At 38.9% G+C, this 126860-nt stretch overlaps 5 protein-coding genes across 7 annotated transcripts; 3 read left to right on the forward strand and 2 right to left on the reverse strand.

Annotated features, from left to right (window-relative positions):
- The first annotated feature begins 390 nt into the window (after nucleotides 1-390).
- On the forward strand, nucleotides 391-5455 carry cremb (cAMP responsive element modulator b). Of its 2 annotated transcripts, none has more exons than XM_072678792.1 (3): nucleotides 391-466; nucleotides 2439-2595; nucleotides 4958-5455. In XM_072678792.1, the coding sequence occupies exons 1-3, from the start codon at nucleotides 436-438 to the stop codon at nucleotides 5100-5102; spliced, it is 333 nt and encodes a 110-aa protein (XP_072534893.1). In that variant the 5' UTR covers nucleotides 391-435; the 3' UTR covers nucleotides 5103-5455. The 2 variants fall into 2 exon arrangements, with proteins under 2 accessions (XP_072534893.1, XP_072534892.1); XM_072678791.1 differs by having other exon boundaries at nucleotides 4555-5046.
- Nucleotides 5456-7431: 1976 nt separating this feature from the next.
- Nucleotides 7432-19068, forward strand: cpne3 (copine III). Of its 2 annotated transcripts, XM_072679682.1 has the most exons (17): nucleotides 7432-7560; nucleotides 9869-10009; nucleotides 10093-10272; nucleotides 10653-10727; nucleotides 11148-11219; nucleotides 12380-12460; nucleotides 12667-12756; nucleotides 13593-13691; nucleotides 13782-13868; nucleotides 14332-14391; nucleotides 14642-14775; nucleotides 15590-15644; nucleotides 15765-15816; nucleotides 15928-16061; nucleotides 16217-16453; nucleotides 16946-17060; nucleotides 17350-17440. In XM_072679682.1, the coding sequence occupies exons 2-16, from the start codon at nucleotides 9878-9880 to the stop codon at nucleotides 17054-17056; spliced, it is 1599 nt and encodes a 532-aa protein (XP_072535783.1). In that variant the 5' UTR covers nucleotides 7432-7560; nucleotides 9869-9877; the 3' UTR covers nucleotides 17057-17060; nucleotides 17350-17440. The 2 variants fall into 2 exon arrangements, with proteins under 2 accessions (XP_072535783.1, XP_072535782.1); XM_072679681.1 differs by lacking the exon at nucleotides 16946-17060 and having other exon boundaries at nucleotides 17350-19068.
- A 327-nt stretch (nucleotides 19069-19395) lies between these two features.
- On the reverse strand, nucleotides 19396-30832 carry LOC140556124 (cyclic nucleotide-gated channel beta-3-like). Its single transcript, XM_072679680.1, has 18 exons — nucleotides 30680-30832; nucleotides 29386-29458; nucleotides 27667-27796; nucleotides 26456-26616; nucleotides 25501-25800; nucleotides 25190-25398; nucleotides 25013-25063; nucleotides 24281-24367; nucleotides 24127-24191; nucleotides 23505-23627; nucleotides 22891-23032; nucleotides 22638-22797; nucleotides 22052-22149; nucleotides 21419-21502; nucleotides 20970-21088; nucleotides 19966-20118; nucleotides 19724-19874; nucleotides 19396-19413 (listed from the first exon to the last, which is right to left on the reverse strand). Exons 1-18 carry the CDS (start codon nucleotides 30830-30832, stop codon nucleotides 19396-19398), a joined length of 2277 nt encoding a protein of 758 aa, XP_072535781.1.
- A 533-nt stretch (nucleotides 30833-31365) lies between these two features.
- Nucleotides 31366-45380, reverse strand: LOC140555849 (cyclic nucleotide-gated channel beta-3-like). Its single transcript, XM_072679169.1, has 18 exons — nucleotides 45162-45380; nucleotides 42790-42850; nucleotides 41011-41101; nucleotides 39358-39518; nucleotides 36723-37049; nucleotides 36362-36570; nucleotides 36218-36268; nucleotides 36009-36095; nucleotides 35642-35706; nucleotides 35096-35218; nucleotides 34365-34506; nucleotides 33904-34063; nucleotides 33423-33520; nucleotides 33250-33333; nucleotides 32838-32956; nucleotides 32603-32755; nucleotides 32363-32513; nucleotides 31366-31371 (listed from the first exon to the last, which is right to left on the reverse strand). Exons 1-18 carry the CDS (start codon nucleotides 45378-45380, stop codon nucleotides 31366-31368), a joined length of 2307 nt encoding a protein of 768 aa, XP_072535270.1.
- Nucleotides 45381-47715: 2335 nt separating this feature from the next.
- Nucleotides 47716-87837, forward strand: cnbd1 (cyclic nucleotide binding domain containing 1). Its single transcript, XM_072678793.1, has 13 exons — nucleotides 47716-47813; nucleotides 47991-48063; nucleotides 48269-48385; nucleotides 49486-49617; nucleotides 67997-68142; nucleotides 72196-72287; nucleotides 72401-72538; nucleotides 73350-73482; nucleotides 78219-78325; nucleotides 78600-78750; nucleotides 79851-79918; nucleotides 80135-80194; nucleotides 86523-87837. Exons 1-13 carry the CDS (start codon nucleotides 47810-47812, stop codon nucleotides 86646-86648), a joined length of 1347 nt encoding a protein of 448 aa, XP_072534894.1. The 5' UTR covers nucleotides 47716-47809; the 3' UTR covers nucleotides 86649-87837.
- Nucleotides 87838-126860: the final 39023 nt, after the last annotated feature.

Consider the following 126860-nt stretch of genomic DNA (forward strand, 5'->3'; position numbering starts at 1 on the left):
ACAGATACATTTTTACCATGAACAAGAAAAATACACATTACAACCAGTAGACAGGCCAGGAGGTACAAAAGTACATTCTCACAGTTCTTTTATCCAAATCACAGAACATTATCTTTTTACTTTTACACCTCTGTAGCATGTCTTTAAGGTCTGCCATACAATGTGGAGTCTGAAAACCTTGCTTCTGAATTCTACAATGCTGCTTGGCTGATACCGCTAAGAGAATCCGGCACACATGCACAAGGCTTGTGAAAGCAGGAAGAGAAGTGAGGAGGCGGGGATGGCTCCGGTCTCCACCGTGTTATTGACATCAGGAGGCTAGTGATGTCATAGTGATGTCAATAGCTTTAATTGTAATTGCACACATAGCTAGTGGTTTGGGCAGCACTGCGTGCTGAAGGCAGAGGGAGAAACAGTCTCTCAGCTCCACTACACATGGCTGTGATTGGAGAGAAGACAGAGTCAGGTATGTTTTGTGGCTGATCTGATTTCTATTTTAAAATGCTGGTAGCTCTGCAACATACAATTATAGAACAGCAGAGCCTTGTTTTAATGCAGGCTTCTTGTGTTGGACTGAATAGCCTTTTGAATATTGAAATATTGAATGTGTTACGAAGATGAATAGGAACTCATCAAGTTCTGGTAGAACTTAAAGGGCGCTCACGTTAGATGTTTTTTAGCTTCCAGCTTTGGTAGGAAGATTTTAGTTGAGGATGTCCTACAACTTTTGCTTTGAAGCAGTAAGATGGCATGTATTGTTATGGTTAATACAAATACATACATTTAAAACCTCAGCAACAGGTTAAATGCATGAAATATTTTCACAGCAGTGAGTGCTTTCTGGCCAGTTCTCTTCCCCCTTCCAGCCCCCCTCTCTTTCATTGCTTCTCTCTCGCACTCTCTCTCTCATACTCACTCTGCAACAGCGTGAAAGCTCAGCCCACTCACAGCCTGGCTGACGTCACCACATTTCCTGGAATTGGACACCGGCAAGGAAATGTAAATGCTGAACAGCAAATAAGATGTACATTGACGTCAGTCCGGAGTCATGCTGTGATTACAGGCAGTTCCTTTTGCGAGAGCAAAACCGGATTAATCATCTGTTAGATAATACACTGTTGGAGTCCCGGCGAGGCAGAACTTCCCGTCCAGAGAGTCTTGTGAAAATGTTTTTATCCAGTGACAAACTGAAAAAAATCATTTTTAAATTGAGTCTGTTCGGTTTCGTCTGTGTGCAGTGTGCCCTTCTGTTGTCTGGTATTGCATAGGAAATAACAGTCTGAGGCTGGTGGAAATAGCTGTACTAATGACAGGAAGGTCGCCACACTGCTATAGTCCTGTGTAAACACGTCAGAGTTCTCACTGGGATGCAACCCTGCTCATGAGTGCAACCACATCCACATAATCTACTGTTAAAACCTTTTATTCAGCCATCTCTTCAGGTGCCTGCCTTGTGGGCACCCCCTTTTGAATTGGTTTTGATGACATTCATGTTTGATTGAAGCAGGGCTTTGTTGTATAACATTACATTTGTATATGTCACAGGTGTGACATGATGATATTTCTATCACAACTGATTTGTTCTGTTGAAACCAGTTGTCAGTTATAATGGTGAGCTTAAAAGGGCTTTGTCTGCAAAAACAGTGAAATGCATAAAATGCTTAATTGTACAAAAAGGGTTTCTTTATGAAATGCAGTGGTTCTATATAGAACCATTATAACTCACAGAGCCATCTGAATGCCTGAATGATTTATTGCATGGGTAAATGGCCCTTCATATATAAAGAAAGCCTCTTATAGATGGTTCTATAGATAAGATCAGATCAGAAGATTTTACTAATCCCCACATGGAAATTGGAATGCTCCAGCAGTGTACGTGTAAGACAAACACAAGTAGAAATATTAAAGTAAAATAAAAATAATAATAAATAGAAAAAAACATGGCTATATATAATGATTGTAGTCAGGTACCTTAAGTTGAACTCATTTAAATTGAAAATTGAATCTGGTTGCTACTCATCCTGCTTGGTTGGTGATAAACCAATATTTACAGTGACACTGAGACAATACTAACTTTAGTTCAGATGTCCTTGTCAAACAAGACCATACACAGGGTGTTTTTATTCATTGACCATGGCTTGAAAACTTACTTGAAAAAATACAACACTAGCTTGCAAATATTAAAAAAAACAAAAAAACATTTTGAGTATGAAGACACTAGCATCAACACTCTAACAACGCAATGTTAAACATTTACTAATGCCATTTCCTGTTTCTTGTTAGTTACCTCTAGATCTGGTCACCTCACCTCCAGTCAGTATGATATATGATTAATACACAGGTTGTTCACAAATCCAAGTGGATTGGAATAGTAATGGGAAATGCTGCGTAGTTTTAATTATTTGTGTGTGTTTGTTTGAATTTATGTGTTACTGTAGCACCTGCGAGAAACATGTCAGCGTATCAGATCCATTCACCCACCTCCAGCCTACCACAGGGTGTAGTGACGGCCGGCTCACCAGGCTCCATACACAGCCCACAGCCTCTAGCCGAGGAGGCCTCACGCAAGCGGGAGCTCCGACTGCTGAAAAACAGGTAGCATACTTGCTCCAGTCCTACTTTGCGTCTTCTTAACAGCATGTGACAGAACTGGTTCAAACAGTATTTATTTATTAACCTGCTACACAAACACTAAAGTATGCACGTTTTTACGTTTCAGCTGCTAACCACTATCTAATGTAATAAATGATATTTGCATGATATGTAAAGCAGTAAACCTGCTGTGTTTCACATGTCTGCCAACCAAAAGTCATGTTCTCTTAATACTTTCTTCTACAAATATGGCTTGGGCCTCAGTTAACCTTTTAACAGAGTCACTGCTCTCATTTAAAGTTTTTACTGTCAGACAATCTTTTAATGCTTTGCTGCGGCTATTTCCAAGATACTTGTGTTATTACATAGAGTAGGAAACATTCCAGCATCAATAAGGTGTAACTGCGTCTACTAAGATATGTATGCATTTACCTTGAGCTGACTGTAAGTGTCCTAATCTCAAAACAGTAGTCTGCTGTGTTTCTTAACTCTATTCCTGGGGGACTTCTTGCCTTGTACATTTTGAAGCATTTTTTGGCTCAGCCTACAAAATCCATCTCACTAAAGCCTTGATAATTAATCAGTTATTTAGATCATGGAATGTGTGAAACTCAGATCAGCAGTTCCACCAGTAAGTGAACCCCAGATGAGCCACATTTTTCAGATAGCTTACACATGATCCAACAATCAGGAGCACTTCTGGTAACAGTTGTGCTGTTATTCTTGAGTACAACTAGTGTTCAGCATACTTTAGTGTTTTTTAACACAACAGTTAGTTCCAGTCACAGAAGCTGATTGGTTGCATTGTGTTCTATTTCACCCACAACAAACGTTTTTTTTCTACAAACAGCTGAACGCTGTTGCTATAAATCATATAACTAACCAAGCAGGAATGTGCAAAAGAAAAGTGCCCAGTGCAAAAGAAAACAAGAATAACCTAAAATTATTTAATTTAATTTAATGAAATTTTAAAAGGATTTTTTAAAAATTTAAAGGATTTAAAGGTTTCACACTGTGAGTGGAAAGGTACTCCAGGCTGTTCAGTGAGTGGGTGGAGTTAGTTACTATAACTGCTTATTAGGGAACTATAATTTGGCGTATGGAAATGCTAATATTTAAACATTACGTTCACGACTCAATTTATTTATTTCTTACTTTATTTATTTTCTGAACTGTAGTGCAAAAGCAACAGAACACTCAACACCACACCTGGTCCAGTTAATCAGCTAAATAATAGATGTGTTGAAATGGGTTTGTAAGAGCAGTGGTTTTCAAGTCCAGTCTTGGCAACCCAGTGCCCTGCATGGTTTTCTTCCTTCCCTGCCCCAGCACACCTAATCCAGCTCATCAGGTAATTATCAAGCCCCTCACAAGCTGGATCTGGTGTGTTAGAGGTAAAGAAGACCTGAACAGTCTACAGTGGGTCTGCACATGTTAGAGCAGACAAAGCGAGCAGCACATAGAGCACTCCACAACCAGGCATACGTCATTATTTTTATACCAGTATTGTGACATAAGAGTCAAAGTATTGTGCAAATCATCTAAGTTTTATTGCAGAACTATGATGGTCAGAATTGTAGAGTCTAGATGACTATGACACTCTTCTGCACTGTTGTAGTAAACCCTGTAAACAGAGAGAATTGAGTACAAATATGGTCTTAGAGTAAGAAGGCTTCTCAAAGCAAACGTTGCTAAGATTATTATATTTGCAAGATTAATTAGGTTTGCATTAAGCAAATCTAGTGCCCAGGTTTTGTTGTTAGGGTGCACTTAGTTAAATCTAGCTAAGCATCTGTGTTCCAGAAACCTTGACCTTCACTCTCCTTTTCACTGACTTGCATGTGTGGCACATAGCTTGATTGGGTTGCTCAGTGGCTGTTATTTGGCTGACCTGATTGAAGAGCTCTTGAAATCATACTGGGTTTGATCATGCTCATAGAGCTTCTTTGTTGTCGCTTCCAGGGAAGCTGCTCGTGAATGCCGGCGGAAGAAGAAAGAGTATGTCAAATGTCTTGAGAATCGGGTTGCCGTGCTCGAAAATCAAAACAAGACGCTCATCGAAGAACTCAAGGCCCTAAAAGACTTGTATCGTCACAAAATTGAATAGTGGAAGGCCACTTGAGGCCAGACATTAAAGAGACTTTGCTCTTCACAGATTTCTGCAAGCATCTGGGCAAAAGCGCTTTTCATTCAATGTCTAGCCACTGCTGAAAACAGATCACAGTTGCATCGCCCATATCTTTTATGTGTTAAAGACTAATGTGTCTGCACACGTCTGTCTGGTGATGTTAGGGAGCTGATTTCCTGTGCTGCTCAGGAGCCAGTGAATGTGGTATGTTGCCTTTGTCACTTGTGATTTTTGCAGGGAGGCAGCTAAAGAGTGTCGCCGCAGGAAGAGAGAGTATGTACGCTGCCTAGAGGCCCGCCTCGCCATGCTGGAATTGCAGAACAAGAAGCTCATCGATGAGGTTCAGTATCTGAAGGAAGCATGTGCTGCAAAGTCCAGTTAGGGCTGGTGCAGTGCTACACCACATCTGAGCAACTTTCTGCCTCAAAGCTTTGCCTCCACTACGTTACTTTTGTTCTAATGTATTGCTGCAGGTTGTTAAATAGATATCTTTGTAAAAAAAAAAAAAAAAAAACAGCACAAGGATGCCTGTGCTAACTTAAGTTTTTTAAAGACATTTTGTATTGACAGTTTGTAAATTATTAATGTTGAAATTTTAAATGCATTTTTTCAATATTTAAGAAGGAAAAAGATTTTAGGTCAATTGAGACAACTTGCATCTAGATAAATTTGAAGTAAATGTTATTGAACATAGATATTGTAAAAAAAAATTAATGAGTGTATCTGTGCAGTGAATATGAGTAAAATAAATATATTTTTTGACATTCAGTTTGTCAAATGTCTTCTTCTGCTGCCTTTACTGCCAGAGTTTGCTATATGTAGAGCTAAAAGTTAGTTTTAGACAGTGGCCCAGTTATAGAAAGAAAGTTGTCAGCTGTGGTTTCAGTGTTTTTTTAAGAACCATGAAGTTGTGCCCAACCACATCTCGAGGTGTGATAACACCCCAATTTGAAATAGTCAGCAATGAGTTGACTGTTGGTTAAGTCTGGATTAGACCATCATGATGTATATGTGTGTGTGTGTGTGTGTGTGTGTGTGTGTGTGTGTGTGTGTGTGTGTGTGTGTGTATAAACTGACTGCCTAGGGTCCCTGCTTACATTACATTATGCATTTGCAGGTTTAATGTGGGAGGAAAAAAGTAAGAACTTGGCAGTTTCTGGAAAATATGACTAAATGTTTTTGAGTAGTGATTACTAAACCGCCGAAGGCCAAGCTGTAGCTGAAACAGCATAAACAGAGAACAAACTACATTCTTCATATTTGATCAAAGTACATTGTACTGTATAACATTAGCCAGAATCCAAGTGACAAGCACTAAAATGGCTTCATCTTTCTAATGTCAGTGGGTACTGTTATAGAAAGTAAAACATGCATAGACATATTTTTGAGACACCGGGTAAAAAAAAGAGTAAAAGACTACCCCACCTAAACCAACAAAGTGACATCGACAGTAGGATCTTTTCCTTGAGGAAACATTCTTTTTCAGGCAAACAATTGTGGATAAAAGTTAACTTTGATGATCCAGTGGAGTGCAACTGTCCAACTATTAAGAAATAATGAAGTCCTGTTTTATGCTGACTGTCAGGGGTTCATCAATTTATAAAAACTGAAGGAACCTCTTAAGGTGCTTTGAGGAACCTTTTTCTTTAAAAAAAAAAAAAGCACCTTAAGAGGTACCGCCACAGTTCTACTTCCTAAAGGATACTTTAAACAGTGCAGCACTTAAGAAACTTTTAACTCTTCAGTTGCTCCAAACACACATTACCATTGGCAGGCAAGGGGGCTAGTGTGAACACTTTGGTTATACAGTTGGAATCAGATATATTCACCCTCAATGCAAGTTAGGTTTATTAGCACAATAATAAAAAAACTTTGTAGAGCACAAATTTGCTATCCAGATGGAAACCAAAGGCTTTAACTGTTGTATCAAGGGTGCTTGAGATAAAACATATCAAATATCTGGACTGGCAAGTTATTTGCATGTTAGAAATATGGCAAGATAGTTGTCCAAAAAGAGAAGACATTAATAAAAACAATACAAAGTCATTGAAATTCACCCAAATGCTGATAGAAAATTAATGGTTTTGTTTTGTATTTGCCTATAATAATAATAATAATAATAAGTGTGCAGCAATCAGTTTATTTATATAAAACAAATTCTCCAAAGTAGCTCTCCAATTAGCCTCTCAGGATGTCCACTACAGGCACATTACAGACACAACCTCACAACACAACACTAGTTTTTACACTGAAATAATACGTTTCAGTATTTCAGTGTAATTCAGCAACTATTATTTAAGTCTCTTTTACAGGTCAATGTGTCTTTAGCAGTTTTAAAACGATTATTTGAGATTAATTGCTCATATATGCTATTAAAGCTATTTATTAGTCTGGGTAAACGTGTAAATGTGCATCATTGTTTATGAATAGTTTAAGAGGTATTTAATTCCCTCCCCTCCACACACACACACACACACACACACACATTGTCACGTCCTACTTGAAAGCCCCCAGGCCACAACATCCTGACCACTACTAATGTGTCCCAGCGTATAAGTATTATAGTTGTGGCTCTCTGTTTTCCCCTGCTTTAGGCCACACACTCGAGAGGGCAGTTATGTGAGCCTATGTTTGAACCGAGCTCTGTGACACTGACCAATGGTTAGGAAGGCTGGGTCTCCGCCTACAGGCGGACTCTCCAGCAGCTGGCCCTGTCAGAGGGAGTGGAGCTGATGTCAACAGCGAAGTATCTCCTCTGAAAGCAGGCTTGCTTACGGTGCTTTGCAGCGTGTTTTGTCTGGACGTCAGTTTTGATTTGGAAGAGCGCAGAAGGATCAAATGTAAGTTGTTAACACCGACTAACGTTTCAGAAAGTCTGCCAAGCTTAAAGCAGTGTTAGAGAGTTGAGTTTATTTAGCTAGGCTAACTAACGTTAATAACGACACGAGATCTCCACACTAGTTTTGTGTGCGGTTTAGGGTTACTGCCGTTAGTTCACGTTAATTTAGCTAACTAGCTAGCTAACTACCTGTACTATTAGATATCTAGCGCTGCCTAGCACAGCTAGCTAGATAACTCTCTCTAACCGCCCTGCTGCTAGCTAGCTAGGTTAGCTGGTAGTTAGCCACACAGTGCTAGCTAACAGGCAACGGAGACAAAACAGAGTTAGCTAGCTATATTTTTTTATTTACTGCGGCTATAAACATACTTCAAGGCTTATTTTTTATGTCGATATTAAAAGGTAGCTAGTTAGCTAGCTAGCTAATACCATGTAGCACTAGCTAGCTACATCTATGTAACTACCTAGTGCTAGCTAGCTAAATGTGTACGTGTAACGTAGCTAGCTAATAAGTTACCATTCATACTTTAAAACGCTGGGAATTGAAAATTGAAACGTTATGCTAACTAAAACAAGTGTTTGAAATAAACACTTGAAGACTTGCTGAGAAGTCAAATGAAAGATGGCAGAGAATAGGAACGACTAAGTAGTTATTCTTGCATGTTCAGTAGCACTACTTGGGCGTTGTAGTACAGCAACCCTTCGCCTAAGCCAGTGCTTCTCAGAGCAGTATTGAGCAGTCTAACCAAATCTGATCTAATCTAATCCAAAGGTCCACATTTTTGTTCCGTTCCTCCAAAGTATAGGAATGGAGTACCTAAGGGAAATAAGCTGAGGAGCAGTTTAGGAACCACTAGATTAAACCCACAGTCAAGTAAAAGCATTGCAGCTTCATTAAAGCAGTGACTTAAGTCAGGCCTGAAACTAGACTACCAGGTGAAGCTTTCACTCAGTGAAGAATCTACTGCATTGGACTTTCTTGGTTCACCCAGTATGTGTCAGACCAGGAGCTGAAGTGTGTTAGACCTCACTCTTCTTTTCTTTCTTCTTTTTTTAGTTAATGCACTCTGATCCTAAATAAAGAGCAGAACTTTCAGAGTGAGCAGTGTTACCAGTCGCAAAGAAAAAGCACCTATGTACCTAAATTATCACTGTACGCAATGCACTGGTGCTTGAGAACCTCTGCCCTGCACCTTTGAATGTTGCTCTGGAGCCAACTAATCAGCCATTTAATAAGCCCTTGCTGAGATGAATAGAGGGATTACACATAGCATGAAAGCATAAAGATGTGAAGAGCAGGAGATAATGCAGTACCAGAATTAGGAACCTGTGTGTTACAGTATTGTACAACGTTTAATCTACATCACAGTGATGACCGAGCTCTGGCATGCAGCCTTGTGCAATCACTATTGTGGGTGTAGGTGGGATAAGACAGACTTATGAGTTTACGCTAGTTAAGAGACATAATAGAAACGTTGTAAAGCCATATAACACCGTCCATTTGCTCTGTACAAATGTAAATCATGTCTGTTAGGAAAAACTGCATGAGAAGAAAATAAAAACAGAAAAAGAAAAACATGGAATATATGTTGCAGTATATACATACAGCAGTGTAAGGCAAGTGAAGAAAATGGAGCAGATATTTAAAACAAAAAGAATTTGGAAACATCTGGGGTTATTTTATTGGCACATTCAGATTTAAGATATCATAGTGAGGAATAATAGAGTTCAAATTCAGTCACATGGAGAATTTCAGTGGAATGTCAGGAGAGATGATGATGTGTCAGGGGGATAGGATGTAGATAACTGTTGCTAATATTTGTTAGCAAGCTAACACACGCTAAAGAAACTAGCTCGATAGAGGATAGCAAGTGCACAATAGCTAGCTCTACCTGATGGTATCAGCTTTATATGCCAGCATAGCGACATCAAGATTATGTCCTTAAACTTGTTAATTTGTGATTCACATTTAATAAAGTTAAATAGCAATGCTTTATCGAGATAAAAACTTCTCAGTAATGATTATTTATCCTTCGATACATTTTAGTCTGGCGTATAAATATGACAGCTGCATGAAGATGGGAAATTAGTCATGTGCGTGATTTTAACCAGTGAAACAGCCGGAGGGGATAGGATGCGTCATGACACCGCCATTAAATCAAATTTGCGACCAGTTTTTACATAGTAGAAGCCAGAGGCGGAGCCAAGCAAGGGTACTCATTTGGTTAGACATGCCTCCTTCTCTCAGGTGAAGCCTCTGAGACGTCTTTTTTAAATTTTAATTTATTTATTTATTTATTTTTATACAGCTTTCATCAATGGCGACGCAGTGTGTGACCAAGGTGGAGCTGACAGTCTCCTGTGAAAAGCTCTTGGACATGGATGTGGGCTCCAAATCAGACCCTCTTTGTGTACTACAGATGAATACATCTGGGAACCATTGGTTCGAGGTCAGTTCATGTGATCTAGATAAAAAGCCATTCATAGGTTTCTAAATGCTAATTTCAGAAGTATTATGTTTTTGGCTTCTCAGGTCGCTCGCACAGAGAGAGTTAAGAACTGCCTCGATCCAAAATTTGCCAAGAAGTTGGTCATCGATTATCACTTTGAACTAGTTCAGAAGCTTAAATTTGGCATTTATGATATAGACAATAAAACAATTGACCTGAGTGATGATGATTTCCTTGGAGAGCTGGAGTGCTCCTTGGGTCAGGTGAGACACATTATCCATTATTATTATTATAATTACTATGTTATTATTATTACTATTATTATTATTATTATTGTTAGTAGTAGTAGTAGTAGTAGTAAAATCATTGCTGTAATCCTTAACCTTTAGCCTCTTGTAAAATCTCCTCTATACGGACATAGACCTACAATACTATAAAAGAATAAACGGGTTGTGATGCACTGATTTCAGGTCTGATCACCTGAAGATCAAGGATCGTCAACCTTGCATCTGACTGGAATAGTAGTGTATCAGCAGTGCAGTGTTATCATTGTGTCTATAGCTCACATACATCTTTGCCTCGTTTTGTACATGTAATAATGTACATTATACAGTTTGTTTAAAGCTTCTCTTTCACAACACAGATTGTGTCCAGTGGAAAGCTGACCAGACCCCTGATCTTGAAGAACAAAAAACCAGCGGGAAAAGGCACCATTACAGTACGTTTCTGTGTCTTTTATGTCATATAAAACCCTTCTTTTACGCTAATCCAAAGCCTGCACATTTAAGTAGATGGTAAAAGTTGTGACATGTTTTGATGTTTTGTGGTTATTAATTGCCTGGATTTGGTCTGGGTGTGTCATTCCTGGTGGCTTGTCAGACCGCTCATGCAGCATTAGGATAAACGATTTCTCATTCACTTTGAAGCATGAAAAGATAATTATGGATAATTGATTGTGCAGTTTTTGCTCACTTTGACATTGTGACTCTGTTATGTCCAAATTGTAAACTTTTGGGTACACTATGATTACATTAAACATTTAAACCTTCTATTGTAGACTATTGCACACTAGAACGATTGTACATTGCGGGAATTAGAGATTATTTCAGGTCTGAACTATATTTTTGGTTTGTTTTAGATCAGTGCAGAAGAAATCAAGGACAATAGAGTGGTTAACTTTGAAGTTGAGGCCAGAAAACTGGATAATAAGGTAAGATAAAATGAAACTGAAAGAGAATTTAGACATACATTCACATTTAGTAGTTGGTACCATAGGAAAGCAGTGCTGTCAAAGTGAATTTTTTTATTCATGTGTGGCCCATTACCATTTCCTCCTTGAGCTAAATGGTGCTTTTGTATAAAGAAGCATCCACACATATTTGCTATGTACAGTGGCATGCAACAGTTTCTGTCACTGCAAATAGCTAAACAAGTAAAAGATTATGTGATGTCCAAAACACAGTGAGTTCAAGGTGACACGTTTTATTAGTATGTAAAGCAACTATTACTATTAAGCTACTATTTTATATCTAATATTTTTGTTTCAGAATAACAAAAAACAGAACATAGCTTGAAGCAAGAGTTTGGGCACCCTGCATGATCAGTTTTTACTAACGTTCCCTTTGGCAAATACCACAACTTGTAAACACTTTTTGTAGCAAAGCTATCATTCAGTTTATGTTTAGGGGATTTTTACCATTCTTCCATGCAAATGCATCTGCCTTTGTGAGATTTTTGCATGCACAGCTCTTTTGAGGTCTGTCCGCAGATTTTCAGTGATTTTCAGGTCGGGGGACTGTGAGGTCTATTTGAGGAATTTTAGAGTATTTAGGATATTTATTCTACTGTATAAGCCATCCTTTTTTCATCTTTAGCTGTTTTACAGATAGTGTGATGTTTGACTCCAGATTTAGCTGATATGTATTTGCATGTTGAGATGTGGCCGGCCCTCAGTGGTGCTTGATCCAGTCAGCCCTTTTCCACGCAGTGCTTCACCTGGTTGACCTTCACCTGCTTTTGGCCCTTTTAGCCTCATTTCCACAGGTAGTTGTTGTGTTTAGCTTTGAATGGCTTTGGCTAGTGGGCTTTTGGGCCATACAGATAATGAGTCAGGAGGAGCTAATGGCTCTGAATTGATTGTTGGGACAAGGATTGAGGAGTATTTATGTAGTTTTGAAATTTGCATTATTTGCATCTTTACTAATGACGATTGTGAACAAGCCATACAGACATTGGGTGCTGAAACCTTTGCATGGTGCAGTTTATATAAGGATGAAATGTGATTGCATTGTTTAAAATATTTATGTAATTCCTTGTTTTTATGTAATTCATTTAAAAGCAAATGATGTGTGCATAACGGGCTGGTTGCAGGATTTCTTTGGAAAGTCAGACCCCTACCTGGAGTTTTTCAGGCAAACAGAGACAGGATGGCAGCTTGCCCACAGAACAGAGGTATGCCTTAACTGATGCTGTTATGAACTGCTAGGACAGTGTACAATTTTTCTTTTATTACACACATTTCAGAAGACGGTGTATCCGCTCTGTAATGTGTACCTACCATTCTCTAGCAAATTGTCCAATTTCCAGATCAAAATTAAACACTGGCTCCAAGGATATGATGTAAAATGATCTTTGACCTGTCTTTTGTTCTGCTAAAGGTGGTGAAGAACAACCTTAATCCCTCTTGGAGGCCGTTCAAAATCCCTCTACAATCTCTCTGTGGAGGAGATATGGAGAAACCCATTAAGGTAAAGTCTCCTTCCTACTGAATAAATCTATTATTATAAATGTATTTATTTTTTGTGCATGGGTTTGATCTAACATGATAACTAACAAGATTATGGTATTATATAGCTTATATAACGCACTCACTGGTGGCTCTTTAGGGACTGCATTATATCCTTTGTGGACCCTGAGTTGATTTTAAATTGCCATCTGGAGTTGTTCTTGTGTGCTGGAGATGTGTTTGGAGATGTGTTTCTTGTTCTGCTGCCAAACATCTCTAAAAGAAAATAAGTGTGTCATACATTGGTGGTTTTGTTGAGATGCGTTCCATTTCATGGTGGTGTTAACTTTATGTGGTGTTTTGTCTGTACATACCAAGTACTAGAAGTTTAAAGTCATCTCATCCTCCATCTGGAGTGTTGTGTTTCACCGTTGTGGTACGCTTCATTGTGACCCTACTCAGTGTTTGCTAGTGAGACAGATATCAAAATATCTGTTGTACTTGGTATGGTGACTTTTATCTTATACAATATCACTGATAATTTCCTGACTAATGTACTATATCTGGTGATAGACACTGAAGATGGGGGAACTCATTTCGTCTTCCATCTGGACATTTTACAGTATTGCTTTGTCCTGGTATGCCTTTTTAAGCAGTGTGTTGATTTTTGTAGTCATAGTCATAAAATAATTTGCATTGTTAGAATCGTAGAAATTTGCTTGCTGTGTTTTGATTGGTTTTGGAGGGCATATCCACTTTTACACTCTCTGGCATGCTGTGTGAATATGAATTGATTTGTTAAATATGTTTGAAAAGTGAGATTTGGATTGTGATATTGTATCTTTAACATTTCTGCAGGTAGAATGTTATGACTATGACAATGATGGGTCACATGACCTTATTGGAATTTTTGAGACCAATATGAAACGTCTACAGGAGGCTACACGTACTTCACCGGTGAGGGCAACATATAAAACACTTGGATTTTTCTTTTGGTGTATATATTCTGTGGGTGTGTGATTCAGATGAATGAATTTTGTCCTACAGGCAGAGTTTGACTGTATAAACATTAAGAAGAAACAAAAGAAGAAGAACTATAAGAACTCTGGTGTTGTGAGCGTTAAACTCTGCCAGGTATTGTATCAGAGCCATCGCTTCTGTCTTTGAATGTCACTTTGGCCATACTGTCCATTACACCATTGTGATAGATCTCCTGTCTTTAGCCCTTAGAAGTCACAGTTGTCACTGACAAGGCATGTTGTAATTTGATATTGATCACTTATCATTAAAATCTTAGCAAAACAAGCAGATAAATTCTCTTGTGAACTTTAAATCAGTGCCAAATTTGTATTTGTAAGTAGAAGACATATTTTATGAAGACAGTCTTTTTATGTTCTATACGTAAGTACTTAAATATATTTTTGTCATGACATCGGTACAAAAAGAAAAAAGTTACTTAATGTATAATTATTATTATTAATAAAAGTAAGCTGTACCACTAGTAAAAAACAAAAAACAGTAATAGCTGTTAACGTGTTTTGTGCTTGATTTGTCATGACATTAAAGTGTTGTGTAATTTTCCATTTTCACTGTTTAGGTGGTAAAAGAGTATACCTTCTTGGATTACATCATGGGTGGCTGCCAGATAAATTTTATTGTAAGTACATTTCAGTCATAGATATAGTGTCATGCATAAATAATAAATTCTTAAAAGTCAGCCAAATAGTCTGTATTAGATGTCACACTTTACCTGCTCTATAAAAATACTCCCTAATTCAATTATAATTGGTCAGACTGTGAAAATAAAGAACAAAGAACATTGTAAGGTAATCTGGGTACAAGAGAGGAAATTCTATTGAATAGTCCTCAACATAAGGATAACACCTTGATCATTTTTTTTGCTGTAGGTTGGAGTGGACTTCACAGGGTCAAACGGTGACCCAAGGTCTCCTGACTCTTTGCACTACATCAGTCCTAATGGAGTAAACGAGTACCTTAGTGCCATCTGGTCTGTTGGACTTGTGATCCAGGATTATGACAGGTTAGGCAGTATTTGATCTTAATATTAATGTTAAGTCTAAGTAAATGACTCATACACTGCAACACTGTAAAACCTTTTAGTGCAACTATTTTTTAGATATTATAAGGAAGTGAGAAATTTGATCTGCTGAAGTATTTGTGCCTCACTAAGATACATTTTTGCCAGTGATAAAACTCCTTCTTCTTCCTGTACTTTACCAATATAGATAGAAAGGGTTTTTTTTTTTTTTTAATCAATAAGAAAGTCTTCCATAGGATTTGTTTTGTTGTTTGGAGCATATTTAATGCTCATACTTGTGATAGGAGACTAAATACAAGTTTCAAGTTGCAAGTGTAATTTTTTTTCCTGGTTTGAAGTGACATCTGCCTGGGAAAATTGATCAGATCACAGCCAAGTTTGGTGAGACAAGTCAGGCCAAATTCCCTTCCAGTGACCTGATTAAACCAGATTTTAAATAGAACTGCTCATTTGTTGTTACCTCTGAAATCAAGGGGATTAAAAACATATGATGTGTATGCTTCTGCCATATGGTGAATATAAAATACGAGTAACACCTGTAAAATTGGAAATTACCCCAGAAATCTTGTAAATCCCTGTAATCACTTTAGAGACACAGAAGGGCTAATAGTAAAATGTTGCCATCAGCTACTCATGAAGAAACAGATTTCTTTTAACACAGTTAATATAGTCTGTGTTAAACATCTTCTGTGTAACTTTGTGGTTTGACTTTCAGCATGAAATTATTTATTATATAATAACGCAAATGAAGATGTCTGTGTTGTATGTAACAATTATGTTATCTTGTTTTTTACAGTGACAAATTGTTCCCAGCTTTTGGTTTTGGGGCTCAGATTCCACCACAGTGGCAGGTAAATTTAAATATTATAGATGCAGTTGACTTGGAGCGATATGGCATGTTATGCAGTGAAGACATTATGATGTGAAGTGCCCTCAAAGAGTATGATTATAATAATTAGTTTTCTTTACAGGTGTCCCATGAGTTTCCTCTCAACTTCAATCCATCAAATCCATTCTGTGCTGGTAAGTGACCATATCAGAGTGGACAATAACCCTGCCATTGAATCTGTGGTGCAGTTGCTGAGATATGGAATATTAAACATGTGTTTTGTTTGTTTGTCTTGTTTTCTGCAGGCGTGGAGGGCATGGTGGAGGCTTATAGGCTGTGCTTGCCCCAGGTCAAACTCTACGGTCCTACAAATTTTTCTCCCATCATAAGACATGTGAGCCACTTTGCTCAGCAGGCGCTACAGCAGAACACAGCCTCAGTGAGTGTGCTCTCAGAACACTTTCTGAATTAAATTAGAAACACTTTATGTGCATTTTATGTCATATAAAAGCTTTTCAGTGCTTTAGGGTTAGTTGGTGATTTGGTGTACTGCATTGTACTAATTTCTCCTACATGTGTCTCTCTGTATGGCAGCAATACTATGTCCTGCTCATCATCACAGATGGTGTGATAACAGACATGGATCAGACCCGTGCTGCCATCGTAGCTGCTTCCCACTTGCCCCTGTCCATCATCATTGTGGGTGTGGGTGGGGCTGACTTCACTGACATGGAGATTTTGGATGGGGATGACGGACGTCTAAGGTCTCCGTCCGGTGAGCTCGCTGTGCGGGACATCGTGCAGTTTGTGCCTTTCCGAAAATTCCAGAATGTGAGTGGACTCTCTTCACCTCTCTAATCTGTTCCTATTTTTCCAGCTGAGATTTTGAGCATTATCTCTGTCCTCAAAGCTATACCATCCATACCATATATCTCCTTCAGTTGCTTTATAATCACGTTTTTGCTAATAATGTCACTGTACTAGTCCGCATAATAAACAGGTTAACAAGCTTGATATTCTGCAATTCTTCTAAATATCTAAATATTGAAATATTATTAGGTAATAGTTCATAACTGCCCAAAGTCAAGATAATATTGAATTCCATAGTACAGTATAGTACATTGTGTTGTACTATGTACTACTCATTAAATTCTGTTATGTCATTTAGTATTATTTATTGATAGTAGTTCATAGACATAATACGTTTTTGTACATAATATAATTTGCACATGCTGCCTTTGGTGGGTTTCTTTTTCCTTCTAGATTTTTCTAGGCTTTAATAGACAGCTTTTTATTTTTCCCTTTTTATCTATCTCATTTCAGGCATCCAGGGAAACACTTGCTCAGTGTGTACTAGCAGAGTTGCCTCAACAACTTGTGTCCTACTTCAGATATAAAAACCTGCAGCCTCCCCATGATCCAAACCCTTCATAGACATGTAGGGCTACAAAAAGCATCTTATCTAACACCACTTTCTGCTGGCTTCACCCTTTATTTTCTGAGCATTGGTGCTTGCATTGCATGCTCTGAGACATAAGAGAATGAGCATTGAATGGTTGTATGTATGAATCCTGGTAATATGGATCCTCAGCATTGCCGTTTTTTTTTTTTTTTTTATTTATTATTTTTTTTACTTCCAGCCAATTCGCAGTCTTTTCTTCTTGTTTAGTTGATACCTGATATTTATCATTGTCTCTGTCCATGTCTCTTTTTCTCTCTTTCTGTAGGCTCCCAAGGAGGCCCTGGCACAGTCTGTGCTGGCAGAAGTTCCTGGTCAGGTTGTCACTTTCTTCAACATGTTGAAGCTCAGCCCTCTCAACTCCAGCACCCCTGTAGCAACTGCTGAATAAACTGGACACTGACTGCATAGTACATCTTCAGCACCACTCAGTAAAGGGCCCCTCTCTCCCCCTGTGCATCATTCCTCTACTGAGCTTTGCCTCCTAGTTAAATATATATAAATATATAGTCTCTTTACAGAAAGCATCCAAATTATTATACAGAGACCAGAAAAGGACCATCTTAACGTGAGTTTAATAAACCAGTGCGAATAATACCATTTATGTCCTTGCCAAGTGCATGTTTACACATTTTTTAAATGCATGTATTATATATACTCTTTATACTTATATATACTTTTTTTTTTATAGGTTTTTATATTTTTGTTTACAGCAACAATTGCTTGATGTATGTATCTAAGCTAGAATTTAGTTTTGTATATAAAAATACATATATATATTTTAACATTTCAGGAATCATTTTAATGGAGTAAAAATTATTTTGTTTAATACATTTATGCAGTTATTTGGGCATTTTGTTTTAGACGATTAAACGCTGCCAAACTATAGCTGAATTAACTCTGCTTTGATATGGAAGTGAATCCTGCAGTAGCTGTCAGTTAATCGCCATGTATTAATATTAGTGCCATATTTACACATCAGGTGAAATCCAATAAAACAATTTTACAGTGTTAACTGCATTTTGCATATACATGGCTGTGCATTGCAGAATGTATACTGAATGGTGTAAGGTATTGTACACTGCTATTTGTGCATTTGTATGCTTTTGCAAGAAGCCAACAACCAGTCATGTGCCTGGCTCATCACAGCACCTGAGTAGGTAATATCCAGTGGGTTTAGGTTGCATTGTTAGTAGTGAGACAGAAGCTTATTATTTTACAAAAATTACATTGTTTTATATAAAAGCACAGTTTTATAGGTAGCTGACTGTTGCGAGGGGCTCTAATTCAGACTAGGGGCAGGTGGTATACTGGTAATAAAATTATGGGGTCTCTAAATGAGGACGATATTTCAAAATTATGTGTCTGATGTGTCAAATTTCTGCGCCATATTTGGAGATGATTTGTATGAAATGAGTGGATACCATCCAACCCTATTTCAGACATACGGAAACCTAACCTTTTGCTTTATCTTGTTTAAACCTAAAAAATGCGTATTCAAATGAAAAATGTGTTCACTTTATTTTGTTAATTCTCATAATTAGCAGTTTCATGATTGCTAACTATTATGTTTAACTGAAAAGGTGTAATGATCTCTTTTATATTATATCTATTTTCTGTTATGGAATTCATGTTAAAGTCTGTAATGCATTCTAATGCTTTGCCCTAATACAGATGTTTTGCGCAGCAAAAAAAACTAATGTCTATAGATAGTAACATAATTTGAGAATTTGAAAATCCTCTCCTGTGCCTGTTCTAGATTTATTTTGTAAAAACATGTAATGTTTAAAAATTGTTTGCTGATAAATATTTGTGCACTTTTTAAACTTATGTGTTTCAGTTTTGGAAAATGAAGTTGTTCTTTAAGAAAATGTGAGAGATAAAAGCGTAGATATCATCATTAAACATTTACTGGCCTAAGAGCTCATCATATCTGTATCCGTTATTGTATATAAAATAAAATAAAAAAAACACTCCCACTTCCAGACTCTTACCCTGTCCTGTGTTTTATATTAAATGCACCACAGTACCTTCCTAATATCAGCGTTCAGTGTGTAGTTACCTGGTCATGTACTTTAAAGAAACATAAGGAATACTAAAGACAAAGACAAAATTATTTTATTATTAACATTTTTTTCTTACATTTAAAAAAAATTATACATAGAGTGATTTTACAGTGCTTAACAGGCATAATATTTCCAAGATTTACAGAAATCACTATAACAAAAGTGTTTCCTTCCATTTATTCACCATCTTTGGTAGTTTGATAGAGGAATAATGTAGAATCATGCTACACACGCTGCCTCTCTTAAACTTACTTCTTCTCTGAAGCCTAAAGGGAAACAGAAAATCTGTTATCAGTATGCAGAAAAGCTTCTTAAGGACACAGTAAGCTCCTATAGTCAAGGAAGGATCTGAGATTCTGCTTTCCGCAGGAATAGATTGATGCACTGATGCTGTCTTTACCACTGAAGTATAATTGTTTTTCTCTCTTTGAAATAACTGGAAATGGAAATGTTATTCTTAAACATGTACACATATAACAAACAACAGTATTTAAATTAAGCAACATAAATTAGCTAAGAAAATAGCCAGTATGTATTTTTGTGCACAGCATCCATGTAGAAACTGATCTTGAGTACCTTGAGTCTTTCCAGTAAGCCTCCTTTTCCAAAGCCTCCAAAGGCACGGAGCATTTTAGGAGTTGGAGGCTTGGGTCCAAACAGTGCCAGCCCTTTCTTCTTCTCTTCTTCTGCTTTGGCTGCAGCTGGACCTTTGGCCTTCATCAGCTTCCTATAGGTCAAAAAAGAAAGGTACTGAGTCCTGGGTTAGCATTGATTATGATCAGTGTAAATTTTGACCTCAGAGTCAAAAATAAACTCACCTTCCCTTCCTGGCCAGGACCTTCTGTGACTCTGGGTAGTGAACCAGGATGTCATTGAGGTCTTTCTTATCCAGCACGAAGAGATTGGCAAATCCATGTGCTGCCACATTAGCTGTTCTTCTGTTGCCTCCATCTTTTGCTGACTGCAAGAGACTGGTCCAGAGATTATTTGGCAGTGAACAGCATGGATTTATATTTTAATGCACATTAAGCTGTCAGTTATTCTTACAGTATAGCAATTTTGATTTGGAGGCTTAGAATACTTTACTGTTACTATACTGTTACAGGTACTATACTGTGGAGTTACTAGCTTCGTATAGCCTGCTCCTGCTTTGTGAGCATCAGTTATAGTGTTAGACAGCTGCTTAGAGGACTCCACGGCTGCTGATTGTTGGGACAAAGTTTAAAAATTATTGGCCAATTACTGGCCTTTCCTAATGACCGTGAACAAGCCATTGCCCAAACAATCTGATTAAGATTGAGATCTGGCTAAAAGTTATCTGAGAGCTCAAACTGCTGATTATATTAGCTGTTGGCTCAGTGTTTGGATTCTCCATGTTACTTCCATGTCGCAGACTAGACAGGGCAGAGACACGCGACTACACACACATGGTAGTGTGTTTTTAAGGGGACAGTACATGAACACACACAGTGGGGAGAGGACTATTAGAATTGTTAAAAAATGTATTACAGAAAAAACTCTAAATATTGACAGGGCAAGATTATATTGATGAAAGGTTCTGAATGTCGGTTTTAATAGATTTTCGATTAATTGCCCAGTTTAAGGATGCACCCAGATGTATAGTTTTAATTGACAGTTGTTTCTAGAAACAATAACATTTGAGAGATCTTTTTTAGCATATTTTTAGTGTATAAATATTTACTTCTTATAGTTCTTAGCCTTACAAGTTACCATTCAGTCACTACTATGAAGTATTCCATAGCAACTATAAAGCTAATACTAATAAACTGATAATTATTTTATTAATATAATGTCTCTGTACCTGATCTCGCCAAACACACAGCCTGCCTTGAGCGTCACAAATACAATCTTGTTGTCAGGCCCACCAATCACCTGCACCTCCCCAGCCTTGATGATGTACATCTCTCTTCCGATGTCTCCCTGTATCAAGTGTGAGCACAGGTATAATGTTAAAAATTAGCCCCAGCATTGTGCTGATCAACATTAAGTGAAGTTGCCATATCACAATATCTCTAGTATGTACGTCAATTAAGCTTACTGCCAATAAATCCTTCTGTTACCTTAAACCAGCAAGACATTGCTGACCTGCATTGCTAAATATTCAGAATGCATAAAAGTACAACACCTTACAGACTCTTAATAATGCTCTCTCACTTCCATATTAACAGGTTTCTGATCCTTGTTGTTATGGTCAGCTCAGCGTGATTCCAGCATACATGCACACAAATGTCAACTGTGAAGTTTTCTTACCTTTTTACATACAAAGTCTCCTGGCAGATAAACAATGGACTTCAGCCTCAGCAACATGTCCACAAGCATCTGATTATCACATCCCTGTGAGGAGACATTTAACTTAACATTTAACATTTATAACAATTAACTTTTAATAGTCCCCTCTGCCTGACGTTGTATAACTTAAAACTGTATACAGTGTATGACTGCCTTTACCATACTGCTATTCTGTGAATAACACTGTAACACACACTGTATAGAAATGTCCTTGTATAGTCTATGTATAGTGTGTATACTATTGTTCTATTGTTCTCAGTATATTGGGGTTTGTCTGTTAATTGTATGTAGAGTAGCTGTATATTGTTAATTCTAGAGAGACACTAACAACCAGAACAAATTCCTTGTGTGTGTGAACATACTTTGCCAATAAATCTGGTTCTAATTCAGATTCGGATTAACTGTACTTCGGACCACCACTAAGGGGCAACATATAATTGGCTAATGGAGGTAATGTAGAACCATGGAGTCTCACTAACACACTACTCACAAATCAACATCATAAAATGCTCTGACTTTCAGAGGCTACATCAGTATTACTAGAATTGTGCGTTGTTTTTAGTTGCATGGTTTTGATGCTTTAGTCATTCTTGCCTTGAAAAGTTCTATCTTCTGGAAAGTGGTGAGGTTGACGTCCACCGCAATGGCAGTTCTCATCACCAGAGGCATCTTATCCAGTAGTTCTGATTCATCTAAACAGGGGTGAGCACATTCTCACATTGATGGAATCTATTACATGTAGATCTGCAGCACTGTGCAGGAGTCTCAGGTAGCAAAACAAAAAAAGGCCCTTTTCAGCAAAGCCAACACTACACTAGTACAAAGTTTGTGGACACCCCTCTTAATGAATGCATTGAGCTACTTTAAGTTGATCCCACTACTGACACAGATGTGCAAAAGCACACACACAGCTTGTCTACTCTCTGTAAAAAAAAGTATTACTAATAGAACAAGCCTCTCTGGAGAAGATAAACATGAACCTATTGGCACCATGCCTAATCCCAGACATGGGCTAGAGGATAAAATCTTATTTTAATACCCTTAATTACATAAGGAACAATGAATGAGCAGGTGTCCCAATACTTTTTCCTATGTAGCGTATGTCTCATTTTACAATAAGTGCACAGCTATGTGGATTAGCTTGCAACAGATGCTGTTTTTTTAAGATATGAGGTCTTACCCAGCATTCCCTGGGAGTCCCATGTGTAGTTGTACCAGGTGCGCACTCTGTTCTGCACCAGACGGGGGATAGTGTATGTGTTCATGTAGGCCACACACAAATCCATAGAAGCTCGGAAGTAGGTCTGTCCTGCAGTGGCTGCTCCAATGACATCTCTCATCTGTGTTTAAAATCAAGATAAGAGGTTTTGCACATTGGGGTGTATCCTGTAACTGTATTCCTTCATCATCTATCTGCCTAACTTGTTACGTACCTGTCCAATCAAACTGGAGAAGACGAAAACTCCCGTGAAAAAGTTTACCATCTGAAATATGATCTCAAAAAGTGTGTGTGGCTCAGGCAGGCCCCCGATGGTGATCAGAGTCCGTGTAGCGAAGTAGTAACATCGTAGGTATCTATGATGAAAACAGAAGAAGTTTGGTGGACACAAATGACCATGGATTAATGCTTAATATAAGATCACATGCCACCACTGTGTGTGTTAAGGTTTTATTGACCTTTGGTTATTTGAGGAAGACATACAACAGTAGAGCTTAGCTGTCCCACATTAGGCAGAAGGCAGTTTAGCATTTGCTACGGCTGGGCAATATGACAATATGTTGTTGTATTGAGTTAAATTTTGTTTTGTGATGCTCAATATGTTTTTCTCTGCATATTGAGGATATAGTCAGTGCATAAAGAACACTGATTAACTGCAGGTTTCATTACAAACAGTGTAATTAGACTGGTTTTGATGGATAAGGGGAGCAGATTTAAACACAACATCACTGTACTCAGTATGGAAGAGTATCTGAATAGTAGTTTTTAAGACTCAAAGTATTTTTACCATATCGCCCAGCCCTACATTACACAAAAATAACCACGTACGCTGTTCCTTCGCCATCATATGTCCATCTCGTACTGCCAAGTCCCTCGTAGGCAGATGCTACATAGTACAGGCAAGAGTTAAGGTGCAGGCAATAGAGTAGGTAGCCAGTGGTGCGGGCCACTCTAGGACATAGAAAATGTTTAAATTCAGTTTAATTCAGTGTATTAAACAGTAAAATCCATATCATTGTACCATCAAAAAAACTCTAACAAACAGACAAAGCATATTTTACGAGGCTAGCTCAGCGATGGCCCAGGAGTCATGAGTTTGAATCCTGAGCCAATACCACATTGCAATCAGTGGCAGTGGAGTCTGAAAGAGCACAACTGGCCGTATTCTCTCCCCTCATCACTTTTAAGCGATGTTGGAAACGTTGCAAAAAGGTAGTGGGGACCCGGCGCTCTCCTCCAAGCATAATGGCTGCCTGGTAATGGAGTTTAAAAGAGGCGGTGGCTGGCTAAGCATGTACCAGAGGAGACATTTGTTAAGTCCTTACCCTCCTAGAGTCAGGGGCATTGCTAGAGGGAGGAGGCCATGAAAGGCTGAGTTACTTAGCAGTATCAAATTGACAGAAAAAAATATATAAAATTAATTTTACGCTTAACTAAACTTTCCTTTTACCTCCAAATGTAAGCCTTGGCCATTACGCTTTCAAGCCGGTCACTGAACTCAAAGAATGACTCGATCTGAAAAGCATTCAGAAATGAACAGTGGTCAGTGGATAACATAAAACAGTACAAAGACAGTAAGTACTGTGTCTGGGCTTTGTACCCACCCTCAAGAACCTGTTAAATCGGTACAGTGATGAAAATCCAAACTGAAAGGACAGCAAATCAAAGGGAATGATACTGATCATGTCAGACTGTTGAGAGAACAGAGAGAAAAGTTAGAAGCAAGAATCAAGTCAATGCGTTAAACATGTCATCACTGGGTAAACGACACCTCTAAAATGCTAACATTACAGAGGGAAAACAGTAATATAAACGTTATTATAATGAGATTTTATTCAAGGTGATTTTACAGCATTTCTATGGTTCCAGTCTTTATGAAATTGGCAGGTGGTGCTGTATTTTTAGTTGCTTCTCAGACTATTATTAATGGGCCAAATGGAAGCAAAAAGAGTCTTGTGCAGCAGTGCTCTAAAATAACCTTTCGACAGAAGGTTCTTTAACTAACAGCTTTTTGTAAACAAGATGCGTGAGCGTGAAGAATCATTTTAACCCCTTAATACTCCAAGGCTTCTTATACACTAAGCTGTATTGCTCAGTAACTACAGGGACATCTGTAGGCCACAGGCTTTTGCTTTTTTGCAGGCCACAGGGTGAATGTTTAAAGACCTCTGCATTATGTAAATGTTCTGTACCCCTGAAAAAGTATGTTAATGCCAAGACCATTTAGGAACCATTTTCCCTAAGAGCGTATTTGTTTGGGTCAGTTTTCAGTTTGATAATGGACATATTAAAATGTGTTTACTTGATTCAAAAAGACTGGCCCTTCCTAGACGTACCTTAAATCTTGCAGATCCTCTATATTTCTCCTTTGCCATTCCTCTGTCTTTCTGGAACATTTAGATACATTACAAAAATAATGAAAAATAAACAAAATATGAAAACATTTAGCTATATGGTGCCTCTATCCCAGCAAACATATTTCAATAATTAGATTTTCTGTGCTCAAGACTTACGATAATGTCTCCTCCTTTGACAAACTGTAGTCGTGGCTGGAAGATGACTATGTCAATAACATTAACTACATCCGTAAGGATATCAAAAAATATCCAGAAAGGAACAGACACCGGAGTGTGAAATGGAAAACACAAACGTGCCGTTGCAAACCATACGTTGTAGTTGTAAGCCACTGTGACCACACTCAACCATTTGATATAGCGCCGATCTATTGAGAGGAACAGATAGAGAACAGGTCTCAAAATGAACTGCTTTTGTTCTTGATGTGTTAAAAAGAACATCTGCTAGTCTTTTTTCCTTCATGTCTTACCAGTGAAGGGGTCGATGGTAGCTCCTAAATAGCTGTCCATTTTGTCCTCTATAGGTTTCAGAAGACTGTCTATACAAGTGCATTTGATTTCTGGACATATTCTCGCTGCAGCTTCTGCTGCTGCCTTTGCCTGCTCCTCCTTCAGTTTTTCCTCTTTGTCCTTTTTTTCTTTCTCTTCTTTTTCTTTTTTGGCTGCTGCTCTCTTGGCATCATCTTCTTTTTTCTTCTTCTCTGCCTCTTCCTTCTTTATCCTGTCTTCTTCCAGCTTCTTTTCCCAGTCTTCCTTTCGATAAACTGGCGCTTAATGTGAACAGAAAGGTTTGGATCAGACTCAGCAATCAATAATGATCTGCACCACCGATGCACTGGATTTCTTCAGAAATACCCTATGCTTGATCAATAATGCAGATCCCAATGAAATTGCAGTTACATCTGTTTAAAAATGTTAATATTTCACTCCTTTTATGACTCTAGCAGCTGTGGTATATGAGAATATATCTATTATATATGTATACATATTTTTAAGCTTCTTTAGATCTCGGCCTAGCCCCAGCTCCTGCCCCAATAAATGTTTGTAAATGAGTTTTCGCTTGTACCATAATTCTTTAGAACAAATTAAAACAAACATTTCTTGCATAAAAGTAGGTTATATCTCAAAGATATTTAGAGGAACACAGGTTTGGTGGGTGTATGTGGATCGATTTAGTTCTGCAATCAGCTCACATGATTTACTTAAACTTTAATGAAAAAACTGTAGGAAGGAAACTACATATAATTAACACATTGACATCCATAAAATCAGTACCTACTGTATTAATGTTATTAGTATTTATATTTTAGGAAGTTATTGCTTTTTTTCTGAGCACATAAAAACATGAAAAAACAATATATAATATATTTGTATAGTTTATAGTGATATATATATGTACATGTCACTTGATGCACTTAGACTTACTGACTGGAGGGCTGTGCTCTGGTGAAGAGGCATAAGGGTCTGTGGCTTTTTCCTTGTATAATTTTGTTCTCTCTCTTAAGCGCTTGATAACATCTCGCAGCTGGTCATCAGAGTACCTGTTAATGACAATAGGTGGAGAAGGGGGTGGAGCCTCCTCTTCACTAGAAAAAAAAGAAGAAAAGAAATAAAGCTGTAATTATATTAGTGCAGAGTGTGATTGAATGTGTAATGGGTAGCTATAGGCTGTTTTATGCATATGCCCTTGGTTTAGTGTTACTGAGGTTGTGAATAAAAAAATTGTGAAATGAAGTGATGCTTGGAGTGGAGTGAGTCTGGAATCAGAAAGTTATGGGAGGTGTAGACACAAAATCTGTCACCCTCATTTAAAAGGAAATTGTTGTTTGGACTTGGCACAGCCAAAAATCCCAGAATGCATTACGCTGCACTATGCTGCCTCACGCTAAGCCGTTGTAATTCGTATAACTTACAAACATGATCTGATCGGCTAATAAGAAAAATATAGGCCGATTGCAGATCGCATATTTTGGCTATAATCAGCTGATACATAGCTGATACATAATTATACTGATACATAGCTGATTAGCTTTTCATCTCAGCACCTCCAACACCCAACAAAATGGCTGTGGAATGGCTAAAACAGGCCAACATGTTTTGTCTGTAATTGAAAGAATAATAATGTGTAAGGGTTTTTATTTTTGTGGCCTGAAGGTCTATAAGCCATGTTTTTTCCACTGCTCAGGTCTATCACTACATTGACCATTTTAGACCCCATAGACCACCATATTTGTTTGTTTGGCTAATGATCCAAAATGCAGAAGTCTTCCTTTGCACGTGAATGCTAACCCATGATAACCCATGACCTTCTTAAGTCACAAATACCACAAATCCTCTAATCTTCTTTCTGCTCCTTTCGGAGACATAAGCTGGACAGCATTGGTTTGGTCTCCTTACCAGGAGCCGCAATCTCACGATGTCAGATTTGAAAAGCACGTCTGATGTTGGCTGTTCATTTAAATGTTTCTGAAAATGCTTCGGGCTGGTGGAGGAACATCCAGCATCCAGCAGATCTGCTCTTCATTTACAGCAAAACCCAAAAGAATGACACAAATACAGAACGACACAAACCTACACGTAGAAGGGTTCCCGAGCTAAAGTCGTCTTACACTGAAGAGATTTCTATAGAGTCTTACCCCTCTGGAGCGCCCTGTGTATTATTAGCCCCGTCTGCTGGCTTAGCCTCTGGTTTAGGGGCCTCTGGTGCAGGGGCAGGAGCCGGGGCAGGTGCAGGGGCAGGGGCAGGAGCTGGGGCAGGGGTAGGATCTATAGAATCATAATTAAGAAGCCAGATTAAGATACATTCTCCTGCTCTTTTTTGTCTCATTGCTCATGTAAATACTAGTCATGTTTACAACAAAAACATAAAGCAGAAAATCTCTTTCTTCACATGTAGCCTTAAGACTGTGTGCATACAATCAAGAGGGCATTCATCGTAATACATACAACTAAACACCTTACTTACTGTACTTCTTGTAATTAAATGTAAATGTATTTTCAGTTCACACTTTTTAGTGTTGACTAACTTCCCCCATGTATTTTAAATGAAATTCAGTGGAACAGCATACCGTCAGTTTCATTCCAGTTCCAATCAAAAGTCTAAGAGGAGAAAATAGGCTAAGAGAAGGTAGCAGCTTGTCCTGTTCTTGGAACTAGATTAAGCACTAAGAGCCTGTTGCTTTCTGTACTTTGTAATGGACGAGGCTGCTGTAGGGTCTCAGCACTGTTAATCTTACAACCTTTGCGCAGAGCTATAAGAAGACAGCCAAGTGGTTTCAGCTTGTGGTTTCTACAATGTGGGATGTTATTAAGAAATGACAGTTCTGGGAACTGTAAAGATCAAGACATAGATCAAGACTCTTTTATGCTGGTATGGTCAGGCAAATCACAACTGCTATATGCAGAACATTCCTCAACATGTACCATTGTACCAGACTGAAAAGACACAGATTGAAGCTTTTGGAATAGCCCCTGACCTAAACAGTGGATAGATCTTCAGCAAGCTGTGCATGCAAGACAACCCCAGAATATTTCAGACCGGAGCCTAAAACATGATAAATACACTTCACATCCTGCAACATGTTCTTTTTACATACCTCATCTCTAGACTTCTCTAGATGTTCAGTAGCATACTTTGTGACAAGGTCGCAGGTAAAGTTTCCTTTTTATGACTCTTGTTTGTGCAAGCAATGCTGCACATTACAACAGCGTACCACACAGTTCACCCTATACTTTTATCATATAGAGGTTTTGATTAGCCTGTCATACCAGCATACATGTAGTGTACTCTGAGAGGTTTCTTGGTCTGTTCCCCTAAACTGACATTTAAAAAAAATAACAAATAGGCTTCCCATGCCTTGTGAACACTGATTACATTCGTTTTCAGATCTTTTCAGATGTCGTTTAATAATCCCATTGGTAGTTACGTGTTATGAAAAGTTTTGAAGAGTCAGAGAATTTTTAAAGCTTGCTTAATTACAATTGGTGAAATGCCTCAGGCCTGATTCACTAGAAGCAAGAAACATCTGACCCTTTGCACTGATGACATGGGTGTCCTAACTTTGGTTTGAGACTGTATATTGCCCCTAGTCTATGAGTTGCCCATCCATAGTGACAATGCGGTCAAGCGGTCAACACTGGATGGATGTGACCAATATCAACTCTTCCTGAAAACTATTACAATACAATCAACACATTTGTTCATTGCACACAGACACCACAGTGTCACCTGTGATGTGAACACTATTTACTCATTTACAGAAAACAGTAGAGGATAATATAAATACAGTACATGCTGATCAAAAACAACAACAAAAATGTGAATATGACTGCAGTAAAGATATTAGTCTGATCACCTGCAGCTTTTTCTTCCTCCTTTTTCTGCTCCTCTTTCTTCTCCTCATCTTTTTCCTTCTCTGGTTTGTCTTCCTATGGACAAAAATGTATAAAATTAATAAGACAATCTCATATTGTTATTATTAGGATATGCACAGTAGATTAAAAGCCTGTCTGAGAACATTCAGTATCTGAATAGAGAAGGATCTTGTTTCTTGTTCACATAGACGGTTTATATTTCAGAGCAATTAAAATACACTGAAATGTTAAAAAAAATAACATGGTCTCTTCATTCGCTTCTTAAAAGGTTGTGGATGTCTGCATACTGTGTATTTACTATTCTCCTCAGCATGTGGTTTGCAGTTAACCCATTTATGTCCAGCAACTTAATTTATTAGGAAAAATGCCACGTGTCAGATGTGGCAAACAAAGTGTTAAACAATTCACTTAACCAAAATATTTGATCAGTTTAAGCAATATCTACAGATTTGTACTCAGACTCAAGTTTAGAGAAAGCTTCATTTATGTCATACACATTGCCTGCCGTGCACACCTTAAGGATTAGGTATAAATAACACATTTGTTCATTACAATCTTTTCCAAGCTGTAATGAATTCAGTGTAAATGAACCATAAAGATGCTGAGATCTCAGATGCAAGAAAATACCACAGAAGACAGATCTGATATGACAAGCAAAAAAAAAAAAAAAAATCTTTTATCAATAATATGCAACTTTAAGTTTACAATTTCTTTTTCAGATTTTACAAAGTCAGAGTAAACATGGAGCAAGAGAATTTAAAGTAGTTGTATAATTAATGGGTTACATTTAAATCTTGTCTCTCCAAAATGACAACAAAACATTTGCAAAAAAGATATTCATAATATAATATATTAAATATATTTTATTAAAAGTAAATTTGGAGCACGTCAATTGGTCTATTCATCATTAAATGCAGACACAACCTAAACAAATGATGTACAAATGTAAAAAATTGTAAAAATGGACATTAAAAATGTTGCATGGCAGCAACAAGATAATATCTGGTGCCACTATAAATGTTGCATTGCAGAAACACTTCAGCAGGACCTTCAGTTAAATTGTGCATATTACATACCTCATACACATGACCAGGTATAAATTATTACTTCATTATATGATCTTATCCAACGAACTATAATAATTTCCAATAGAAATTCCATATTCAGCTCAGTTTTCCCTTAATTCAGTAGACTTTAAGGCTACAATATGCTTTTGACATTAAAAGTATATGTCATATGGTATGGTGATTGTGGTGTGTATGCAGGCTCTCATACCTTAGCTGAAGGTGCAGGAGCCGGTGCAGGAGCTGGTGCTGGAGCTGGTGCTGGAGCTGGTGCAGGAGCTGATGCAGGAGCTGTAGATGGTGGCTCCGGGTTTTGCGTTACTGCTCCACTGGGCCATAAAAGCGATTTCAGCTTGCTGAACATGGCTAATTACAGAAAGCCTGCCGTAGCATCTAGGTTTATTCCTCAGCTCTCCTCAACCAACCGTTTCAGCAGCCTGGACCCCAGCCTGATGCAATTAATTCTTTTAGCCCTATTAATTCCCTCTAAGGAACACTTCTGTTCCCATAGGTCATCACAGTTCACCTATCAGAGCGCACCTCACCCTGTGCCAATCTCAATAGACCAATAGTAATAGCATGTGCCTGTTGGTAGTATTTTTTTAGTGAGTGTCACATGCAAATTAACTGACTGCAAGCCAGTTGTCAGGCTGAGAAGCAGAAAGAATAAAGCTGCGTTGCTTTCTTTTCACTACTTTTAGTAGTAAACAAGAACAACTCTTTAGGAATTACTACAATCAGAAAGAATAAAAGCAGGACTACCTTCTTATGGTCGGCTTTTCCTGAACCATGGTCCATGTGTGCTCTGACCACACATACAGAGAGACCACTTACTTAACAGAACCTCTCAATGTCCCTTCCAGGATAAGGGGATTACTGGTGCTATTTGACTGATGCTTAGTCCTACACAAGAACATCAGCCCTGTTATCACATGAATAGAGGGCAGACTAACTAGATATTTGGATTTGTTGAACACTACAGTTCAAAAGTTTGGAATAATTTTAGTAATTCAAATAAAGTACTTTAATGTTAGTAAATTGTTACTTATGCACAATACAAGTTTAGATTACATTTATAGATGTTATTAAGTAGATGCCCACATATCTGTTCAGGTGTTTTATTCAGTATTTCAAGAATTTATTGAATTCTTTTTAAGTTAATTGATGGTTTATCAATAAAATACTTTACTATGTCTACAATATTTTTGACAAGTTATCTACCAGTTATTATCACTTTGGAAACATGAGGCATTCTGGATTATATTTGGATCATAACTCCCTTAAAGGATATTTGAAGTATCCTCACTTCCTAATAGCTTTAGGATACTTGCAAAGTTGCCCAATAATTTTTTTAATTTTTAAACAGTAGGATATGTAATTGATACTAATTTAAATGCCAGAAATGTTAAAGAAATAACCTCATTTATTATTTAAAAATATCTCGTTTATTATACTTTTGTACAAATTCACAAATGGTTACAGTTCATAAATGGTTACAAATGTCCAAGCTGAAAATGTCCAGTGGCTTACTGTCACCACAAAGAGAAATAATATGCCTGTTCTTTGGTTGTAGTTATTATGTATCTTTAGCATTCTGGAAAAGAAAAGAAAGAATAAATATGCATTTTATATACATTTTAAATTATTAACCATCTTGCAATAAGGCTTTAATCAAGCAAGTATAAAGGTCATTTGACTTTTAACATCATATATAATTCTAGAACATTTAATTGCTTTATTGGTACGTATGCTTTGCAGAAGTAATATATTTGAATATATATGTCCTACTTTTCAATCTCCCTATTTCTAGCCTTTAAAAATATTGGAACTAGCAGGCATATTTGCATGTCTGTTGTACATCCCAACAGCTTAAACAAAGTCACGACTTTCCTACCTTAAGTCTTTCCAAAAATCCTTTTTTGTTTAATCCTCCAAAGACACGGAGCATTTTAGGAGTTGGAGGCTTGGGTCCAAACAGTGCCAGCCCTTTCTTCTTCTCCTCTTCTGCTTTGGCTGCAGCCGGACCTTTGGCCTTCATCAGTTTCCTATAAGTCAAAAAGGAAAGGTATTGAGTCCTCACATTGATTATGATCAGTGTAAATGACAGACCTCAAAATAGGACTGTCAAACTCACTTTCCCTTCCTGGCCAGGACCTTCTGTGACTCTGGGTAGTGAACCAGGATGTCATTAAGGTCTTTCTTATCCAGCACAAAAAGGTTGGCAAATCCATGTGCTGCCACATTAGCTGTTCTTCTGTTGCCTCCATTTGCTGAGGACTGCAGAAGACTGGAAGAGATTGACATTCATGTGGTCTGCCTGAAACAAAGATATGCATATGCTTTCCCTAACTCACTTTTTATAGCCTAACCTGATCTCGCCAAACACACAGCCTGCCTTCAGTGTCACAAATACAATCTTGTTGTCAGGCCCACCGATCACCTGCACCTCCCCAGCCTTGATGATGTACATCTCCTTACCAATGTCACCCTGTGGGCCAAAAAGGGGGAAGGTAAATCTTAATATGCTGATTTATTAATATACATTGAATAAATTTATAATAAATAAATAAATGCATTTATGTAATTATTACAACGCATATACTACTGAATGTAAGCCGTTCCTCATTAAAATAAAACACACACACATATTACATTTAATTTGAGAAAACCACAAGACAAGACAAAAAAATAAAAACATTAAAAATACACTATAAAATATATATATATATAAATGGCTTGAATATATATATGAGTGACTAAAATGAGTGTCTCTGAGCTCACCTTTTTACACACAAAGTCTCCTGGCAGATACACAATGGACTTCAGCCTCAACAGCATGTCCACAAGCATCTGATTATCACATCCCTGTAGCAGCACAGCACCATCAGTGACCCTTACTGTATACTTTCTATTTGTTTTGTCTGAACTAGAATAACCATAAGTCTAAGTCTTACCTTAAACAGGTCAATCTTCTGGAAAGTGGCGAGGTTGATGTCAACAGCGATGGCTGTTCTCATTACAAGAGGCATTTGCACCAGCAACTCTGACTCATCTGGGGAAAGAGAACGACGTCACTGACATTCTCTGTCCTAATGTCTAACATAGTTCCATTTTATCCATGTGTTTTAACAGCTTTACACCTCTTATTGTTCCGAATGTCCTTAAAATGCTTTAAATTAACATGCTTATTTCAACTGAAGTGTACTTAAGAGTGTACTTTTACTGAACTACATTCCAAACATTAATATTGACTTACAAATCTCTTTTTATCTTTTTTTTTTTAGAATGATTGATAAATAAGGCCCATTGAGTCCAGGTAATCTGTATTTATTAATAATTTATTTGAATTGAAAGCGTAGATACTGTATAACTCAATGCCATAGTTTTTTGCAGTTACTCAAGTCTTTTCCACAGATAGTTGCAGACAGTTCTTACCCAACATGCCCTGTGAGTCCCAGGTGTAGTTGTACCATGTACGCACTCTGTGCTGCACCAATCTGGGAATACGATTAGTCACCATGTAGGCCACACATGAGTCCATAGAGGCTCGAAAATACGTTTGACCAGCAGTGGCTGCCCCAATGACATCTCTCATCTGCAATACAACATCATCCACTCAAACATCAGTCTCATTACTCCTGCTTGACTCATACGACTGATCAATGATTATTTTTGCAATTCTAAGCGAATGGTTCTAACATTACTGCTAATTGGAGCTGTTCCATGTCAACTACTAATGCAACAAGGAGTAAAGCCTGCATTGGCCTAAATGAAACAAGCTAAAAAGGTACTATAGCTGTCGGTCAGATCTGAGGAAACTACATGAGGATGCATGTAGAGGGGTCTTGGTCAGCCCTGCAGGAATTCTACACACATTCTACACTTTTATCTTTTACCTGCCCAATCAAACTTGAGAAGACAAAGACACCAACAAAAAAGTTTGTCAACTGAAACATAATCTCAAAAACTGTTTGAGGCTCTGGAAGTCCGCCAATGTTGATCAGGGTCCGCACAGCGAAATAGTAACAGCGCAAGTACCTGCAGAGAAGTGAAAACCGTTACTACACATGCTGTCAAACTCTTATATTATATTATGTACATTTCTAAAACCACAGCATAGCAAATCATAGACATAAATAAAAAAGTAGCAAAGCCAGAGGAAAAATCAGTGCAAAAAAGCTGAAGCGAAAAAGGTGTAGAGACAAAAAGTCTACCTGGCCAAGAACGATGGACAAAAAAAATGCACCAAACAAATAGTTGGTCATCTGAAAGATTTGACCAAATAAGGTGTCTGGAAAAGGTAGTTCTGCGATCATCAACAGGGATTTCTCTGAGTAGAAGAAACACCTCAGGTAGCTATGAGGATATAAAAAAATTCTATTGCTGTCACAATACCTCAGCACTTTTAGCTCCACATGTAAGCTTTAGGTAGAGACTGAATTTTTACACAAAAATAAATTCCTGCTAACATTAAAATACAGACTTTAAATTACACTCATTAAAACTATATATGTATATATATATATAAAGGAATAGGAATAAAAAAAGTTATAGGAGCAGTGAGAATGTATAGAGTCTAAACCCTTTTTTTCGATTACAGACACATTACAAAAAAGAAGATACATACGCGCTGCCTTCACCACTGTAGACCCACTTGGTTGTTCCAATGCCTTCGTAGGCAGATGCTACGTAGTAGACACAGGAGTTGAGATGAAGGATAAACAGGAGATATCCAATGGTACGAATGACTCTGAAAAAACAAACAATGAAGATGTATAAATCAACTGGCATTGTGGGAGGAATCAGGTAAAGGTCTGTAGATTCAAACTACCTTGCTGAAAAGAAAAAAAAACAGCCTGGCCTGCTCAAGCTGGCTAACTAGCTAGATCTAGCTAGTGATACTGGCCCATCAGTATCACTAGCTAGATCAGCCTGTCCATCAAAAACATACTTTATGCTGTCAATACCTCACCAGCATTGGGTATGTTTTTGCCTGAATGACCATTTTTGCCTGGATCACCTTTAGCATCAAAGACCAGCTTAGACCTAAACTTCTAAAACTAGCAAGCAGCAAAAGCTGGTCTTGAGCTGGAATTTTCTTTTTAGTAAATGGAATACTTCAGAAACTGAAACATGTTATTAAAACTGTTAAAATGGCTTTTAGATTACATACCTCCAGATGTATGCCTTTGTCATAATGCCCTCAAGTCGATCACTGAACTCAAAAAAGGCCTCAAACTTTAAAAGAAAATTTGACATCTGTGACTACACAAGTATATAAGTATATATAAAGCAGAGATACTAATTGAGGCATCTGTGAAATAACACAGACGGAATTACAGTGTCCAAATATTTTATATTTTACATCCCGGTGCCTTAATGTACACTCTTGGCATTCACACTTAATGTACACTCTTGGCATTCTAATGGACTAATGAGGGACCATGAGGGATATGTTTCTGACAGGCATGAAGATGATGTACAGAAGCTATAATAATAAATAAAGTGAAATAAAGCGTAATAATTACAGAGATGCATACCCTCATGATGCGATTGGCTCTGAAGATGGAATGGAATCCATATGGAATATACAGCAGATCCAAAGGCATGATTGATAGCAGGGCATACTTAACAGGAAAGAATATGAGAAAAAAAAAACATTGAATTAATGATTTACACTAATTTCATTAACATACTTTATAAACTTATTATAAAAACTCAATATTATTTTGGTCATGTTCTTCAGTACCTGAAATTTGGAGGACTCCCGGTAGTGCTTCTTAATTACATCTCTGTCGAACTGACAAAATATAGAGGCATTTTTATTTTTAAGGATTTAAGCAGTGTGTTAACAGACCAATAAAGAGCTATTCCACTCAAGCATTAAACTTACAATGATATCCCCACCCCTGCAGAACTGTAGCCGAGGCTGAAAAATCACCATGTCGATGATGTACATCAGGTCAGCTATGACATCTAAGGTAACCCAAAGAGGAATCATCCCAGGAGTGTGAAAGGGAAAAGCCATGCGGATAGGTATAAACCAAAGGTTGTAGTTGAAGGCGATGGTCACAATGCTAAGCCAACTGATATACCTGCGATCTAGACATGGACATATGGATGAGTGAGCAATAGAAATTATCTGAGAAAGGAAATGAGCAGATTAAATGTAGCAGCTTTTGAATGAGGCACATTATTAGTAGTAGTGTGTTCAGTAGTTGATTTTTATACCTTAAGTATGATGTGTGTCTAACCTGTGAAAGGATCGATGGATATGCCCAGGACTTTGTCCATCCTGTCTTCAATGGGTTTCAACATGACCTCTATGTAGGTGCATTTGATTTTTGGACAAAACGAACCACCCTCCTCCTTGGCCGGAGCAGCTTCCTCCTTCTTCTCATCTTTCTTTTTCTCGTCCTTCTTTTCTTCTTTCTTCTCCTCTTTCTTCTCTTCTTTCTTTTTCTCAGCTGCCTCTGCAGCTTTCTTGGCCTCCTCCTCCTTTTTCATTCTTTCCTCCTCTTCTTTTCTCTTTCTCTCCTCCTCTTGCTTTTTTAGGAAATCTGTTTTTCTCAGCACAGGTGCTGCGTTTGTGAAGACAAGACCAACCAAACAGTCACACAAATAATAAACAACACATTTGAATGTAAATCATGGTTGAGCTTCAGAAGTCTGAATGTCAACGAAACAATGTTTCAAGTCATCATTTTGACTAACTTTGAGGGTTTCTTTGCTCTAAAAGGGCACACAACATTGTGGCTAAGAACTGATAATGAGAATACAGGGAAGGATATTTATTACACACACACCCTCAACACAGCCTTTTCACGCTCCCACTTTTGGGAGCGTGAAACTCTGAACTCTGCTGAACTCTGACATGCGCTTATTAACATGAGCCCACTACTTTCTTTACTTTGTGTTTTTCCCATATATCTCTGTGTGTGTGTGTGTGTGTGTGTATTATACTTATTCTTTTTCTCTCTTTTTATATTGATATTTATAAGATTGTTGGTAAATGAAGGAACTGCAAAGTAAGAATTTAATTGTACAGTGTAACTGCTTGTTTCTGCTGTGCGTATGATAATAAATTCATCATTTTACTTGGTTGGTATTAAGTATTAGGCCTGAATTGCCTGATTGTAACTTTTAATTAGTTCACAATATTTGCATAATCTTTTTTACTGAATGCAAAGACCTACAGACATACAGCAAGGCCATCCAATATATTCTTTATTCTTACCATTATCTCATTAGCACAACATGTTTCTTATGATCTCAAGAGAAGTTTATATTTGATTGAATTTTTTTCTCAAAATCACAAGCAAAAGAAGTTGTGATGACAGGAAAGCAACTTCTGTTATCTTGAGATAAAAAGGTGTGGTCACAAGATAACAGTACAACACACAATAAACTCATTGCTTTTTTGGACTTCTGTAGAGACCACAACATTTTAACGTACTAGGAGTATTGAGTTAATTTGAGTTTTTAGAAATGACATTACTCACATTTTTAGGTAAACTTAATAGAATTAACACTTAGGTTGGGCGGTATCCACTATTTACATACTATCACTGATATGTCAGTACTGTCCATAAATTTCAACCAATCATTCAATACATTCAAATGCTAATCTGAGGTGTGACTCACAGAAGAGAGAACCTGGTTAACATTAGCTTAGCTATCAGGATAACGTTCTGCTCTTGACTCTGACTGACTAGATAAGAGTTTAACATGATAATGACTCATATCTGCAGGCTGAAGTCCAGCGACTGGTGTAGGAAGGACAGAACTGTGAAACCAATGGTTTTCCATGGTGTTGGATCTGTAGACCTCACGCTAAGCTAACCTTTGCTTAGCTAGGACTACACACAGCACACAACAGATGCTATTCTGACTAACTACTGCGCTGACACTGAAGTGTCTGAGAGCGAAGTTGAGTGGCTGGAGTTGCGATGACAGAAAGTCAAAATGGCTGGCAAGCTAGTAGGCCAAACACCAAAGCACAGACCATGTTCCAGCTAACCAAGGTTTAGATGACACATATTTAGAGGATAAAGACTGAGTGAGTGGTGTTAGGAGTAACACAACTGCAGTAACACAACTTCTGGTTGTTGCTGTGCTCCATTGCGTGTAACGTACGTTTAGCAGACTGAGTGCATCACTGGGAAACGAGGGGATTAGAAGGTGCTTGATGGTTTAGATAGAAATGATTGTTGGATGTTTTTGGATGTCGGACCAAATCTAACAAATCCACTTTGTGTTGTCATTGGTGGAAAAACCGTTGTGTTTTCTATTAGTGTGATATGCTTTACTGTAAAATAATATGAGCTGTGCATAATATGACGAATTCAACTGCAATTGAAGGAGACCACTGAAAATGTAAAGAAAGTACATCATCTATCTCTCTCTCTCTCTCTCACACACACACACACACACCCTTTCTCTCCCTCTTTGCTGATCTCCAAAACTAAATAACAAAGACTCTGGCAACACAATCTAACACAGAACTACTTTAAAATATATCTCTGGCTATGACTGTTTTAGAAACATCTTATAGACTGGTTCGTGCAGGTTTGCTTGCTCTCCCTTCATAAACTATAGTTTGCTAAACTGGCAGCTAGTCTTTGTTTTTCCACCTATTTTGAGTCTGTGAGCTCCCACAGCACCTTCTCCCTGTGGCCCTCCTAAATTCACCTGGAGCAAAAAGCTTATTTGACTGTGTAGTAAATAGACACGGAACAGACATGTGACACATCAGACTCATCAAAATTTTGAAATACCGTAGTACCATTTTTAAAAATAGTGATTATGACCGTTGCATCGCCCAGCCCTAGTTAAAGTGAGATATGTGAAACTCTTAGCTGCAGAAAGTTGAGATGGTTTTGCACTCACTGACTGGAGGGCTCCGTTCTGGGGAGGATGCATAGGGGTCAATGACTTTCTCCTTGTACATGTTTGTTCTTTCACGCATTCGTCTGATTATTTCTCGAAGTTGAGCATCTGAGTACTTGTTTATTATGATTGGAAGTAGAGGAGAGGGCGCTGCTTCTTGCCTAAGACAAACAAATTATAAGACAATTAGAAAAATGAGCAACAACATCCTAATGCACTATTGCTAGCAATAACAAACTGAAAGAACAACAGCAGAGATGAAGAAGAAAAAGAAAAAAATTGGTATCGTTAAATATGTAGTAAATCGTTTTCTTATTATGTCTTATCTTATTTTGACTGAAAACCAGACAGACTGACTTGATGTTTAGGTTAAGGGACGGTGGGAGCCATGGCAAAACCTTTATCTTGCACATCTTCAGGTAGTCTATTGTGGATTATGGGGTGTGTTTAGGACTGTTATTCTGCTACAGAAGCCTTCCTCTTTCATCTTTAGCTTTTTATAGATGTGATGTTTGTGTCTAGACTTTGCTGGCATTTAATTTAATCCATTCTTCGCTTTACCTGTGAATTGTTCTCCATGCCACTGGCTGCAACACACTGATCTACTCTCGTGATTAACAGTTGGAGATGTGTTCTGTTCATGAAAATGATTTTGGATAAAAAAAAAAAAAACAACAACAACAAGCCACCAGTTCCAAATCCTGCAGAAAACATAATTCCTCTGTTCTTTTCCTCTCTCTGTCTTTGTCTCCCTCTGCTGGTGAAGATTAATCAACACAACAACAACAACAAAATAAGAGAAGACAAGACATCCATATAGACCTTTTGTGACATTTTTGGGACACAGATGGAATTTGGTTTCCGCCCCTTTAACCCATCTGTGCAGTGAACACACATACAAACCAGTGAAACCCACATCCTCAGTGAGCACACGTGCCCGGAGTGGTGGCGCCTGGGGAGCAGAGAGGGCGAAGGGCCTTGCTCAAGGGCACAACAGTGGCATGAACTGGTTCTAATTTAAACTCAGCCCACCATAATCACGACAATTTTCCCACTGGAGGCAGAACTGCCCATTTATCCTTTTGAAGCCAGCTGAATCTCTCAGTGACACTGAAGATTAAATGGGGGTTGTGTTCTTCATTACAATAACGACCACTAGGGGGTCCCTGCTGATTTGATTAAAGCTTTGTTTCGTAGTTATTTTCCCCATTTTCTCAGTCCCATCACTTCAACCTAAGTAGCTCCTGAGAGCTTCTTAAATCACAAGAGCTGCAAATCTCGTAATCTTGTCTCAGCTCCTCACCTCAGTAATCCTCCGGCTCTCTGGCAGACACACACGGCCCACATGAGCAATGTTTGTGTTTGCTGAACGTGAGTCTCAAGCTCCACTCTTTCCCTTACTTGGGTCTCCAGCCTGTGATGCTTTAATTAATTAGGCTGGATACTTTATTTAATCAGCTTCTTAACCAAACACAGGGTCTGGCCAGCAGGCCTGTTCACCTTAATCTGTACTTGGTCTGATTCCCAGAGCTTTAGTCACACAGTCAACACAGACAAACACTACATAGAATAAATGCTCATTATTGTGTTCTGGTTTTCCAGGTGTGACAGCAGATGTGTAAAGAACTGAGTGTAGACAGTTTGCAGTCCTACCCGTCAGCTGGTGCTTGGCCATTTGCTGGAGGGTCAACAGGTTTCTCCTCTGGTTTTGGAGCAGGAACGGGAGCCGGGGCAGGTGTTTGGGCTGGATATGGTTACACACATATAAACAGACACATGCACGTTGTGTATAGTGTTCTCCCGGTAAGCACGCAACATGCATTTTTCACTTTCCAGAACAACACATTGAACATTATACCTACATTTGCTTACACTCTTAACCCTCACGTCTTTATTTCATGTTAACTAGTTTTTGTGTTCTCAGACAGAAATCACTGCCCCATTGTATATGACTAAAACCAGCTTACGTTGAAATAGATCTTTATTCAACTGGTTCTTATGAACATTACACATTTTTTAACTTTTATTTGCTATTTATGTCCTGTAGCCCTCGTTGTCCTGAGCTCATACACACTTTTTTTATTATTGTTTTGACTTATACCAGATATTCAGATGAAACATACTGTGCTTCTTATCACTACTACTATGTCTCAACCTTTTTTTTTTTTTTAGTAGTTATGCAAAAATATTTTTTAATTGATTGATATCATGGTTGATAACAAGCATAAGGTGGTGGCTTAGGTGTGGCTAAGTGGTTGCTGTGGTTCCCTCATATGGTTGTTTAAGTGTTACTCGTGTACGTGTAACATCTGCATACAAGAAGGGTGCACAAACTTTTGCACTCCATTTTGTTTTAGGGGGACACAATCTGTAATAGTCCAGATATAAGAATCTGGAGTTGGAACAGTGTCACTGTCACAAAAACTTTTAAAGAACTCCCCCTGCTTCCAGCCTGGATTGACCTCCATCCACACCACAAACTCTTTGATGTATCTGATGTATGATTATGTGCCGGAACCCAATTTTATACACCTACTGATGAGACACAGGAGCACATTCAGTGCAAGACTCATTCCACCGAAATGCACCACAGAGCGCCACAGGAAGTCATTCCTACCTTTGGCCATCAACTCCTCCCTCAATGTGTGTGACACAATGGTTCATCTGTGAAATTCTTTTTTCATTTTCATATGTGCAATCATTTCAGAGGTGCAATATTTGTACTGCTTTATATAGAGTTACTGCCCCTTTGCCACTTCATTATATTTACATAATTTATAAACATGTACATATTTAATTCTTTCTCTTTTTGTTTTACATTTTATTTATTTTATAGAGTGTTTATTCTTACACAATTGGTTGCAACTGTAACAACTGCAATTTCCCTCCTGGGATCAATAAAGTATTTCTTATTCTGATTCTGTTTCTGATTCTGTAGTGTCACCCACAATTGAAATACAACTTTATTTAAAAATAAAACTTTACTTTCAAAAATGTACTGAAAATGAAAAGAAAATTACATTTAATGAAAATTTATTTTGCATGTTTAGAAGCCCAGTGTGGACAAAGTCACAGAAGCTTATGATAATTAGATTAAATGAACTAGATTGTTCATAGTAGAAACCTGTAAATCAGTCAAGTTTGACTGATCACAATAGGAGGGTAATTTGGAGTAATTTGGAGAGACGCTATAGAACAACCATTTTTGGTTTGTTCCCAAAGGAATCTTTTAATAAATGGTTCTCTAGGATGAAGAACCTTTGTAGAATTAGAAAGACTCTGCATCATTTAATGGTTCTATATCTATATATTTGAACCTTTCTGTTTAAGAGTGTTCACTAGGCCTCAGTGTGGCCATGGAGGAGTATGCTTTACAAGTGCTTCTGGATTTTGTATAGAGTAATATCCAGGGTTTAACAGCCATTGACTCACCTGAGGTTTTCTCCTCTTTGTCCTCTTTGGGCTCATTTTTATTGTCTGCAGGTTTTTCATCCTGTAGATTGAAAGGTTGAAAGGTTGAAAGTTTGCAACTCTAAATATAAAAATGCACATTTCAGATAGAGACAAACTAATACAGTAGCATGCAAATGTTTGGAACCCCTGGTTAAAATATCTGTTTCTGTGAACAGCTAAGTAAGTAAAAGATATAGTATAAAGTATAAATATGACACATTTCTTTAATATTTAAACAAGATTACTTTTTATTTTCAGAATAACAAACAAGACAAATGACCCAAAGCTAAAGTTTGAGCATCCTTCACAGTCAGTAGGCTACTTAGTTACACCTCCTTGGGCAAGTATTACAGCTTGTAAATACCTTTTTGTAGCCAGCTAAGAGTTTTTTTCTCATTTTTGGAAGAGGTTCAAATTCTGTGAGATTTTTGGGACATCTCGCATGCACTGCTCTTTTGAGGTCTATCCACAGATTTGTGGTGATGTTTAGGTTGGGGGCTGTGAGGGCCATTGGAAAACCTTCAGCTTGCACATCTAGAGGTGTGTTTAGGATCATTACTTTAATAACCTCTTGTTATCTGAAGCTTTACAGACAGCGTGATGTTTGCTTCAAGATTTGTTTGGTATTTAATTCCTACTTTCTGCCAGTGAAATGTCCCCTGTGCCACAGGGTGCAACACAAGCCCATAGCACAATCAGTCTGCCCCTGTGCAACAGTTGGAGAGGTGCTCTGTTTATGAACCTTTTACCGGTTTCTTATTTGCCTTGCTAGCACTCCTATAATCAGATTTTTTCGGAAGGTTTTCTTGGTTTTCCGGATCTCAACTCAAGATCACCACTGTCCTTGTTATGTTCCATTTCTTAAACATATCACATAACTTAGATAAGTTAATGGCTTCCCAAATCTTATACAGACAGACTTCTAATGCTTTGTGGGCATTCAGAGTGCTAGGCAGCTGCTTAGAGTAGTGATGGCCACAGTTGAACCAATTGCATTGTAAAAATTGTTCAGGTTTTGAAGTATTTGACAGCTGGCTTCATGTTGCCATCTAGTGTCCAGTTTAATTTCCTACAATGACAGATTGTTTCCATTGAATCTTTTTCACACAAATAAACATAAAAAAGAGTAATAAACATTTGAACATTAAACAGATATTCCACACTGTCTTATATTGACAGTGGGCAATAAATAATAAAATTATGCATTATTATGCAAATACCAAACACACACACTTTTACTCGCTCTGGGTTAGTGGGCGTAAATAGGTTATGAACATGTATAAAATATGTGAAATATGACAAATTAAAACAACTAAACACATTTAGTTATTTTTATTTTTTTATTTATTTTTATTACTCCAGCTTTTTTCATTTATTAATTAATTGATTAATTGATTGATTGATTGGGGATTTAAATCTTCACAGCTGTTTTAGTGATGTAAAGAAGCTTCGTTGGTCTTTGGCTGCTGATTGTCAGAGTCAGAGTATTTGAATTTAACTTTGAAATGTGCATCACATGGCTTTTCCCATCAGTGATTTTAAGCAAACCAAGCGAATGAAGTGTCTGAGCCCTTTTAAAAGTTAGCTGAGAGCTCAAATCCATTGGGGTGCCCAAACTTTTGCACGGTCCCCCTTTTCACTTTAAAATAGCTTAAAATGCCCCCAATTTTGCAAGCTACTCCTACTTACCAATCCTCAATATGAAATGTGGGATAAACAAAACAAAATTATTTATTTTATTTTTTTAAATACAGTTGAGACTGATTTCTTTTTTTTACAGGATTATCGAGAATATGATCATTTTACATTGCTGGAGCAGGACAGACACAATTAAAGGCAGTACATATGAGAACGAGCTTCTGATCTCCCATGCTTATTCAAAACAGTAAGAATAGCAGGTTTTAGATATGGCTGATTTTGCTCCATTAATTGTCAAAGTGCTATTTCTTTCTTCTCTGCTAGCTAGATGAGCAAATGCATACAAAATACATAGAACCTGTTAATGTGGTAATGTATTCGACTGACTGCTCTTGACCTTTTGAAGGGGTTCTTTTTGCATTTTGTTAATGCAAAGACAACCAACTCCTGTGCTGTATAGTGGTGATACAGCGTGTTTGCAATTAAGTTTAGCCGGTTTGTTCCTGCTCTTATATATTACTGATGCTCAGTGTTTAACTGCCATTTCTGTTCCATCTTTAACTGCAGCCTATAGTCAACATTGACAATAGACCTCAAAGCACCCACAACCTCACACTGTAATCATTCTACCAATGTCTACAATGTCAAATAGTCTATAACCAGAACCATATTTATCCAGAAATGTCAGTGACTGTAAAACCATTACAACCTACCTTTTCCGCCTGAGATTGTGGAGCTGGGGCTGGAGCTGGAGCTGTAGCTGGGGCTGAAGCTGGGGCTGATGCTGGGGCTGGAGCTGGAGCTGAAGCTGGGGCTGATGCTGGGGCTGGAGCTGGAGCTGATGCTGAAGCAGGAGCGGGACTAGCAGGGTCTGTGGCTGGGGTCGGGCCCACAACAGGACCCCTAATAAGTTTCTTCAGTGTGCTGAACATACCAGTGGGAGACTTCTTCTGCTGCCGTCTGGAGGGACTTTAGGAGATCTCTTTTATGCTTATCCTCTAGCTACTCTCTAAAGCAACTGTCCTCATAACATGAGGGCCTGATGCAATTAGTGCTTTTAGACCACTAATACCCACTTGTAACACCAATCCTATAGTGTGAAGTGAGGCCATGTACAGTATCATAAAAGAATGTGGACACATACCAGAGTGCAATATTTGCAATATAGAAATGGTGACACTATTAATTTATGCTAAATTTGCAGATTCAAGTACGTATTGTAGAAGTATACTAAATATCCACTATTCTTCATCATTATGTGCATCTGATGACACAATTGTATCACATTGTTTTGAGGAACAGTTTTGTTTTTTAGTAGAGACTGAGTGTGTGAAATATACTTTAGATCATTTACGCTGCATGGGACCCTGTTCGCTTTGCTTGATTTGTGCTGCTCAGCCAAGAGCCACTTACTTAATTAAACCTTATAAGCCTCTTCAGTTAAAAGGGATTACTGGTGTGGTCTCATTGGGCAGTGAAAGAGCCTACACAATGAGAAAAGAGATCTTGGCCTGGAAATGCCAGCCAGCACTTTTTGGTTGGACTAGCAAAACACAGTCATAGAAAGAGGAGGAAGTGCAGAACAACCTAAAGTTGACATGACAAAAGTGCATCACATACAGAAGATTGTTTTCCATGTTTTCCAAATTTCCATAACTGATTAGAATCAGTACAAGTTCACAGATCAGATCATTTAACCTAAATAACCACGAAAAAGACATCAAAATACACAGTAGCTTGTCAGGCCCTCGTTGTCACGCTCTCCCCCGGGGCAATCTCAGGAATCTAAGGGTTTGCTTGCTCATCTTCTTGCCTTGTTTCTTTGTAACTTGCTTCTTGTTTTCCCCTATTGATTCCCTATTGGTTTTGTTTTGATTTGGCCTTAACCTGTCCGGAGCTTAGCTTCGTGCTTTGGTTTGATTTTACCCCCAGCATGTCCGAAGCTCGGATTTGTAGTTTTGTTTGGTTTTGCCCTTTTCGAAGCTGCTTTGTGTTTTGTCACCCCTTTCTGTCCTCTCCTGTTTTTACACCCAAGCTCGGCTTGTGTTTTTTTGTTCTCCATATCCCCACTGCTCAGTTGCCTTGGTTTTGCCTACCCTGCTTAGTTCTCGTCTCCCTGTCCTGTACCAAGTTCCCTGTTTTGTTAGTTTTGCCTAGTGCTGCCTAAATTGTCACATTAAGTTTGTTTTCCAGTTCTGTCTACTCGATTGCTGTTCCCCAGTGTTATCCTGTTTTGTTTATATTCCCTGTTTGTGTTTACCCTGTTATATTTGAATATGGTCTTGCATAGTTTCATCCCTGCAAATGTTTCCGGTTTACTGACACACCTAGCCAGCATGACATAACTCGAGCTCAACTTAACAGAGGTACGGAACATCTACCACTAAATACGAGAAATGTCTTTCTGACATATATATATGACATATATAAACTGTATATTTATGTTTCATATTTAATAGGCTTTTTTATTTGTATGTAGAGCATTTTGTGTTTCATAAATTAAATTTACATTTGCCAATTTAATGTTAATAATATTAGACTTAAAACTGTATTTCTTCACCACACATTCAGATAATCCCTGCATCCTGGGCTATAATCAAACTACCATCCAAACAATAACATTATTATATTTTATTATTGTGTATTGTTATTAGTTGTATTATTGTGTATTGTTGTTATCATAATTATTATTGTTGTTGACATCATCATATTTTTCATTATTGTTATTATTATTATTGCCATTAAGCTAGCATCATCATCATTATCTTATTAGCATTATTAGTATATAGTTGTTGCTATGATTATCATATTTTTATGATGATGATGATTATTATTATTAGTGTTAGTATTATTTTATTGTGATTATTGTTATTGTTGTTATCATTATCATTTATTATTATTGTTATTATTATTACTACTACTACTACTGCTGCTATTTTTTTTATTATTATTTATATTATTATTATTTAGTAAAATGACCAAAGTAGTTCACACTAATAGACAGAGAAAAAACGACGTCCAGCACTCTACACAGCGTCGGTTACCACGGGAACTGGGGCTGCTAATGAACCACTAACCAATCCTAGCGATGGATGCGGGACACTTCTAGCCAATCACTGAGCAGGAGGCGGTGGGGACAACCTTTACATTATTTACAGCGTTGTTTCACGTTGTCTTTACACTGCCATGGAAATGGCAGCCACTCGACTATGTGGTGCAGTAGTGAAGGCAAACTAGAGAAGCAAGTGGAACTGTAACCCAAACACGGAGTCCAGCCTGAGCCCTGCTGTTTATCCTCGTCTCTAACTACCTGTACTTGTTTGTGTGTTGCCTGTTCACTCAGGAACGCCTGGGAATCGACATGGGTACGTTAAATAGACGCGTGCGTGCGCTTAAAACGTCGCAGTAACTTCAGCCTTCTGATAATATTTTGTAATGTTGGCTTTCTTATTTAATATTTCTTTTTTAATAGTAATGCTCGCAAACCTGCTTAAAGAGCTGGATGCAATGACACCAAATGTAGCTATTCAATTCTATCACAGATGAGCAAAGGATAACTGGCATTAACTACACCCAACTGAGAGCCTTGTGCAGAATCAGCGGCCTAAGCGATGGGTAAGACATCTGGCACAGCACAGGCCTTAAATGGCCTATAGATTATTGAGAGTGGTTTTCAGTATTGCTCTCCCTGAAATCAATATAAAAATATATTACTGTAATCCTAAAACATGGTGATGTTTTATCTCGCTGCCATACGGTAATGCTTTGACTGTAGTTTGAATTGTTCTTATTGTAATTTTTCCTATTTTTCTTACTGTAGCAGGCTCTCTCAGTCCTCTAAAGAGGCTCATGAAGAATTCATGAATTCCTATCATAGGATATTCTTGCGGCCAAAAAAGATTCCACCTGTGATCCCACTGGGTCGAGAGGGCAACATGTGAGTACTATGACTGATAGTAACAAATATTGTAGGCTAGTGGAAATGTGTCTCAGTGGTTAGGGGTACTAACTAACTGACTGGCTGGATGGATGCTTGTGGCTTAGGTAGCTGGTACCATAGAGAATGGACTTTACACAGTTCCCTCGAGCAAAGCACTTAACCTCAATTTGATCCAGGTTAGACATTCTGTCAGGGGGTCAGGTTCTCTGTACTGCAACATCAAACACTCTATTCTGCAAGTACCAGGCCTTGTCTAGTGCACCTGCCGCCATTTCATCTTTAACAGTGGTGGGACGCCGATCAGTCCTGTTAGAATAGTCTTCCTGACTTCACAATTTCAAAACCAGATATCAACATGTTAAATGCGTCATTTCAAAGCTGTATTTGTGGCATGCTTTTGAAAATCTTAGTCAAGTTATCCCTCTGCATTAAAAATGGCTAATGACAGGGACGTGTTTCTCTTTGTTCTTGGAATTGTTCCGCATTGTTTGCGATTATTGTGTGCGTTATCCGGTAGCTAAAAAAGAAAGCCACAAACAGGATATTTCAGACAAAAGGAGCGTGGGCCGCCTCGCTCTGTTCCCCTGGAGAGGCGTGACGCAGAGAGCCGCTGCCTGTCAGTCAAAGCTGCCCCATAACAATCCCACTCGTATAGATTGAGTAATGTTTACAGTGCAGGAACAGGCTGGCAGGCCTGTAGAAATGAATGTTATTGTGGGTAGTGACATATGAGTCATGCCTTTAATTGGCTTGAATATAGATCCGCTCTCAGTTGGAGCTGGGGCATCTTGTAAAGAGCTTGCCAAGGAGTTATTCATGGGCTGGTTTAAATGGCAAATGCCACAATGATTACCACTAAAACAATGTCATGATCTCCGGTTAAGGCAATTTTGACTGCAGGGTGCTTGGTTTCATGGGGCTGCTAACAATATGGCAGTCCTTTTCGATGGTACTTTCCTCCTACTTTGCACGATTTGCAGATGCTTTGTAGTTATGTAAAGATGTATATGTATTTCTGATTTTTTTTTGTGGCTCTTGTACTTTTGTATGCTGTTAATAACTATAAGACTGAGCTGCTTGGTTGCTTTTCCTCTCAGCAGCCATACTCCACAGAGGTTTAAAGCCTTAGATAACCAGGTACCTCAGGGGAGGAACAGGAATCAGCCTCAGGAGAAACATGAGACTCAAGAGATGCTCATCAACCATGTAATCAAAGCCCTCAAAAAGCTGTAAGTATTTTTTCCAGTGTGTGCACAGACTACAAGCATTCACAGTACCACACATGACTTGGTGAATAGCAGATGCAAGTGATTAAATGTGTGATTTGGAGGTACTGATCTATTGTCACATGTAGATCTCTCTTAGTTCCAGTCTATATAATGCACTGTATCTTCACTGTGGCTTTCATATTCATTTATATATATATTATATATATATATATTGAACATACATTAACACAGATTGACTGTCCTTGATGTGCTTGAGAGAAAACAAAACACAGTGAAAAAGCTGCTGTGAGCAATTCATCCAGTTGAGGGCAGTCAAACACCTTTTTTCCAGGGTTCTGAATCCTCTTTCTGTAATTCTTCTACACTTCCAGTTTTCTCTGGTAAACAGATAAAGACTCATAAATTTCTTCATTTTTTAAATGAAAATGAATAATTATACAGGACCATTTACCAGAAGATTTCATTCTCAGCAGGACCCTGTTTATATCACATTAAGCACAAAAGCATAATACAGCACACACACACATACACAGAATAATGAAAAAATATCTCTGCTAAATTTGATAGCAGCAAATAATGTGGCAAAAGTGAGCTATTCCAGTTCACGGGTAAATTTTATTCCCAGCTAACAGCAAAGAGATCATGTCTTCTACTTTCTTTGTTTTGTTAGAGATGACTAACCCACTGCTAAGGCAGCCACATTATGCACTGGCAAATGGGAAAAGTGTATGACCTATGGAGGATTCATTATTCAATGCCATCTGTTGCGAGTACTTTGGTATTTTTGGATAGAAATCAAGAGGGCATGAATCTTTTGCAAAATCTTTTATAATGAATGTGTTCAATTGATTCATTTTGACAGGGCACTTTGGGCCTTTGGGCCACTATTTTACTTTACTGGAATTACTGTTTAACTGGATACACCTCTTAATCATTGAATCTAGGTGTTTCATTCAGTCCCATTGCCACAGCTGTCTAAAATCAAGCACATAGCCATGCAGTCTGTCTTTACACACATATTGTGTAACAATCAGTCATTCTAAAAAGCTGAATTTGAGCATGGTACTGAAATAGGATTCCACCGGTGTAACAGTTGGCGAAATTACTTCCAATTCTTCCATTTCCAACATCAACTGTAATTGGTATTATTGAAAAGTTGAAGAGTTTAGGAACCACCGCAACTCAACCATGAAGTGGCAGACCACCTTAAGTTACAGAGTGGGGTCGGCGAGTGCTGAGGTGCATACATAAGTCTCCAACGCTCTGCTGGCTCAGTAACTGCAGATTTCCAAACCTGCTGTTAGAGCTGCAAAGGGGGGGCATATTAATGCCTGTGGATTGTAGGTGTAATGTGTATACATTTGTTCATATAGTGTACTTGTATTTGACCCCTGCACTCTTTGAAAAAAAGTGTTCTTTGAGTGATGCCATAAGAGAACCACTTTTGGTTTCCTATAGAATATGTGTTTATAATGGAGGTGTATGAGGGTGAAGAACATTTTAAAGATCTAAAGAATCTTCACTTGCTGTCAAGGATTTTCCACAATAAAACCAAACGAATACTATTTTTTTAAATAATTATTTTTTAAATTATTTTTTAGTTTATAGTTTATTATTTAGTTTATATTTGTTAATAATTTTGTTAGTTATTCTATGGCATCACTCAAATAATCCTTTTTATTTTTAAGAGTGTGTGTGCGTACCCCCTGTGCTCATTGTCCATTGTGACTGCACTGTGCACACATTTTCTCTCAGCTACTCCCAATGCTGTGAATTTGATTCTTTAGCCACAAGCGTTTTTATTTATTTTATATTTAATCTCTCCTTTCCATTCACTGATACACCAAGGGTTCCTGTACGTGGGCTTTATTGGTTTTTCTCAGGCTGTGTCCGCTGAGGTTGTTCAGTAAGGAGCCAGTAGGGGGATAACACACCGTAGGTGAGCATTAATGTGAACAAAGCTCCTGCCACGGCTGTGTGCCACGCTCAGACTTAAATTGCTGCCCCACACAGCTCTTTTTTAAAAAACGGAGCTACACCATGCCATGTGTACTGTGTGAAGCAGCAAAGTGCTCTCTCTCCATGAGGCAGTCTGATCTACCTTCTATTGATCGCTGTGGGTAATAGGTTGATTGCACATTAGACTTAAGTAATGCACTTAGGAGCCTGGGAAGTCATTTGGGTTGTTTAACCACTGGGAGGTTTACAGATGTGTTTCCCACAATGCCAGAAGGACATAAAAAAGGCGAAGGCTGTGATTTTTAAATACACGTAGATAATGGTTGCCATCATTAATCACTGACAGCTTTCACAGAGGCGAGTGTTGTCTTTTTAAAAGAAACACTTTTCCTCGTCAAATCTTTTGACAAAGCTGTGCAAACTGAAGAAACATCTAGAGCAGAGGTGGGCAACAGAGCTCCTGGGCTGGAGTAAAGCACTACATGAACAGACCAACTAAACGTGGCAATTAACAGGTGAGTTGAATCAGGGGTGCTTGGGCAGGAAAAGCACAAAACTGTGCAGGAATCTGGAACTTCCAGGACCGAAATGGCCCACCCCTGATGTAGAGTATTGGGAATGACATCTGCAAGTCTCAAATTCCTAATGCTAAATGTACAGTATTTGTAAGTACAGTCACGTCCATAAGTATTTGAATAGCGACACAATATTTGTACTTGTGGATTTAAAAGGAAGATGTGATTGGAGAGTAACAAATATTTACTAACTGTTTAGGATTTACAGACCCTTTTGACATAGTCCCACCATGTTTACAGGCTCAAATTATTAGGCGAACTAACATAATTAAAAATATAAGAAGTATTATTAATATTTATATATTAATACTATATACTATGCTATATAATACTTGGATGCAAATAATTTGCAGTCAATGGCTGCCTGAGGTCTGGAACTGGTGGACATCAACAAATGCTGAGTTTCCTTACTTCTTTACTATCCACCTTCAGTTACTGCTTGTTTGTGGGTCTTTCTGCCTTTCAGTTTTATCTTTATTAAGTGCTCAGTTGGGTTGAGGTCAGGTGACTTGTCTCAGCCATGTAAGAAAATTATGTTTTTTTGGGTTGCTTTTGCGTTATGTTTTGGGTCATTATCCATCTGTACAGTGAAGCACCATCTGTGCACCATGTGACTGAATCTGAGCTATAAGTATAGCTCTATACACTTTAGAATTTATCCTGCTACTTCTATCAGCAGTTACCAGTGACCCAGTTCTTTTGGCAGCCATACATGCCCATGACATAATAATGCCTCCACCGAGTTTGGCAGATGATGTCGTATGGTTTGGATCACTCACACCAATCTTGATTTCATCTGTCCAAGAAATCTTGTTTCCAGAACTGAGCAGGCTTTTTTTCAGATGCTTTCTTGCAATTTGACCTTTCAGTTCTTTAGTGTTATCATTGGTTTGCACCTTAAAGTAAATCCTTGGTATTTACATTCATGAAGGCATCTCTTTAATTGTTGACTTCTACAATGGTACAGTTATCTCCTTGAGAGTGTTCTTGAATTGACTAGATGTTGTGATGAGATTTTTTTGCCCACTTTAGTTATCTTCCATCTTCTTTCAGGTTCTTTGGGGCTGATGTTTAACAAGTGGCTGTAATTCCTACATGGTTAATGTTATATTTATGTTAGATCCCTTAAAGTTGAAGGTTTCATAGGTTTTTACATCTCAAATGCTTCATTTCAAGTCTATTGATGTGATGTACAGAAGCAGAATTCCAGAAATTGTTACTGTCCAAATATTTTGGATGTATTTTTACATGCAGGACTTCACAAGGATCTTGCCTGGTCACTCCATCTACAGAAGCACAAAGCCTTGAGGTAGTTATGGATGATCAGTTATCGTTCTCAGGCCATGTCGCCAATCTGACTCGGCCATGCAGATTTCTCCCTTTCAACATCCGGATTATTCAACCCTTCCTCCCAGGTACTTGTTCAGTCTCTTGTCACTTCAAAACTTGATTACTTCAACTCCCTTCTGGCTGGTCTCCCTTTGTGCACCATCATACCCCTGCAACTTATCCAGAATGCAGCTGGCTTCCTGTAGCTGCTGCCCACATCAGATTCAAAACCCTGACGTTGCACAAGAATGGACCAGTCCCTCTGTATTTGATGGCAGTGGTCAAAAGCCGGTCAGTACCAAGAGCCCTTCGAGCTTCAAGTATGGCTCAGCTTGACCCGTCATCCCTCAAGTGCCATGGAAGACACGCAGCCAGTCTTTTTTCTGTCCTGGCACCGAAGTGGTGGACGAACTTCCCCTGGGTGTCCGAACAGCAGAGTCGCTCACTGACTTCAAACGTAGACTGAAAACCCACCTTTTCCGAGAATATTGTGTAAAGTTTTATGGTCACCAAGTTGACCTGAAGGCACTTGTATTTAGTAGTATGTAGGCTTAAGGGGTATCTTCAGATCCTAGTCTATAACTTCCCCTGGGTGTCCGAACAGCAGAGTCGCTCACTGACTTCAAACGTAGACTGAAAACCCACCTTTTCTGAGAGTATTGTGTAAAGTTTTATGGTCACCAAGTTGACCTGAAGGCACTTGTATTTAGTAGTATGTAGGCTTAAGGGGTCTCTTCAGATCCTAGTCTATACAAGCTACCTAAGGGTATTTTCGGAGTGAAGCATTTCGTCACACTGGATAAATGCCTTAACTGTAAATGTAATGTTTTCCACTTTTTAAGATAAAACTTTTGAAATAACCCATTTCAGAGAGGAGGCAACATCTTGACATTCGGACCAAATCACACAAACAGGACCAGAGCTTCCCTTGGGATCTGTACCAAATGACCCTAGTCAGCTGCTACAGGGATGCTGTATGTTCAGCTTTATTTTACATTGAAAATGAAAAGTGTTGAGTTGAATTTGTTTGAATCAAATATGCACCCCTGAAGTCCTAAACAGTTATCACTGGTTCTAGAATAAAGGCAGGGGTTACATATACAACCATGACAACTCAAACAAACATTTGATTGCTTAGCATGGTTCAACAGCTCTTTTCTATGAAGATGAACTATGGGTGTTTAAAGAAAATGGGTCTCTTTTTTTATAGTAGCTACTACACAAAACGTTTATAAGCCTTTTCCGAGACAAGAGAGGCAGAGTCTCTGAACAATACAAGGAAGGTGAAGGGCACTGGAAGGTGTTCCTCGCATGCATGGCTTCCACCCCATACGGATGGGCTTTGAGCTAATCTCCTCTCTGCATTTGCCTCTATGATCTGCTGGCTTGCCTGGGGCTGCCGTGGGCTGTTGCTTGCCTTTTTTTCCCTCTTTCTCTCTCTTTTTTCCAGCTCACTATATAGATATCTGGGTTACATATGCCAACTGTAATCCATCAGTGTATGAGTATGTTTGAAAGATGAGTCTTGAATAAAGGGGAAACAGGGTCACCTTTATGTTTAAAAAGAGGGGAGGAGACAGGACGCCCCAGCGGAGCTATGCTGTCTGCTTTGCCGTGAGCATTATTGCAAAGGTACAGTGTCTCTTTCCACCATGTGGAAATAGCATTAGCTAACAAGATTGTGATGGTGTAGTTGAGAGGTATTTGAGTTTAAAGGAATGGTCCAGCAAGAATCAAATTCTAAAATGTAGCTGACCAACAAAGACATATTTTGTAACTATTCACAAAATTCAAATATCAGAATCCATCTCTATCACATATAAAACCTTGTATCTTCACTTTTGCTGTTTTTCACTTTTTGACATAACATTATTTTGGCAGTTGTTCTTTACATTTCATGATGACTGGGCCAATAGAAATGCTCCAGAATTACTTTTTACATACACTTCCATTAAAAGTTAACAGTTTTTTTTTCTTCACCTGTAAAGTTGATATGCATTTGCACTAGGAAAATAACCATAAAGAAAATTCTAATATTCCATAGAAAATTCCATAGATTTAGAAGTGCAGTAATTATACAATTATACAAAACACAGAACGCTTTTATTGAAAAGTCCTCAAATAGAGCCTTTTCATTGTCACCTGTGCCAAAACCATGCCCAAAAATTACAACCATTTAGAATTAATTTATTAAGAGGCTGGTCATTCGAGCATTGGCGCCTGCATAACATTATATAAGCTGCTCCCCCTCCCTGCCCCTCACTGATAAGATGCATTTAGATAGTGGTTTACATAAAAGATGATATATGAGCGACCCTTGGAGGACACTAAGGGGTGTATCAGTAAGGGGTGTGTCAGAGTTTCACTGTTTCAAATCAGATTTTTTAATACGTATTGAAATCGTTACACTCTTAATCCTTTCTGTATGAAGTTTGCACTGGAGTTACAAGGCTAATGTAATAGACGTCTATGGACTTGTGTTGTAGTCAGGGCTTCTTGAGCCAAAACCAAGACCGGGACATATCGAGTCCAAGACAAGATTATGACACTTTCAACCGAGACAAGAATAAGACCGGATTGCGATTTTATTTATTATGTAAAACTAAAAATAAGCAAAGAAAAAATTTTATGTTTGTTATTCATGTACATTCATTACCATTAATTCTACATGATATACATAGTCATTTCAGAATATTATGACCATCTACATAATAGTAGGAATAACCATGCTTGGCTCGGATGACACTAGCGAGATGTCATGGCATTGACTGTATTAGGTGATGGAACGTGTTCATTATAGAGGGAAATTGGTCCACAGTGGCACGTTGATTGCTCTATACCATTGTTCCCTTCTGGTCTGTGGGGCAGCACTGTTATACCACTTCTTTTAAGTGAACTGGATCTTTGTCAAATGTCAGAGGTGGCTCCTGATGGGTGGCTTTGAGAAGGTAAACACACTACAGATATCATAAACTGTTTTGTTTTGGTAGTGTATGACATCATAACCTGTATAATAGAAGGAGGGCTCTGTGTGTGTGTGTTTATGTGTATTTTGAGTGTGTCACTTGCACCCTGCTGCCTTTTCCGCAGCCCTCCTTTTGAAGTCCTTTCGTCTGCTGAATAGGTCATCTGATGATGATGTGATCTTATTTTTGATCCAGTTCCATGGATCACTGTGTGTATACCATGGTTGTGTATGTGTGTGTGTTGGTGAGTTTATGTGTTGCTTGTGTGTGTCCTTGCATGTTTTTACATCTGTTCCTGCCATAAAGCCAGATTTCCCCATCCAGAACCATGGGGAGTGGGGTCTAACTGTGCTTGCCTGGCACAGAGACTTGACACACACACACACACAAACACACATACACACAGACACACACACACACACACACACACTTCCTGCTCTTGTGCCCTGTTCCCGTGAGAGCCTTTCTGTGTGCCAGCACTGGGGGCAGGAAGCGCTTGGCTTCCCCCCGTGCTGTGCCCCGCCCTGTGTCCCCTCGGCCAGGCAGCCGTGGTAACGGGCTGGGGAGAAGGCCCTTGATGCACAAGCCAACAAGAAGACATTTGCCTTGTTTTATGAAGGAAACCGGAGAGGACAACGTGCTTTGTCTGCACTTTTCCTTACTGTTTTTGTTGTAGCTCATATATTTATTTTCTCTATATGAATCTGTGCCACATCCCTCCTCAATACTTTCCATTCGGAATGGTTTTCCCCTTTTGCAACAGTCCTCATACTTATCTGGGGTGGGAAAAATCATTTAACCTAGTTTCAGTTGTTTGCTCTCATTAATACATATTGTATAATGTAGTTATATAGTAGTTACTGAGGTCTTAAGACTTCTAAGTGAATAAAAAGCTTGCAGCTTAAGTGGCTGAAAGCCACAACATTTCATGACAGTATGTTCATAAGGGTGTTTACATGGTTTCATCACTTCTGTGTTAACGATTTCCATTATTGGGTTTTCTGTTGTGAACATTGTATAAGTGAATGCTCATCAAAGGAGGCCAAACAAAGTCTGTCTGTACAAAAACTTCCAGTATATGTGATTACCACTTCTCTGGTTGGCATCATTATCCTTCATTTGATTTCCAATCTGTATGTCCTGCAGTATGTTAAGTACTTTTGGTGTTTAGTCTCTGGCGGACTTTCTTTAAGCAGGGTCATTTATAAAGCTCTGGAGATTTGTGTCTGAGACGCGGATGCTGGGGGAATGTTTGGCCAGCTCTCTATCAGACCAGAGTATCTAGACCAGTGATGTATCCGCTGTTTGAAAGTTTGTCATGATGACATATTACTTTTGGGGTTTAGCTGTTAAAATGGATGCTGACTTGAACTGAATTCAAAATGAGGTAGTGTTTTGTTTAATCATCAGTTGCTTTACTGTTGCTATTCGCACATTCATTTTTGATAAGCCTTAAGTCAGTAGTATTTTACAGAGGCACAGTTGCTTATGCTCGTAGCATTCCATATGTTATGATGATAAAAAAATGAAGGCAAATTGTTGCCTGTGAGCTGCAGGCTTAACTTGAAAATGTATTAAATTACTTTGTAGTTTCACATTTCCAGTGTTGTGACAATCCATATGACTAGCCAAGTCACCAACCGTAAGGTAGCAAAGGGTGGCTGACAAAGAAAAAGCAACTGCTTAAGGTTCTTCTAACTTATAGTTACAAGAAAAAGTAAGTTAACCTTTGGAAGCACCTGAATTTCAGCATTGATTGCTGATAAACAAAACTGGTAGATCCCTCTTTAGCAGCAATCACCTTTGATTGTACCTGCAAATGAGATTTGGATAACATTGAGGAGGAATTTATACCATTCCTCCTTGCAAATGTGTTTCAGTTCATCAGTATATCTGGGATGCTGTGTTTCAGGTAATTGGTAAAAACTGGCTAAACCATTTCAAACACACAATTTCTTCTTTTTCAACCATTATTTAAATGATGTGCTTGGACACTTTGGGTCATTGTCTTGTTGCATCACCCATCGTCTCTTCAGCTTCAACTCATCTCTCTGCAGAACATTTCCCCAGAAACACTGTGGAACTTCCTTCTATGAACAGCATTCATTTTTCTGTGTTTTTCCTAAGGTGGACACACAAACAAAGATTTTTGCAGATTGTTGAGTCTTCTGTAGGTCTTTTTGCTCTTACCCATGAGTTCTTTCTCACTCCTCTCAGGATAGTCCATTGTGCTTGTGGAGTGATCTTGATAGGACACTCACTCCTAGGGAGAACAGTAAGAGTAATTTGTAAACAGTGTGTATAATTAATGTACTCCCAGGTCTTTAGCAGTTCTTTTGAAATCTTTCCCACAATGTCTTTAGAAAATTAGTTCACACTAACAAATCTTTTTTGAGACAGCTTTGTGTTCCTTTATTTAATGGGCAAAGCACCTGTGAACCCCACACCACCAATCTCATCTACGGAGAGGTTGACTTACTTTTTCTAGCCTGCACTGTGGCTGTTACTCAATGTGCTCAATAAAAGACATGAAAAGCACAACTTTTTGTGTGTTATCAGTGTAGTCACATTGTGTTTGTCTATAAATGTGTCTTAGAAAATCTTAATCTGCTGTAATTAGAAATCCAGGAAATTCCAGTTGACTTACTTTCTTTGCAACTATATTACACTTGAGCAAGCCTGAATTTTATTCACTAAGTCCAACCCAGAACCAGCAGTGTAGTTTTAATAGTTGAGACGTATGACAAAAGATTTTTCCCACAATATGCCTTAGAATGGGAACACACATCTGCAACTTATCCATCATGTTTTGATGGCAGACAGGTGACTTAGACCAGACACTCACATATGGAAAGCTAGACACAGATTTTTGGACATGCAAAAGATGGAAATAACCAGATATTTTGTGGATTGCTCTTTTTTTTTCATTGGGTTCGTTCTCTCACAGTGGAAAAGAGGAGCAGACATGAACAAAAACAATAGGCAGTCTTGCAGCAGAAATATCAACAGGGTAGCTAGGGCTGTGAATGGTCTGTGTCCTGTGTGACTCACAGCAGTGGTAAATCTCCTTTCCTGATGCTTAAAGGGTGCTGAGGGCTAAGCTTCTTTAAAGGAGGAGCTATGGATGCTTCAGCATCTGCTTCGGAAAATCTACCGTCAGGCGAGGAGTGGTATCCGAGCTTATGAAAAGAAAGGCAGAAAGTCCAACTTAGTACAGGACCAGACTGTCTGCAGCATTCTGGACTCCCTGCCTGTCTCCTCAGTCAGCCTCAAGAACAGAAAATGCAAACATCTGGAGCAGTTAATTGTCCCCAAGCTAAATAGATGAACTCATTGACTTTGACAGAATCAGGCCCCTCGTAATGCCTGATTTAGATTAAGTAGAATTGAAGCTTGCATGAATGTCAATCTTTTTTCCCCCATGCTCATGGCACTTGTTTGGTCTCCTTCGAACAGAACCGCACTAGTGTCCTTGTAATCGTATCGGTTTGTAAATTAACAGTTCTCTCTTTTACTCTCTCACTCTGTTCTCTCCAGTGATTGCTTTCTTGCAGGGTGTACCCAGTATACCTTTAGCTTACATGGAACCAAATACTAGTGCAAACTCCTTATGAGAAGTAACAGCAGTCGAGCTGGGGAAAATGTGTTTTCCACAATGTTGTATAGCTTGCCAATACAGCAGAATCATATACAATCTGACGCTGGGTGTTCGTGCAGAAAAGCTGGATCTGCACTCACACACGCTTGAAGTCCAGAAAAATGTCCTTGGATTTGATGACACACATTCGCATTGGCTTTGGAGTCTCATTTAAACTGAGTTATGATAGTTATAATCTGTGTTTTGAGGGGCGTTTTGTCAAGACTCAAGTCTTTTTGGCAACAAGCACCAAAACCTCAGAACCAGCTGCTGAGATGGAGCTCCAACTCCCTGACAGCTGTTGAGGGAGAGTGAGGAAAAGAATTACTGCTGAATTTCTCTCTCTCTCTCTCTCTCTCTCTCTGTCTCATCTCTTTTCTCTTTTCTTCAGAAACAATAACAACAGCCACTGCATTAATCATGTTGTGCTGCCAGCTCTTCTGCTCATTGTAGCGCTGTCCGACCAGGTGATCGCAGGCAGTTAACCTCCTCCAGCATAATAATGGCCAGGCCCACTCTGTAATGTATACTGCAGAGGGAAAAGGGAAAAACAGGAGCAGCTTGAGCAGCAGCCCATACAATACCTAGAAGAGTGCCTTCATGTTTACATGTGGTTGTCTCATTTCCTCGAGAGCTGGGACCCGAAGAACTGAGGAACAAACTGAATTCTCCACCAAATGAGTTTTTGTACCTGCCAAAGATATGATAAACAGATGTGATGTGATGAGGTGGACCACAGCATCCTGCATTTTGTCAGCTCGACAGCTTGAGGTCAGGCACCTTAATAGGATCAGGTGCTAGCAAACTAGTGTAAGTTTTACTGTGTCCTGGCAGATTTATGGAATGTTAAACACAGACATATTATGTAGAATCTTTGCCAACGTTTCAGAGACCTGCAGTCGAGAACATTTTACATGGACCTTCCAAACTACGTTAGGCTCATGTCTGAACAGGATGTGAGAAGAAGAGTGTAAATGTGTAAGTAATATGTAGTAATTCTAAATGTATTAGTGGTCTTTCCACCCAGCCATGACATCAGCCTCCACACCTCCAAACAGATGTTGGTGGGTGTCCATGAGTGTTGTAAAAGATTATCTGTCAATACCTGGGTCTTCTGAGGATTTCTATATGAATACCTAAGACTTCTGAGGACAGAATTAGACAATCACCTCGTATTCAGTTCCCCTTTTCCATTGTTTTTCTCTTCTCATATTATTCATTATACCAGACGCCTCTCGTCTGCTGTCCATGATGGATGGTGTCTGTAGACCTCCTAGCTGCAACAGAAGTATTGGACATGTGTGATAAGGGGGAAAGGCAGCTATTGAAGGCTGAAGCAGGAATCTTATCGCTGGTGTGCAGCCCATGTATGGATATAGTCAACGAGGTGGTCAGCGATTTTGTTCCAATCTTCTTTTTGTCCTTTGTTTTTTTTTCTTGTTTTTCTTTAAAAAAAAAAAAAAAAAAACGCTTTAGTAAAGCAGTAACTAAGGCTATTGGCACCACGACTTGTACTTGCAGATTGATCTGATTACCACAAGAAGATTTCCCTGTTATCTTTAAAGCGTAATGGCCCTTTGAATTTAAAATAAGTTAGCTATCCTTCTCCTTCCCCAAAAAAGTGCTTTGTGGATTTAAGTTGGAGAGAGATAGGCCTTATCAATTCTCCTCTCTACTAGTGATTTATGTCAGTGGCTAGTGAGGGTTTAGTGGCAATTTTCCCTCATGCGTCCTCTGGAGATAGTCCACAGGAACGAATTTGGTGGGCGATAAGATAGTGTTGTAGGGCTTCACCAGCCTGTAGATAAGGGCGATTACAGTTATTTGTGAGGAGACAAAGCCTCTTGCGGTCCATTGGGCCTGAAATGACAGTACTGAAAGCGTCTGACCATTGAAACCTGCCTGATATGGGTGTAATAGCGTTTCTGGCACAGCTAGCAGTCATGGAGAGTCAGAGCACGCTCTGTAACCCTGGCTCAGAGGAAGCAGAGTGAAACAGGTTTTTTTTTTTTTTTGGTTAGGCCAGCTATGTGCTTTCTGCACGTTATTCTCTTTGTTTCCTCTGTCTGCTTGTTTTTTTTTCTATCAGTGTAGCTGATAGAATCTTATTGGGGTGCAGAACCCTTTGGAGAGATCACAGTACAGAACTGTAGAGGGAGAGACAAAGGTCCAGGGCAGTGATTGGGAACACAAACAAGCTGTAAAAGGGGAAGAAAAAATGGAGTCAGAGTCAGTACAGAAGGACAGGAAAGGCTAAGAGTAGAGGGTAAAGATGTAATATAGGTAGGAAGACAAGGTAGAGGAGAGGAAACAGAGAAGTATTGCACTGCTGGAGTGCGGTCTGAACTGCATAAAAAGGACATCTTAACAAATAAAAGCACATGTGTACCAGACCTTCCAAGTGATGTAAAAGAAAAAAAGACTCACCAGAAAGTTTTACCTTCTTCCATTGCGCCAGGTCCAGTCCAGATGCTTGTGTGCCCATTGCAGGCACTTTTAATGGTAGACAGGGCTTAGCATGGGCACTCTGACTGGTCTGCAGCTAAGTAGCATGGTATGATGTACTTACTGTGTGTCATGATGTATTCCTCCTATAACCATTATTAAACATTTCTGAGACTTGTGCCATAGTAACCCTTCTGTCCGTTCTGCCTAAGAGCCTTCGTGAGAGTCTTTGTTGCCCTCACATAGTAATAAGCTTTGGGCTTCAAACAGCATTTTGGCATTTTTTAATTTGTCCATCCACGGACTACTGCCTGTAGTTACTACAGCTGACCAGGAGCACTGCACAAGCCTTGCCGTTTTGGAGATGCTCCTTGTCAAATTGGCCCAGGTCTTCATTCCTGACCGTTTCTGACGCATCCATCATGTCAGCTATGGGAACTGACATTTCAGTTGCAGTCAAGCATGGGCATGTATGGCTGCCAGTGACACTGGGTAGAAGTAGCAGAATGAATTCTGAAGTGTATCGAATTTGTATACTTTCTGCTTACAAAAGCTTCCTGACCTTTGCATGCTCTTTACCTTTTCTTCACTCATACTGAAGACTGTAGACATATTACATATTGTTTGCGCTTAAGCTCTTAAGATGTCTGTACTTTACATTTTTTAGTATTTCATACTGTCCTTTCGGTGGCACAATTTGTGCTTAACACAACACACGTGGCCTTCCAGCACCCAACTTAGTCTACTCTGCTCTCACAATTCTGCTCCCCCTCACTGTTTGTAAGACCACATGCAAGCTCTAAAGTTGCTGCAAATATTATCTGTTTCCCCTCAAAAATGCAACTATTTAAGTCCTTTATGGCATTACATTGATACATTTCCTCCAGTTAGAAACCAATTAGAAACTTATGTAGGGATTAGTGATAGCAATTACTATTATCTACATAGAATTTATGATTAATGCTAGTGTATGGAAAAGCTAATATGAATTTTGGAATTAACTGTGCAAAAATAAACTGTGCCAGTTGTGTTTCTGTGGGTCATCTTTGTCAATATTAAGTAGTTTATTCATTTTGCAACCCACTGTTTTGTAATAGCTGAAATCATTTTCCTCTCAATTTGTATTGGTAACTTGTGACACTGTTGGAAAGACTGTGTCAGCTGAAAGGTAAGTTTCATAGGCTATAAGCTCCATTCAGCTGGAACAGTGATTTACTGTAACTGTTTTGAGTCATGAATATTAAACACATGGACCTGTCAGAGGATAGAGAGAGAGAGAGAGAGAGAGAGAGAATCCACAGAGAGACCAGTTTCATCAGAGGGCAGGCACACAGCCTAAAATGTAATGCAGTTTTTCCCTTAGAGCTCCAAAACATTTAGTGATATTACTCTTTGAGAACAAAGCCAACAATCAGAGTAAGTTGACTCCATCCAAACTCTCCCTGATCCCTGTTTTCAGTTAGCTTAGATGGCTATCATACACAGTACGTCTAGCATCGTTGATTAATTAGGCTAAAGACACTGCGGCAAAGTGCAACAGGTTTGGAGTGTTCTGTACATTCTTCAAGTCACTCATAGCAAGCAGCAAAAAACACAACTTTCATCTGTGCAATTCTCATTAACTGCACTTTGAACATTTGTGGTTTGTGTGTGCTGCATGTGGCTGATATAAGAGGCCACATTGATATCATTAAATGGTCCCTTGCCTGGTTAAAGGGTTATTTAGTACTATACAGGAGTTAAAAAAAATAATAAAATAACGCACCTGACCAGCCTGGTGGTGCACCATACTCTACCCAGCTAAATTTTCATGCAGGTTCTTGGCAGTCATATGGGGGTTTTGATTTGCTTGTCATTCCAGCTTATGAACAGTTTTCTCATTGTGTTCTTAGTTGTCCAGATACCATCTTGACTTCCACAGTTCCCCTAAGCTGCCATCTCTTAAAAACAGTCAACACTGTTGAAAACGCAATGCCAAGCACAGGCCACACTGGATCTGTTTACACCTGCCATTAACATTCGATTTGTATCTGGATAGTATCTGGATATCCTTTGACCGGATTCTGCTTAGACAAAGTGCGTTCCTTGCATGACCAGATGAGATCTGATTTTACTTCCACGAGTAAACAAAGACACCAAAGTGTACTTCCCTTCTGTTTTACTTCCTGTAAACAACGATTGAATTGCATTCCCTTAACAACTCAGAAAATGTGCTGAACTGTTTATACTGCAGGGGTCCAAACTTTGTAATACTGCTCTCATCTACCAGTAAATAAGCACAAACACAGACACACATTTTTTAACCAATGTATTTCTGCTTGCCTGGCGGAATCTGATCACAGTCCATTTACACTAGTATTGTATAGGTTTGAATAATCCAATCGGAATCCGATCATAAAGTGTCGTGGGGGTGTTTACACCTGGCTTTTTAAGGCAGACGAGTGAAATCTGAATCTGATGGTCAGGTTGAAACAGGCTCATTGATTTTTGTGTCGTCTAGGCAATAAAAGACAGAGTAACTCTGCATTAGGATTGACTGAGATATTGTTATGTTTGATTAAGTACAGTGGATTTGTAGATGTGCGTGAACCTTAAAATGAAGGGCAGTAAACTTTCTTTTACAGTATACTGACATTTCTCAGACTCTATTCACACATCAGTGCAAAATACCTAATAACAATAAGAATGTATGTACATGCATTTTTTTCAACATAAATAACAATGGATTAAAAGCAAGATGTTTTCTGCTTAGTTTCAGTGTTTGGACTGTATGTATTGCAGGTGTCAACTCAAGAAAAATGATACTTTCTTACAGTAGGGGCCCTTTAAAGCAGTAATCACTGTGACATTGAGTGGATCAAATGGACACTGCAAATGCAATATGACAAATTACGCCAATGTTCAATTTACTTTGTTAATTATAATGATAAACACAGTAAACAATACTTCCACCAAGCAATGCAGTTTATTATCAGAAGCCTACAGTTAATAGGCAACATAATGTGATTGTCAGGCTGTCTAAGAGAATGGCAGTGCATTAGGCTTTGTCTGGATATTTACTAACTTCCTGTTAAATAAAGTGCGCTGGATTGGTTTAAAGTATTCCTGATGGTGATTCATGCACAGGATGTTCATTGGCAGTTCTTTTGTGAGCTCTCCCCTGGGTCCACAGCTTTGGAATACAAGCACCTGCTCCGTACACACCGTCATGACTCTCAATGAGGTGAAATAGAACGTTGCAGTGTCTCAACATGTGACAGGATATTAACATGCAAGGCTCGTCTTTATGGTGATGACAGATAATGTTGATGTTAATGGTGTCCTTCTTAGAGCGGCAACGCTGCTACTCCTGAAATGACATGGAGTGGAGATTCAATATCCCATTATCTCCCTGCATAATGTGCTGTGTGTCTGGATGGCGCTCTGGAGGGCTGTGCTAGGCGCTGCGTAGATGTTTGTGAACCTTGAAATGAAGGGCAGCATACTGTATTTCTCAGACTCGATTCACTCATCAGCGCAAAATGCCTAATAACAGTAACATTGGTAATATGCACTGCGCTACTTTTTATATGTCTATTAGTCACCTGAGAGTGCAGTATATGCACTCTCATTAATGTGTATTAATGCAGTCGTTCAGAGTTTGGTGCTATATATGCTACTGGTCAAAAGTTTTAGAACACCACCATTTTCAGTTTCTTTTTAAGCACTTCAAGTCCAGTGAAAATTTTGAAATGGTACAAAAGGTATGCAGTAAACTACCAGGGCTTTTGAGGAAACTAATGAACTAAACACTAAAAAATAATGTAAATTGAATAAAGAAGGGCCTAAGTAAATTAAGCTTTGAACATTGATGCATAACGATTTTCAGTTTACATTCCCTCTGTCTGTATAAAAGCAGTGTTGGAACAGACTCTGACAACACAGCCTGTTTGGATTGCTATCATAATGATCAGAAAAAGACATTGAACAAAGCAAGACGGATAGAGCATTATAACTCATGAGTGTGTTTTCCTACACCATCAAAAGGCTCTTGAAAACTGACTGAACAGCATCAGAAGAAATGTTTACTGAGAGTCAGTAGTTTGCGTGATAGGTGGCTCACATGACAACACATGGCTTGTAGCACAAATTAACACTGGACCAAGTCAGTTTCAGCTGTGAAGACAAGACTTGGAACTGCAGGTTTGACAGGTAAAGTGGCAGTAAGGAAGCCATTGCTAAAATGGCAAAAGAAAAGCAGGCTTGCCTGGGCTGTGCAACACTGCCAGTGGACTTCTGAAAAACTGGGGGTGTTTAAAAACGATAACACAAAGAAAATGGAACTGCTTATCTGAATCCGAATGAGATCTTACCTTGAATTTTATTACTTTTTTGACCTCTGCTTTGGGATATTTTTATACATTTTCTGAGAGTTTATAGCATATGATGGAAATCAATCATAGTTTAGTACTTGCAATCATAAAGGGCAAAAGTTTTAGGTGCTGGAATAAGCAGTCACTTCTCATTTGCTGCCTAGTTTCAGATTGACATGACCTTGCACGCTCAAGTACATGCAAACACACATGGAGTATGATTGATAGCTTTGACCTTCTAGCACAGATACACACACTCACACACACACAGACATGCAGTGGCATCCTAATTACCATCTCATCATGAAGCAGAATGGTTCCTTGGCTACCTGCTGTAGGTAAACTCTCCTGAGCCTATCCTGACATTTGTCCACTGAAGGGTGACTAGTGGGAGTGTGGATGAAAGTCCCCAACACATGACCATAGGTTCTTCACCACACCTTACAAGCTGACATCAAGAACTCACCATGATTTATAATTATATCTTAATTTAGAGATTAAATCTTAAATACATACCTTGAGTCACCGGTGACTGACCTCCTCTCCATGCTCTCCAGAGACATAGCAAGCCAAATATCATAATGGATAATAGAAAAGCCCCTAATACGTCTGCATACCATATAAGCCCACTTAATTTAATTTAATTTTTTTAATTGGAGAAGTTGGAGAAATCCAATCCAGTAAACACATCACCTTTGACTGTTACTGTGAGCTTTGTGCCAAAATAATTATTTTATGTCAAAGCTAGCATAAAAAGGTGGTCATGTTGTGTAATTGTGCAATGAATGACCCAAGGTATGTATGAACTGTTGACTGTTGGAGAAAACGCCCATGCATTTGTAAGGGTTAAGCTATTTACTTTACTTACTACTTTGAAATCATGGACTCTGCAAGCTATTTCACAGAAGACAGCAGAGCTGTGAATGAACATTGAGGGGGTTATTATTTCTGTTCTAGTTGGAAAGATTACTCAGGAGCTCTGCGATACTTTAACAAGGGTGAAAATAGATTTTAAATCAATTTGTCCTGCAGACTTTTCAACTTTATTATTAATGTCAATGTAAGTTATCTCCTAAGTTTATATTGTATGGCTTTGTGTGTGTTTGTGTTTTGCAGCCCTATAGAGAGATCTCAGAAAGATCTTCAGGTTATCCACACAATGCTGAAGATGTTCCCTTGTTTTACAACCCAGCTGCCCAAGCAAGAGCTACACAAGATCAGCTCTATTGCCATTGTGGAGACCTGGGACCGCAGCCAGATCTGTGAGTATGCGTTAGGGTGTGGGAGGTATAATAGTGAGTACCGCAGTGATGATGTGTCATAAATTGGATTTTGCCATATTGGGGAAAGCATGATAAGCTCAGAAATGCTACAACACAAACAGCTCTGCTTCTAGACAAGTGAATCGGAAATAATTGAGTTCTTAAACTCAATAACAATAAGATTGACACATCATTACTTTGTGATACATTTCAACTCTTACGTTGCTCTTTGTCGGACAAAACATCTTGCTATGAATATCATATTATATCCTACCTTTATTTTACCTCTACCATTACTCTATAGACATTGGTAAGCAGTCCAGTGAAATTGAATCCAGCATTTAATACATCCATGGCAGTGAACACACCAATAGTGATTAGGGCAGTGATTAAGTTGCACCTGGAGTGGCGGGCAGCCATCTCAGCACCTTGCTCAAGGGCACCTCAGATGTGGAAGAGAAAGTACTGTTCCATCACTCTCACCACCCCTACTTCCTGCTGGTCTAGAGGATTGATGACCATCCAGTCCCAATCCTGCCATTCTCTAACCTTTAGGCCACATCTGCCCCATTATGGACTTTATTGTGATAGACGTTTAGGTACATATCATCCAGCTGTAGTATAACGTTCTAAAGTGGGTTATGGATTGTTAAGAGAAATGGTAAAAGTAGAGAGACGTCTGCACTGGTTCCATTTACTCATGGCCCTGTTTAGAGCTTAGCTATGCATTCTTCCTGAATCTTTCAGCTTTCCCAAAGCATGCCCTTTAAAATGCTTATTTGAATACATTATCCAGAGCTGTCTTGCCTATAACATTATCACATACACATGCAAATCAAGCATGTAGATAATAGTAGCTCCACAAATTGCATTGCATTGAATATGAGGAATTGGACTTTGTACTGCAGAAGTCTCAAGACTCCGTTCAGTCCTGGATGGCTGGTGTCCTGCACAGCTGGATAAAATTGAGTTGAATTAGGATTGTTTGAGCAGGGAAATCACTAAACTGTGCAGGACCCAAATTGATGATGGTTGTTCACGTAATAACATGTAAGTTATTAGGTTTGCAATGTTTCTGTTATATAAAGAACTGGAGAATTGCACACATTGCACACCCCCGCCTCACACACATTTACTTTTTCAGTAATACAATGTCTTCAAATAGATCTCTCTTGCTTCTCCTAGTATTGTCTGCTTTGGCCAGAGAGGATTTATCTATGTCTGTTTCTTTTAATTATTCACTGGTGGTTATACATAATTCACTGCCTGTCCAGTAACACAGAACTGAAGTGTAGTCTGTGTCTACATTGGATTTTGGGAAAATTGAAGAAGTGTTCTGAATGGGAAGATCATTCATAAGTGGAGAAATGTGCAATGCTTTAAACAGAGAGCACAGAGAACGATTGGGCTTTGAAATTATAGTGCTCAGATGAAGCCATGGCATCATCCAGATGCTTAAATCTCAACACCTCTCTAGTTTTTTTCAGTTCCTTTGGACTGCTTGCTTGTTTATTGCATTTCCATCATGTCTTAGTGGCCTGTCTCAGGCTTCTGCAGAGTGTGTGTGAGAGAGAAACAGAGAAATAAACAGACAGAAAACAGAGAGAGAAATGGACTGTGTTGGAGAACAGAATCTGACAGATAGACAAAGGCAGAGAATGGACAGAAGAGAAACAGAGACTTGATCAAACTTTTTGAAGAGGTTTCTTAGCCAGAAACAACAGTTGTAATAAGAAAAAAACAAGCATATTCTCTGGTGTATCACTCTCATGTAATGTCATGTTTGCCATGTCATCTCTAATTTTGCTCTAATGCGGGTGATTCCTTCTACATGTTCCTGCACACAATGCGTTCACCAATTTCTCCGCCTCCCCTAATGCGTCTTAGTTTCGCCAAGCCATTGGAGGGACACTATTTGACAGGCTGCGCTTATGAAGGGGCCAGACAGAAGAGTATGATTTCTTATTGATGCGTGCATGCGTTTGGCCTCAGAGCTGCCAATACCTTGTGGATAACAGGCCTCAATTTGTGGGAGTCGATGTGAAGCAGGGCTGGGCTTTGTTCTGTGTTTTTAACACACATTTTGACAGACACGGCCAACGAGGATTATTGAGCAAAAACATAAAGGAAAGAGAATTTAATGAAACTCTTAAGCCTGTGGTTTCATGGAGTTAGTGGCTCTTTTGTAAGTGGATGGTATTTCTGAGATGGCGAATGCTTTATCGATTGGTCTAGACCAGATTGTCAATAATGGATGCGTTCAGCAATCTGGAGGTATATTTATTCAGCTGCATGATGTCCAAGCAGACGTGCCGCCTGAAAGACATATTTGTTTATGGCTTGGAGGTTTTAGGTGCTTGATAATTATGGATCACAAAGAGGGCAATTTGTTGCTTGTACTTGGCCACTTTGTGGGAGAAGTTTGTGTGAACGTGTGCGGAGTGTGTGATTGAGTTTGTGGAGTCGGCTCTGGATGGAGTTTGTTTTTGCAGAACATTTTTTCACCTTCTCTTGGGATTTTGGGTCAGTGTTATTTATTAGCCTTTCAATATTGGAGACCTTCCCCTTAGATACTGTACATCCAAACAGAAGGGATGTTTCTGAAAGATTTATATGGCAATACATCACTTTATGTGTGTGAGAGAGAGTGAGGGGAGCAAGAGCGTGTGGGGCGGTTGTACGTGCGAGTATGTAGCTCTATATAAGATTCTCCTCTGGTTTGGAGGTCTTTCATAAAGCTATATTACGGTGTGGTATTTGTAGTTAGGGTTTTGGTGTGCAAATATGTATAGTGTACTAGAGTGGTGATTCTCAGCTCTGGGCCTGGAGGCCTTCTGCACTGCTCTGTGTTTTCTCTATTCCAACAATATTGATTCAAATTAAGACCTCATTAAAGCAACATTTATGTGCAAGTGAGCCTTAAAATAACACCTTCAAAATCTTGTTGATGGTATGCTGACTTGTAATAGGGAAAATAGTGTCTCTGCACTGCTACTGCACAAAGTAACTTATGTGGAGTGTGCACAAGACCTCTCTACTGTGCTATGCCAGTGTCCTAAAGCCCCTGTGTACGAGTTTAAATGTCTAACGATTTATTTTAATACTAAAGATATGCCATAGAATAGGCATTTACCAATGTTAGTAATGTTATATTTATGTATTATTTATTTATTTTGCCTCCTGTAAGTTCTGCACCATTTAAGGTAGGAAGTAGGAATCTGCTAAACAACTTCCAGAAGCATGGCTGACAACATTTTCACACTGTTTCAGCAACTAATGAGAGAAAGACATAACAGTAGTGTATGTTGAGCACAGAGCTTAAACTAGAACACAGCGTTTTGCATGGAGCTTAAATGAGCAAGCACATACCCGTTATGACCGGCAAATTTATGCTGATTAACACAGGTGTTGCTGTGTTATAGGGACGCACTGTGTGCTGGGAGAAGCAGGTGAGATGACCTAGTGGAATTGAAGAAGGTGACCTAAACACATTGCTAACTCTGATTGGTTCATTGGTTCAATTTGATGTCAGATGTGCCAAATTTAGTCCCTCCTAACTTAAACCGAACAGAGAAAAATGATAGAAAAATCTCCACAGAAAATATTTTTTTCATTTTTTTCTCGGCCAGTTCAGAGTAAATTCATCCCGACAAATATTGATAATAGTTAGATGAGAAAATGAGTAGACAGTGGCTGTACAGCTTTCACAGTGTCTTTAATGTGGAAATTGGCAATAGAGAAAGATCCTTTCAAAGCTCATTTAGTAGAATTTTAGATTAAGCAGAAGGCCATGAATTACCATGTACGTTCTATTACCATGTTCAGCTTTTTTTTTTTTAACATAGTCAGACAAAGGATTTAACCTTACTGTTTGTCTTTTTGAGTCACATATTAGTCCAAAAGGTGGTCTGATCCATTACTTGTTTAGTTGATGATTGTTTCTGAATCAGTTTCTTATGGTATGGTTGTTAGATGTTCTAGAAATCTCACTCATTTGGAAGCATTTCTATTTCTTTTTCACATTGCTTTTTAAAACCATTGCTCTTTTGGCAGTATTTGGACACAATGGATTTTACCTGATACTGAAGGGCTCAGTAAAACCATACACCAGAAAAGGCTCAAGAGAAGAGCAGAAGAAGCCTGCAGTAAGAGCTCACACAGTAATTGTGCAACAGTTGCATAAACATTACAATGTCTGAAATGCATGCTTTGCTTCAAATATTGAGTCAGAGTTTTCTTCTGTCCTTTGCTGATGTAGATTGGCGTAGGAGGTTCCTTTGGATCTTTTGAACCTCCACATTTTGAAGACAGTGGCAACATCATGCAATATGCACTGACACTGGAGGTCTGTGAGATCCTCAAAATCTCCCATTCCGGATATGCTAAGCTGAAGGAGGTAAGCAAACCTCATAGTTGTGACATTGTTCCATCTTTTACCGCAGAAAATTACTGTGAGTGTTTTCTTCTGAATAAAAACACCAAATTATTTTTTTTTCTAATGAAAAACTTTAAACCTGACTTATTAGCCAGATCAGTTTCCAGCATGGTACTGTAAGAAGGTGGAAGCGTTGCGTTCCACAGCAACTCAGCCATGAAGTGGCAGACCATGTAACGTTACAGAGTGGGGTCACTGAGTACTGATTAATGTCAGCACAGAAACTTGACCGGCCCACACAGAGCCCAGGCCCTCTCATCCAACATCAGTGTCTGACCTCACAAATGCTCTTCTGGATGAATGAGCAAAACTTTGCACTGATACACTCTAAAATCTTGTAGAAAGTCTTCCCAAATAGTGGAAGCAATGGGGGATCAACTAAAAGTGAATGCATATAGATTTAGAATGGGGTGTTATTAAAGCTGTGTTGGTGTCCTAGTATTGATGTCCATAAAGTTTTTGTCAGTGACCGTGCATATCAGCAATAGCCTTACCATGATTCAGTCAACTGTTAAAATAAAACAGAGGCAACAGCTTATTATCTTCAGCTTCAAATATCCATGTTTAATATAGATCCATCCAAAAATGTTCCAGTGCTGTTAACTTTGCGCTAACGTACTACAAGAATTCTATAGGGAGGCTAGCAGAATTTAGCATTATTGCTAAAGAGTTTGGATATTTATGACCCAATGAAAGGCTTAGATTCATAGTCATGGTTTGGCACTAAAATCAGAATTTTTTTTTAGCAGAATTAACAGTACTTTTTTTACAGGATATTTCGGCCCAGGATTATGCAATGAAGGAGTCTTTGATCCAAGGTTGCCAGTTCTATCTTGACTGGCCTAAACTTTCTATCAACCATCTGACCAAACTCATCCAGCTCAAGGCTTTCCCTGCCAATCAAGGTAAACTGTTCTCTTCTGATGTGTAGTTGTCAGACTGACATCTAGATTCCTTTAATTCGTCTGCGTGTTAGGTTGTGCTGCAAGCGCTGATGATCATCTTAATTAGGTAATCCCTTTCCGCCCTCAAAACCCAGATTGATTCTTAATGAAAGAGTTTATTCGTGGAGAGAGCCGCAATATGATCATGTGCCAGGAGAAGAGCTCCTCCAGTACCAAGCTCAAATGCAATTAATTACTGACAGGACTTTGTTTTCTGCTCCACTGAAGAAAAGATTAAAACTCAGACATGACTGTCTGAGTGTGTGAGCCCATAGTGTGTGTGTGTTTTAAGGGTGGGGGTGATTTTGCATATTGGAAAGTGATTCTAGTAAAACCCAGATGTTCCCAGTACTGACTTCAGTGCTGTAACAACATTGTAGCCTTGTACGCCGGGATGCTTTGATCCAGGCTGTCTTACAGGAAAAAAGCGAAAGGGAATACTGCAAATTAGTTCCATCCTGGTGCTCCCTTTCGTCTCTCATCCCCCTCGTTCTCTTTTCTGGAGGCGACAGGCAAGCATATGGCATGGGCCTATTGAGATGTTAGACGGAACTAAGGCGCCATGGCTAAACTCTTTATTTCAGAGAGCTCGTTCTGATCTCGTCATCTCCTCCCCACAGCAGATCCCTGCTCTCACTCTGTCTCTTTGGTGTTCTCCCCATGGCTCAGCCTCAACTCCTGCTGTCAGCCCAGCTCATCTGAATGCATCTCCCAGTCACTATCCCCTCTATCCATGCGTGTCTGCATTTAGTTCCAAAAAGGCTTGCACATGTGAATGACCGCAATCTAACATGCTTCTTTTTTGGGTAAATTCTAAACAAAATTAGAATTTGCTGTCATTGCATTGGGCTTTTTTTTCTTTACTGTTGCTGAATTAAGCAGGGGCTTATGTATCAGAGCTGGCTGTGTGTCCAGAGTGAAGATGAGCCTTGCTCATGAGAAAGATAGGCTATAATCTCACCGGTGTTTTTTTATTACTGATAGAGAGAGAGAGAGAGAAAGAGAGAGAGATTCAGAGGCAGAACTCTGAAGGGTGATATGATTAGAGAGAAAGCTTAGCAGGACAGGTGAGGGAGAATGGAAAAACAGGATTGATTGGGTCTTATCAGAGTCTGCACCTGACACTTGATTGACAGGCAAGAGCACTAAGACTCCAGATGATTTGCGATGGAGGAGGGTTTGCTGATCTGGAACTGCTTTCCTTCTGACAATGCCACAAGGTTTCTCTCTCTCTCTCGCTCTCTCCTGCTCTCTCTTTTCTCTCTCAATTTTCTCTCCCTCTCCACCCTACCCTGATAAGGGCTGCTACTTTGGACTGATGATGGAGGTAGAGCAGAGAGAGAGAAAGACAGGAAGAGAGAGAGGAAGGTGAGGCTGTGATAGATGAGGGTATGGTTGATTTAGCCTGTCATATGTGTCAAATATATGAAGGCCATACTACAGTCTGGAAAGAGCCAAAAATGTCTTGATTTCGCTGTCTGTGAGATTTGGGTATGAAAAGTGTGTGTATGTGTGTGTGTGCATGTGTGGTGCTCACATACTAGATATGTTATCAGTTGGCTGTCAATTAGGAAGAACATCATTTGCTCATTACACATAAATTGTGAGCCGTAAAGATGATTCATATCTTTTGCTCCCAAATGACGGCTATATTACCATGTTTATAATCAAAGTGTGCTACTACGGCCTCCCCTCCACTTCTTTTTTACTCTCTCTCTCCCACTTTTAGTTTCTCATTCTTAACGGTAATCACTCTGTCTGTGTCCATCTTTCCACATACATTATATGGAAAACATTTTGGGATACCTGCTCATTCATTGTTTCTTTTGAAATCACGGCTAAACAGAAAAAATAGCTGATCCTGCTTTTGTTGGAGTAACTGTCTCTACTCTCCAGGGAAGACTTTCTACTAGTCTTTGGAGCATTTAGCAGCTAAACTCTTAGAATGGTCAACACTCCACCTCATCCTTAACTCCTCAACCTATCCCAAAAGTACTGGATGGAGCACCATCATTCCAGAGAACACAGTTCCACTGCTCCACAGCTCAGTGCTGGGGGGCTTTAAATCCCTCTAGACAACACCTGGCATTAGGCACGGTGCCAGTAGGTTCATGGTTATCTGCTCCAGAGAGTCCTATTCTATTGGCAGTACTTCTCTACAGGGGCTAGACAGGCTGTGTTTGTACACTTGCACATCTGTGTCAGCAATGGCTGCATCTTAAAGTAGCTGAATGCACTCATTAGAAGGGGTGTCCACAAACATTTGGAAGTATGATGTATAATATTTTTTCTGGTTAACAGAATTTGTGGAAACACATGTACAGTATGATTTTCAAGAGCTTGTTCTTGACTGGCACATTTTCTGACCCATGCTAATAATCATGAACCGAAACATGATTTTTGTGGTAATATAACTAAAATGTTTCTTTTTTTCATTTTCATGTTTATATATGTTTTCAAATGTGACTTATTTTACATGCTAATGCTAACTGCTGCCCAGGGGGAAACCTTGACAAAATATGTTCTGCCAGTGCACACTGATATGCAAAGCATAACAACACACTCAGAAGTACTGGTTGATAAATGCAAGTAGATGCCTGTAATAGTCCGCCTTCTTTTGACATGAGATACAACTTACTATGTAATATGTGACTATGTGAACTTAATCATAACCCATGCAGTTCTCAAAAGTGGCAAAAACAAAAGCAGATGTTCTGAATTTCTTCTCAGTTTGAACATCTAGGCCCTCTGCCCTTCTGACCAGTGTTCCAATTCTCAGAGCATGATGAAGTGAAGGCTATGACCTCACCCAGCCCACTGATTCTCTTCAGCACAGCTCCTCCAAAAGGGCGTGAGTGTGAATGGAGCCCTCATCACTGAGTCTAATGTGCTCTTCTAGACGGGAGATATGTTACACAGTTCTTCATTGTCTGTGTGGATTGCATCAGTGGTTCTGTTGGCTCCTTACGGCAGCAGCTGCCCTGCGTTCATCCAGCTGGGCAGGAGCATCATCTCTCTGGGAGAACAATCAGGGCCACCAGGACCACAGCCACATTCCCCAGCCACTTCCCTCCAGCTGCTCCCTTCCTTAGCATCCTTTGCACTACCAGGATGCCAGTTCCAGACGATAGCCGATAGGGCATTTAATCTGTGGAGATTCTTTTAAAATGATATAAAATGGATATGTACAATTTTACCCACCAGTCTTCACTTCTCTTCTCTTCAGAACATTTGCACTTCTCTTTTTGCAAAATGATTTTTGTTTTGCTTTGTACCAAATAAGACAGATCTCATCTGTCGGAATGTCTCTGTACATATTTCTCCTCTATTCTATTCTCCATTCCTTAGGTCCACATCTTTCACAGAGTGATTATTATTTCAGAGCCCTCATTAGAGCAAATGAGCAGCTCAAATATGGTAATGGCTGCTTGTTAGGGGGCCATTAGACTGGCTAATTCCCCACTTATATGGACGAGGCCTCCTTCTGCTTTGGATGAGATCTACCACACAGTGTGGCCAGTCTACTGCCCACACACACTGCAGAGGTGCCTCACTCCACAAATCATAATATAACACCAGGCAAAACAATATGACAAATTAGTCTGGAGCTAGACCAGGGTTAGCCTGAAGCCTGAAATCTGAATAGCTCACTATAGGTCACTGGGAAACCTTGTCAGTGCCTTGTAAACTTTGTGAATTCAGATTTGCTATATAGACTACAAGTGCATTCCTGGACGCAGCTTATTGCGCTGGGACTTGGATCAGAGCTGCTCTTATGTGCTTCATCTAAGCAGCACATGTGTACTTGTCCCTGCGGAGAAGAATAATTTCTAAGCTAATGTTGTTAGTCTGGCCATGTGAGAAGATTAAGCACAGCTACAGGAGAGCACTGTAATTTCCCTAGTGATGCAGACATTAGTTTTTCAATGACTGTAGAAGAGATATGGCACAAGTGTTATCTTCAGTGGTGATGCATGAGAGAGAGGGAGAGAGAGAGAGAGAGAGAGAGAGAGAGAGAGAGGAAAGACGATGCTGAGTTGTGAGGCTACACTTAGTGCTTGGGTGTGAATCTGCCTCCTTCCCATCCTGCTATTCGGTTTGGCTGTAGAAGCCCAGGTTGCCGTCACCTAGCAGACAAATGGGCCCAGTTTGTCCAGCTCTCTGCTTCACAGAGATGGGATTTAAAAACACCTGTCAGGGCTGATATACAGTGTTTCCCCTGCCATTAAAGGCTTGCTGTAAATCAATTTAATGCTCACCTCCACAAACCAACCTCAGGTTTGTCACATAAAGAAATAATCCGCTGCTTTCGGGGCTTCTGCCAAAACACAGATTACTTCTGTCATTTACAGTGTACCACTCCCCTCCATCCACTCTAGACTCTGACCACTGTGTTTTTGTCCCCTGAGATTCATTCATTATATTGGGTTGAATAAGTTTGTGCTTGGCTTGTGTGGCACTTGCACAGAAATAGTCAATATTACAAACTGTGCCTATATCTTTTGCTACCAACAGACACACACACACACACACACACACACACAAAATAATAAAACTAATTAAAAGAATCAATACCCATACACTCCTCTGTGCTTAGTAATAGTCACTTATAACAGAAGAGAGAGAGAGAGAGAGAGAGACTATGCCAGTTTCTTATTTTTCAAATAAATCTGTTTTTTTTGTGTGTGTCTGTCCAGTGCTGGTGAAGGAAGGCAGAGTATGTCCATTTGTGGCCTACATTCGTGAAGGCGAGTGCACCATCCTCCAGGACATCACCTCCCTGATCAATCCTGCAAAAAAAAAGGTGTCAAAAAAAAAAAACAAAGAAAAAAAATCTGCCCTCATCCCACCTCAGGCTGTTTGATCCGACATCACTGAGGCAGCCATGCGGAATAAAAAAGATAGCTTTGAGCAGATATGATAAGGCATCTATTTTCTTATCCTATCGATTTTTTTCTCTCTTTTGAAAGCGTGTGGGATTCAGACCATCCCAGAGATGATGCTGTACCTTGTGCTTGATTCATTTGAAGGCTACCTGGAGTTTGTCTTGCTGAGATGCTGGTTTGTATGATTTGTAGGGCGGTGGGATCAAGTCTGTTGTAGTCGGGAGGCTTGGGCGCATGGAGTCTTTCGGAGAGGTCAGCGTCCTGCAGGCGCAGCCTTCCCCGTGCACCATCATCACGGTCACAGAGCTGCAGGCTGGAATTATCCAACCAGAGGCCCTGCGAGGTTAGTCACCATACACAGTGCACTTACCATCTGCCATTATACCCACACTCTTACACAGTTATAGCAGAATATTATGGCCACCTACCTAATAGAGGTTAATTTGTTCTCAGTAGCGAGTCAATTACTCTGTACCGTTTTCCAGAGTCGTTGTTCCCTCTGGCATCATTGGCCTGTTGGGCACTGCTGTTATGCCATTGGGAGACACTCAATGTGCAAGATTCTTGGTGGACCTTCACTACGACGGCTACTTCCTAGTGGTTTTCAAGATGCTACCACCCTATACCCACTGTCACAGTCATTAAAATAGCATGACCACCCCTGGTCTAAAATGAACAGTGCCGGATATATCATTGGTGCCATGTGACAGGGTGTGCTGTATGTATAAATAAGTGAACACACCAGTGCAAAACAATGGTCATGGTAAAAGGACATGATTTGACTGATGTCCCAAGGGGCATGATAATAGGGGACCGGGCAAATGATGGTAGCATCTCGGAAACGGAAACTTCATGGGATGTTCTAGATCCACTGTAGAGAAGATGTACCGAGAATGCACATTGAGTGCCTCCCAATTGCATGACAGTGGTGCCCCACTTAGTGGTGCCCCATAGTACGTGTATGTGTATAATGTTCATAAGGGTCATCAGGAGTTATGGAATGATCCCATAGAAGAACCGCTTTTGGTTCCATAAGAATCCTTGACATAGAAAGGTCTGTAATGAATCTCCAAATTAAATATCCAAATATGCACCAAGAACCTCTGGATAATTGTTGAGACTGAATTAATATCACCACTGGCATAACATCTAAATGAAACACAACACATCTGCAGATGGCGCTACCTTACATCAGCTTTGATAGATTCAGACGCTTCTGCTGACCACCCCATCTGCCTGCGTGGAGTGGGGTCAGCCTTCAGCCTGACATCGTTATCGCCCAGGATATGCTGCGAATTATGACGGTTCACCTTAAATCAGTGGTGCACTTTGGTATTACGATGTGATCATTTATGATAGGCCATAGGCAAGGTAACTGTCTGTTCGTGACCTCAGAATAAATCAGACTTATGACCTGCTTTGATTTGTTTCTCTTTTGCACAGGGCTGGATTCAGTAACCATCTCTCTAATGCTACAGACTGCTCAGCACACATGCAGAAAGCTCAGTCAGGTGAGGAGATGTGAGCGGTTTCAGGTGAAACAGCAAATGATGCAAGCCACCTTCACCACATAGCCAATGTGAAGAGCTAGAGAACCTTTATCATTACTACAACATGAAACTCTGTGTCCAATTAAAACTTGGGAAATGAGTGCAAGCTGTGCTGCTTTTGGCATTCTCTACTCCCTACAGTCTGCTTTCAATCTGCCTCTTTTCTCCTTTATGTAGGAGGAGATAAATAAGGAGTACATGAGACAAGAAAAAAACAAGGAGTGGGATCACATAAAGGTAGTTTTCTTTGCTTTTGACCCAAACCATGTTCTGTGTCCTTTCTCACAGAGGGCTCAGGGGGCTTTTGTTGCCACAGGACACCTTCTGGATGCTCAAATAAGGCCAGGTCCTGGATCTTATTCAAGTCTCCAATCCCCCATAAAAAAAAGAAAAGGAAAAAGATCTGGCAGCATTTTATGAGAGGCATCAGCTTTACTAATTCCCAGACTTCCTTTTACTTCCCCTATTGTTCTCACAGATCTCAAACTCCCCTTTCCAGTCTCTGTCTCTTTCCAAGTCTCCATGCCAGCTCGACAAAGGAAAGTCCATGTTGTACTTTGCTGCTTGGTAAAATCGGCTCTGATGGGAGATTCATTAGGTATGCTCGCTGGGCCCTGAGGCCCTTAACTACACTGCACCGCTTTTGGGTTCCTACTCTAATGAAAATGGACATGACCCACCCTTGTCTGGAAGGTTCGCAGGACTATAGTCTTTCTGTGTCTTTCCTATGCTATGGTGCTGGACTGCTGGAGTGGTCCTAGAGTGTGATTCATCAGGAATACTATACGCTCTGTCCATCAGGAGGCCGAGCTGATCCCAGCCCAGCTGTCCAGTTCTGTCATATTAGAGTGTGTGGTCTGCAGCGCTTTGCCAAACCCACAGACATGCTTGAGTTCATTGCCTTATGGACAAAGACTATGTGAGATGCAGTTCTTAAAGTATCTTTCTTACAATAATAATAATAATAATAATAATAATACTAGTTGTAATACATTTTTATCTATCAACACTTTTCATATATCTAGTACTAGGGTTGGGGCGGAACTCATTGATTTGATCTTTGGAGAAAGATCACTATAAAGAGCCTATAGCTTTCCTTAGGACGTGCCTGTAACATTCCAATATAGCAACCGTATCAGACAGTGTGACTACACTGTCATGACTGTGAGTGGTGAACCTTTTTTAAGGTTTCCTTTCAGGTAATCTGTCCTTTGTAGTCTGTACTATAATGTAAACATTTCCATTTTTATCTTGTCTTTTTTGAACAGAAATACAGTCTATCTGCACACTATGCCAAATGGATATGATTATCCTGTCCATGACCCCTTTTGAACTGTCCTATATCATGTGACACGCCCCATTAAAACCTACTCTTTACCATTCTTTCCACTCCATGTGAACAGTAGATGCAAGGTCGTTTGTCAGAACATCAGTTGCTTGCTTTCCACATGTAAATTGATTGCCCCTTCTACCCAACAACCATACCGTACAGCTACCTTCAGGAGTGCAGAGCCTGTGACGTGTTGCAAACAAACAGTTTATGGTAATGTTTAGTGATGGAAATGTTCTTTAGCAGCTGGTAATTATGGAGCCTTAATGACTAATCTGACAGATTAACGGATGGTAAAACACTCTTGTTTTCCGTCTCTTGCTTTATTTTTTTGGTGTCTAAAATTAGATGGATTTGCTTGTGTTTGAGTGATCTCATTTATCAGGCCCAGCATGTTTGTTATAAATGCAGCTGCGAGAGTTCTCCCTGGCATCTGGTACTTCCCTCTCTCCAAACCAGTTAATAGATATTTCTGCTTATGCTTTTTGCCTCTGCTCTGAGATTAAATGGCGCTTTTTGTAAATTCAGTCTAAATCATATGTTTGTTAGTAAGTATGTGGTGGGAGGGTGGATGTGTGCATGATTTTCAGATGGTGTGTTTAGAACGGTTGGGAAATAAACATAAGGTTTGAGGTAGGAAGACTTAATTTTGTTGAGGAGGAAGGAACCGCTACAGTAAACCAATCAGTATGGTAGAGTTGCAAATTACATGAAGCTAACTCATCTACATGAATGACACATGCAGCTCCAATGATCTGCGCAGAGCTGTGTTTATGGTCTTTTCAGTTTAGCTCCAGGATCCAGCACTTAGTGCCGGTCATTCATTTGTTGGTAGCACCTACTGAAAAAGTCAAATGTGGACAAAATTGCACATGAATGAATTTAATTGATTTTTAATTCAGCTTTCTTGGTCATAACTTTGGGCAGTCAGAAAACTAAAATAAAACATTGCAAAAACTTTCTACCCAGCAACCTCTATCTGTTAAAAACAAATATTGATAAGTAGTGAGCCATTAACAATAGCATTATGTGAGAAGCAGCTTTTGAAGCATTTTTTTATGATAATAATAATAATAATAACAATAACAATAAAAAGAAGAATAGATAGCAAGAAAAATAAGAAAAAAAGTATATATCTAGTATTAGGGTTGAACTGATCAACTTATCAACTTTTTTCATGCCATCATACTATCTCCAAATATTCACACAGTGTTACCGGGAGCAGAGAGTAGCTTTTAACGGATGACCCTTAGTTTACTTGGCTTCCATGTCAACTCATAAAATATAAAAAAAACATAAAATATGAAGGCAGCATACTGATATGTGGATAGAAATGTTGCATCTTTATTAGGTTGTGCTGTTCTAAGATTTCCAACACACTAGACAAGTCAAACAGTATATAACAGTATATACAGTATATATCTTAACAAAGTAGTATGTAACAGTATATATCTTAGCAAAAGAGGTCTGATATATTATTATATTATATTATTATAACATTTAAACAAGCAAAGAATCATTTAGGCAAACTCTAACTGGTTTTGATGGTTCTATATATACACCAGGAATGCTAACATAACATTAACACCACAAGACTCCACAAGACTGCTAAAGGTGTCCTGTGGGATCTGGCACCAAAATGTTTTCAGCAGATCCCTTAAATCCTGTGTGTTGTGAGGTGGGGCCTCCATGACCATCAATAAGTCTTAGGTGCCCATGACCCTGTCACTGGTTAACCGTTTATAATTTCTTGTACCACTTTTGGTATGTGCTGACCACTTCATACCAGGAAAATCCAACAAGACCTTCCTGATGTTTTGGAGATGTTCTGACCCAGTCAAAGTGTCTTCCTTATCCTTATACTTGCCCGATTTTTTGCCCAAATCAGATGTGAGCCATTGTGTTTTCCTACAGTTCACAGGAGTGACTTTTCACATGTTTATCGTCTCCTGTGAGCATGATTTGAATATGTCAGTACAGGCTTATTAAAATATCAACAATGGTCCCTTTAACAGATATATGTACTCTCAACATGGCATAGCTACTGTTTTTTCTAAAGAGTCTTGCTTACTTTCTTTTGTAGAGCATTGATAATGTGAAGTAAATGGTTTTGGTCATGAGCAATTACACCACCATGAAATTAAGATCATTTATATTTTAATTTGTAGTTTGTAGTTCAGTAGAAAAATACATTTACCATTCTTTTAGAGCTTTACAAATTCTAAACCACATTGGGATTAAATGGATTAAGCTAAACTAATACCTCAGCATGCTTATGAGAAAATGGGACTAATACTAAATGCAATATAGTAATGTAACGTGTAGAATACAGCTTTTTATGTGGGTTAACTACAATGTTTAAGTAGCTTCAGACATTTGATTATGGTATACAATGATGTGTAGAATAGTGTAAGCACAGATTCAGATATTCAAGCTTGGTCTGACTCCTGTAGTTGAATGAATGGTAACTTCATAATCATAAAGCTTGTGAAATACTGTCTGTGAAGACGCTTGCAGTGAAAGTTGACTGGAGCCTACACTTTTCTAAAGTACTGTAATTATTGTGAATAGCATTTGTGCCTTTGGCAAAGTATGTAGTCATAAACATTTTCTATTTTTGTCCCACAAACCAAACCATTGCACTCTCATCACACTGTTGCATATTACAGTTGTGCTGTTCACCCCTTGTATATATATATATATATATTTTTTTTTTTATACTGATTTTGACTTAATTTGGTTTACTATTCCCTTGGTAATGTTTTTCAGTCATGAGTGAAGGCAGTTGTACTTAGTTTTGACATTAGTTTTAATTGCATGTGGGCAATGCAAATGTAACTGGAATATAACAACAACATATCAAACAACATTAGCCTGAAACAGCAACAAGGGCACACGTATGTAAGCCTTTGTCCCCACAACCCAGACCAAGGACAAGTATTTGGGTTGAATATGGGGCAGAAGGGAGTAAATATGAGCTTCCTCTTGTTCATAACATGTGGAAGTTATTCTAGTTTTAACAGCAGTGTTCCAGTGGAAGTGTTTGCTGGAGTTTAATTACTTTCCTCTGGTTCTGAATATAAAACCTGATGGTTGGCTTCCTTTGTTTGCAGCTGCTCAACAAAAACAGCTCATTGGCCAAGTCACAGTCCAACATCTTAACTACTAGTTTACCTGAGTCATGGTTAAGTGAATGGAAAAGCTTATGAGAACTCAGACAATAAATTCCAACAGAATACACTTAAGACACCATGTAATCAATATATTCTTTAGTTTGTTTGGTTTTTTTTAAACATGGGTCATTTGTTTAAGTAAAGTAATGACCTTATTGCTTAATTCCTTAGTATAGAAAGGTGCAACACTTTCTATTCAGGTTCTCATTATGTTACGTAATAGAAAAATAGCTTTTACATACAAAGCAGTGTTATCCACATGAAAATTGAAGGTAAAAAAGAAGGGACTAATATCTAATACAAAAATAAGGATGTGAAATCTTTAGCCCATGAAATAAACTCAGTGAATGAGATTGCAGTAATTCAGAAAATAACAAAGAGCAGACACAGTTTATTTTGAGTTGTGGCCTGCTGCAGATTAATTCCTGTGACAAAGCTGTCTGAGTTGAACTAATCAATAGCTAGCTAAACAGGCTGAATAAAGAGCAGACGAGACTTGTTCTACTTCAGTCTGACATGCATTCCAAATTGGTGTTGTCATGGCAGCCAGTCCTTTTTTATACAAGTGGGATCTGCAGATGTTACAGACCATATGTAATTGCTGTTTAATTGAATTTCACGTTATTATACCTTTTAGGCCCTTTTTATGTGAATTTCATATTATGGAGGACAGATGGACAGTGTTGCAAAATAACTTGTTTACATGATCATATATTACACAGTTTTTACTTCTCTTGTAAGGTATTGCTATGTTAACCAGTCAATATACAGTCATACAAAGGGCATAACCTATTTAATAAAGTTAAGATAGAGGTAATATTGCTAAACAAATAAAGTTGTTTTAAAGAATGTAAAGAATGTTTTTTTTAAATCACTTGTAAAATGTAATTAATAGAAATGAAGTTTTCTTGTTAGGGAAAATTAGGACACCCCCACACCCCACACTACTAGTATTAGGTACCAAAATTAGAACATGGTTAGAGGGTTTTGGAGGAGCCTGTCTCATTTAAACCTCAGATATTTAGTTTGGTTTGCTCTTGGTTGTTGAAGTGAGTGGCTTTGGCACTTCAGCAACAATGGCCTTCAGCAAGGTTGTATATGCAGATGAGTCTGGGAAGGGACATAAAAAGATCTTAAAACATTTACAAAGCAGCTATTCCACTGTCCCCAAAATAATTTACAAGAGGAGAAAATTTCAAACAACAGCCATTATGGCCAGGTCAGGCCGTTCTAGCAAGTTCACAACAGTCCTGAAATGCCATCATGGAACCTACAGGAAGCTTTTGCTACAGTTTATGTCAGAGCACAGCATCTACATGTGTACATGTGCATGCAAGGAACCTCTCAAACATCGCACAGCTGAAAGAAGTCTGCATGGAGGAGCGGGAAAGACTTTCTGCAAGTTGTGGTTTAAATTGGTTAAAATTGTCTAATTGAGGTTGTTTCAGCCAAAGGGGGACTATCTTTGGCATTTCTAAAAAAATGCATTTCTATTATTTACATTTTATAAATGATTAATATATGATACATTTCTTCAGCTGTATTTGTTTAGTTTTATTACCTCCATCTCCCAATAATTTTAAAACTTCACATTTTACCTATAGTAAATTAGGTATATGTATTGTGATTTGTTGACTTATATGTGTATTAGTGTGTCTGTGTTAATGCAAATGTCTCTTTAACATAAAGTTGTTCACAGTGTCATTCTATTGTCCCTGGAAGTAAACAATATAATCGCTTCTAGATAAGAGGAAAAAAGGCTATTTAGAGATACTGCCTTGTAAACATTGTTTTACACACTGTCTGACACTGTGCACATATTTCTCTTTGCACAGACGCTATGTCTTTGCTGCTATCTGCCTTATGTATTTAAGTATGTCAAGGCAAGCAGTTTTTGAAATGATTTATGGACCTGACCCTTAACACTTGGCAATGCACAGTACAGAATGAGACACATTATGTACTATTATGTTTTTTCTGAGCATACATTTTCTCTTTTCTACTTTCTCTCTCTCTCTCTCTCTCTCTCTCTCTCTCTCTCTCTATCTTTCTCTAACTGCAGAAACAAGTGCTGTCCGATGCTCTGTTTTACAACGGTATTCATCAGGGGTGTGGCAAATGGACACTGAACAGAGGATCAAGAAAAACAGCTGTCAAACACAAGCCCTCCATGGTTCCCCCCTCATAGATCTTCCTCCCGAATGAAGAAGAAAAACAGATCACTCTTGAGTTCATTGAATCTCTCAGGCGTCCATATTGCCAAAAACTAATTTGCTGTTTTTGGTAGACATGATGTCCTGGGTCCCACCACGGACACCGACTGTAGCATTTGTCAGGAAGACACCCTTTGTTTTGAGCTTGCTTTTTTGCTCCTTCCAGCTGTAGAAAAAAACCTACAACTGCACTCTGTGGCATTGTGAAAAAGGCCCCCTTCTTGTCTCTTTTTCAAAAGCTTTTCAAACAAGATGCAATTATTCTCAATCAGCCAGCTTGCACCACAGTGCTTCCGTAAGGCTTGCCAGGGGGATTCGGAGGACGGAAACATAATGTTGTAATTAACCCACTTAAACTGACAGAACCGGACAGGCCCCGTGTGCTCCTACTCAACCCAGTCAGGGCCCTTGTGTTTGAAGCCTGAGTCAAAAACCATAGGAGACCAGTTCAGAGGTCCACAAAGACTTAGTCATGCTGACTGACACCAACTTCATCACATTGCCCCTGAGGTAGGATTTTCATCCCGTTGTTTTTCCTCCTGTCTTTGGTGCCTTTTCTTTTGAAGACTCTTTCAATTACCGCCACGAGTTCCACAAACCGTCTTTCTTCTGTCGACAAAAGGGCAAATAACCTCTTTTCATTCGCCTTTCTGGCGGCTGAATCTGTGTGCGACTGTGTTAGAGCCTTGCTGCATGTTCTGTAGATATGCAAAATGTCTTCCAAACCAAAATGTTAATGGATGAAAAGACCATTGACTAGAACACGTCAAGGGAAACCGAGAGAACTTAAATCATGCAGGCCAGGCCACTCGCTTGTACTATCATGCCTGGCCTGCATGCTATAAAACATAATGAATTAGGGGTAAAGCTGGGCTGACCTTTGACAGCGCATTGCCTCTACTTTAGTCTCTTCGGCTTTGCATGAATAAATCTGTATGGAAACTTTCAGCCCAGAAAACATTGGGTTTGTTTAAGTTAGGGAAGCCTTCAGTGACCCTCTTGTGGACTGCTTATTCTCAGACTCCCTCAGAAAACAACTCAAATTCTTTTCTTGATCCCAAACAAATTTTTTTTATTATTCTTTTTACCCTCAGATGATTCCATTGAACTGTAATGACCCATACTGTATGCTTTCAGATCTAATGACAAACTGCAGAGCTTAAATTTAATGCTGTTTTTGATCCTTTGTATTTCTTCAAGGAACACCACATTAAATAAAACTTAAATGTTTGGATTTCAACATTAGATAAAATGTGACTTTAGCTTTAGCTTTTTTTTTCTTCTTTTTTTTTGCATACCTCTGTGTGAGATATAGTGATACGTGATATGTTATTGAGAATTCGCTTCATCCATAAAGCATTCTACATGGATGGAATGATAAGATAAGATGTACAGTATTGGTTTGTGCGTGTGAGATGAGGAAGGAAAAGACAAGGTCATTTCCTGTGTTTGGAGGAGGCCATGGGACTGTGTGCTGAAGGGGAGAGAGGTGTCAGTAGGTGCAATGACATTATCACCTCGGGATATGAGGGGAGGAAATAGATGACGTGCCTTTAAATAAAGAATGAACTTCACATGCCCTCTCCACTGAACACAAGGGCCTGCTCTACTTTCCAGCATCATTAATAAAAAAAAATATAAAAAAAAAACGACAACAACTTTCTGCTTTACATAAATGTGCTATTTTGTACTGCTTGATATTTTGCTGTTTCAGTCACATGGGCCGGCTTCCCTTTAAGAATTTGGTCAGTTTTATTTGAGGCACAAAATAACTTGTGAAGTGACTGCCATTGAGAACACACTGTCCAAAGATGTGGTCAGCACTATACTAAACTGTACTAGATAAAAATTACATACTTCTTTAAATGGTATAGAACCATTAGGTTTTACAACAAAGGTTCTTTACTCTGTTTATGCCCAAAGCCTTTTTTCAGTTTTTCTGTCATGACAATATTGGACTTCTCTTTCTTTTTCTGGGTCGGAAAGAGTGTACTACTATACATCTAAAAAAAGTTAATTTATTTGTTATTAAATATCATTATTTTTTTTTTTTATCAACACAGTGCGAGAATTATTCATACAAGGTAAACATTATACATGCAGCACTGTTAATGTTTGGTGAAACGTTCCTTGGATATACCACTGTTCTTGACAGAATTGTCAGCATTTCAATTTAATCTGTTAGGTTAGTGCCAGGAAACCAACTTTTAAGTGCAGACTGCATATTTTCAATTTGAGGTTTGAGGTCGGGACTTTGAGAAGGTCATTAGTGTTACCCTGCCTAATCCATTCCGCAGACACCTATGATGTGCGTTTAGGGTCATTATCCTGTTGGAACACCAAGTTGTGTCCAAGTTGCAACCATCTAGATGTTGGTTTAAAGTTATGCTGAGGACTTCTGAGGTCATTTATTCATTATTCCTTCTACTTTGTGCAATGTACCAGTTTTACTGGCAGCATTTGTAACAGCTGCTACAGGGTTCTTAGGGATAAATGCTTTATTGTAGCCAAACAAATCACAACTTTATCAGCTGCAAACTTTAGTCAAGCTTGAGACATCTTTTCTGGAAGGTGTCCATGACATCCAGTGCATGGTGATGTAAAACTTGCTTGACTATAGACAGTGACACTTGTGTTCCAGCATCTTTTAGTATATGGTAGGCCCTTGCTTTGGCGGTTCTTGGGTTGTTCCTGACAATCCGAACCAATTTCCTCTCACCTGAATGTGACAGTTTGCGGGGTCTTGCAGAACTTGGCCAAGAGAGTTAACTACAACAAGCCCTTGTCCTGTGTGTATAATTTGAATGTGTTTTTGCTTGTACTGTAACTAATAGGCCATACATTCATTCTGCATCATGAAAAGAACAGTTTAAAGAAATTATTAAAAGCCCAGTATTTCTATAACATTCATGTCCATGATGAGTTTATGTAAACATGTGACCACAACTGTAAATACTTCATGTAACATAAGCAGTAAACATTACATAACATTATATAAACCATGAAATTACGTTTAGATTAACAAAAGCAATGTTTTACATCAAACCACAACACTTCAAAGCTCTACGAAGCTGTAGTACAGGACATTTCTAAGATTCCAGTAGGGGCACAAGTTGATTTTAAAAAAGGTCATTCTTAATTAAAAACATTTGCACATCTTATGTATAAGAATGGTTCGTTCGAGAACCAAAAGTGGCGTTTACTACAGAGAACCCTTTTGAATCACCACAATTGTCTGGTGCTTTTTAGTGAGACTGGGCCTTGTTTTGGTTTGTCTACTGTTTTCTTTGTTCACTTTTGAGTAATGGACCCATGTGCAATAATAAATACTGTATGCATTGAAGCAACAGATACGATGGGCATTTGGCGGTTTGAATTTATTTACTGTTGCCCCCTTGACCTCAAAATTAATGGTATCCAGCGGCAACGGCTCTGCACAGTCATAAAGCAAGCGGATGGGGAGCGCGGCTGCGTCACACACATGCACCCGCTGACATCCGCCATTGTTTTCTCTGTGGCTGATATATGAACGGAAATAGTAATGGATAAACAGTGCAATTACCCTGGCATGGTGTCTGCCTTCCCTCTTAATGAACGCCAACCTCCGTAGTCGGCGCACTATCCATCATATCTCTGTGGCACAACCGCCCAGCCCCCACTCTCCACTCTCACCACACACCCATACACGCACAGTATGTCAAATACCTCACATTAATACACAGGACAGACAACAAATCTATGTGTCCGTGACTGTCTTTTCAGCTCACTGTAAAGTGCCCTTATTGTTTTTTCCTGACAGTTCCATGCCAGTCGTCTACTTTTTACAGAACCAAAAGTTGATTTATTTGGGTACAGTAACATGCCTGTTTGACACAAACCAATACACAGCATTTGAGCACAAGAACCCATATCAATTGTAAAGCATGGAGGTGGAAATATCAGTGTGAGGCTGATTTTGCTGCAGCAGAGTCTGGCAAGCTCTTAATCATAGAATCCATTATGAATGATTTATTGTTTTAGAGGATGCTTAAGGAAAATGTAAGAACATATGTACAAAAACTGAAGCTGAAGCGAGGGTGGGCCATGCAGCATGACAGTGGCTTAAAAGAAATGGCACAAAATAAAGAAAGCCCGGATCTTGATCCTGTTGAGATGCTGTGATGTGATTTGAAACATGCGTTGCATGTAAGGACCAATTCAGCATGAAGGAGTTGGAAAACCTTTATCCCAGTTGATGTCTGGGACTGGTTGATGGTTATAAGAAACATCTAGTTGAGGTTATTTTAGCCAAATGGGGAAATAGCAGCTATTAGGACATAGATGTCTTAACCTTGCAATAACTAAAGACAGTTCTTCAGTTTTATTTGTTTGGTTATATTACATTCTTCTCCACCATTACCTCATTACCTTGTAGATGCACAGAAGTTTGGGAAGGGATTTGTAAGGGCTCAAAATGATGAGAAATCAGACAGTCTACTCTTCTGAAATAAGTGGAGAAAGTGTAAATGGCCTGGTCTGGCCGTTCTAGCAAGTTCAGCCCAATATCAGGTCGCAAGATGTGTAAAGAACAATCTCCAGCCATTCTAAAATGTCCTTACTGGTAGCTTATTCCACAGCTGATGTCAAAGTATAGCAGCTACAAGCTACATGAGCATGCAAGGAACCCCTCAAGCATCACACAGCTGAAAGAATCCTGCATGGTGGAGTGGGAAAAACTTTCTTCTAGTGAATGTCAGACTGGTGGACATTTATGAGAATGATATATCTATTAATTACATTTCTGTTTTTTTATTATATTTTCCTTTTCAGTATTGTTAAAATAAAGATAAATATGTTACAAAAAAATCTTTGGTTGTCCTGTTTTTTTTTTTTTACATGACTGCAGTTTTGTCAACTAATGGCTATCGTTTAGGCTTGGGCTGCGACTGTGTTTCCTTTCTGATGTCATTTCTCTTTCATAAGATAGCACGCTGTGTGTAACTCACTAAATTGTCCAAAATGGAGAAGTGCACAGGAATTTTATATACGGAATGAAATTGCTCAGGTAATCATGCCTACAGAGTTTGCTATTGTTTCCCCCAAGGCTGCTTTGACATATACCATATGCTGTGCATTTTCATTTCAAAGTCATTCTCAACGTCATGAAAGGTGGCTAGTGTAGAGTGGTTTGTGCTACGAGTGCTGTGCTCCACGTTACTCAGATTCTCAAAGTGACCGGCTCGCAAGTGATCTCAGCTCACTCCAGCTCGCTTTTAAACTCTCCTAAACTGCCCGAGGCATGTGTGACAGGAGGTGAAGAGAAGTGGGTCATGCTAAGGCCATGGGTCTGCTCTCAGTTTTAGATGCTTTCATTACCTGGACCTTTGACATGCTCCTATAGAATCTCCTCAGTGTCTCTATCTCGTCTGCCACTGCAGATTAGCATGAGTTCTGTCGCAGCTGGAAATGCGCGGGGGAAATAAAGCACTGTGGCTGGGGTTCAGCACAGCAGGGCTGAAAGAGTGGTGTACAGGAGACTCTCCTTCCTTTCCTTTATCGCTCCCATCTCTTTCCCTGCAAGCGCCTAGATTGGCAGGTGTGATATAGCACTCTGCTTATGTCCAACTGTCACAGCTGCTATGCGGTGTGTTCCTGTGGTATTTCCATGCAGGCATGATGATTTGATGGTCTGATACTTGCATGTGCTTGATGCACTGGCGGACCCTTTTAGGAGAGGCGATCCCTTTAGAAATGTGTTTGAGGGTCAAGGTAAAAGTCCTGACAGAGAAATTTACCACATGAGAGTATGTCTCTATCTACATCCAAGATACACAGACATTTCTGATTTACTTCTAATTTGTAATGTTTAATATGTCATTAATAATTTTAGTGGAAGTGTCTGGTCTGTGGAAATGAGTGGTTAAATTTAGCAGTGGCTAAAGTCTGTGCAGTGTTCATGGGAACTGAAAAGGTGCCAAGCTTTAGTTATGATAATTGTGGAGTTTATTTACTTAACTGAGTAATTACAGTAGGTTTCCTATATCGCAAATTAGATTCGTCCATGCCCTGGTGTTTTGGAAGCCTGCTTCGGAGTGGACTTGCAGAGAATCTTTCATGAATAATAACTAGAATAGGTTATTGAAGAAGTACTGCTGTCATGCAAAAACCTCACATCTTCAAAATACCAACTTTAAAGGAGGAGGAAACATTCAATAGAAGTCAATGTGAAGGGATTTTATTTCAAGTCATTTTGGAGCATTTCTATTGGCCAACTTATCATGATATTCTAGTAGGTAAAAAACAACTGCCAGATTAACATTATGTCAAAACATGAAAACATCAAGATACACCACATGTCCAAATGGACACCTCTTTCAATTAATGCATTCAGCTACTTAAAGTTGCATTAATTGCTGACAGTGCACAGCTCATCTACTCTCTGTAGAGAAGTACTGCTGATAGATTAGGACTCTCTGGAGCAGATAAACATGAACCTATTGGCACCCTGTCTAATGCCAGGCGTGGACTAGAGGGGTATAAAGCCCCCAGCATAGAGCTGTGGAGCAGTGGGACTGTGTTCTCTGGAATGATGGTGATCCATTCATCCAACAACTTGACCTCACCAGCACTCGTCACTGAAAGCAGTCTGGTCCTTACAGCAAAATGTTGTAGTATACTTGATTTAGGAACATTGAATGAGCAGGTGTCCCAATACTTGTGTCCATATAGTGTAGCAGGTTTTTGCTTGACAGTGATGATATGCATAATGCAAGACGGTTTTCTTTGTTGCTGTGGAGTATAATATTTGTGGTTCCAGAGCAGAGAATGGATTGAAGGTTGAAGCTTGTTTGATTTGGGAAACGTCACAGTATGTAAATATGTATCAGACATTTGCTATCCTCAGTGGATAAAACCCAGACCCCTGCCTTTTTATACCTGAGATATGCTCCAAAACAATGGCTTTTAAAGCAGACACTTTGCCTCACTATGTGGCAGATGTAAGGTCAAGCATGCCTGGACCTTATTAAACGTGATTCTAAATAGGGAGCAGAAAGAAAGAGAGAGAAAGAGAGGGGGAAATAGTGAGTGAGCGAGTGACTGGCCTCTAGACCACTGGCACTGAAGGAAAGTGGAACCATATGCACTTCAAGTCAGTCCCAAACAAATACGGCCACTTCCCACTCTGTCATCCAAGCAGACAGAGTCCAACCATTTGGTGTAGACACTCTTTCCAGACAGAGGTCAAACGCCTCAGTGCATTTGCTATTGAGAATACTTTAAAGAAAAGTGATGGATATGAGTTTTGGAGAGATCAGTGGATGTGGTCTCTTTGTTTACTCTGGAATACTGTACCCCCTACCCACCCCCCAACCCCCAAATTCTGGCTTTACTACACACAGATCCAGACAAATTTGAATTCGCTAAGTATGTATTTGGTCCAGGATGGCAGTAAGCCTGAGGTTGTGAAAAACAAACAGTTTACTTTCCCAGCCAAGATCCCCAGTTCAGCATGTGAGTGGGACCATTAAGTCTGTAAATCCAAAAGCAGGCAATTGTTTAGGAACTTAATCCACCAGCGCCTGACAGTCAGAAAGAAGGAAACGATTGAATTACCAGCAGCTCCTCAGCGCAGCTCCCTTGGTGGAGGAAGTGAAAACAATTAAACATAAGGGAAATAAAGGAAGGGTAATAAAGCCCCCTTTTTAATATCCTCCATGCACAGTTATTTGTTTGTTGTGAAACCAAGAAAAAAGCAGTGATGAGAAGTATTGTTGGAATTATGTAAATGAGCAAGCCTCTCTTATGGTCAGTCTGCTGATAAAAAGGTCTAGAGTTATGTGGTGCTAGAGCAGAGAACTATGGGAACAACAGTTTTTTGTTTAAATGGTACAGTGTTCATATTTATAAAGCTCTTCAAAATGAGAGCGCTGATCTCAGTGACAGGCTTAACAGTAGGCAAAAGCAGGCAGCCGTCTAGAGCCTATATGAACCAGGGGCCAAATGAAAATTCTAATTTTGTCTATCTTTTTCAGTTGAGAAGTAGATGATGAAGCATGCAACAGTATTTTCAACCAATTCTGATGCAGTTACTCTTTAATAAAAAAAAAAAAGGCTTGCGCAAAATGTGGGCATCCTGAGCCTTGCGAATCAGGCCTGTGGCTTGTCACTAATTAGTAATTAGCGACTGTCAGCTGCATCAAATTTCCAAACTTTATACATTCTCTGACTTTTCAAGCCTTGTAACACTCATCAAACCTCTATGAAACAGTCTAAAGATTGATGTAATTAATGTTCAAAAGGCAAGGGAAGGCTATATGTAAATAACCAAGCCGAAATTTGTCATCCTGTAGTCTCTACAGTGTTGGAATGTTCTTACAAACTCTGGGGAACTGTGGAAGTCAGGATGAGATGAAGATGAAGTCTCAGATCTGAGAGCTGCCTGCATGTTGGTAAGTCAAATTAAAACCCCCATATGACAGCCAAGAACAAGAACCGTTGCAACATGCAGTGTTGCTTACACAAATGTAACTTTTGTGGTATTTGGGTCATAAGAAGGAAACAAAACACAATAACTGAAATATGCAGCTATATCTAGCTACAGAGTAGCTAGAACAGCCAGATGAGTTTCTATGGACTGAAAATAGAACTTTTTGGCCACTCAACAAAGTTACGTAAAAAAAAAAAAATGAAAAAAAAGAACATTTCATGATAATACCACATTGGCAGCTATGAAGCATGGGGGTGGGTCCATCATGTTTTAGGGTTGGTCTGGAGCCAGTGGCGTTGGCAGCTGCACAGGAGGGACTGAAGAAAAAGAGTAAATGTGCCCCTGGCTGACTTAAGATAACTTCCAATTATAAAGGTTATTGTAAATAATCTATTTATATCTATAATCTATTTATATCTATTTACACAGGCCTAGAACTGTTTTTTCCCCAGATACTTTCATATCAGTTGCAAGGTATTCTTGTCTTCAGTGGTCAGTGCAGTGTTTTGGTGGACAAATGCTGAATTTTGCATCACAATTTCCATCCAGCAGTAATGAGAGAGGAGCTTCGGTCAGACTGGAGCTAACATTTTGGGTAGATCAAGAAGAACTGCATCACCATAGGCAAGCCTGTGCACTTTATCTGATTGATTGCATGCTATCACTTATGATATTTAGCCTGCCTCCTGTTCCAGCTGCCATCAACTCATTATGTTCTCTGCCTGAAATCGGAGGTGAGTTGACATCAGCCAATAGTCGGCCTCCGGAAGCAGCGTTTAATAGAACGTGACGGATTTGGAGAAGCTTGTCAGAGGATTTACGTGGTGCCCTCTCTCTCTCTCTCCCTCTCTGCTTTTTCCCCTCTGATGAAATAAATATTTTACATTGCCTGCTGAGGTGAGCCATGCTCGTGTTTGCTCAGCACTGTGCCCTGTCACTGTGGCTGGCTGTGATGAGGAATTTACCCAAATGTGTCCTCTTAATTTATACCATACTCTTTCCGCTCCGTGCCTCATTATCATTTTCCAAAAGTCTTTGTTGCAGATTAAATGTCAGAGTACAAAGAAAACCCATCTGTGAGTGACTTGATTAGGTGACAAAATGAGAGCACAATAAAACAAATTACATTCTGTCAGCAGTGTTGAAACTGTGTACTCACTTCTTCCCCCCTAACCTACCAAATGTATTGGTGTCTAATTAGAAACGCAGGAAGTGACACAAGGACTGGATAACATTGTTAGTGTGAGGAGATGCTGTTTGGATTGTTGTCTTAATGCACATTGAAGTAAGGAGGAGATGGATGATAGTATTGGGCCTTTCTGGGAAGGCAGTAGAGAAGGATGTGGAGAGGGGAGCTCAGAAGTTCTCTCATGGTCACTTAGAAGTGACCCTTGGTGGAGGAGATGATTCAGAAAGCTTGCAGGAATGAAAGAATGGCCTACAGTGATGAGTCAGACTGGCAGTACCCTCCCCTTCCCCTTGTTCATGCACAGTAGTAGCAGTCTCTGTTCACCTCTTGTATCTGTAAGCACCTGCTGTTTCTTGTATCAGGCTCAAACCATCCTGCCTGATTAATTGCAGTGGGTAAAATATGTAGGACTGATCAGGTTCTTTCTAGTCTAGACTAACAAAAATTTCGCACCAACTCAGCATTTCCCAACAAATGTCATCATATTTTGGCTGCCAGCTTTATATTGCTCCAGAATAAGCCAAATAAGCCAGAGTGAATGCTGGAGAACATACTGGGGTAGGGGTGCTATCAGAACCATGCCCCATCTGCACCTCCAACTCACTCGCCAACCCAGTTCTAAGGACTGGCCACACCCACCCGACACAGCTGATTACATTTTGGGGCAATTACCCCAGGCCATCCTCAATAAAAGCAAAGAACGTGCACATATATCCCACATATATCCCATAGATCATATTTTTCTGACTGTTGTTCTTTACATTGGGTCAGAATTTCATGATGAACGGGCATATAGGAATACTTAATCTTTGAAAATCAAATCTTTGTATGAAGAATCTTTGTGAAAGTAAAGAAAATGTTTCTTTTTCCTGTAATGTTGACATTTTGGAGATACAGGGTTTTTGTGTGACAGCGACAAAATAGTAGTTTAGTTTTCCCTGAAGTCTAGTAGATGTGCATGACCAACCTCCCTATATCCCATAACATTGATCCTTCCATTCATCCATCTTCTTATCCAGTTATTCCTAGTTTACATAGGTCACAGTAGGTCCAGAACCTACCCAGAATCAATGGACACAAGGTAGGAATACCCCTCCTGGAAAGGGCACCAGGCCAATGGGTAACACACCCAAGGGTGTGTTATATCATAGCCAAATATTCACTCACCTGCCTTCGCACGCATATGAACTTGAGTCACATCCCAATCTTAAACCATGGGTTCCACCCTTTCAGCTATAATAGCTTAACTCTTCTGGGAAAGCTTTCCACAAGGTTTAGGAGTGTGTTTATGGGAATTTATGACCATTCTTTCAGAAGCACATTTGTGAGGTCAGACACTGATGTTGGATGAGAAGGCCTGGCTTGCAGTCTCTGTTCTAATTCATCCCAAAGGTGTTCTATTGGATTGAGGTCAGAACTCATGAAATTGATCAAAATATCTTGGTATGTTGAAGCATTGATGAACTGGAACTAAGGGCCGAACCCAACTCCTGAAAAACAACCCCACACCACAATCCCCCCTCCACCAAACTTTACAATTGGCACAATGCAGTCAGACAAGTACCGTTCTCCTGGTAACCACTAAACTCAGACTCGTCCATATGATTGCCAGACGAAGAAGCGTGATTCGTCACTCCAGAGAACACCACTGCATCTGATGCTTTGCATTGTGCTTGGTGACTTGAGGCTTGCATGCAGCTGCTTGTCCATGGAAACCCATTCCATGAAGCTCTCTACGCTCTGTTCTGGAGCTAATCTGAAGGTCACGTGAAGTTTGGAGATCTGTAGCGATTGACGCTGCAGAAAGTTGGCGACCTCTGCGCACAATGGCCCTCAGCATCCACTGACCCCGCTCTGTCATTTTACGTGGCCTACCACTTCATGGCTGAGTTGCTGTCGTTCCCAATCACTTCCATTTTGTTATGATACTACTGACAGTTGACTGTGGAATATTTAGTACCATGCTGGAATTTACTGAGCTTCTGAGAGTGACCCATTCTTTCACAAATGTTTGTAGAAGCAGTCTGCATGCCTAGGTGCTTGGTTTTATGCACCTGTGGCCATTCAATTCAATGATTTTGATGGGTGTCCTTTACCACTGTGTGTGTACTATAACTGCCCTGTATACTGCCTGATTAAAATTAGAGTCCAGGCTGAAACACTCCTTATAATTTCAACTGCTGTATTTGCATTGGTTTGCATGACATGTTGGAAATGGATTCATGTATGTGCTTCCTTACCCTGAGCTTCCCTTATGCTTCCTTTGTGGCTCTCTTGTCTCTTGTCATCCTAATGGATCTTTTCTCTTTTTCCCCTTGTTTTTCCTCCCCCAGACCCCTGAATCTGAAATTATATTTGAGACACTAATTATTTATAATGTATTGGGCCTAAGAGTAGCAATGCTAAAAAGCTGTGAGTTGAACCCAGGCTAACTTTAAACACTCCATGCAAGAAAAAGAAAACGCTGCGCTATCTCTGACCTATTTCCTATTCCTGTCTGAAATGAGCTAAGCTGAATGGGAGCTGAGGAGATATGCAGTCCCTATGGCAACCAGGTATAAATGCCTTCATTATGCAAATTTGTTTCAAATAGACCCCAAATAAAGAGAGAGGGAGAGAGGGCTGCTGAGATACACACGTATCCCTCAGTAGGTCAGGTCAGGTCACATACATTTTAGACTCTGGAGCCCCTTTGGCATCGCAAACTCATTTCATTTTATTTGACAGTTTATAACTAAATACTCTCTCTAAATGTCTATAAATGTCTGTCAGACTCCATTTACCCCCCCCCCCCCCCTTCTCTCTTTTCTCTTGTATTTCTCCCCTCCCCTCCCTCCCTCTGCACTTCCTCTAGCTGTAGTGTTTTAAGACTGAGGTGGAGGACAGCAAGCTCTTCTTAATGCTGAAATGGGTCCAGACACCAGTTTTATCTCATCACCGTTGCTTTGACAGCTTGCAGACCGAACTACAATTCCCAGGGCTCTCTGCTAAGCATCAGTGTGAGATAAACACCAGTGGCTGAGCGCGCACACAAACACATAGAGAGACAGTCAGACTCCCTTTCTTTCTCCCTCAGACATAAACATACACACATACCTACTCATTTTCCTTCCCTCTCACTCAGTTTGCAGCTAAGCTTGAATCTCAAATACAAGGTCTCCAAATATTGTAATACATAAGAACTTAATAATTAAAATGTTATAAATACAAATTGTGTTTTTGAAGTTATCATTTTGTCAAATCTGTTTTTACATAATAGAGTTTCATACATTGGACCCCCTTGTTTTGCATATTTGTGTATATTTCTTGTAGTTCTGAATATTTCGTATATTTTTAGTATATTTAGTTCTGTATATTCAGTATATTTCTGTATACTTTGTCGATTTAGTTCTGTTTATTTATTGAAATATCTTTTTGTAGTATATTGAGTGATATCTAGCTCTAAAGTAATTGCCTTAGCTTCACTACAGGCATATTTGTAAATTAGATACTGTAAATTAGATTTGATGTGTAAAACCTGAGGAATTCTTGCTTATTTAAACAGATGATGTGGCCATTCAGGTTTTTTTTAATTACTCCACTGCTGGCTGGGACCCGGCTTAATCAAAACAGCCCAGTAATGTTTGAACATCAAAACAAAGGATTTAATGGAGTGAACTTGTTGGAAGAGTTGGGGCACTTTTCTGTTAATTCTGTCAGGAATCAAGCAGCCTTAGCCACCTGTTAGTGATCCACTCTCATTCCCCTATGAGCCAAAGCATCCTTCTCTCTCTCTTTGTCTCTCTCAAGCACTCTTTCTCTCCAGCTCTAGAAATGAGCTCATGTTTGGCCTTTAGCGCAGAACTGGGCGCTGCTCTTTGCTCTAACAGCCATGCACATCTGGCAAGAAATAAAACCTCTATCTCTCTCACAGGAAAACCCAATGGACTTTTATTAGGTACTGTATCAGTTTAAATGAGATACTGTAAAAAAAGGCTTTTCACTCTTCACTCTTTTCACTTTTTATGACCCGCTGTGGTGCCTTATGACTCACGAGCCATCTCCATAGCTGCTCACTTAATGTTTGGCTGCTCCATCTTCATGTCCATCTGTCATTGTTCTTTCCCAGCCCTCCTCTCAGTCCTCGCTCTCCTTCTTAGCCTGCCTGTCCTCATGCTTGAGGCACCTTCCATCTTAACTCTCAGCCAGGCCTGGGTATAAGGGGGTGTAAGAGCATGCATTGCACTTGTAGTTTTTAATTTTGCACCCTCCACTTTTTGGGGGAAATGCTGTTAAGTGTCTTACTGTACCTAACTGGTGCAAACCAGTGCTGCTATGCAGAATACTGTAGTATGTACAAATAGCCTTTCACTGTCCAAAAACACACTTCCAAAATGGTAACTTTAGAGAGGACAAATGTATTTGTGTTTCAACTGTTTTGGGCTTGATTTCATACAAATATGTTAAATTCGCCACACAAGAGATATTATGCTGGAAAAACTCATCATTTCACAATGTATATACTGTACACATTAATTTTTAAATCCAAAATCAAGGGTATTTAAAAAGAGTTTTCCTGCTTTCTACTAGATTTTGGACAATTATGAGGATTTGATTGCATTCAGCAAATAGAGTGTTAGTGAAGTCAGGATGTTGGATGATCACCACCTCACCTCATCTCAGAAGTATTGGATGGAGCACCATCATTCCAGAGAACACAGCTCCACTGTTACATTTATAGCATTTAGCTGACGCTCTTATCCAGAGTGACTTACAAGGTTACTTGTATTACAGAGGTGGGCCACTGTAGTGTTAGGAGTCTTGCCCAAGGACTCTTATTGGTGTAGCGCAGCATAGTCACCTAGACCAGGAATCGAACCCCAGTCTCCAACATGGTGTGGTAGCTCACTTGCAGGTAGTGGTGTTAGCTGTTGCGCCACACCAACCACCACTCTATACTCCTCTAGCCCACACCTGGCATTAAACACTGTGCAAATAGGTTCATGTTTATCTGCTCCAAAGCGTCCTATTTTATTGGCAGTACTTCTCCACAGGGACTAGACAGGCTGTGTGTGTCAGCAAAGGATGCAACTTAAAGTAGCTGAAGCATTCATTAGAAGAAATTATTAGAGGAGGTTATTTGACCACATAGGCTAAAATCTTCCTTTCTATGATGATGATTCCAAAATATCTGGAATTAAACAGTCCTAGCAAAAATGTTTATTAGTTTTTAAAGTAAGTTCATGTATGTTTTTTTTGTCCGGAAATGCAGCATACATGTGCCCGATTATTCCCAAACCCAGTGGCGATTCGAAAGTCTGTTGGGTCCTTCACAGGGGGCCCCTCTGACCAATGTTCATCACCATTATCTATATACATTCATTTAATAGATTCTGTACTGGAGCCTGCACTAGCTACTTTTTACATAATAATAAATATAGTTTTCAGTGTCACAAAACCACTACGTCTACAGCCGAGATGTGGAAAATACAATAACATACACACACCACACTGCACATACAGCACAATGATTTACATCAGTACACCTCAGTAATTTAGAGTACACTTATTATTCATCCTGTCACAGCCAGCAGGTCTGGACACAGAAGCTGTTCTGCTAGCTAGGTTAACTAATGTTAACCTAAATGTCAAAGTAAAAAAAGAAATAATATGATGCTAATGCAAGTTACATTGTTTGTACAAGTGCGAGTGTCTATCTCCCCACAGTTAGGGCTAGACTAGCAGTATTTAGTCATTTAGCATTGTATTTAATTGTACTTGTCTGATCCACCATGATTTTATGAGTTGAAATAAGCTTAAATATGCTTAAGCCAGAATTTCAGCAAAAAAAAGTGAGAGATAAAGAATAAAGAGTGTAATGCAGAGTATGGGTCTCCCTCTTATCACGCAGCAAGGCAAAGAGACGCCACTCCTTCCCTTAGTTAGCATACCATATGCAGTTTCAATACCAATGCTCCTAAACCACTATAATTCCCAGAATACCATGCCAATCCAATGACAAGGTTTCTGAGTGATACACACGCTATACTGCATTTACCATAATATATTCTCTAATTGTACACTAATGTAAATAGATGTGCACCTCCCAATTACTTCCAATGCATCCTCATCCTCAGCCGCACTATCCTCCCTCTCTGCAGCTCCGCAGGTTTTTCCATGGAGGCCAGAAGAGATTTTCGCTGTTTATGCCTTTGCGAAGTTAAGGTTGAGCTGCTAAATTGAGGAGAACGTGTCAACAGAGAGCACCAGCTCTATCTGCTTGCCTTGCTGTCTTTGAGCCGTCGACCGCCTTTATTTTGCCCATCATTCCATCTGCCATTGGGCACTGGTAGATTGAACAGACAATGTGGGGGGAACTGCGGGTCTGCACTTAGGGGTTTGTTCCACTACATTACGCCGCTCCTTAAGAGATGCATGCGTGAGAGCAGGGCATTTATCAAAAGAGGATGAAGTGAAATGAAATGCACAATGGTGTGTACTGTGCCCCATGCTGCGCCGCATCCATTGCTGCCTCCCTCTCTCAGCACTCTTACACACTCTGTTCAACTGTGCAGCACAACAGTGAGTTAATGGAGACAGACAAGTGTGTACTCTGAGGATGTCTGCACTGTGCTACCTTCAGCTACACGGTGGCACAGTGCTGATAAGAACATGTCACTGATATGTGATGCTAATATCAAAATGCTGTACCTTTTCAGAGCTTTAATGACTCAGTGTGTAATTACTGACTCTCTCTGACACACACCAGATTGCCATCTAATTAAACAGATGACTCCGCAAGCGCTCTGTCATTTGCGCATCTTAGCAACACGTATGTTTGTCACACACTGTGACTGAAGACGAGACACCCACATGACCCTCAGCAGCATCTCATTATAATGCGCTGCCAGGCGGATCAAAGTGTTTCTCCCTCTCTCTAAAGTTTAGGTGTTATCCGGGATCTGCAGCTTCAGTTTCCAGACCCTGAAGGTCAGCAGACATAAGATGAATAGCTTCCAGCTGTTGAGCAGGCCTGATTCTTCCATTCCCCTACACTCGCTAATGTAAATCGACGCACGGACAGAGACCAGAGTGGCCCTCCTGCTTTCTAGGGGCCTGCTCTAAACTGTGGGCTGGCAGCGGGTGGGTAAATGCACACCTCAGGGCCCAACGGCCTGTGAAATGTGGGGCAGCTGGCATTTGTGCTGCAGGGCCGCAGCACAACCAAAACCAGTTGTCCTGGAACCACGTCGATTTAATCGGATACATCTGGTCCTGTTTTCTCAGTGTCTTCGGCAAGAGCTCTCCTGACAGGATGGAGCTCATCCAAGCCAGATGGGCCAGTCAGGAAAGGTAAAAAGAAGGAAAGGAAGACTGGTCCGCTGACTGGCACCACTGGCAAAGATGAAATATGGAGGAACATGATGGAGTGAAGAGAGTAAAACATGTTCAGATAGCTGTTGAAGTTGGAGAGGACATATGAGGATCACCAGGCACAGCTGTGTTCTAGCTTATAACAAGTGATGACCCTGAATCTTAAGGTCACTCTCTCGTCGCTCTACGCATGCTACGGCTCTTGTCATTTTAATATTTCCCCTAACTGAGTTATTCAAGTGACGAACAGCTTTGTTCCCAGGAGGCACACATTCTTAGGGGCGCCCATTGCTCTCTTAAGGGTCGTGATCTGTTCATCTCTGCATCTCTTCAGCACCTACTCATATAAAGCCATTCCAGTCATAATGGAGTCCATTCATGGGGAAATCAGGACATATTTCAGGCTTGTTCAAACTCTGCCTGCTGAGCTTCGTCTCTCCCCTACACTATCACTCACCCCTACAGTGATGAAATGCCCCCCTCACACCCACCCACCCTTTGCCTTGCAGCTTCCTTAAAGGAAGGCAACAGGGAAGATGAACCAACTCCAGAGACAGAGTCTTTGTTACATTCCTGAATGATTTATTTGTTTCTAAAAACATCTAAAAGCATCCACTGTGAAAGTTAGCGTACTGCGGATGGCGCAGAGAACATTTAAACTTTTACCCCCTGTTGTTGTGCTTTGATTGCCAGTGCATTGCCTTATATTTTGCTTGTGTTGTTGCTATGGCAATCAGCTGAATACAGCTTTGATTATGCAGTTTCATGCAAAACCTGCAAGGCATGATTGCAGTACGCCGTTCTATACAGGTTGTTGTTCTTTTCACATTATTCCTTGCATATTCCAGCCTGATATAAATAAACATTTATACGCGACAGCGAAAATTAAAGAGCAGAGAGTTTGTGAGCTTGTTAATTTGACAGTCTGATCTCTTAGTGAAAACAGCTATGTTGGTCGTTTGTTATCGTCTTGTCAAATGAAACCTTTGTTACCGCTAGAGGCAAAGAAAAGAATACAGGTGACTCCTCTTAGAGTCGACTCACAACAAAGAATCGACTCTCAAGTGAGAGTTTGTCTAATCCAACGTTACTGTAACCATGGAAACACAATAAACATTTACAATAGAATTTGATTACTTTAATCTACACCTAAACCTTACCTTAACCAACCGTTTAACTACATCTAAATCTACACCTAAACCTTACCTTAACTGACCATTTAACTACATCTAAACCTACACCTAAACCTTACCTTAACTAGCAATTTAACTACATCTAAACCTACACCTAAACCTTACCTTAACTAACCATTTAACTACATCTAAATCTACACCTAAACCTTACCTTAACTAACCATTTAACTACATCTAAATCTACACCTAAACCTTACCTTAACTAACCATTTAACTACATCTAAATCTACACCTAAACCTTACCTTAACTGACCATTTAACTACATCTAAACCTACACCTAAACCTTACCTTAACTAGCAATTTAACTACATCTAAATCTACACCTAAACCTTATCTTAGCTAACCATTTAACTACATCTAAATCTACACCTAAACCTTACCTTAACTAATCATTTAACTACATCTAAATCTACACCTAAACCTTATCTTAACTAACCATTTAACTACATCTAAATCTACACCTAAACCTTATCTTAACTAACCGTTTAACTACATCTAAATCTACACCTAAACCTTACCTTAACTGACCATTTAACTACATCTAAATCTACACCTAAACCTTACCTTAACTGACCATTTAACTGCATCTAAACCTACACCTAAACCTTACCTTAACTAGCAATTTAACTACATCTAAATCTACACCTAAACCTTGTCTTAACTAAACATTTACCTACATCTAAATCTACACCTAAACCTTACCTTAACTAACCATTTAACTACATCTAAATCTACACCTAAACCTTATCTTAACTAACCATTTAACTACATCTAAATCAACACCTAAACCTTATCTTAACTAACCGTTTAACTACATCTAAATCTACATCTAAACCTTACTGTAACTAACCATTTAACTAAATCTACACCTAAACCTTACCGTAACTAACCATTTAACTACATCTTAATCTACACCTAAACTTTATCTTAACTAACCATTTAACTACATCTAAATCTACACCTAAACCTTATCTTAACTAACCATTTAACTACATCTAAATCTACACCTAAACCTTACCTTAACTAACCATTTAACTACATCTAAATCTATACCTAAACCTTATCTTAACTAACCATTTAACTACATCTAAATCTACACCTAAACCTTACCTTAACTAACCATTTAACTACATCTAAATCTACACCTAAACCTTATCTTAACTAACCATTTAACTACATCTAAATCAACACCTAAACCTTACCTTAACTAGCAATTTAACTACATCTAAATCTACACCTAAACCTTACCTTAACTAGCAATTTAACTACATCTAAATCTACACCTAAACCTTACCTTAACTAATCATTTAACTACATCTAAATCTACACCTAAACCTTATCTTAACTAATCATTTAACTACATCTAAATCTACACCTAAACCTTATCTTAACTAACCATTTAACTACATCTAAATCTACACCTAAACCTTACCTTAACTAACCATTTAACTACATCTAAATCTACACCTAAACCTTACCTTAACTGACCATTTAACTACATCTAAATCTACATCTAAACCTTACCTTAACTAGAAATTTAACTACATCTAAACCTACACCTAAACCTTACCTTAACTGACCATTTAACTACATCTAAATCTACACCTAAACCTTACCTTAACTAACCATTTAACTACATCTAAATCTACACCTAAACCTTATCTTAACTAACCATTTAACTGCATTTAAATCTACACCTAAACCTTACCGTAACTAACCATTTAACTACATCTAAACCTACACCTAAACCTTACCTTAACTAACCATTTAACTACATCTAAATCTACACCTAAACCTTACCTTAACTAACCATTTAACTACATCTAAATCTACACCTAAACCTTACCTTAACTAACCATTTAACTACATCTAAATCTACACCTAAACCTTACCTTAACTGACCATTTAACTACATCTAAACCTACACCTAAACCTTACCTTAACTAGCAATTTAACTACATCTAAATCTACACCTAAACCTTATCTTAGCTAACCATTTAACTACATCTAAATCTACACCTAAACCTTACCTTAACTAATCATTTAACTACATCTAAATCTACAACTAAACCTTATCTTAACTAACCATTTAACTACATCTAAATCTACACCTAAACCTTATCTTAACTAACCGTTTAACTACATCTAAATCTACACCTAAACCTTACCTTAACTGACCATTTAACTACATCTAAATCTACACCTAAACCTTACCTTAACTGACCATTTAACTACATCTAAACCTACACCTAAACCTTACCTTAACTAGCAATTTAACTACATCTAAATCTACACCTAAACCTTATCTTAACTAACCATTTAACTACATCTAAATCTACACCTAAACCTTACCTTAACTAACCATTTAACTACATTTAAATCAACACCTAAACCTTACCGTAACTAACCATTTAACTACATCTAAATCTACACCTAAACCTTACCTTAACTAACCATTTAACTACATCTAAATCTACACCTAAACCTTACCTTAACTAACCATTTAACTGCATTTAAATCTACACCTAAACCTTACCGTAACTAACCATTTAACTACATCTAAACCTACACCTAAACCTTACCTTAACTAACCATTTAACTACATCTAAATCTACACCTAAACCTTACCTTAACTAGCAATTTAACTACATCTAAATCTACACCTAAACCTTGTCTTAACTAAACATTTACCTACATCTAAATCTACACCTAAACCTTACCTTAACTAACCATTTAACTACATCTAAATCTACACCTAAACCTTATCTTAACTAACCATTTAACTACATCTAAATCAACACCTAAACCTTATCTTAACTAACCGTTTAACTACATCTAAATCTACATCTAAACCTTACTGTAACTAACCATTTAACTAAATCTACACCTAAACCTTACCGTAACTAACCATTTAACTACATCTTAATCTACACCTAAACTTTATCTTAACTAACCATTTAACTACATCTAAATCTACACCTAAACCTTATCTTAACTAACCATTTAACTACATCTAAATCTACACCTAAACCTTACCTTAACTAACCATTTAACTACATCTAAATCTATACCTAAACCTTATCTTAACTAACCATTTAACTACATCTAAATCTACACCTAAACCTTACCTTAACTAACCATTTAACTACATCTAAATCTACACCTAAACCTTATCTTAACTAACCATTTAACTACATCTAAATCAACACCTAAACCTTACCTTAACTAGCAATTTAACTACATCTAAATCTACACCTAAACCTTACCGTAACTAACCATTTAACTACATCTAAATCTACACCTAAACCTTACCTTAACTAATCATTTAACTACATCTAAATCTACACCTAAACCTTATCTTAACTAACCATTTAACTACATCTAAATCTACACCTAAACCTTATCTTAACTAACCGTTTAACTACATCTAAATCTACACCTAAACCTTATCTTAACTAACCATTTAACTACATCTAAATCTACACCTAAACCTTACCTTAACTGACCATTTAACTACATCTAAACCTACACCTAAACCTTACCTTAACTAGCAATTTAACTACATCTAAACCTACACCTAAACCTTACCTTAACTGACCATTTAACTACATCTAAATCTACACCTAAACCTTACCTTAACTAACCATTTAACTACATCTAAATCTACACCTAAACCTTATCTTAACTAACCATTTAACTGCATTTAAATCTACACCTAAACCTTACCGTAACTAACCATTTAACTACATCTAAACCTACACCTAAACCTTACCTTAACTAACCATTTAACTACATCTAAATCTACACCTAAACCTTACCTTAACTAACCATTTAACTACATCTAAATCTACACCTAAACCTTACCTTAACTAACCATTTAACTACATCTAAATCTACACCTAAACCTTACCTTAACTGACCATTTAACTACATCTAAATCTACACCTAAACCTTACCTTAACTGACCATTTAACTACATCTAAATCTACACCTAAACCTTACCTTAACTGACCATTTAACTACATCTAAACCTACACCTAAACCTTACCTTAACTAGCAATTTAACTACATCTAAATCTACACCTAAACCTTATCTTAACTAACCATTTAACTACATCTAAATCTACACCTAAACCTTACCTTAACTAACCATTTAACTACATCTAAATCTACACCTAAACCTTATCTTAACTAACCATTTAACTACATCTAAATCAACACCTAAACCTTATCTTAACTAACCGTTTAACTACATCTAAATCTACATCTAAACCTTACTGTAACTAACCATTTAACTAAATCTACACCTAAACCTTACCGTAACTAACCATTTAACTACATCTTAATCTACACCTAAACTTTATCTTAACTAACCATTTAACTACATCTAAATCTACACCTAAACCTTACCTTAACTAACCATTTAACTACATCTAAATCTACACCTAAACCTTACCTTAACTGACCATTTAACTACATCTAAACCTAAACCTAAACCTTACCTTAACTAGCAATTTAACTACATCTAAATCTACACCTAAACCTTACCTTAACTGACCATTTAACTACATCTAAATCTACACCTAAACCTTACCTTAACTAACCATTTAACTACATCTAAATCTACACCTAAACCTTATCTTAACTAACCATTTAACTACATCTAAATCTACACCTAAACCTTATCTTAACTAACCGTTTAACTACATCTAAATCTACATCTAAACCTTACTGTAACTAACCATTTAACTAAATCTACACCTAAACCTTACCTTAACTAACCATTTAACTAAATCTACATCTAAACCTTACCTTAACCTACCCTTTAACTACATCTAAATCTACATCTAAACTTTACCTTAAACTAACCATTTAAGTACATCTAAGTCCACACCTAACTCTTACCTTAACCTACCCTTTATCTATGCCCTAAATCTACATCTAAACCTTATCTTAACTAACCATTTAACTACATCTAAATCTACACCTAAACCTTATCTTAACTAACCGTTTAACTACATCTAAATCTACACCTAAACCTTACCTTAACTAACCATTTAACTACATCTAAATCTACACCTAAACCTTATCTTAACTAACCATTTAACTACATCTAAACCTACACCTAAACCTTACCTTAACTAACCATTTAACTACATCTAAATCTACACCTAAACCTTACCTTAACTGACCATTTAACTACATCTAAACCTACACCTAAACCTTACCTTAACTAGCAATTTAACTACATCTAAACCTACACCTAAACCTTACCTTAACTGACCATTTAACTACATCTAAATCTACACCTAAACCTTACCTTAACTAACCATTTAACTACATCTAAATCTACACCTAAACCTTATCTTAACTAACCATTTAACTGCATTTAAATCTACACCTAAACCTTACCGTAACTAACCGTTTAACTACATCTAAACCTACACCTAAACCTTACCTTAACTAACCATTTAACTACATCTAAATCTACACCTAAACCTTACCTTAACTAACCATTTAACTACATCTAAATCTACACCTAAACCTTATCTTAACTAACCATTTAACTACATCTAAATCTACACCTAAACCTTACCTTAACTGACCATTTAACTACATCTAAATCTACACCTAAACCTTACCTTAACTGACCATTTAACTACATCTAAACCTACACCTAAACCTTACCTTAACTAGCAATTTAACTACATCTAAATCTACACCTAAACCTTATCTTAACTAACCATTTAACTACATCTAAATCTACACCTAAACCTTACCTTAACTAACCATTTAACTACATCTAAATCTACACCTAAACCTTATCTTAACTAACCATTTAACTACATCTAAATCAACACCTAAACCTTATCTTAACTAACCGTTTAACTACATCTAAATCTACATCTAAACCTTACTGTAACTAACCATTTAACTAAATCTACACCTAAACCTTACCGTAACTAACCATTTAACTACATCTTAATCTACACCTAAACTTTATCTTAACTAACCATTTAACTACATCTAAATCTACACCTAAACCTTATCTTAACTAACCATTTAACTACATCTAAATCTACACCTAAACCTTACCTTAACTAACCATTTAACTACATCTAAATCTATACCTAAACCTTATCTTAACTAACCATTTAACTACATTTAAATCTACACCTAAACCTTACCTTAACTAACCATTTAACTACATCTAAATCTACACCTAAACCTTATCTTAACTAACCATTTAACTACATCTAAATCAACACCTAAACCTTACCTTAACTAGCAATTTAACTACATCTAAATCTACACCTAAACCTTACCGTAACTAACCATTTAACTACATCTAAATCTACACCTAAACCTTATCTTAACTAACCATTTAACTACATCTAAATCTACACCTAAACCTTACCTTAACTAACCATTTAACTACATCTAAATCTACACCTAAACCTTATCTTAACTAACCATTTAACTACATCTAAACCTACACCTAAACCTTATCTTAACTAACCATTTAACTACATCTAAATCTACACCTAAACCTTATCTTAACTAACCGTTTAACTACATCTAAATCTACATCTAAACCTTACTGTAACTAACCATTTAACTAAATCTACACCTAAACCTTACCTTAACTAACCATTTAACTAAATCTACATCTAAACCTTACCTTAACCTACCCTTTAACTACATCTAAATCTACATCTAAACTTTACCTTAAACTAACCATTTAAGTACATCTAAGTCCACACCTAACTCTTACCTTATCCTACCCTTTATCTATGCCCTAAATCTACATCTAAACCTTACCTTAACCTACCCTTTAACGACATCTAGATCTACACCTAAATTTTACCTTAAACTACCCTTTAACTACATCTAAATCTACACCTAAACCTAACCATAACTCATAATCTTTTTCTCTAATTAATTAAATTGAGACAATTTCTCCATTCATACCGATCTATGAATTTCTCATTTACAAGTTAAAAAAAAATCCTAAACAGCAGGATTTTCCCAGCGCCTTTTTTATTTTCAAGTACACGACTGACTAGCTCAACAGCGCTACCAGTGGACAGGTGGATAAACAGGTGGATAAATCAACCTATACAGACATTTCTATGTGAGATCACATTGGTAAAAAAAGATGTAAATTCATCAAATTCTTATCTATTTTGTGTCAACTTCCAGGCACATTTCATTGTTGACAACTGCTCCAATTTTAAAAACCTGAACAATATTATTTCCCCTGAAAAGAGATTTCATACATTGAAGGAGTCAGATTTACAATGACTGTGATAATCATCTAGTGAAGATGATTATTAGTCAATAACGCATCCTTTTGTTAGTTTTTTGCTGTTGTTGTTGTGCCAGTCTATTTATATGCAAGCCTTTCTTCTGTTCTGTATTACTGGCTGCACTGACAGGCATCTCATTTGTGTACTGAGACAGTGTTTGCGCAAAATTGTTTATTCAGTTTTCATTTGGTTTGTTTTGAGCATGTCGCTCTCCAGTATTGTAGCATAATCATTGTATGCTTCATTCAGATGGAGGCGTATACAGTTATTTTCTACCTTCATTGTATGATTTTCTTTTCCTTCTCAGGCTGCCCGTCTACTCAGAAGTCTCCAGGCTAGCATTAACGTCCCCGGCCTGACTCATCCTTCCCAGACTATCCTAGGTTCTGACCTTTCTCTCTCTCTCTCTCTCTCTCTCTCTCTCTCTCTGTCGTCCCCTCCGAACCAGGGTGACCTTCAAAGCCAGCAGCAACAATGCACACCCTCCTATTCCGTTAGCTCAGCAAAACGCAGAGGGACTGCAAAAAGAAAAACAGAATCATCTCCTTTGGAAAATATTATTGGTCCTGTGCTGAAGTGCACACATGGTCTGCCCCTGTTGCTGTGTACATAAACACAGATGAGTTTTTGCTGTCTCGCTGGCCCACCAGCAGCATTCACCAGAGACGTTTCCCCTGGCCGCTCTTGTGACCGGCCACTGGATTACAACATCTTTCCCTGTGCGCTATGGGTGGGAAGGGAGTGGCAGGGAGTGGCACGGGACTTGGCTGAGGCCTCAGACTTAATTTGTCTGTATACACTGAATAATAAAGGGCTGTGCAGGGGATTTCTGTGGAAACGAGGCTGCGGATGGGCTGGAGCTGTGCGGAAAGCGAGCATATGGAAGAAGGGAGCACTGGGGAAGTTACTCATGAAGTTGATTGAGTTTGAGTCATTAAAGGATTATAATCATGGAGCTCAGGGGGACAATTGATGCTGACGTGGCTGACCTGCAGAGATGAAGCAAATGCAATCACAGTCTATCTCCCTCCCATTTGTCATTATTGTATATTTAACACTCCCCATTCCTGTCAGGTTCATGGGAGTTTTATTGACCTATTGATAATCGGCTGCACCATTATTCTTCTTAGTCGGAGTGGTAGTAAGTACACCCTTTCACCTTTCACATGGATTACTGAAAGATTTGAATTTGAAGATCAGCACTTCATTCAACAGTTTGAGTTTAGGTACAGAATGTAAAGGTTATTGATAATCTCATTCAGAAAGACTAAAGACAAGATAATAGGAGCGTAAAACAAAGTGGAGAACCCCCACCCTTATAATAGTAGCAAACATATGCTTTTGCTCCTCCACGTTTCATTTGAAATAAAAATTAGCTAAATAATTACAGGAATATACCTTTTATGTAATTATATCATGTCAACCCTAAACCAAAACCTTATTGAATAAATATGAGGACTGAAAATATATCCCTTGTTACTGCAAGATTTGATTCCACATATTTGCGCTCAGGGTCTATAATGGTACAACATGAAAGACTTTTTTTTTACCTAAATTTCATTTTGGCCAGAAACAATTTTTGTATTTTGCATTTGGCAGTAATGTGAAGGTGTCAAGCTATTATCTTATTAACATAATTTGTGGAGTTTTTTATCCATCCCCTGATCCATCCCCCTTATGCACTTCAATGCCCTTCACAAAGAGTGTTTTTTGGGGTTTTGTAGCCAGGAATGCTGATTAACCAGTGGCTGGGCCTTCCAGACTGGTGTCTTTATATGGTCACTCCAATCACTTGAGACACATTCACATTCACACTCTCCAGTAATCTCCAGTTCACTAATTGTGAGAATACTGAGACCAATCACTGAGACCTCTGATGAATTAGGTCAGTCACTTTAAAGAAGGTAAATTATACACTTATATTCATTTTGTAATTTTATTTAATTAACCAGTTTTGTAGAAATCTGTTTTTATGTTCCCAAAACAGTAATAATATAATAATGAAGATTAATAGGCTGTTTATGAATGGTCAAAGATTATTTCATCAACAGCACAATGCTTTATTATTAACATTAATGCAGAATTCAGGTTGTGTGTGTACAGAGTGTTTATTTATACAAAGATTGTTTGGAAATTGTAGCGCGAGCATTACACTTAATGTTCTCTCTGCTAGTTAAGATGCTCGTAACACCAAGGTCCTTTTGGGAAATAATGTATTCAAGTCAAGTCAAGTCAAGTCAAGTGGGTTTATTGTCATTTCAACTACATACAGAGTACACAGTGAAACGAAACAACATTCCTCCAGGACCATGGTGCAACATAGACAGTGCATACAAGACACAAGTGCAACACAAACAAACAAGTGCGGACAGACAACACAACACAGTACAAACAGAGGATAATAAATAATGACGGTAGTGTGCAAGTTGTGCAATGTGCAATAAATAGAGTCCAGTGAGGTAGTAAAGTTATTAGTGCAAATGCTTGTGCAAAAAATGCTTCCCATGTTATCTGGGGTAAATGGTTGGAAAGAGAGAGAGAGGGAGAGTGTACATGTACCAGAAAGACATCAGTTCAGAAGTTGAGTTGTGTTGAGGAGTCTGATGGCTTGGGGGAAGAAGCTGTTGCAGAGTCTGGTCGTGTTGGACCGGATGCTGCGGTACCTTCTTCCTGATGGCAGGAGGGAGAACAGTCTGTGTGAAGGGTGGGTGGAGTCATCCACAATGCTGGTTGCTTTGCGGATGCAGCGGGTGGTGTAAATGTCCATTCAGGTTAATGTTCAATTGTTATATCAATTGTTCTATTAGTTATAGTAGTGAAGACATGGCACACATGGCACATCTTAGCTCAAAAATGTAGCTGGTGAGCTAAGTTTACAGCTAAGCAGTGTACAGTGTTACTATAACAGTTAATGCAGACAAATCAAATAGGATCATTTGTAACTTGAAATCTGAACACTGAGTTTAAACAACAAGTTTAAGAAACAAATCTTATTAATAAAACTAGCAGCAGTGCGTAATTAATGATCCCACCTAATTTATCACAGCTTTAACAAGAGTTAGCTCACCAGAAATTTCACAGGACATCTGTTTCTCCCCCAACTACCCTCCTCAACCTCCTACACTGAATACTAAAATAATCACTTCTCTCATATGAATTTCCACAAATTCATATTCCCATGGACAGGGTAACTACAGGTAACTCATAAATTGACATTGGGAACTCTTTTTTATTTGATTGTGAGCCGATGCTTGCCACTGGGAGGTTTTCTTTGGAAATGTCTACTGATGAAATGTGTGACTTGTCGGTGGAACTGCAAACTCACCACATTCCAAGTTTTGTTGGTCGGAAATGGCCTGTCATCAGAAGCTCAGTGTGTGCCCTGTGAATGTCCAGGACATGGATGGTATGCTTGTGTGTGTGTGTGTGTGCCTTGGCATTTCTGTGTCCAGACACTATGGGGACATCCCAGAGCATGAACCAAACACTGAGTCAGTGCATTAGTGTCATTGCAGATTTATCCACTGATGGCCTGGGGCATCCATGGAGATGTATTCATCCACAGTGCATGGCATGTTATGTGATGAGCCAAAACCAAGGGCCCATGTCCTGATGAGATGACTTAAGGATCTTTCTACGGCTAACTGCTTCTTTCTACTGTAATATGGTCTTTTGTCACAGGTCGTCCTCAGCTCTAGTCAGAGCTCTCTTCATCATGACAAATTTGCAGTATGAGGAGAACATTCTCCAGCCTGTTGATATCTCTCCATCTGTTTGTGGATGAGCATATACTAGTGGGTGTTCACAACCTGCCCCTTCTACTGAGTACCTCTTTTAAAAAAAATGAATCCTGTCCCATTTGCAATTTAAATTCCCTTCACTGGGACTTAAAGCTAATTACCTCGCAGCAGAGTGACGAGGAAAAACCAGCGAGCCAAGTTCAGAACAGGAAGAGTGATTTCCTCCATTTGCATCAGTGTCTCAGGGGAAGCAATTTATGCATTCTATACTCGCAACAAGTGTCAATTAAAATGAGTGAGCGTAATTGTCATACTGTAAGTGTGGATTCGGAGACAAGTGCTAGCTTCAAACACTGCACTGAGGGAAGCTTAATATTTTCAAGAGCTTAGAGTGGGCCTAAGAAATTAGGAAGACGGTGTAGTTAATCAAAAGTTTAGTTCAGGTTTAGTTTACTAGTCTGTTTTAAGATTTGTACACTTCTGGAAAAAATGCTTTAACCACTTTTTTATTGCTGATTTTATAGACAGAGACAAAGCTAAAGCACAGAGTAAGCATGTATGCTACGCTATATGTCCAAATGTGGACACTGCTTCTTTTGATGGCATTCAGCTACTTTAAATTGCACTCATTGCTGACACATATGTGCAAATACACAGCCTGTCTACTCTCTGTAGAGGAGTATTGCCAATAAAATAAGACCCTTTATAGCAGATGGACATGAACCTAATGCCAGGCATGAGCTAGAGGGGTATAAAGCCTCCACAGCATTGAACTGTGGAACAGTAGAACTGTGTTCTCTGGAATGATGGTGCTCCATCCAGTACGTTTGGGATGGGTTGGGGAGTTAGGGATGAGGTGGGGTGGGGATTATCCAACAACCTGACCTCATTAACACTTTTGTCACTAAAAGCAATCAAATCCTCACAGCAGTGCTCCAAAATCTAGACAAAAGCAGACAGTCATATCAACAAAAGCAGGATAAGGACAGCAGGATCACTTCTAATACTACTGATTTACCATGGATTTGGTAGATATATACATATAGTGTAGATACATTGCAGCAACTACATTGCTTTTTTGGCTAATAGGACATGGAACTTCTCTTGCGAGTACTTTTGTAAGTCGCTCTGGAAAAGAACGTCTGCTAAATGCCGTAATGTAAATGTAAATGTAAATGTAAATATTCATAATTCAACACCATTCACTTGAACCTTTTCATTAGTGCCAGCAAACCTGGGTACTTCAGAGGCATTCTTCTCAGCCACATCAGAAATCACTCACAATCTGAATGATGTCTTTGATGAAGCAACACTGTGGTAAGCACTCTTCCACTAATACTGTGTGTACTGTACTGGGATGGATGTTTTTATTCATTGACCGATTAGTGGCCATCAGTTGGCAGTGGATGTATGACTTATTTGCATAGTTCATGCTGTATTGTAGTAAGAAAACAGAAACACAGAAAAATTGCAACACTGCATACACTGGCTTAGTGTGATTTTGCGTTTTGATGTACTAGGGAGTGCTAGTTTGCATGAGAAATGTTTAGAAATGCTAGTTTAATGATGGAATAGTGGCTTAAATAGCCTCACAATCACAGTGAAATGCCATCAAAGATTGATTGAGTGCTCCAACATATTAAGACATAAACACTTTCACTATTTTGTCAAGAGTACAGTAATCTTTTAAATGGATTTTGAGTGCCAGCAATTCTCTAACTCAAAAACACATCTAGCCTGAACCAGAGCTGTGAGGATTTGCACATTTTTAAAGCTGATATCAATTATTATTAAACTCAAATGCTTCACTGAACAAAGAGCTGATAAACAGACACATTTCTAATTTATTCCATCAATGAATCATGAGATGCTGAGTGACTTCTGACACGTCACAAGCTCAGACAAGCTGACAAATATCATCACTCCCACACAAACATGTTAGTGTGGCACAAATGTGTGAGTTCCTTCTGTAGTCAGCGGAGCCAGATGAGGCATTTGAGGTGCATTTCAGTATATACAGTCTATCATTTCATGTTAAAGAGAGTTTGTGTTTGTACTTTAATGGTCATAAATGTTTCACTTGTTACATAAATGTTTTAAATGTTTTATCTCGGCCCTATGAATGTGACGAGGGTGTTGAAGTGTTATACTCAGCCAGAGGCGAGGGAGCCGCTGACACTCTTTTGATTCATCATCTCTCTTCCTGGAATTTGCAATTAGTGAGTTTCCGATTAACAAGCCGACTAGGAGTCATTTCTGCATAAAGTTCTGCTGATGAACAAGCCTGCAGAGACCTAAGCCAATCAGAGTATAGCTCCTCTGTGGCCTATAAACGGTAAGTCCCAACCCGTGTGGCTTGATTATGTTATTCCTGATTTCCGTGAGGACATAGATTGTGTCTGTCAGGTCTAATGAAGGATTCCTGCTAACAACTTCATTTGCGGATCATTTAGAATGCAAAAAGAAAACAAAATGAGAGCTGAGTTTCTGAGAGTAGTCATGCAGGAATAATAATTTCACAGCTGACTGAATTATGTAAAACTACCCCTTACTCTGATGCACACACACACACATCCCTTATTTATCCCATTTTCACTTCTGTCTACTGATCTCCAATCCACCCCAACACCATAACCCCACTTGCCCCTTTTTACTTATTTCTCATGATCCCCTCCCTTTTGAAGTACAGACTAGGGATTACCCTGATAAACCAGATGAGTGTTTGGGATATGATGGTTGAACTGAGGTGACTTGCCTCAGCCCATGATTTGTTGTGCTTTAGAGTCACATGATAATCTGTCTCAAGAGGTCAGAAACATGATCATTTTGAAGACAGAACATTAGAAAGTGTTAGAATAGTAATCCTTTGTATGTGTTGTTTCAGTGTGTGTATAGTGAGAGCTAAGTACAGTGTGAGTACAGAGAGCTGCAGGCTGGATTTCATTGTCGCTACAGTGAAAGTGCTACAATCTCAATTAAACCATTTTTCTCTACACAATGTTTTATTATTATTATTATTATTATTATTATTATTATTTATTAATGCTTTTTCATGTTTCATTACTAGACAATTGTAACAAAATGAATTATTGAGGGAGTGTATGATGGATGGAAAATGATTGGAGTAGCGGTTGTACCCCTGCCACTAAACCCTGCTGGGAAACACACCCGAGTCTAAACCTGTCTCCCTTAATGCTTAAGTAACTGTAAGTATGTTACCATAAAAACACAGTCTTTGCTTTTAGGTATGTAATGTGTCCTGTTCCTATAGGCCAGCACACATTAGCCCACACCTCATTCCTTATGGAGAGCATTGTTGTTTTTAGAGGAGGTTAGACAGGACACGCAATTTGTGCTTTAACCTTCCTTCACACAAGCAGCACTCATTTACTCCCCATTAACAGCCTCTTTGCCCCCAGCACCATCATCCACTCGCAAATGTTATGATTACAGTATGATCTGCATCTCCAGCCAAAATCAGTAATGGTGGAGATTTTGTCCTTATTCCTCCCGGTGTGAACAAATCAGAAATGAATTAACCTACTGAGCCTGAATGTCAGCCCAGTCTGGCTAGAAATACCAACGTCATGTGTGAGCTCCACAGGAGATTTCTGCATTTCACTTGACCAGGCACTGTGTCAATTAGCAGGATAATGACCTATTCAAATTTCTAATTACTTTCCACTGCTAATACCACGGTAGCTGAACTTAGCCTCTACTCTGGTGGAACCGCAATAGAATGAGCCCATAATTCGTTGTGCTTTAGAGTCATAGAGCAATTTATCTAGAATGAACAGGCTTCTAGAACGAACAGGTTAAAGATCGGTTTTTAACCACAGACTGTCAGGCTGCTGAACAAGTGATGAAGCTGTAAATTCAGCCCTAATATCCTTGCCAGTCAGTCACTAATGTGACAATAAGAACTTATATATGCTGTACATATGTAAGAGATCACTTTCCACATGTTCTCATTGTCACTTTCTGCTGGTGTTGTTTACAATCTACTATTCCAGACACTTTGTCTTAGCACCCTTTAAATATTTATTATTAAACCATATTCTGTATTGAATTGTAATGCCAATTGGTTATGGTAACATGGTAACTTTTGCACTACAGTGTTAATGCTAATTGCTTTCTGTGTCTAATAATATATTGTGGGTATATTGTTTTTTTTGTTGAATATATTTTGTATATACATTCACTACGAACTTTATTAAGAATGCTACATGGAACCTGACATGGGCTTCTGCTATTGTGCTTTCTGTATTGTTTGTTCCTCAAAGTTTGATGTGTTGTACATTCTCAGATGCTCTTTTCTGCTCACAGTTGTACACAGTGGTTATCTGAGTTACTGTAGCCTTTCTGTCAGCTCGAACCAGTCTGACCTCTCTTATCAACAAAACATTTCTGTCTGAAGATCTTCTGCTCAGTGGATGTTTTCCTTACTGCACTATTCGAGTGAACTCTAGAGACTGAAAGTCCCCAGAGATCAGCAGTTTTAGAAATACTCAAATCATTGGCTGATTAGATAACTGCGTCATTCCTAACAAAGTGCTCAGTGAGTGTATATTTCCACACATTTCCACACATTCTGTATATTAAGTGGTATCAGTGTAGAGACGTTACATGAGACCTCACCACAAAGCATTTTCATGGATGACTGTCCAGACTTATTGTACATCCATCAATCCATCCATCTTTTTATCTGAATCGTCCTGGTCAGGGCCACAGCGGGTCCAGAGTCTACTCTGAATCACTAGGCGCGAGGTAGTAATACTTCCTGGACATAGTGCCAGTCCATCGTAGTGAACACCTACAGACACACTGAGACAGTGAGCACACATGCCTGGACTGGTGGGCAGACTTTGCTGTGTCCTAGGTTTGAACGCACGACCCTGTGATCAAGAACCCAGTTTTCCAACCACTGAGCTGTAACCCCTCGACTGCCCCAACCTTTCAGTTGTAGTCTGCCCTCAGAAATGCCACCCAATGCATTTTCAGATTTTTTCTTTTCATTCTTTTTTGTATTTAGTCTAGTACTAAATACATGGCCCATTTACTTCTAAAATACTTTTGTCTTGTACAGCAGTAACATGTTATTCTCTCTCTCGTCATAGCTCCATGGCTTTCCGTTTATTCCCTTCCCTTCTTTTCCTCCACTGCTTTAATTACAATTTTGACATTCAGATTCTCCTGAGGCCACATTTCTGATTCTGCCTGCCCAGCTCTAATTGTAAGAATAATTGTAGCTCCAGATAATCTTGGTTTCTGCTGTAACCCCGTCAGCTCTTGGTGGATTTCACATACAGCAATAATTGCTATAAATGCATTTTGTTCCTGAGCAATGTTGAAACATTGTAGCTTGCAGTCAGCATCAGTTTTTGTGTCAACCGCATTTTCCACTTCAGTTAAAATGGAGATTATAGTTGGCCCTGTAAGCTAAGGGCAGAAGAGCTACAGAAGCTGGTGTGATGTGTTGTTGTATGTTGTTTAGTCGCACAAAGTTAAAAGGGGAGGCGTGACGCTGTTTTTCGAGTATTTTATTTAAAGTTTGTTTCATTTGATTGTACTCAGAGCATAATAGGTTGTAGTTTGGCCTAAAAAAAAGATGAGTTTGGACTCTTAATCCTTTACTTTAATTTATGAGAATGTTGAGAATAATTGAAATTACTACATTTTTGCAACTTCACAACATCTCCCACAAGATGCCTTTGTCTGTGTAAGGGACACTTACAGCTACTGCTGTCTGCAGCCTTGGACTTCACATGAAACCTGAATGAGCTGATAGAGCGTTCCAGCTGCGACGGGTAGACTGAAACCTCAGAAAACGCTCTGAACTCTGGATGAACTCTCTCTGTTGCCTGGAGTCAGACTGTGGCAAATTCCTGCCTTATAGCCGGGAATCGTCCCATTTAAACTTCCTGTCTACCATGCCATAATGAAACTGGGCCTAATGGGCAAGAACTTCTCTGAGTGGATTAAAGTATGCCAATCACAGTTCACAGCATTAGATGCACCTGCAGCACTGGAGGCTGTGGAAGTGAGAGTTCGTCTGACCAACCAGGCCACAGTCGGTTATGAAAGCTGGTGACCGACTCTGAATGTCAATCACAGTCTGCCCAGACAGCTCTCAGTCTCAGTGCTGGAGAAGAAAGTCCTCAGCCTATACAATGCACGTGCACTCATATTTTCACTACATCTGAGCTCCATCATCTGAACATACAAAGCCTGAATTAGTGTGTTTTTCTAGTTGAGACAATAAATCATGTTAAATTATCCATTGTGAGCAAGCTTGAAGTTGATTGACCATGTAATAAACCTACTCTCTAACAGGCAGCAGCAGCTGAAGAAAATAAGGTGACAATTTTGTTAGTGAAGAACAAAAACACAAGTGTCGTGCAAAGATATGAGCATAACCATCAAGAAATGGAAAGATGTTGCCTAGTTAAATAATGTATGGGATTAAAATTTGGCACCAGCTAAAAATCCACCTTATCCATGGAACCATTCAGCGTGGTGGCAACGTGGTCTTAATATCACTGCTGAAGTGTAGTGCTTCGTGGCCACAGATTTATGGTGATTGTGAACATGTTACTAGACATTTATTTGACACTGAATACTTCTAGTGAGAGTGAAGTGCTCTCTCTGGGAAATGTACCCTTCTTGGCACTGGGGTGGTACACTTAAGGGTATGGCTCTATTGTGTATAGTTAGGTAACATACTATACCATACTCTTTTGCAGGTTACATTACCTACATACCCTTTGTCTTGACTTCAGACCATTTTATTTATTTGTTTATTTGTTATTTCTTTTGAAACAGGCTTTTTGGGAAAGAGAAGACAGTGCATCTTTAAAGTCCATGTTGTCCATAAAGTTCAGAGAAGAGCTCAAACAAACAAGGAAAAGGTTACAAAAAAAAGCAAAGCACTGAATTTTCCCAGAGATACAGCTGGACACGCAGTTCGCAAGTTCAGAGTTAAAGGAACACTGGCTTCATTGCCTGCACCAGATTCCTGAGGGAGCAGGTGGTCAAAAAAAGACCTGCAGCAAGATTTGATGGCAGCAGCCAATGATGTTTGAGTTTGCACATTAAGGCATGTACTAAGTGATGAAGGTCTCCATGCTTATACACTTTGACTGACCCAGAAGTAGAAGTTTGGGGATTCTGTTCTGTGGAGTGATGAAACTAAACTGGAACTTTTCGGGCCTGTGGATCAGACGTTTGCCATAAAGGAGTTGAGAAATTCTGAAACTGCAGATGTCTTTCAAATTGGCATTTTTAGCTATTTAAATTGTTCTTGTTTGATTGGTTTATTGCAAACAGCAAAGTTTGTACATTTTGCTAATTCGTAATGGGAGTTGAATAATTTCTATTGCTACTATAAGTCTTCACTATAAAAATGGAGATGTAGGAGATGTAAAGATGTAAATCACCTATTATTTAAGAAAGCAATCACAAATGGACAGTTCTCAGAACATTTAGATGTTCCGAACAAGTTCTATTAATAATAATATTAAGAAGAAGAAAAAGAAGAGAAAAGTCCAAAAACAGGATGTTGTCTTTGGCAGGTCAGCTAGCCTAATAATAGAGATTTTGTTTAAAGAGGAAACAATTAGGACGAGACATACTGTAGCTTTAATGTTTTTAGACTGTCAAATTTCAATTGCTCTCATTAACTGTGTGTTTTGGCTTAGACAATATCATTGTGTCTTAATAGCTCTCTCCAATTGGCCCTCCACTGCTAAATTACAACACATCCAGCAGTCTGATTCCACTCGGCCACAATCAAAAAGGAAACGCTGATTTGACTGAGTGCTTTAAGTTGCTTTCTATTTATTCTACTAAGAATCAGATTGTAAAATCAGATTGTAGCCCTTTGTCACACAGAACTACTGACACAGCTTTATACTCTAACACATTTATAAAGACACTGCCTTGATAGTCCAGTATGTCAGTGTGAGAGATGCATTAGCTAGCTATGAAACATTTATAGATAAATATTTGCTCATCATTGTGTACATAATATCCACAATCTACACAGCTCATGATGTTTGATTTGAAATATGGTTCATGACATATTCATAGTTAGATAAGATGTACTGTGGGATTGTATATGTTTGCAGTGGCACAATTCTGCATCCAGGACTTTCGATTTCTTTTCTACAGGGCCTGCTGCAGATTCAGCAGCTGATCTTCAGTTCTAATCTTATTGCTCTCGCTTTCCTCTGTCCTTTCTGAGTTCTGCGCTCGTGTCCTCAGTTCCTCTTCCTCCGTGGTGGGTTTAATTAAGCAGAAATTATTTAATTACCCAGGGGAACCGGCAGGATGGAATGTGATGTGTAAAACAGAAGGTTGAGGAAAAATTCCATTAAGTAGATCACAAGCTGTGTTCTTCCAGCAATGACTTACCTAAGACCCGAAAAATACTCTGAAACCTTCAGTCGTCCTCGCTGGTGAGAGACAGATTTTCAAAGGTTTTCAAAGACTTTTAGACAATTCTCTCCTTCAGCACACATTAGACGATGTACCCTGTGAATAATCACTGTTGGATCAATGACCAAATGGTTGCTGGATAAGTTCCAAAATGTCTTTAATTGAATGATTTTTGGAAAGAGCGCTTTATTTATTAAGTTCCTATGTTCTTCAAACTTCACACCACTTCATTGACAAAGAAATCTACTTGTGGCTCTTCTTAAAACAAAAGCATCAATTGAAAAGTTCTTTACACCATAACTGGTTCCACATGTTTAAGTGTGATACTGAGTGAGACTATTTGTTAAATACTGTTAAATACCCAGATGTAATGTCAAGCAAACTACTATGAGCCTTTCTGTTTACACCCGAAGAGCTCTGTCTGCTTTTGGTTGATCCTCCAAGTAAAAAAGGCCCAAAACATTAAATAATTAAAACATCTCAGTAGTGCTACAGATATGAATGTATTATTGCTCATTAATCATATACAGGCTGATGTTTGGACTAATGATACTTTGTGAGTGTATACCAATCAGTTTTGGGCTGTAGTATGAGTGTATGGTACATAGTACATTAATTATAAAACTCATTACTTTATGAAGGGAGATGTTGGCCTGGAAGCTTCTTCCCTGAAGGAGGAACAAGGAGGAGACTAAAAATCTCATAAAACAAAAATATGGAAATATAGAGAAAATCGGTCAGAGTTGTTGGTATTTCAGTAATTCACAACTCATAATGTTGACTGAATCATTGCTTAAAATCTTAGATTGGTGGTATTCCCTGGATAGCAGTATCTTATTGTCCTCTTCTGAAGATAAGATTGTTGTCATGTATGTTCATAACTAACGACTGATATTAATTTCACCATTACTTTTGGCTATTTATCACTGGTGTGAACATAACACTGCACATAAACTCTGCTTAATCTGGAAGCCGTGCATAACTGTGAGAGTAATTTCTCCACACAGTCAACACTCCATGCAACACTCCTGTGTGTACCATGCCTTCACAAATAGGACCTGTGGATGTATATTGTGATGAGTGAGACTGGAGTGGATGTAAGCTCAGCCATGAGGACAGTAAGTAAGGCACAGTGGGGTGTGTGACAGGAGCAAGCTCCACAGTGGAATCAATACAGTGATTAATGGAGCTAATTTCCCCCTGCAGTTAGAATCATTCCGCCAAGCTTTCACCACTCCACTTCCCTCTGCTTTTCTTATGGCCATAATCTGTGTTGTACTGAAAGGTACCTGTTTTAAACATGTTGAAGCACAAGCATTCGAGACACTGGACTTGACCATAGGGAACAGCGGGAACTGAGTGTAGAATTCATTACAGGGTGTTGAGCTTTATATTTATGTGCATCGCACTGTAAGGCAGCTACATTGGATAGGAAGGCTGGAAAGTTCTCAGGACAGAGTGTCTCGTCCAAATGATAAATCTCACAAGAGAAGAAATATGAGGAAAACAGATGGAATAATGAAAAGTCTGAAATGATGTCAATTGCACATGAAGACGACTCAAGGGTTCATGAAAAATATGTTGAAATGTGTTTATTGATCAACGAAATGATTCCTGAAAAGATACAGCAAAAAGAAACAGTGAAAAAATGGTAGAAAAGACTATTCTCAACTGTCCCCTCCATTTCTATAACAGTCTTGTATGTAAAAAGTAAAGCATGTCTATTGAAACAACCATAGATAATGAACATGACAATGAACATGAAGAGCATCAACACAGATGAAAAAAAGAAAACAACAACATTGTTGGAAATGGATGAATATTTGGACATGGAGCAACAACCGTCTGATTGTTTCTGCCTTCATAAACACGAATAACTGTGCTGCTCAAAACATGGAGCCCGTTCAAGATGAATGATCCTTTAAATCGTTAACAAGTAAAAATATCTGCTAACTGTGAGCCATTTGACCAATACACAATAAGGATTAGTGCCAAAGGAAAGCGCATTTTTCCTGCTCAGACCACGATCACTCAAGTGTAAATCCATACTGGATTAAAGAAGAGAACAGCACCATACAATTACTTTGCCAGTGTAGGTGTGAAGTTAGCACCAATTCTTCTTCCTTCTCACAAACCAGAAACAAGCCCGCCCCATATTTAAAAGCTTATTAACCTTGCTGGTCGTATGGGAGGCAAAAACAGTAATATGTCAAAGGCCTAGGACCTTGGTATGCTTAAAAATGAGCTTTGTAGAAACCAATAGCTCATTTACTGATGGTCTATTGCCACATCCACTGTAGCCAGTGTAAATATAGACTGAAATCAGTGCCACTGTAGAGTCATGCTGGATTATTATTTTTTTTTAAAGCTAAAAATAGCCTCTTGGTCCATGGCTAGTGGCAGTGGCAATGTCAGGCAGAGAAAGCATGTCTGTCGCTGTTTACATTTTCGACCCTCTGATTCTTATCAACTTTGAAATATAAAAGCATGACATACAA

Source organism: Salminus brasiliensis, chromosome 5 (assembly GCF_030463535.1).
Source record: "Salminus brasiliensis chromosome 5, fSalBra1.hap2, whole genome shotgun sequence".
NCBI lineage: Eukaryota > Metazoa > Chordata > Actinopteri > Characiformes > Bryconidae > Salminus > Salminus brasiliensis.

Excerpts from the sequence above, each read along its gene's own strand:
- LOC140556124 (XM_072679680.1), bottom strand. The coding sequence starts at position 30,832 with ATGTTCAGCAAGCTGAAATCGCTTTTATGGCCCAGTGGAGCAGTAACG. Across the intron at positions 26,617-27,666 it reads ACACAGGGCGCTCCAGAGGG|TGAAGAGGAGGCTCCACCCC; the intron begins GTAAGACTCTAT and ends TTTTTTTTCTAG. Across the intron at positions 23,033-23,504 it reads TATGATGGCGAAGGAACAGC|ATACCTACGATGTTACTACT; the intron begins GTACGTGGTTAT and ends TTTTCATCATAG.
- cnbd1 (XM_072678793.1), top strand. Across the intron at positions 48,064-48,268 it reads ATCAGCGGCCTAAGCGATGG|CAGGCTCTCTCAGTCCTCTA; the intron begins GTAAGACATCTG and ends TTCTTACTGTAG. Across the intron at positions 73,483-78,218 it reads GGCTTTCCCTGCCAATCAAG|TGCTGGTGAAGGAAGGCAGA; the intron begins GTAAACTGTTCT and ends GTGTCTGTCCAG.
- LOC140555849 (XM_072679169.1), bottom strand. The coding sequence starts at position 45,380 with ATGTTCAGCACACTGAAGAAACTTATTAGGGGTCCTGTTGTGGGCCCG. Across the intron at positions 39,519-41,010 it reads GGCCAAGCACCAGCTGACGG|GCAAGAAGCAGCGCCCTCTC; the intron begins GTAGGACTGCAA and ends TGTTTGTCTTAG. Across the intron at positions 33,334-33,422 it reads AGAAGATTGACCTGTTTAAG|GGATGTGATAATCAGATGCT; the intron begins GTAAGACTTAGA and ends GTGCTGCTACAG.
- cremb (XM_072678792.1), top strand. The coding sequence starts at position 436 with ATGGCTGTGATTGGAGAGAAGACAGAGTCAG. Across the intron at positions 467-2,438 it reads TGGAGAGAAGACAGAGTCAG|CACCTGCGAGAAACATGTCA; the intron begins GTATGTTTTGTG and ends GTGTTACTGTAG. Across the intron at positions 2,596-4,957 it reads CTCCGACTGCTGAAAAACAG|GGAGGCAGCTAAAGAGTGTC; the intron begins GTAGCATACTTG and ends TGATTTTTGCAG.
- cpne3 (XM_072679681.1), top strand. The coding sequence starts at position 9,878 with ATGGCGACGCAGTGTGTGACCAAGGTGGAGCTGACAGTCTCCTGTGAA. Across the intron at positions 13,869-14,331 it reads TGAGCGTTAAACTCTGCCAG|GTGGTAAAAGAGTATACCTT; the intron begins GTATTGTATCAG and ends TTCACTGTTTAG. Across the intron at positions 16,062-16,216 it reads TACAGCAGAACACAGCCTCA|CAATACTATGTCCTGCTCAT; the intron begins GTGAGTGTGCTC and ends TCTGTATGGCAG.